Genomic DNA, 144,179 nt, shown 5'->3' with positions numbered 1-144,179 from the left:
TGACTTCAGACCTTAGTCCTATCCAATGCAGCTTCGTAGCAGCCCCCATTAAACATTAAATTAACATTATCCGTGTTTTATGGTATTTTTATTCCTTTTGTTAAACATTTCCCAATTGCATTTTAATCTGGTTGGGCCATATTAGTGTAGCTTGCAACCAGAGTGAGTTTGACATCTTTAAGTCCAGTTGCTTAATTTTGTAAGGGAGGAAACTGAGCCCCAGAGAAGGTAAAGTTAATGACCCAAGGTCACACATCTACAAAGCAGCAGGATTGGTTTTCTAGTCTAGGTCATAGGAACATAGATTCATAGATCTAGACAGGAGTGTGCTAGTAAATGTTTAACAAGGGGTGGAGGAGGGGAAGGGAGGAATGTACACACAACATGCTTTAAAATTTAATTTGCATTATTAACGGTCACTTTCTTAAGTCTAAGCAATCAACAAAGCAATAAACCAAGCCATGATTTGTAGCATCCATTTCTGAGGTGTAAATACTTACACTAAAAATTTAACAATTACCTCCCCAAATGGTTACCTGAGTCTTGATCTTGAAGAGACTTAAGGGCTGATTGGGATAATGCCCTTATTTTACAGGTGAAGAAACTAAAATTGATTAAGGGATTGATCCTGGGCCCTCCTGATACTGGCATATGAGCTGGGGTTTGAACTCAGGGCTTTTGACTTCAAATCCAAGATTATTTTCATTAATCATTGACCAACGGAGCAACATAAGAATTATAAGTGAGAGTCGATGTGGTGTTGTGGGCCTCACATCTCAGAAGAACTTGGTTCCATTTTTGCCTCCAACCCACAGGGTGAAGATATCAACTATACTGCTCAACTCAGGGAATTTCCTCACCCGAGAGTTACCCATATCAGTGACGTGGCAGGTTAGCAGTCTCATTTGGCTGGATCAGAAAATATGGAAGAGGGAGTAGCATGCAAAAAGTCTGAATAAGCAGCTTAAGGCCAGACTGAAAGACCTTATATGTCACACCGAAGAGTATGGATTTTATCCATATCATAATCTGAGCTGCGTCATAGGACGCTTATTTTGGCAGCTTTGTGGAGGATGGATTGGAAAGGGGAGACACTGGTAATAAAGAAGAACAATTAGGGGCTAGGAGATCACAGGAGAGAGAAAATAAGGACCAGAACTGATGTCTTGGTTTTGTCAGTAGTGAGAAAGGGACAAATACAAGAGATATTTTGGAGAGATGATCAATAGAACCTGGAACCTGAGTAGATATGAGGGAATAGAGAAAGGTGAATAAGACAGAAAAGTTGAGGAGGACTCTGCGGTTACAAACCTGGGTGAGTAGGAGGAGAATGGGGGTGATTGCCATAGAAAGGGGGTCGTTTGAAGGAAGGATGGATTGAAAGGGAAAACAGAACAGTTTGATTTCAAACATGTTGAGTTTGAGATGCCAGCAGGGCATCTTGGTGAAAATATCCACAGATAGAGGCAAAGGTCAGGAATCAGGAAAGAGGTTCAATTTCTATTATGGATTTGAATTTATGGGAATTGATGAAACCACCAAAGGAGACAATGTAGAGATAAGAGAAGGACCATACTTGGGGAATGATAAATTGGAAAGGGAGACTGTGTAGGAGTGGAGACAGAGAGAGAGAGAGAGAGAGAGAGAGAGAGAGAGAGAGAGAGAGAAAGAGAAAGAGGAAGGAAGGGAGAGAAAGAGAGAGAGAGAGGGAGAGGGAGAGAGAGAGAGAGAGAGAAAGAGAGAGAGAGAGAGAGAGAAAGGGGGGAGAGACAGAAAAAGAGAGAAGGGGAAGGGGAGGGGAGGGGGAGAAAGAGAGGGAGAGATAGGAGAGGAGAGACAGAAAGACATAGAGACAGAGAGAGAAATGTCTGTTTCCTTATCTGTAAAATAAAGGAAAAAGACTAGATAACCTTTAAGGCCTCTTTCATCTCCAAATCTATAATCTATTTCATGAAGCCAACAGGGGAAAGGGTATCAGGAGAGGGTGGTAAAAAAAATGTCAAAATCTGCAGGGAGATCAAGGGAGATGAGGGCTGAGAACTGGCTATTGGATTTAATAGTTAAAAGAACTGAGAAAAGTTTCAATAAAATGGTGGAGGTTGGGGGTAAGGAGGTCAGCACAGCCAGTGTAAATGACTCTTCCTAGAAATTTGACTGTGAAAAGCAGGAACAGTAAAGGGTCAGGGTTGGAGGGGTAGATGGAGCCTGGTGAAATTTTTCTTAGAAAAAAAAGGCTTTCCCCCAAGATGGTGCTAAAGGCTAAGAAGGAAGCCATTGTCACCCCCACAAGACAGAAGCCAAGTCCAAGGCCTTGAAGGCCAAGAAGGCGGTGTTGAAAGGTGTCCATAGCCACAAAAAGAAGAAGATCCGAAAATCCCCCACCTTCCGGTGACCCAAGACACTAAGACTAAGAAGGCAGCCCAAATACCCTCGGAAAAGTGCCCCTCGGAGAAACAAGCTTGATCACTATGCCATCGTTAAGTTTCCCTTGACAACTGAGTCTGCTATGAAGAAGATTGAGGACAACAACACCCCAGTTTTCATTGTGGACGTCAAGGCCAACAAGCATCAGATCAAGCAGTCAGTAAAGAAGCTGTATGACATCAATGTGGCCAAGGTCAACACACTCATCCGGCCTGATGGAGAGAAGAAAGCTTATGTCCGGCTTGCTCCAGACTATGATGCTTTGGATGTTGCCAACAAAATTGGAATCATCTAAACTGTGTCCAGCTGTCTCACTGCAACTACAATAAAAAGTTTTCCCTGAAAAAAAAAGAGATATGTTATGCTCTAAGCTTTTTGAGGGTAGGGACTGTCTTTTGCCTCTTTTTGTATCCCCAGCACTTAGACCAGTGCCTGGCACATAGTAGGTGCTCATTAAACATTTATTGATAGAGTGGCTGAGATATGATCATGTTTATAGGCAACAAGGAAGAAGTTAATAGATGAGGAGAGTTTGAAGATGAGAGGGGACATGTTCAGGATGAACAAGGCACTCAGAAGCAAGGGCCAATAGGATCAGAGTCCCAAGTAGAGAGGTTAGTCTTGTCAAGGAGAAGGGCAATCTTTTCTTCAGAATTAGAGCAAAGAAGACTGTTGAAGATGAAGAGGTATTTTGAGATGTGAAGTAAGGAGGTGAGGTGATGGATAGTTTCAATTTTCTCAATAAAGTAGGTTGCGGGAGTGTGCAGGAGCCACCTCAGCAGGCTTGGGCGAGTTGATTGTTAAATTTTCAGTGTGAGCATTTATTCCTTGGAAACAGGCTATGAATCAGGGCTTAATTTAATTTTTTGCTTTCTTGATTTATAGACTTAAGAAAATGATGGTTAACATGTTAATGTCTAGAATACAGATTAAGCTTAAAAGAGTTTCATGGGTACTTTTTTAAATTACAGAGAGCAAATTTTTAAACATTTCTTTTCAAATCTCTGAACAGGAGGCAAGATCATTTGCTGAGAGGAAGGTGGGGATGATATAATGGGATTGATGAGAGCAAACACTGTCGGGGTGATGGTAGAGAGTTAATCAGAGAAGAATAAAAGAGCTGCCCAGTTAAGTTCAGAGGACAGATTTATAGAAAACTGGTCACCAAAGATGAATGATTCCATCTAGTGAGTATTTCTAAGGCCCTTCTCAGTCCTAGATTTTAGGATCCAATATGTCATGATCCCTACAGATGTTAATCTCTCCCTCAGCATTCCCCATTGTTCTCTATTTTGGGTCCTGTGTCTTTTTTGGGTTGGGTTTGGGGCCAGCCAGGCTGGGACCCTAGTCATTGTTCTAGAGTCTGGCAATCTGTTAATGCTCAGTGGATGCTTATCCCCCTGGGCCTTTGATCATTCACTGAGTTCCCTTCTGTTCATATTGTTGACTTCCCAGGAGACAACAGGGGTGGGAGCTCAGCTGGGAGTAAGTCTTGTTTCCAAATACCAAAACATGTTGTGAGTTTGGGACACTGATCAAGTTGAGTTTATGCGAAGCTTCCCTATCCATGAGACTGTGAGAGGGCCTTATGTGTCCTTACGCAGGCACAGCAGGTAGGGAGGGAGTTAGTTGGCATATGCCCCCTTAGCAGCACTTTGTTCTTTCTCTATCCCCCTGAATTCTAATGCCTTCCCTATGTTGATTATCTCCAATTTATCCTGTATAGACTTGTTTGTACATAGTTGTTTGCATGTTGTCTTCCTTGTGAGCTTCATGAGAACAGAGATTGTCTTTTGCCTTTTTTTGTATCCCTAGTGCTTAGCACTATGCCAGGCACTCAGTATCAACTGACTGGATTGGGGGGAATAGAGGAAGTGGTTGGGATCCAAGGTAATATCTGCCAACCACCTCCATGGAGTCCAAAGCCAAGTCCAGTAAAGCTTTTTTCTACCAAATATCTTTACTTTTTAGAACAAAGAAGATTTTTAAAATGACTACTTTTTCTCTGTTTTCTCCTTATGGAATTCCCAGCTCGCTTCTTCTCCCTGGCTTGCTCTTGAGGTTCAGAGACATACAGGAGTAAGACCATGGAGGACAGAGTGATCCACCATGAGGACCTCAGGATACTTTACTAGTCTACAATAGAGTTTGGATTGGTAAACACTATAAAGAATGAGGCAGGGCAGAGTGATGGAAGTTGTAGCCACATCCCAGTGAGCCCAACCACACTCAGCAGATTGTTACAGTCTTGAAATGAGGGAGCATCCCCAATGGAAGGAAAATGTATTAGAATTTCCAAAAGATATCTTGTTGCCACTCTAAGTAAACTAGGGCAGAGGAGATGTGGTGGGATGCAAACCCCTACAAACAACAGCTTTGAACCTCTCTCTTGATCTTAAGAAGAAGACAGAAGTAAGGCTGGCATTATAGTCTGGCCCGTTAGATTGCCGCTTACAGAACTGGTTGTTCACAAAGAAGAGAAAGGGAGAGCACCAGCCAAAAATCCTTTTAGATTTTTATGGTTGAGCCATGTGACTATGTGGAAACAGTGTTGCTGAATAGCCTTTCCTATTTGATTTCATCCCTCTGTATTGTATGTGTCCTTGAGAAGTCTTGTGTTAGATTGAGTGATCAACAGGCTGAGGTTTTGGCCAAGAGAACACAAAAGAGTTTGGGTGAGGGAGGATGACTGTGTACTAAAGTCAGTAACAGTTGTGTTCTTGACAATATCCTCTAAACTTTCTCCCATTTTGCCCAGGTATGGGTAGGTAGGTGGTGATGTGGATACAGAGTTATGCTTGGAGTCAGGAAGACCTGAGTTCAAATCTAACCTCAGACACTTATTAGCCATATGACCCAGGGCAAATCACTTAATCTTGTTTGCCTCAGTTTCCTCACCTGTAAAATGAGCTGGAGAAGGAAATGGCAAACTACTGTAGTATCTTTGCCAAGAAAACCCCAAATGGGGCCACAAAAATTGTACGTGACTGAAACAACTAAGCAACATCAAACCTTATTCATACCTTCCTATCTTGAGCAACTATTATTCATGTCCTTCCTAAGAGATCTATTCACTGTGCTTTCTCTTAAACACTGCAGAGCTACCAGTGTTCTGGCTGTTCCTTTGCATCATTCACTCTTACTATAGGATCAGACCCTATTCTCTGCTTTTCTTACTATCCTTGGGTGGTGATGCTCTTTATTCCTGTACTCATTTCTCATTAAGTGTCACATCTCTCCATGAACCTCTCCATTCTGTGAAGGTAGAAGAGTTTCATGTCTTGCTGGCACATACATACCAATACTAGTAAAATGTTAGCCTTGAAAAGATGGATTGTTTGCTTTTATGGAAAACTTGGAATTAGAGAGCTTGGTAAGTTCCTCAGAGCAATTAGCCTGTGCTTCTTTTCCCCTCTCTTGGCTCAGCTCATTGTATATGCTATGTGTTCTTTATGTACATGAGGTTTGACAAGTTCTGTAGGGTGTCCTTTCAAAAGCATACCGAAATCTCATCAATTAACATTCTTCATCCAATTCATTTTTCCCATGTGGATGGTTAGGCCAAACTCCTTTGAGTTATTTTAGATCTCTTCCAGGACACTTGGCAATATCTTTGGGCTTGTTGTAATCAACATATTGTCATGTAAACAGGAGCTCACCATCCACAGTGAATCTCTTCTCAACCTGGACTCTGTCCTGGATCTCCTCCATCTTGGTGGTAAATACATTTGGCAAGCCTACATCTCCCTGTTTTATGCCTTGCTTGACAATTATCTGGGGTGGGGTGGGGCACTGAACAAGGTTATTTTCATTGCTATATTTTCCAAGGAATCCTAAATGAATTTTGATGTGGATTAGAGATACCGTAATGTAAAGAACTGCTAAGGAGGCATTTTATTCTATTGAATTGGATGCTTATATTTAATAAACAATAAACACAATAGAATCTTACATTCTCTGCATCTTTCAGTTAATTATTAGGTGGTAAAGATGTAGCCTATAGTTGAATATTATGTGAGGAGGTCTTCTTATTCCCTTTTCAGTTGTTTTTCAGTCATGCCCAACTCTTCATGACCCCATTTGAGGTTTTCTTAGCAAAGATACTGGAGTGGTTGCCACTTCCTTCTCCAGCTTATTTTACAGATGAGGAAACTGAGGGAAACAGGGTTAAGTGACCCCAAGGTCATACAGCTAGTAAGTGTCAAGGCCAGATTTGAACTCAGGAAGATGAGTCTTCTTAACCCCAGAACAGGCACTCTATCTACTGTGCCATTTACTTGCCCCGTTTATTCTCTACTAATACCCTATTTATCATGCCCTCAATTTGTGCATACTTGACTCATAAATATTTTGTATAGATGAGATAATAGAGACATAAGCTAGTAGACTTTAATGTTCTTTAGCTCACCTCTTTTTGCCATTAGCAAGGCCCGAGATTTTTTCCATGACTGATATCTTCGTCTCTTTCATGTACCTTGTATATTGATTTCACCCTCACAGTTGTGTCACCTCTAGTATGGATCTACTCTCTCTCTCTATATATATATTGGTTCAATCCAGACAATGAGTATATATTTAAAATAAGTACAGAGAATTGTCTTGGGAGAGGGAGGAAAGACGTTAGCAGCTGAGAGATAAGGAAGACTTTATATGAAAAGTGATGCTTGAGCTGAGTTTTGAACAAATAAAACTTTTAGTTCCTGTCTTATCTAATCAGGTATGTTAAATTTTGAAGATGATGATGATGATGATAAAAATAACTGATAAGGCATTGTAGTATAACGAATGGAGAGATTTCCTTGAAACCAAAAAGACCTAGGTATAGAACTACCTGTGGCATTTATTGGTTATATGATCCTGGGAAGTGACTCAACCTTGTAAGTGCTCTAAGGCAACTAAGGGTATAAGCTGAAGAAAAGGAGCTGTCTTGCAATGATAAAGGGAGTTTTCTCACTCAGGAATTCTTTGTATTTGTGACATTACAAGCCCAGGGAAACTAGGAGGTGCCAGGCCTAGAGTCAGGAAGACATCTTCCTGAGTTCGAATCTGGCCTCAGATACCTACCAGTTGGGTGGCTTTGGGCAGGTTCAAGCTCATGTAGCTGGTAGGTATCCAAGGCAGCATATATTATATATTTTTTTCTTTTTGCAGAGAAAGTTTCTTTCTCTTTTTTTCATAAAGTGACAAATAATTTAATATTAGTAAGTGTGAATGAATGCAACATTATTTGCATTTTCTTCTGTCCATATGTGTTGTCGGGGGGGAGAATGCAGCTATATTTTTGCATTTTTCTGTGGTCTTAGACTGTCTGTGTCTTGATGGGGACTCTGGAATGATTTGGAGCTTCTCCTGAGAAAAACAAAACAAAACAAAAGAACACCAACAACGTTCCTTACTTCTGCCCTGAAGTGCCTACCTACCAAATTGGCAGCCTCCCAGAGCAAAATTCCAAGGGCTCTGTTTTCATTCAGAAAAGGCTGCTGGCTTCAAATTTGTCTGTGTCTCTTTTCTTCCTCCCCCTCCTCTTCGACCCTCACTCTCCTCCAGCAGCTGACCCTGGATGGTAAATATTAGGACAGGAACTTCATCAATGCCTTTAGATACCACTCCCTCCAAGACCTTTCTCCTCCCAGCTGGTTCCCTTGCCCTTTCATGTCTGACCCTTTCTGAAACCACAGCTTTCTCTGGTTGATCGTTTTCCCCCACAAGGGATCATTTACAGGTCATATTTAATAAAGGTGGGGAGGCATAAAAATATGACATCATCGTTCACATGGTAAAGGAGTAAGGGGTGGGAGGGAGCACAGAGTCAACAGACAATGAGAAGTCCCAAGGATTTTTGTGCACCTATTAGGAAGGGATCCCGTTTGTGGGAAGGTCAGGGGCTGACCATTTAAACCTGGCTGGAGAATTAGATAAAATGAAGAAAACAAGGCCAGAGATGTAGAGCTACAAAGGTTCTTAGGGGCTATTTAGTCTAACATCCTCATTTTACAGTGAGGAAACTGAGGCAAGAGGTGACTTGCAAATAACCTTATGAAACTGCCATGAAGAATATAGGGAGGTCAAGTTGAAAATCTTATCAAAGCTGTACTGGGAGCACTGGAAAGGTCACAGCCTCTCAATTAGTCAGGGATTGATTATCCAGAAGATGAATTGTCCAATACAAGTGTCATTCAAGTTTCTTGCTTTTGCTCTCTCTCCATCTTGCTCTCTATCTGGAGGTCATTTCATCATCTAATAGCATGTCCACCAAGTGGGGTGGAGTCCATATGGAGTCCACCATGAAGTTTGTTGGCCTGGCTTGGATGGAGGCTGCAGGGAGGTAGTCAATAATGTAGAGGTCTGAGAGAACAGATCTCCTAATTAGGGGAGGTGTGGAAGAGTGGAAGCATGGAAGCCTAGGACCAGCCCTCTGGTTGGAGGAGGGAGGAGGGGGGAGGCACAAATAGGGTTGTCCATTTAGTTTGCACCAAACCTACACTCAGCTGTAGCACTGATCTTTCTCACACTCAAGGGCCCAGGCCCCCTTATTCCCGATTACAATCCAGAAGCTACAGTTCTCCCATTTTAAATATGAGGCACCACCACAAGGTGGTGCATTCATCCTGGAACCCAGAAGAAAGAAAGTGGGCCAGGGTGCCAGGATCAAGAGGGTAATCCAGGGAGACTTCTGGCAACCCTAGGATCCAGGGAATGCTAGGAAATGGTGGCTTTAAGAGTGGCATTTCCACCAGAACCAAGAAATGATTCCCAAATTTGTAAGCCTGGGAAACTTAACAAGAAAAATAACAAGATGCTGTTAGTTGTGGTAGGGCATACTTGAATGATGGCAACTTTAGTACATTCCGACAGGACAATGGGGATGGCAATACTTTCAGTGCCAAGATAGTAGGGTTGTAACAAGGCTTTGCAAAGCCCATAAGGCACAGCAGACAGAACACTGGATTTAGAGTGAAAGGAACTGGGTTCAAATCCCACCATTTCTCCTGAAACTTTGAGCAAACCGCTTAACATCTCTGGGCCTTAGCTTCCTATTTGTAAAATGGGGAGAATTATACTAAGTAGTCTCTATGAGACTTTCTAGCTCTAAATCTATAATCCTAAATGAGATGATATGTATCATTAAGCATTGTAACTTGGGTTTATTTTAGTGATGGGAATTTGTCCCATTTATCTTCTTGCATTTGATTTGAGGCAACCTGAAATAATATACTTGGGATCATAGGTACACAGTTCAAATCCTGTTTTTGTCATCACTTTATTGATTAGTCAAATAAGCATTGCTTTTAATTATTTGTGGTTCTATTTGTGTTATGCCTTTTGACTATATCCGTAACTTTTTTCTATGTATTTATCTATATATTGAATATGTAAGATAAATATATTTGCTATTTTAAATGAAAGTCATATGAATATATTTGCTAAATATAAATGATATGAATATGTTTGCTATTTTAAATATAAATTTTACTATGCTCCTATCAAAAGATGATGTTTAAAAATAAGTTGTCTCCTGCCATTGTAGTATTAGGTCATCTCTGTGACCTAGGGCAGATCACGTAACCTCCATGGCCCTCAGTTTCTTTATCTGTAAAATGAAAGGATGTGTTCCCTGAGGGCCTCTGAGGTTGCTTCCCTCTCTGTGAGCCTATGAACTTTCACCCACTCTACTAGTACTGATTTCCATCCCATACTTCCCAGCAGAGACATTGGCATGGAATAGAAGGGACAGTACATGACATTTACTTGGTTCAGTGAATTTGGGCATTTGTTTATCAAGTCCATGAGACTTTTTCCCTAAGACAGACTATTTCTTGGTCAAAGTTACTGTGACACAGAAAGGAAGAAAGATAGGACTGTAAGTTCTGGTTAAATAAATTCCAGGGACTCCAAAAGGATGAAAGTCCTTTCTGCCCTTCCCTTCTGAGTGCCCCTCAGCCTCCCTGCTCTTTCTGCCTTGCTTCCCTGGCCAGAGGAGCCTGGACTGTATGATCACCAAGGACCCTGGACACAGAGGAGAGCAATGGAAAGAAAACTGAGAGGCAAGAGAAGTAGATTCTAGCACTGCCACTAAATAATTCTAGGACCTTCATTTTTCCAGACTTTCTTCTGACTGAGATCAGGGAAATCATAGATTTATAGCTAGAAGGGACTTCAGAAGTCATGTCTAGCCCTCTCATTTATCAGGGAAGTTAGGTGACTAAACCAAGGTCACATAGGTAGTACATGAAGAGGGGAGATTTGAACTTAGGTCCTCTGACAGAGCAGTGTTTTTACCACTGTGCCATGCTACCTCTGAATCCTGCCAGCTCTGATGTTCTATGATCACCTGATTAGTCTAGGATTCATTTCCTCCAGTTGGTCTTCAGTATTTATTCTTGCCTTCTGCAACATCCCAGCTATTGGCAATGAGTGACTTTCACTTAGTCCCTTCTTCCTTTATTTCGGTATCATAGTAACTTTCAGGTTAGAACTTGGGAAATTATCTTGTGAAGCTTCTAGGTTGGGAGTGATGGGGGGAAGAAATGGGGAGCTTGGCCAAATGTGACTATGACTGAAGTAATGAAAAGAGTGCTAGATCTGAAGTCAGGAAGATCTGGGCTCAAATACTGCCTCAGACACTTATGAGCTGAGTGACTCTGGGCATCTGAGTGTCAGCTTCCTCATCTGTAAAATGGGGATAACAGTATCTGCAACCTTTATCTCAAGAGGATCAAATGAGATAAAACATATATAGTGTTATATAAATGTCAGTTAATCTTATCAGAGTCTACATCTATATCCAGTCTTTGGGTAGCAATACAAATGTTTTCATCTCATTAGGGTCAAACAGACACAGGTTCAGATTTTTCTAAAGCATTTGACCCTTGTTTACTATTGTCATTTGCCAAAAATTTACCAATTAGTCCTTGGAAGGTAGGGGGCCCAGAGCCAAAGGATTCAAAAGAGAAAGAGTCAGAGGTCACAGTACCTGGAGTGCCAGTGTACTTACAGATAGACACTACTATTTTTCTTACAGATAGACACTACTATTTCAACAGGGGATTTTTATGGAATGGCTATCTTTTATCCAAGGCTCCCTAAAGTTTTGTATTTACATACAATATCCACTTCAGAGGGGACTTGTGTATCCATAAGTGCCCATATGTATATGTTGTTGCTCAGTTGTTTTCAGTCATTTCTGTCTCTTCCTGTGCTATTTGGGGTTTTCTTGGCAAAGATACTGGAATGGTTTCCTTCTTTAGCTCATTTGACAGACGAGGAAATGGAGGCAAGAAGGGTTAAATTACTTGCCCAGAGTCACATAGCTAGTGAGTATTTGAGGCTGGATTTGAACTCATGAAGATGAGTCTTCCTCATCTGCCCTATATGTATGTATACCAAGGTTGTATGATATTCTGTCCAAGACAGAATACTTGAGAGAGCTTTGCTACAATTAAACTAAGGGGTAAATGAAGCTAAAACATAAATCCTCCTGGAACATAGGAGTATAGAACCTAAAAGGGAAAATAGAAAACATTGACATGGAAGCCTCCTTCCCTTTTATTCAGAGGAAGGAGACCAAGGATACAGAATACTACATATGATGTCAGACTTGATTTATATGTTCATTGATTTTGTTGAACTGGTTTTTCTTCATCTTAAAAGTTCTTTGTAATAAAGGATGACTGAGGACAGGAGGGTGAGAAGAGGAAGTTAGGTGACTTAGAATCAGGAGGACCTGAATTCAAATTCTGACCTCTGAATTTTTATAACAGGTGAACTTGGACACATCAATTAACTTCTTTCAGTTCACCTTCCTCATCCGTAAATTAATGGGATCTGACTCTACTTCTCAGGTCCCTTCTAACTCCAAATCTATCATTCATTCTGTGATGGTTGGAAATGAAAGTGAAATAAAAACCAAAGAAATCAACAAAATGTTAAAGGGAAAAAATACTTGCAATGGTATGGATTTAGAAAATTTTTAGAAAAAAGGCTTAAGGATACTTTTGAAGAGTCTCAAACAATACAGGCCAGGATGCTCACAGCAAAAATCTAAAATACCAAAGTAATAAGGGTCCTTTCAACCAGTCTACTCCTGTTTTTATTCTACTTACTTTTCTTCTTTTGGATTACAAATTTATATTATTTTTGATTCATAGATCAAAACAAGCATTTCCATGATACAGTACAATAAAAAAGACAATTGCACATGAAACTACAAATCTCCCGTGTACAACTTGCTCTGCCCTCCACATATACAACAAAGTGATCCTGTAAATTTCTTGTTTTTTCTTCCCTCCTGCCCCTCCCCCTAGAGATGACTATTGTTAACACACACAGACAGACACACACGTGTATATATATAGGTATGTAAAATTATTCTACACATACTTCTATTTATCAGTTCTTGTCTGGATGCAGAAAATGTCTTTCTTCGTATGTCCTTTATTTTTAATTTGTATGTTTATAATAGTCAAAATGACTTAGTCACTCAAAGTTGTTCTTTAAACAATATTGTTATTACTGGTTCTTTGTTCACCATTATTTCATGAAAGTCTTTCCATGTCTTTATAAGATCATTGTGTTCATCATTTCTTATAGCACAATATTATTCCATCACAATCATACACCACAACTTGTTCAGCTATTCCCCAGTTGATGGGGATCCCTGCAATTTTCAGTTCTTTACCACCTCAGAGAGAGCTTCTACAAACATCCCATTCACATTCAAAGTATAATTACTATTTGTCAATTTCCTTCCATCTTATTTTTACTCACTATTTTCTTTCTCAGCCTCTTTTTTTATCCTATCCCTGTTACCTTATCTTCTCTACTCTTCCACCCTCCCCACTTCCTCCACCCCTCTAAGAATCCCCCATCCCCTCCCCACTTCCAATCTCAATCCATATACCCCTCTAAAAGTCCTGCCCCTATCCTATTTCTGTTTTCTCATCTCTCTAAATATTCCAAAGACTTCTGTGTGTGTTCGTTCTTTGCTGCCAAAGAAGACCATGCCATCAGTGAAGTAATGACATGACTTGTACGTGACTTTGTTTTTGAGTGAGGGAAGGCTGATATATTCAAAAGACTTCTATACCCTTCCAGATGTACATGTTGTTTCCTCTTCAACCCAGACGACAGTAAGGTTCCCACATAACCAGCCCTCCACCCCTACCTGCTTCCTCTGTATTAGTTCTTCCTTGCACACCCCATTTTTTATCACGTAATTGCTTATTTTTACATTTTCTGACCCAGTTTTTAAGAATCACCCGATCATAGGCAATTCAGCCCCAATTTTTTTCAATTTTGCCTTAGTCATGATGACAGTTTTAAGAATGTAGATAACATTTTCATATATATGTATGTATATATGTATATATATATACACACACACATACATTATGTATATAAAACAACTAAACAGTTTGACTAAGTAGCTCACTCTTAGATAGGTCCCAATTTTAAGCTCATCTTATTGATTATTAAGCTTCACTTCTGGTAATCCCAACCCCACCATTCTCACTCATCTCAAGAGTAGTGACATTCATTGATCAAGTGTCTTGCTGTCTCCATGATCTTGGACAAATTATGGACTATTTTTTGCCTCACCTGTGATAGAGCCTTCTGAGCTCACTTTGGTCTGATTAGCCACAGTTTGATACACTTTCCATTGTTTCTCTTCAAGTACAAAGAACAGCAACCTACCAACATTTGGCATGGAGCTTGATATAGTAAGTGCTTAATAGATGTGCATTGGTTGTTAAATAAATACTATTATCATCTCCCTTTTACAGATGAAGAAACTGAGGCAGAGAACAGTTTCTTATATTCCTGCCTGAGGCAGGATTCAAACTCGTCTTCCTCATTCTAGATCTAGCTCTTCTGTCTCTAAAGTTATACTCCTATGGTCTTATGTACCCAGTAGTAAACACTGGGGTATTTCATTTGCTTGGACCTATTTGAGTTCCCCTACCCCCAGCTCTTTCCACCTGGGGGAAATTCAGTGTTCCTTCTAGTGAAATTAGGATAAATCAGGTCATTTTGAATTGTTCCCACCAACCTCCTGGATTTTCCTGGAGCCTTTGAGACTTGCATTGGTCTAGACATTTTCCACCAAACCTCCTGGCAAATATTTGAGGACCTTGATACAATTCCAAGCAAATAAACAGCTTAAAGCTCCTCCCCTGTAAACAGTTTGAAATCCCGAACAATAGATTCATGCATGGAACTCATCACCAGAGCTGATTCTAAAACATTTGTAAGGGGAAATGTCAACAATAACCAAAGAGGACCAGATTTACAGTGTCAGTGAGATCACCCAGTAGCCATCTGGGATCACAGATTTAGAGCTGGGAGGACATTTGAGGATGATTTAATCTAATCTCCTGCTTTTACATATGAGGAAACTGAGAGTCAGAGCAGTGAAGTGACTTAGAATCTTAAGTCACTAGATGGATGGGACCCCAGAGGCCAACAAGTACATCCCTCTCATTTTCTATATGAACAAGGCCTTCCTGAGGGTCACACAAGTAGCACTGAATTAATAATAGCCGACATTTCTCTAGTATCTCATTCGATCCTCATAACCACCCTGGGAGGTAGCTGCTATATTATCCCCATTTTATAGATAAGGAAACCATGACATAGAAAGGTAAAGTGATTTGCTAAGGGTCCCCCAGTCAGTGTTTGGTGCAGCATTCTAACTCTGCTCGTCCAGGCTCCAGTCCATGTGCTGCTTAGCTAATTTCCAGAGATCACAGTGGTTCTCATTGAAGTCAGTATTATTATTATTCTTATTTTATAGGTTAGGAAAGTGAGGGACAACGAGATTGAGTGGCTTATCCAAGACCACACAACTAAAAAATATCTGAGGAAGGATTGGAACCTAGACCTTTCTGATTCCAGGTTCTATACTTGAGGCACTGAGATAGCTGCCTCTAATACCTCAAAATCTCTAAACACCATATAAATATTAAACACTGCCTTCCAATAATAGGGGCAGATAGGCGATGTAGTAGAAAGAACACCAGGCTTGAAGTCAGGAAGACCTAAGTTCAAATCCAGCCTCAGACACTGACTGTGTGACCGTGGGCAAATTTCTTAACTGTGTTTGCCTCAGTTTCCTCATTGGTAAAATGAGCTGGAGAAGGAAATGGCAAACCACTCAAGTATCTTTGCAAGAAAACCCCAAAAAGGGTCATGGAGAGTTGGACATGACTAAAATTATTGAACAACAATAATATCAGAAGAGTTGTAAGAGCTAAGTTCTCAGTAACCTAAGGCTCTATATGTTAGAACAGCAGATTTATTTTAAAAATTTATTTATTTTTAATATTTATTATAATTATATTATATATTATAAATTATCATTATATAACATAATATATAATTATATGTAAACTATATATAATATATTATAATAGTATAAATTGTATATGATAAGTATAAATATATATTTATCATAAAATTTACTTATTTAAAGCAGTCATTTTTAACCTCCTAAATAATTGACTCCCCCTTGTTTCATTGCTAACAGCAATGAGAACATTACTGATTCTTCTGCTCTCTTTGTTGAAGGCAAACCAGAACAAGAAGCAATGAAAAATATCACAGCAAGTTGTTATTGCCTCCTAGAGCTATTGATTTGGCTCCTCTCAGTTTCCCTATAGCCAAGAGAGAACTGCTACTAGTTGGTAATTAGGTTAGTAGGTGCCGCTATGGTACAGTGGAAAGAGAAACTTGGGGTCAGGAGACCTGGATGTGAATCTTTGCTCTGACCCATATTAGCTGTGTAGTCCTAGGTAATCTACAGAACTGTTTTGAGCCTCATTTTTCTCAGCTGTGAAAGGACAAGAAGTTCAGGGATAGGGGATAGTGTGTTGACCTTGGACTCAGGAAGGTCTAGATCCAAGTCGTTGACTCATAATAGCTGGAAAGCCAATGGACACTTCACCTTTTCAGTGACCCAGCCAACTCCCTAAGACTGTAAGTTACAGAAGTGCTGTGATTTACACAGTAAATAGAGTTTACACAGTAGATAGAATTTCCATACCTGGAATTCTCTATGCCAATGAAATCACATCTGACTGGGAAAAAACCAAGGAGATGAAAACACTTGCCCTGCATTCCTCATATGCTCGTTGTGAAGACAGTTATAGAAATATGAGTTAGGAATATTTCTGCTTGGAGAGACCATAATTAGAACAGTGCCTAGCACATAGTAGGCATTTAATAAATATTTGTTGACTTGACATAATATATGACATGAGAAGAGTAATTGAAACTTAGCCTAGAGTAGCAGGAGCATTGGTTATAGGCTAAGAATTGCAATGAGTTCTAGATTTCAGAGCTGTAAGAAAGGAAAAGGCACAATTGGTCAAAAGAACCATGCATTGCGCCAATTTCTCATTTTTCTTTTCTATTTTCCAGGCTACTAATTACCTTCCAGGTCTTCCACATAAGCACACAGTTCTGAAGAACTCACATGCCATTCTTCATCACCTTTGGAATTCTCTTTTGACACCTCATTTTCATCCTTAATGAGCTGTGTGACCTTGGGTAAGTCACTTCCCTTGCATGTTTCATACACTGTGGTCTTAAGCACTAACTAGCTGATTCAATCAACAGGCATTTAGTAAGCACAGTATACTGGGGAGGTCAAGGTACCTTGTTGAAAAAGAGCCTGTCATCAGTAGGGGAAATGACTAAACAAGTTATGACACATGAATGTGATAGAATACCACTAGAATGATAACTAGAGAAGCATGGAAGGGCAGATACGAACCAGTGTGAAGTTAGGCGATGGGCAAGAGAGCTATAGACAATGACTAAGATTTAAGTGGAAAAAACCAATAACTACTAAACAATAGAAAAGGGATTTTATGAAACTACAAAGAACAAGCCTGGTCTCAAAGAAGATACAGAAAAAAACAACTCCCCCTAACTGCTTTGTAGAGATGCGTGTATGGAGGTATGTAGAGGGAGAGGGGGGAAATCCTTGAACATAAAGACTGAATATATTGTCAATTTTTTCAATTTATTGATCAATTTTGCTGATTTCTTTCAAAATTCTTCTTCATATGGAATGACTCTCTGGAGGAGTGATTGGAAGGATACAGTGAGAAATACAGGCTATGCAAAACCAAAATATATCAACAAATTTTATTTTAAATAGTATTGGTGTGAATCTTCAGTTGAGATCTCATAACATAATTTGGTAGAGAATGCTCTCGGCATAGTTGTGTGACTCCCTACAGGGTTGGTCAACTGCCCAGGAAGGGAACAGAATGGAGAAGGCTGATAGGAGTTGCTTCAGGCTTGGAGATTAGGTTAACTGACACTCAGGTTACCCAGGTAGTCACTCTTACTGCCTAGGTTCTGAGGGCAGGGCTTTTGACTACTAATTCAGTACTGTAATCACTGGACCATACTGCTGTATATTGAATATGCTCTCACTAATGGTGCCACATCATGGCACGGAGGGGCCAGGGATATATCTGCTGGAGTCAGCTTGAATAAGTTAATGAGAGTCCATTGCTAAATTTTCAGTGTGAGCATTTATTCCCCAGAAATCAACAACTACAAACCATGGTTTGGTTTATTGTTTTGTTGACTGTCTAGACTTAAAAAAGTGATGGAGAAAATGCAAATAGGGTAAATCAAATTTAAAACATGTCCCAAATACAGGGTTCTCCTGCACCCCTCCTTTCAGAGAGTCAGTAGTTAAATATTTGCCAACACATCTGTGGAGGTGACCCTCAGTTCTCTGACAGCAAAATACAAGTTTTCAGAGGTCCGACCAAGTTGGAAAGCCTTCAAATTCAGCTCACTTAGGTCTGTTGTTTGAGATCAGCCTGACTCTATGCAGGGAGGTCTGTTTTTTTCAGCTACAGAAACTTTCAAAGACCATTTCCTAAGTCAGAGGGAGCTTATGACCTTCTTTTATGGAAGAAACAGTGGCTTGACAAATTTCCAGGCTCTTAGGGTAATAATGATGATTGACATTTCCATTGCATTTTAAGATTTGCAAAGGACTTTTATATGTAATCCATCATACATATGTATCATACACATACACACACATATGTATATATGAAGAACAGACAAAATGCACCTCTCCCTTCATTATAGAGGTGAAGGCCTATGTGAGTAATATAGCATAGTTGATCCTATATTTTGAAGAGGATTGATTATATCACAAGGTGATGTCTTGACTGTGCATGAATTGGATTTAAGTAAGGCAGAGTTGCACAAGGTCATCAGCCTCACTCTCTCTTTCAGAGTCATCAAAGTCCAGAAGAAGGACAAAAGTCAGGATGACTGGCATGTTCTGGGATGTAGTGGATGACTTTGGCATCTTCCATGTCTGGCTGAGCTCTGAGTGCTCCACTGAACCTGCTTCAGTTGCTTTCATTACTGTTAGAACAAATTGTTCTCATCCTCCCATTCCACTGGGGAAAGTCTTCAACGCTTGGTACTGTGAAACACAATCAATGTATTGGGTGGTTTTGCTGAACGAGTTTTTTCTCTTTATTTTTTCAAACTTTTGTTACAGGGGATGACTTGCAGGAGAGGGGAGGGATATATTCAGAAATTAATGTGATTATCAGTTAACTAGTATTTATTAAGGGCATGCTGTGTGACAGGCACTGTGCTAAGTCCTGGGGATGCAAAGAGACAAATATACAGTCCTTGCCCTCAAGGAGCTTGCAAGTCAACTACAAAACAACTATGTGCACTTCTCAGCCCAGCAATTGAATTCGACAGTGATAACAAGGCACCTCCTACTGATGCCTGATAAGGCACCTACTTCTAGGAAGAACTGAACCCAGTTGGTGGAGTGGGATATAAATATAAATATCAAACCATGTCTGATCTCTAGGAGTTTATATTCTATGGGGGAGATATAACATGTAAACAAGATAAGCTAACTTCAAGAGGGAGAGATCCTTGACAAGTGGAGGAGGGAGGCCAGCAAAGGCCTTGTGTGGGAGGTAGCCTTATGGGGCTTCCTCCCATGTCCTTCAAGAGAAAATTCCTGGGTGAGGAACTTCTGGGAAATTGTTTGCTCCTCGGCTTTCTGAAAAACCTGTCAGCTCTTCCACTCCATAATGGTTGCCTTCATCTGCAGAGAGGAGTTAATGAGGTGTGTGGGACAGTGATGGGAAAAGGTCAGTCTCAATATTACTTCTGACACTACTGCTAAGCGAGGGCGACAGAAGGGGGAGACAGCAACAGGGGAAGAGAGATGGACCAGAAAACAATGTCTCCTTAATTAGCTCGATGATTCTAAACGTGTGGAAAGAGGCCAAGGTCCAGCTTACAGACTGTAACAGAACATTATTGTAAAGCAGTGCCGTGAAGCCGGCCAAAGGCCAGAGCTCCGACAAGGCCCCTCTTCTCTTTTTCTATCTCTGGGGAAAATTCTATCTCTGATTCTGTTTCTGGGTTTCTCTCCCTTCTCTTCTCTCCCCACCTTTCTTTTCTCTTTCTTTCATCTTTTCTTTGTCTTCTCTGTATCTATCATCTCTTCTCTGTCTTCTCTCTCTCCTTTTTCTCTCTCTCCCCTCCATCTCGTCTTGCCTCCACTGTATTTTTTCCCTTTGTCCTATCTCTATCTTGCTGTCTCTGAGTGTCTCTCTCCTCCTCTGTATCTCTACCCTCTTCTGCTTCTTCCTTCTTTTCTCTCTCTTCTCTCTCTCCTCTGTCTTCTCTTTTTTCCATTTTCTTTCTCTTCTCTTTCTCTTCCTTCTTTCTTTTCTGTCTTTGTATCTCCTTCTGTGTCTCTACTCTCTTCTCTCTTCCTTTCTCTTCTGTCTCTCCTCTTCCATTTTCTTTCTCCCCTATTTTTTTTTCTCTTTTTCTGTCTCTTTTAATCCCTTTCTGTATCTCTCCTCTCCTCTCTTCTTTTCTCTCATTTCTCTTCTCTCTCTTCCCTCTGTCTCTTCTCTTTCTTCCATTTGTATTCTCTCTCTTTCTTCTCTCTTTTCTCTGTATCCCCTCTATTTTTACTCTCTCTGCCTTTGTTTCCTTTCTCTTCTCTCTCTCCTTCTCTTTCTTTCATTTTCTTTCTCCCCTATTTCTCTTTTTCTGTCTCTCTGTATCTCTACTCTCTTCTGTCCCTTCCTTTCTGTCCTCTCTCTTCTCTCACTCACCTTCTCTATGTTTTCTCTGTCTTCCTTTTCCTTTCTCTCTTCCTTTTTCCCTCCTGTTTCTTTCTCTTCTCTGTCTTCTGCCTCTTTCTCTTCTCCCTTCTTCTTCTTCTTTCCCTTTTCTGTTAATATTCTCTCTCTTCTTCTGTTTCTACTCTTCTCTCATCTCTTCTCTCTTTCTATCTCTTTCTGTCTCTCTCTCTGTCTCTGTTTCTGTGTCTCTCTTCCTCCTCTTCTTTCTGTCCTGTATGTTCTTCTCTTTTCCCTCTCTTCTCTGTGGTTCTTCTCTCTTGTCTTTTCCCTCTCTATCCTCTGTGTCTCTTCTCTATCTTTCTCTCCTTCCCTTTGTATGTACTCTGTTTCTCTTATCCTTTTTATTTTTTCTCTTTCTCCATTTCCTGTCTCCTCTATCCTCTATCTTTTCTTTATATCCTCTGCCTCCTCTTTCCTGTCTCTTCACCTTCACTTTAAAATAAAAAAATCTGTTCCCAAAAAGCAGGTGCCAGGTGACCTCTGGACAAGGCCCTGGTTGTCAAGAAAAAAAAAAACCTTTTTAAGTGCTTTTGTTTTCAAGAAAATAAGACTTTACTTATAACTCATCAATGTTTACAGCCTCATTGACCAGAGCTCAAATGAGATTCCTCAGCTCCTGCAGAGGCCAGGGCCAGAGCATTGCATCTGAATGGCTCCAGGTCCTACAAAATGCATCAAACCAAGAGGCTGACAAAAATGGATGACTCTTTTGAGGTTGATTTTCAACTAAACACCAGAGAGAATCAAGCAATGTAGCCAAAGGAGGCTTGAAATAAGTATTCCAAGACAGTGTTTTCTCTTTAAAAAATGGGATCCTTTATTGGTCTTCCTTCTTCCTGATCATTTGTCTCAGGTCTGCCACTAACCTTTTGATACTGGTTGAGTTACTTCCCTCTCTGTGATCAGTTTCCACAAACAGAGAATGAATGTGTTGTACCAGATGAACCCTATGATCCTTTTTCCCTCCCAAATTGCTCTTCAATCAGAAATAAAACATTTCAACTTCGAATGATGAAGTCTATCTTATCTAGAAGCCATAGACCTTGGCTCTTCAGTTATCCAAGAATTCATTGAGATCTCCCTGTGTGAAGAACACTGTATTAGGCTCTATGGAGGGACATGTTCCCTCCCTCAATGGGCCTTAAGATCTGGCTGGGTAAAGGACAGTTATGAGCTACACAAACAAACTAAAATTGAAACACATTCTTGGGGCAGAAATATAAAAAAGTGGGAATGATCAGAGTGTGATGATGCTAATGAGGAAGGTTTTCAGCTGGAAGCAAATTGTGACCCAGGGCTCAAAGGAAGTAATAAATCTGGAACCAGTGACTCATTTACATGTGCTGTGAATTTCTGGTAAGTCACTAGACCTCTCAGGTCAGTAGTGGAAAAAGTGCTAGGATTTAGAATTAGGAAGCCTGGGTTCTTCTGAGACTTAATAGCTGTGATCACAAGCAAGTTATTTAAACTGAGTCTCAGTTTACTTCTTCTATAAAATGGAAATGATCTTGGTCTACCTTATAGGGCAGTTGTGAATCAAGTTTAGTAAACCTGAAAGCACCACATAAATGTGAACTGGAAATGGAGGAAGAGGAGGGGTTATGATGGGTGTTGTTGTTACCATCTGTGAAATAGGGACAAGAATGCAATCTGTCTTCCCTACTCCAAAAAGTTCTGTGAATATCTTAAGTGAGGAGTGCTACATCAGCACTGCATAATAATGAGCCAGAATCTCCACCCTGTAGGACCAGGGCCAGGGTGAATGTGCAATCACCAGGGCATGACTGGATTCTTCAGAAGTCCTCCCTGTGGGGTAGAGTGATCACACCTGTCACCATGCACAAGGTGCATGGTCTATGATTACACTTTGGACAGAATCATACCATTGTATGTATTGGTGCCATAAGGTGCTCATGGACTGCTTTGGAGGTTCCTAGGCACTTGAGCAGGGGGTATTTGGTAAAGGGGAGCAAGTGGATCTCCCCTTGTGTCCAGACCAGCACCACAGTGGGGTAGTTTCCTGGTTCATGTGGCATTAACCTGGAGCCTTTCCATACTGAGTCTCTCTAATCTTGGGTACAGTAACATGGATGAAATGGCCAAGCTGAGAATGTGCTCACCTCTTTGAGAGTACTGGGAGTCAGGAATCAATCAATGATGAAATATTCCGTATACTCTATGCTTTGCACTGTGCTTGGCTCTGGAGGTAGAAAGGCTGAAAGGCTCCCTTTACTCTCAAGGAGATTACATTCTGTGAGGAGAAACAACATGTTCCTCTAGAAATGCATGTAGTATAAATATACAAAATACAAAATGGTTCAATATGGGGTAGTTTGGGAGGGAGGACATTAGCAGATAAGCAGGGTCAGGAAAGTCTTCGCAGAGAAAGCAGCACTTAATCCACATCTTGAAAGAAGAGAAGGGTCTCTTTGAGGCAGAGATGAAGGAGAGCACTCCAGGCATGGGGGATGACCAGAGTAAAGGCAACGAGATGGAAGATGAAGTGTAAAGGCCAGTAGGCCCCTTTGGCTGGACTATAGCAAATAAGAAGGGAAGGAATGTATAGTGAGGCCATGAAAGGCAGAAAAAGAAAGGAGTGTGTATTTTATCCCAGAGGCAATTGGAAGGCACTGGAGTTTTATCCAACAGGAGGGTAACACAGTTAGACCTGAGCTTAGGGAAAATCATTTTGGTGGCTATTAGGAAGGATGAATAGGGTGGGGAAAGTCTGGAGGCAAAGAGGTCAATTAGAGGCTATTGAAATAGTACAGGTAAAAAGTGATAAAGAACTAAACTAAGATTAATAAGTTTGCCTGTTATCAGGGTTGGGAATGGAGGTTGGATGGGACTATGGTCCTCACATTTCCAGTCCTAATGAGATAATGTGCTTTGCAAACTTTAAAATACTATAGAAATGTTGGTCATCGCTCCTAGTAGTAATGGCAATAACGGTCATGATGATAGTAGTAGTAGTAGTAGTAGTAGTAGTAGTAGTAGTAGTAGTAGTAGTAGTAGTAGTAGTAGTAGTAGTAGTAGTAGTAGTAGTAGCAACAGCAGCATTATCTTCTAGGGCAATGTTTTGTGCTCCTACCTTATCTAGGACACCCTGGTTGTACCATCCTAGTTGTATCACTCTGTTTAGCTAAGACGAACAGGGGATATAATTGCTCAAGATGTCCATGGTCTTTGTAGGAAAAGCTCCTTGTGCTGAGGCTACACAGATTGCTTCCATCTTTCCCCCCATATATTTAGGATAAGTATAGTGTTTTCAGGTTTGTGAAGTGTTTTATATTCATCTGACCCTCACAACAACACTACATAGATACTACAGATTTTATGTTACCCATTTTGCAGATAAAGAAAGTGACACAAGTCAAGTCAAAAAAGCATTTAAGTGCCTTATATATATATATAATATGTATGTACATGTATGTATATCAGATACCATGATAAGGGATGGGAGTACAAAGAAAAGTCAAAGCTCCTGCCCTCAAGGAGTTCACAATCTAATGACCTAGAGAGGTTATGTGACTTGGCCATAGTCACACAATTAGCAAGTGCCAAGATTTGAAGCAATCTCTTTACTGGCACAAAGACTCTTTCCATGTTACCATGTTGCCTCTTGACATGAAATATGATGAAAGGACATAGAACAAAAGCACAGTATTCCATTTTTCAGCGAAAGGAAGGGAAGACCTGAGTCTAAGAACTTCCCAGTCATCTTCAGTTAAAGTTACTACTATCTCCAAATCAAAATATATCTAGATGTTTTTATTCACAAACAGAAAGAGAAGATCAGACTAGATCACATTTGTGAAATTAAAAAAAAAACTATGCTTAGAATGATTTCAACCTGTTCATTACTATGGGAGACCATATATTTTTTCATACCACTATTATCTCAGCATTGTAGTGTGTCTGCCAAATACAACTTCAGAAGGAAAGAGTCTAGTGTTTGGAGCAGAAAAGAGGAATACGTTTCATATCTCACAAACACTGAAATATCCAGAAATCAACTTAATGTTTTTTCCCCATCAAAAAGCCCTTTTTTTTTTCATTTTCCTTTTTTAAAAAATCAGTGATTTATAAGAGCATTTCTTGCTGCAAGGCTGCTGAGCAGACAGGAATAGAGGTCAGTCATTTTTACTTCTCTATCTCTCACCTTTGTCTGGGCCAAGTTACTCCTTCCTTGGGACATGACTTTCCAGTGACTAGATCACCTCAGCCTCACTATTCAAACCAGGCCATGAGCAATGATCAGTGCCTGCCAGTCACCTTTCCACAGTGCTATTCCTTGTGAGCGCTACTGACTCATTTTGATGCTCAGAGAAACCTCCAGTGAATGTATTCCCTCTTCTCTGAGAAGTTGTTAAAATAAGCAATATGTCCTTTGAGCATGAGCCCCTAGCCCAGAAATCTCACTCAGGCAATCCTCTCAAGTCATTTCCAATCACCCTTTTTTAACAGTGCATTCAAGCAATAACATAGGCTATTTAGTAATTCTGTTGATCAACAGCTTCATCACATTTTCCCACTTGAGAAATAAAGTGAACCTTTAAACACACAATAGTAAACATTCCCAAGCTCCAAGGGAAGATTGAGTTCAAAAGCAGTGCATTTTCCGTCTTCAGAGAAGAAAAAAGCAGAAGAGGGAATCACAGTGAGTGGTCTCAGTCTTCAGTTAGAGAAGGTCTTTATAAAACACCCTGAACATGGTACATGCATATGCTTCATCCATATTGCCTCTGCTAAGCCACTGGTAACCCAGCCTCTTCTCTGCTCCTTATGGTAATAGCTCCTTCCTTCCACCATTGGACATTAAGTTGCTTTCTTTCTGGTTGTTGTTGCAATTATAAATAATGCTACTATGAAAATCTTTGAAGAATTTTTTTAATAACACTTTCAGGGCATATTGCTGCAAAATAATTATTTTTGTAACTCTTGCTATGTTCTGCCAGATTACTGTCAGAAAAGATCCTACAGGTTTGGAATTCTATAAAAAATGAGTGATTTTATCTATTTACGCAGAACTCCAGTAACATGAAGTTTTATTGCTTTTTATTATTATTTCTAAATGGATGAGAGTGATAGTACCTCACAGTTGTCTTGATTTGTACCATTTTGATTATATTAATCAAGTGATTATTAACAATGTGTTTTTCTTTTTCTAAAAATCCTTTGACTATCTACTGTGGAATCAGGGAGACATTTGTAAATTTTAACTATTCCTTATATATTTTAGATGTCAAGTTTTGAATCTGTGATATTTACCATAAATATTTTTCAGATTCTTTTTGTTATATTATTTTTCTTATATCAAAATTTTAAACTTTTACTTTTAAGAAAAATTGTCTCTTCTTTAACATTTTATTCTCTTTTCAATAAAATATTATCTCCCCTCTACCACTGAGGTAAACATATTATTCCATTCTCTTTCATATTTTTTTAATGTTTAAGTGGATTAACCATTTGGAATTCACTGAGCTGTATGATGTAAGATACAAACCTAGGAGCATTTCTTGCAAAATTGTTGTTCAGTTTCTCAAGTTTATTTGTTATTTGTTTAATTCTTTTCCCAGTTTAGTTTTCTATAGATTTACCAAACATTAATTTCTGATAGACATTTGATTATCTGATATTAGATTCCCTTGATTTATTTCTCTATCTTCCACTACCTGCCCCCCCAGCACCAGATTGTTTTGTCAATACTTTGTAATGTTTTAAAATTTCCAAATAAAAAAGACCCAAATTTAACCATTCTCCATTTTGTTTTTCCATATGAATTTTGCTATGATTTTTTTTTCAGTTCTGTGAAGAAAGCTCCTTGGCCTTTGGGTTGTAATCTCATTAAATCCATAGATTGAGGAGTATTATTTTTATTACATAAATCTAGTCCTTTCCTAAGCAATCAATGATTGGCCAATTGCTTAGGGTTTCAATTCTTTATGTAAACTCAAATTTGCATAATGCAAATTTACCTAAAACAAGAACTGTCTGTACTGGAAATATCACTTTTCTTCAAGAGAGCCTCAGGTATTATGGAGAGCGAGAGGAATAGCTCATTGTCCTGAAGGCATTCTGAACTAGGGTGTAGTATTAGCTTAATATCATACTAGGTCACTCGTTTTTAATTTAATCTTTTACTAGGAAAAGTTCTTGTCAGGTGCTCAGAACACCTTATTTCTAAAAATGTTCAGGGAAAAAGTCGTGGGTGGTTGAATAAAAATGATAAAGCCAAACGATTCTTCAATATCATCCCTAGTAAAGATAATCTGATTACAGCCAGTCTTAAGAAAGGAGCAGAGAAATTTGGAACTCAAAATCTTGAGGACATGAATGTTGACTAAAATAAATAAATTAATACAAATAATAAAATAAAGGGGGGCCGGAGAAGGGGAAGGGGCCTCTGGAAGTCACATTGATGCTGGCTATGAGAAAAATTTGTTCTCAGCAACCCTGCAGTCCCATAAAGCACTTTGTTCTGAACTCTATATCCAGCAACTTTTGAGCAGGAATGAACCTTAGGGTACATTCAGTCCAGTGTTATCATTTTACATAGGAGGAAATCAAGGTCCAGAGAGGTGAAAGGACTTGTCTCAGGGTATATCGTCGGTAAATTGCTAAGTAGAGGTTTAAATATAGACCCTCTGATTCCAAAGCCCACACTCTTTCCACTGCCCCTATACTCCCTCAAATTTTCAGACTTCCACCTTTCAAGGTGCTGTAGTTTCCCTACCTTTGTTTGGTAGCTAGATGATGTCATAGTGCACAGAGCGTTGGACCTGGATTCAGTAGGACCTGAGTTCAAATTTTGCCCCTGACCCTATCTGTGTAACCCTGGGCAAGTCATTTAACCTCTGCCAGCCTCAGTTTCCTCCTTTGTAAAATGGAGATAATAATAGTGCTTACCTCTTAGTGGTTGACAAAATGAGATATTTGTAAGGTACTTTGCAAACCTTTAAAGTACTGTGTAGCTCTTTGTAGCTGGTTGTTTATTCATTCAGCCAGAATATATTGAGATCTACTATAAACAAGGAAATGTGCCAGGCACTGGAGAGGCAAAGACAAAAAAATATAATAATGCCTGTTCTCAAGGAGTTTTTAATTTACTGTAGGGACACAAGGTGTGTACCATAAGTAAGTACAGTTATGTGGGGAGAGAGAGAGTTCTAATAACAAGAGAACTCAGCAAAGGCTTTGTAGATGAAGTGTGACTGAGCTCAGCCTTGAAAGAAGACTAGAACTAGGAGTGATGGAGATGAGGTAGCCTATTACAGGCATGAGGAACAGCTTGGGCAAATGCATAGAGGCTGGAAATGGAATGAGAATTCAGGGAAGAGCTACTTGTTCAGTTTGACTGTAACATAGACTATGTGAAGAGGAGTAATGTGAAATGAATCTAGAAAGATAGGCTGGAGCCAGAATCTGATTGGTTTCTAATTCCAAGATGAAGAAGAATTTTGTATTTTCCTAAAGGTGATAGAGAGCCATTGAAGACTGCTGAGTAGGGAAGTAACATGGTCAAATTTGTGCTTGAAGAAGGTCATTTTAGCAACTGTGTAGAGGATGAATTTGAGGAGAAGAAACTAGAAGCAGAAAGACCAAATAGGAAACTAGATCAATAGTCCACGAAAGAAATGATTTGTTGCTGTTCAGTTGTTTCAGTCATGTTCAACTCCTTGTGACCTCATTTGGGGTTCTCTTGGCAAAGATACTGGACTGGTTTGCTATTTCCTTCTCTGACTCATTTTACAAATGAAGAAACTGAGGTAAACAGGGTTAAGTGACTTGCCCAGGGTCACATAGCTAGTAAGTGTCTTAGACTGAAGTTGAGCCTTCCTGACTATCCACCATGCCACCTAGCTGTGAAAAAGGTTATAGGAACTTTGAACTTTAGTGGTGGCTATGTGAGGGGGGAAAAAAGCAGACAGATGCAAGAGATATTGTTCAGTTAAGATTGACCTTTTCCTCATCACCACTCAATAAACCATAATGTTCGTGGAGGAGTAGCAGGCAAGTAGAACTCAGTCAGATGCAAGTGTGTGTGTGTGTGTGTGTGTGTGTTTGTGTGTGTGTGTGTGTGTGCATGTGTGCACGTGCTCATGTGTTTCTTTTCTTTTTATTCATTTTGAACAGAGAGAGAGAGAGAGAGAGAGAGAGAGAGAGAGAGAGAGAGAGAACATTTCCATGTACCCAGCCTAACAAAAAGAGGATTCAATATAAAACCATGAATTTCTATCTCACACTGTTTACTTTCTTTGGGAAAACTATGTAATAAGTGACACATTATTTTCAAAGCTACCGTGCTTTTCTGTGCTTCCTTTTGTTTTCTTTTGTTCTATGCTGTGCAGCAGCTTTTCATTTTAAGCTAATTTAATAAATTAAGTGTACCAACATGCTAAAGGCGGAAGACTTTAGACAAAGTTGCCTGTGAACAATATAAAAAAGCCACCAGGAGACAATTATCATCACCTCACACTGGGCTATTACAATAGCTTATCAGTTAGTTTCCCTGCCTCAGATCTCTTCCCACTCTAGTCTGCCCTCTACTCAAAGTGATCACTCAAAGTGATGTTCAGAAAAATGGAGATTAGACCATGTCTCCGCACTCCTATCCCCATTCAATAAATTCCATTGACTTCCTAATTCTTCCAGGACAAAATATAAAATAATTTGTGGCTTTTACAGCCTGTGATAACCTGCCCCCTTCTTACCTTTTTCAGTCTTCTTACACTTTATTCCCCTCCTAGTACTTTACAATCAAATGACATTCTATTCCTCACACAAGGCATCACTCACCTCTGGTCCTTTTCACTCGTTGTTCCCCATGCCCAGAATTCCCCTCACATTTCTACCTCCTGGGTTCCCTAGCTTCCTCCAAATCTCAGTTAAAATCCCACTTTTCTGCAAATACCTTTCCTGGTCATCCTATATCTTAATGCTTTTCCTCTAAGACTACTACACATTTATCCTATCTATACATTGTTGCTACATAGTTGCTTGCATGTTCTCTTTCCCATTAGAGAGTGAGAGCAGGGACTATCTTTTACCTTTTTTGTATCTGCAGCACTTAACACACTGCTCGATACATAGTAGGTTCTTAACTGGATGACTGTCTTCCTAATGTATTATCATGTATTAAAAAAATATGAACCAGTACTCAAATCAGCAGAATGTTCACAAGATTCCAAAGTTTCTAAGGTCCTCCTTCAGTCTAGGCTGGCATGGGAAAGAGGGACCAAAGTGATAAAGAAAGCCAGGGTTTAACTGGGAGAGCTCTTTCCTCTCTGATGCCCTCTTAGCTCAAAATCAGCTTACTGTTGTATAGATGACCCACAAGGGGTGGCCAAGTTTCTATAGCCAATAACAAAATACTGCGGTCCAATATAACTCCTTTTCATCCAGTGGCTTTCCAAGACTTCTAAATTAATCAAGGACTTTTTGAACTTATTCTGGTCTATGATTTATTGATTGATTTAGTAGAGAAGTCTGGGCCTTGTTTGCACCTTTAATTGATGGTTCTCCTCTAACAGAGGTACCAAGGCTTAACATCTTGCCTATCACTTTAAGTGTGAGGTATTGACCTTTATACACACGTGTGTGTGTGTGTGTGTGTGTGTATGTATATATACACATATAATGGGTGGGGATCAATTGCATTAATAAATCATTTGCTTCACCCTATCTAAAGTTATTGATATATGTACATATATGTGTATATAGACATTGCTTATATGTACATGTGTATGTATATAAATAATATGACACAATTCTTCAGAAAGTTAATTTATAAAAATGTTACCATAAACTGACTCTTTTCCTTTAAAGTTTGCCATCCTCTGCTTGTTGCTTGGGCCTTGTTGATTCTAAATTTTAGGACATGGTCTGTTATTTCAGATGCAGATTGGCAGATCAACAGTAACTTATGGTCATAAACCTATTTCATTTCAGCAATGAGACTTGAACCTGGGCTTATTCTGGTTCCAAAGAAACCCCACGAGCCATTCCACTTCAGTGCTTTTTACATCATTGCCCATCCCACCATCTGCTACTGTACTGTCACAGGCTCTGCCTCAGTGAAGCCAGGACAAATTTACCAAGGCTCCAGAGAGCTTGTGAAGGAGGTACCAACCCTAGAACTGCCCCATTAACCCCACAGAAAGGTTGTAGGCTTCAGAGCAACTCCATGGTCAGCTGCCCAGAACACAGATGAATAAAACATTGTGGCAGCAGCCTGGGACCTGCCTAAATTTATTTCTTTTACACTTCAGGGAAAGAGGTCATGTTTTGTCAATTGGTCAGGACTTGGCGGCAGGTTCTTGGGGATTTTATTTAGGTCCTAGGGCAAGGACATCAGATCAAGCCTCTCTTCCCACTCGATACAATATGAGCCAAAAAGATAAAAATGAAAATTATAGGAATCATTTGAATCTTTATGATGTTGTCCCTGCATTGCTGGAGAGACTTAGCAATCAGTCTTCTCATGCAGGGAAACCTTGGGTGTATAAAAAAGGGGGAGGGGCTCATCATGTGCTCCAGGCAGTTCACCTGAGAGGGACATAAAAGGAAATGCTTCTCATAGGAGGAAAGGGTGGGGAGAAACTGACGAGAGGTATTTTTGGAGGGATCACAAATCCTGATAATTGGGTAGGGGTCTCACAAGGATCACTGCAGATGAAAGGCAGGCCCTGTAATCTAGATCGTGAAACTTGTTCCTTGTTGGTACCCAGCTGAGATATCAGAGAACGTCAGTTCTATGAGGGCAGGTACTGGGTTGTTTTTTGTTTGTTCCATTTTGTATACTCAGTGCCTAGGATAGTGCCTGGCAAATAGTGGGCACTAAAGAAATGCTTGGTGGATGGGATTAGATTGGGGTGCTATTCTTTATTGAACATCAAAATCTTTGAGACATTGTCTTGGAGCTTTGTTGCCTTCCAAAGAAATAGTTGGTCAACAAACATTTATTAAGATCTTCCTATATTAGGCAGATGCCCTTGGGGAGTTAGAGGTTTAAGATTGTGGGGATGGAGGTGGGTGAGAAATAGCACCCTTAAACACTTGACCAGTGACCTGGAAGTTCTTCATCTGCATCCCACTCTACTTGAACAGTCATCCTACCCCTCTCAAGTTTCAGAATCATAGAATTTTGAAACAGTAAAATTTTATAAGTGGGAAAGCCTTCAGGGGTCATCTAGTCTTAATCTGATTTTAATTTTTTATTATGCTTTCTCAATATCTACTCACTGCTCCCAAACCTACTCTTCATCTTCATCATGGCCTGCAGTCTTTTTATTCAAAAGTATACTCTTCTAGGACTCCTACTCTGCCTTCACTTTTCTCACTTCCTAAACTTGAATCTATAATTAGTTTAATTTAATACTGTCCTCTGCTCTAAAATTCGTTGGCTTTCTGTCTTATCTAGATTCTGACCTCATTAAATTTCATTTCTGTATTACTCCCATCATCTATTTCCTCCATTCTTACTCATATACTACTGAATGGTGCTGCAAGGAAGTTATGGAATAATGCTAAATGGGTACAATGCAAATTAATGTTATCTAGTCTCAACTGACCCCTCAACCCAGCAAGGATTTATTCCTTCCTTCCCTTTAATTCTTTCCTAATTGATTTTTCTATTGTTTTCCCTCATAAGCTTCTCTCAAACTTTTCTTCTTCTCACACAACCTCCTCCCTTTACCCTTTCAGAAAAATACCTTGCCCCTTACTAAGAAAAGAAGCTCTCCTTTCCTTATTATACATCTCAAAACCTCTTCACACCATCTTCCACTCTCTCATTCTTTATTCCAGTCTCTGAAGAAAGGACTCTTCTCACCAAAGCCAACTACTTTACTTGAACTTTTACTCCTATTGTATTCCCTCTCGTTTCTTCAGGCAGATTGACCCCATCTCTTCTGCTTTGGACAAGCATGCCTAAATCTTCCCATCCTGAAAAAAAGAAAACACTTTCTCACTAGACCCTACCACTCCCTCAAGCTATCATCCTATCTCTTCTCCCTTTTTTTAAACCAAATTCCTTTCCAAAATTACCAATTAATTTACCAAATCTGATTATTTTTTCCTAAAACCATATCCTTTTTGACCTTTCTGCATCATTTGACATTGATAGTTGTCTTCTCCTTTTGTATATTTTCCCTTCTCTGGGTTTTTCTGACCCTGTTTCCTTTTGGGTCTCCAACCTATCTAAACACTCATCTCTTTTGCTAAATGATCATCATATTACACCCTTTGTGTCTGTCCAAGTCCCTGTACTAGTTCTCTTACCTTGCCCTTCCCTCCCCTCTTCTTTCATTCTCATCTACTTTTCCTTTCCTTTCCCTTCCCTCTCCTCTCATTCCCTTCCCATTCTCTTCCCTTCCTTTCCTTTCCATTTCTTTTCCTTTCCCTTCTTTCTAGGTGAAGTATCAGTTCTCTAGGGTTCAATTACCATCCCTAGGCAGATGACTCCCATATCTGCATATCCAGCCCTCACCTCTCTTCTGAGACTCAGTGCCACAAAACCAGCTGCCTCTCTGACATTTCAAACTGCATGTTCCATAAGTTTACCAGACTTAACAAATTCAAAATGGAACTCATTATCTTTCCCTTCAAAATCCACCCTTCTTTTGAATTTCCCAATTTCTGTCAAGGGCACTGCCCTTTTTTCTAGTCATCCAGACTCTAAACCTTAGAATCATTCTCACTTCCTTGCTCCCCTTTACCTAACATAGTCAAATAGTTGTCATATCTTGTTTATTCTACATTCTCTAGCCCTCCCCCAACATCTCTCATAACTGTCCCCTTCTCTTTTTTCACATAGCCACTATCCCAGGTCAGGCCCCCATCATCTCTTTCCTGGACAATTGCAATAATCGAATTGTTCTGCCTGTCTTAAGTCTCTTTTCTCTCTAATCCATGCTCTATGTAACTATCAAAGTGATCTTCCTAAAACATGAATGGGTCTGAGAATACCATTCCCTTCTCAATAAGCTCCAGTGACTCTATATTACTTGTAGGATCATACACAAGCTCCTCCATGTGATCTTTAAAACCCTTCAGGACTTGTATCCAACCTACTTGCATCCAGAAAAATTCTACATTACTCCTCTTCACACAATCTTTGATTCAGCTAATCTGGCTTCCTTATTGCTCCTCATATACAACATTCAATATCTATTTTCTATAATTGAACTGGTAGTCCCCCATGCCTGGGAAAACATCTCCTCTCCACTTCTCCCTCTTACAACCTTTTGTTTCCCACTCAACCAACATCTATTGCAAAGGGCCTTTTTTCCATCTCTTCCCTTCCTTCAGGTATTAGCATCATCTTCATCAAATATTATAATTTTGTATAATGTGTTTAAGTTATCTCTCCCTATAGAATATAATGTCCCTGAAGGCAAAGACTGGTTCATTTTGGTTTTTTGTTCTCAATGCCCTAGACCAGTGCCTGGCACTGGCATTCGGTGTTTCATAAATGCTTGATTGATTGTATTCAATTTCCACATTTTTAAAGAGGATGAAACAGGCCTAGAGAAATTATGGGATGCACAGCTAGTTAGGGACAGAGCTGGGACCAGACTCCTGTTCTTCTGACTCCCTAGTCTATGATTTTAATATTGCATACACAGTGAGGTACCCTATCTTACTTTGATTACGTCACACCTTACACAGACCTGTTTTGTGGTTTACATTTGTTTTTCTTTGCTTTGCTAAAACCAGAGCAGATTAAAATTGTTTATTTTGAGGTTTCCTTGACACCTGGAGACAATGCCATAACTAGGATTTTTTTGTGCCTCAGGCAAGAGACTAGAACTGAGCAATCAAAATAACATTTTAGACACATTTAGTCTGAAGGAGTAGGGGAGAGCCTAGGACATTGTCAACTTGCTCCTGGGGTTAGGAACTAGGGCAAGACTAGGGAGGCACTCAGCTGAGGTTATTGGAGCCAGGGGAGGGAGCAGTTAGCATTTTATTTTAGGTAATTATCCAAACTAGACCCTGAAGTGCAATTAATTCTACTTTGGTAAAGGATCGCAAGGGTTGTTAACATCCTCTGAATAACAGTTCTGCCTCCCTCCCCACCAAAGAAAATTCTTTCATGTGTCCTGCCCTTGAGAGTCCAAGAAATAGGATTAGGAATTACTGTTGTAGTCAATCAGTGTAAAATCTCTTAAGTGTGTTCTAGCCAACCTCTTCCTGTCCTATACTGAAAGATAAGCATGGGAAGAAAGAAAGTGGACCATAGATTTGGAGATGAAAAGGATTTTAGACATCATTGTGTGCATTTTACAGATGGAGAAACTGAGACTTAAAAAGTTAAATTATTTGCTTCAAATCACATAGCCTGTGAGGGACACAGGTTCTTTGACTTCAAAGCCAATATTCTTCTTATAGAGTTACCAAAAAAAAAAATTCATTTATAATATGAATCTTCCAAAGGGAGTCATTCTATAGCAACTTGTTAGCTCATTTGAAAAATCCTGAAGATTTTGTTATATATATGTAAATTCAATCACTCTGAAATAATGTAAGTCAAGGTGGAATTGTAAATAAAATGAGCATTCTCTTCAAATCAGGGATTCTTCACCTTCTTTAGGTCCTGGTGGGACCTCTTTGGTGGCAATCTGAGGACACTTCTGAAACCCTTCTCAAAATCATGTTTATAAATTTATAAAATAAAATTGTAAAGGAAACCAATTATATTGGAACACAGTGATTGAAATGAAAGAAATAAACCAAGTTCATGGTAACAGATTTTAAATCCCTGCCCTAAATGGTCTTAAAATGTAATTTCATAGGCAAGATCTAGGCAGGACCTAATATTTTCTTTTCAAACTCAGTTTCCCTTAAAATTAGTGCTTGAGTGATGAAACCAAATGAATTCTGGTAATGACAAAGTTCAGCTCCAGAGAAGAAATGGACCTCCCTCCCTTCTCTTGGAAGTGGGGGCCTGTGGATGTGGACTGTTGCTTACACTGTCAGGTTTGGTTAAGTTAGTTAATTTTGCTGTACTACTTTTTTTTTCCTCTTTTGTTTTTATTCTTTATTACAAGAAATGACACTTGACAGGACAAGGAAGTAGGTGAGGGATATAGTCTAAAACAAGAGTAATGTGAAGGGTGTGGCTTTAGAAAAACCTGAGAAGACTATGAACTGATACAGAGTGAAGGGAGCAGAATCAGGAAAACAATTTACATGGTAACAAAAATATTGGGAAACCAAACAATTTTGAAAGATTTAGGAATTTTGATAAACACAATGGAATCAACCTCAATTCCAGAAAACTAATGATAAAATGTGCTATCCACTTCAAGATAGAGAGTTGATGGCCTCAGAATGCAGATTGAAACATACTGGACATAACTGATGAGGATTCTTTGTATACATATTTGTAATAGGTTTTTAAATCAGTAAGCAAAAGGAATGTGGGAAGAAGAGAATTTAAAATTGAAAACAAAATACTATTGAATTTTAAAAATAAAACAAAATGAAGACTAGGTAAAAACAAAAATGTTAAACTAAAGAAAAACTTTTAAGCATTTTTTGCTTAAATTTAGTGTTGGAGGTAGAAGAGTCAAAGGAGATGAATGCTCCTATCCTTTTGGCCTTTTAAATTAGGCTTCTCACTCCTCAACAGACATTATACATGATTAGAGCAGACAGAGATGGGATAATTTGGCTTAAGAAAATGTAAGATCAGAGATGCTGAAGAACTTGCCCAAGATCACACAGGTGATATGTAACAGAGCTGGTAAGAAGGACTTGAATTAAGAAGGTGGATAATGTGAATAGAGACCAGGGAACAACAGTCCTACCTAATAAGGAGAATGAACACATGAATTCACTCATTTATTTACTGGTTGCTTCAACAAACATATGTAGTATGTGTGAGCTGTCCTAGGTGCTGAGAGATATAAAGCGATTTAGATGGGACAGTCTCTGGCCTCATGGAGTTCACAATCTAGTTGTTTGCTTTTTTAAAAGGACTCCAAAAGGGCTGTACTATGAAAATGCTTAATAGCATTTGGATCTTAAAGATTTAAATGTCTAGAGATCCAGGAGAGTTCCCTGTACCTCTCTGTACTCATGGGAGGACTGTAAAGGACCCTCATTGGGTGTTGCAAGGCTTGTTCATTTTTTCCCCTGGCTATTGTCCCACCTCAATTAACCAGAACTAGTCCCTGTCCTCTTTTTAACGAGTGAATCTCTGGGGTGTGTCAAGAAAGGCCTAAAAATACTTTTAAACTTCAAGGTCCATGTGCATACTTTCTTCACATCTGCAACTAGCCCAGGGATGAGACTTTCTAAATTTAGCTAGACTCGCTTCTCATGTTACTCAGGTGACAAGTAGGTCATCATTTTGACCATACTTGAATCTGATCCAACTTTATAGGACCTTACAGAGTTGATGTTCCATTGGCATGATCCTCAAAAACCCAGAGTCTGACTATGCTGCAGCATCAGAAGAAGATTTTTTGTGGAGGAATGGACTATGCATTGCTTACATAGTACATAGTACAATAGAAAGCAAACAAAGAAGGACTCTGACATAATCTAGTCCTATGCCTTTGTTTTATAGATGAGGAAACTGAAGCTCAGCAGGGCTAAGTGATTTGTCCAAGGTCACCCAGATAGTGTCAGAAGTGGAATTTTAAACCATGTACTCCAGAGTCAGTTAACATTGTACCACACCACTCCAGTTCTCTTCATTCTCCATAAATAACCACCACTCAGGGCTCAGCTTTAAGCCTGAGGCTTAAAAGCACCATATTCCCTGATAATTTTTCTTCTTTGGTATAGTTTCACTATAAAATTATACTGGGATTTTTTTTTTTGTACTTCTGACAGGGGTATTGAAGCCTGTAGTGTGCTTTTTTGTTTTTTAATTTTAATTTGAGAAGAGTTGCTATAAAGCAGTGGTTATCAAACTTTTTTTAATCTCAGGACCCATTTACACTCTTAAAAATTATTGAGAACTTCTCCACCCCGCCCCCCCAGAGTCTTTATGTGGAGTATACTTATCAATGTTCATCATGTTATAAATCAAAACATCTTAAAATTTTAATGAAAATAGTTTTAACTTCACAGATTCCCTGAAAGGATCTCAGGGACCTTTGGGGATCCTCCGATCACACTTTGAGAATGATTATTATAAAGATTGAAATTCTAGGTGATGGTCATTGTACATACTTACTTCATCCCCATATGATCTCTTTTGTGACCACAGTCAAATCACTAGGGTTGAAAAAAATAAAGTAAAACTTATTAATGTAAAAGTTCCATGTGTATATAGCTAGGTATTTATTATTTCACATATAATAACTCAAATTTATATTGTGATTTGGGGTTTGTAAAGTACTTTCTGTACTTTACCTCATTTGAACCTCATAACAAGCTTATGATATAAATGACTATTAGTCAATCAATCAACAAACATTTATTTGAGATACTGGCTTAAACTAGGGATACAAAGAAAAAGTGAAGCAGTTCTTGCTCTCGAGGAGTTCACATTCTAATAAGGGAAACTCACATACAGAAATTGGTACACACAAGATAAATACAGAATAGATGGAAGGTAGCCTTAGAGGGTAAGTCACTAGCAGCTAAGGGGGACCAGAAGAGGCCTCTGAGGAGATGGTGGCTGAGATGACTCTTAACTGAAATAAAGGATTCTCAGAGTTAAAACAGAAAACACTCCAGGAAGGGAGGATGGACAGTGGAAAGAAATGGAAATGGGAGATGGGGTTGTCTTGTGTAAGGAAAAGCAACTAAACTAAGATGACTGCACTGTTTTAGAAAAGAGTAAGAAGAGGAAAGGGAGGCATCTCTCCAAATGCAAAACGTTTTCAAATTTACCCAAGAAAAGAAGAATAGTTATAGGATAGCTACTAGGCTGGTAGGATCCAGTGAAGTTTGCTTTTCTTTTCTTCCTTCCTTTCTCTCTCTTCTCTTTCTTTCTTTCTCTCGTTTTTCCTTCCTTTCTATCTTTCTTTAAGGATGGGGGAGATCTGAGTGTGTTTGTAGGCAGCAGAGAAGAAACCAGTAAATAGGGAGAGATTGAAGATTAGGCAGGGGGTTCTTAACCTGTTTAAGATATCAGAGGTCCATGAACTTGGATGGGAAATAAATTACATTTTCATTTTCAATTAGCTCTAACTGAATTGTAGTATTTCCTTCCATTATGAATACTGGCACAAGGATTATTCTGAGACAAGGGTTGATAGACTTTACCAGACTGACAGAGGTATCTATGAAACACTAAGAGTTTAGACCACCTGGATTAAAAGATGCCTCATCCCAAAGAAGACAGGAAGAGAAGACAGGAGGGAATCAAGGTTGCATATAAGATGGTCCTGACAAGGAGAAAGAGACTTCTCTTCATCAGAGGGTGAAGTGAAGGAGGAAATAGTGGTAATGGGGCACAGCGGATAGAGCACCAGCCCTGGAATCAGGAAGATCTGAGTTCAAATCTGGCCTTAGACACTAGTGACTCTGGGAAAGTCATTTAACCCCAATTGCCTCCCCCCAAAAATGTGGTAGTGGTGATAATGGCAGTGGGTGTGTGGGATGTCAATGGTGTATGAGTTGTAATGGAGGAGGGAATAGGGAGCTCTCTTTAAATAGCCTCAATTTTTGAGTATGAGTTAGAACCCTCAGCTGGTAGGATGAAGACAGTATTTGGTGTGGGAGGTCTGAGAATAGATGAGAAGGTTTGGAACAGCCAGTGTAGTAAATGGGAAAAAGAATCACCTAGGGAGAAGGAGCAGGCTTGTTTTGTTGCATTGAAGACCCAGTCAAGATTAGAGAGTAAATCTGTAGTCAAAATTGATTTGTAGTGGAAATGATTCTTTCAGTTCCATTTAGCAGGTCATGATTAGGAGTAAAGGAGTATCCAGAATTGGTGTCTAGCAGGGTGTTGTTGGTGATGGGACAGGGGGACAAGGGATTGGAGAGAGGATAGGGTAGGGTTGAATTCAACAAGAAGTCAAGACTGGGAAAGGAGGAAAGTGAAGTCAGAGCATGGGTGACCACCTGGTATAGTACTCAGGGACAGAGAGATTGGAGGTTACAGTGAGGACAGTGAGTAGGTTTAGGGGCATTAAGGCAGAGGTACAGGTGGAAAGACAGGAAATTATGATCATTGAAAGTCCATTCAGAATTCCTGAGTATTTTATTATTCTCATTTTACACAGGAGGAAAGTGAATGTTGACAATGTGGTATATAATGGTTAGAACACTGAATTTGGAATTAGAAGAATTGACAGATTTTGGTTTGATTCCTGACTCATTTACTTTCCACCTGTATGATCTCAAGCAAGTCAGTGAAGATCTTTGGGTCTCCCTTTCTTCTGGATAGGAGAAGATTGGACTAGATGGCTGCTAAGGTCACTTCTCACTATAAATCTATTATCCTGTGAGGCTCAAACATGGTTAAGTGAGCTGCCTCAGGTCACACAGATAGCAAATGTCTAAGACAGATCTTGCTGACTCCAAATTCAACCATTTATCTTCATGCTACCTCTCCCACTTATGGTACACCAATCACTTTATGTAAATTGAAGACCTGCAAGTTAGAAATCTATGAGTAACAGCTAAAAAGAAATAGAGGCAATTCCCTGAAAAACTTACATGGCTATAGAGAAGGAGGACTACGGAGGTAGAATGTGCTATATCCCATCAGGTATGGTCAATGCTGACTTATCAAAACTCTTTTTATTTATTACAAAAGAGAGTTATATGATAACAGGACAAATTGGGAAGTGAACAGTGTAAAGAAAACAAAAGTCAGTAATAAGACTTTATTTTAAAACTTATCTGGTAACTCATACATAGGAAACCAATTGTGACAAGTACTTTGTGCTTTGTAGGAGTCTTCCAAAGCCTCCTTGACATGATGGTCTCATCAGGAATGAATCTAGAGATGGGTGGCTGGGTGAGGGAAGAGGAAGTTCAGCTGAATTTTGATTTTAAGAGTTAAAAAACTTCAAATGGATATGTGTGTGTGTGTGTGCGCACGCTCGCGGAGTTTGGCCAACAGTTAGTGGAGCTACAAATTGAAGGGCAATTTTCCCAGAGGAAATGACTGTTGGTTTAGAATTAGTCTTCTAAGCTAAATACACAGAGAACAATTCTCATCAGTATTGTGACTGTCTAATTTGAAAGATGGCCACATATATGTAACCTTAAAACCTAGAAGGGACCATTGAGATGATAGGATCTGAGATTTAGAGCTGGAAGGAAGCTCAGAGAGAGCTTCTAGTCCAATCCCATCACATCCCAGATGAAGAAACTCAAGGGCAAAGAGGCAGAGACTTGCTCAAGATCACCTGTTGTTGTTGCCGTTTTAATTGTATTCAACTCTATGTGACCCCACTTGGGCTTTTTTGGGGGGGGCAAAGATATTGAAGTGTTTTGCCATTTCCTTCTCCAGCTCATTTTTATAGATGAAGAAACTGAGGTAAACAAGGTTAAGTGACTTGTCCAGGGTCCTAGTAAGTGTCTGAGGTCAGATTTGAACTCAGGAAGTTGAGTCTTATTGACTGCAGGGCTGGCATTCTATCCTATCTAGCAAGTTGCCACTCAGCATTCAAGATAACACAGAGAATAAATGTGAGAGGTAGAATTTGAACCCAGGGCCCATGACTCCAAATTCAATCTTCTTCCCACAACAGAATGTAACCCCTTACTTTACAGATGAAGGAATTGAGGTTCAGGGAATTGAAATGATTTTTTCAGTGACAGAGCTGAGATAAGAGCTAAGTTTTCTGAATCCCAGCTCCATTCTACTAACCAGTGCTTCATTTTAAAAAAAACAGAACCTTTCATTCAAAGTCCTCAATAATTAGCTCTTCAACATCAGCAGGTGAGGAAGGTATAGACAATTTTCCTCACCTGGAGAGAAATTTTCTCATTACTGCTAATGAAGCAAGAAGGCAAACAGATTCAATTGATGCCACATAGGAAAGTAATGAAGATAGCTAATTACTGTCTCTTCCCTCCATTTTTTGGAGGTAATGCTGGGGCAGTCAGAACATGTGTAAAACCTCAGGATACTCTATGTCTCACATCTACTTTCCCATCCCTTTGGTGCCCTGGAAACCCTTGAATACTAGCATTCTGTTTGCCAGCAAGAGAGCTAAACTCATACACCAATATGGAAGAAAGGCAGGTTTCAGAGACTCCTCGTAAGTCTCACTCCTAGAAATCTCACCTTGTATTGTGGTCTAGGGGATATCATTCTTGCTTTGGATGTGATTAGTCCTGTGTTCAAATCCCAGGAAGATAAGTCATATTTTCCTTTTAAAAGAATGTGATGTCATGGAAAGTACACTGGAGTCAGAGGTTCTGGGTTCCAATTCAGTTCTGCCATTATACCAGAAGGGCTTTTTCAGGCTATGTGAACCTGGGTAAGTCACTTAACCCTATTTGCCTCAGTTCTTCATCTGTAAAACTGAAGTGCAGAAGGAAATGGCAAACCACTTCAGTATCTTTGCCAAGAAAACCCCAAAATGGGTCATAAAGAATTGGACATGACTAAAATGATGAAACAACAACAAAATATTTTGGGCAAGTCACCCTGCTTCTCAAACCTCAGTTTGTTCACTTTTTAAAATGAGAGGATTCGACAAGATTATCTCTAAAGACCTTTCCAATTCAAAAAAAGCTATGTCAGCCCTAAGGAGATAAGAGACCAAGGTGGATGAAGAGAAGGTAATCTAACATTCAGGGCTCTACTCCTTCCCTCTTCTCTGCAGGATTTCTCTTCAACCATTTCCCTGCCTCACTGGTGGCAAGGACAGTGGGAGTGGCCTGGAGAACGAGGTTTGGCCAGTGGAAACTCAAGGACAGCTTTTGAAAATTTCCTTTTTTTCTCCTTTCAATGTCACCCATCTCTAGTCCCTCCTGCTGCCTATCATCAGATCCCTAGGAATCTCCCAGAATTCCACCCTGAAGGGCCAACTACCCATCATCCACATGTGTGTGCCTATGGATGCCTAGGTAATGTAACTCAGCATGATACAATCTTCTAGGCACCTGTATTTACCTCATGAACTGGGTTCCCTGGATACCCTAATGAGAATTCAACACTAATGTTAACAGAAGGATATTTGGCCATTCTTCTTGCCAAAAGTCTGAGTAGGAATTTGGCATCAATAAAGCTCCAGAAGTAGTGATGGGGCAAATATTAACATAATAATAAGAGTAGGAAGGGGATACTTCCAACCAGGGTACCCTGTCATTCATTCTTTAATTTAAATACCAATTATGTGCAAGGTACCAGACTTATTACAGGGTTAGAAATTCAAAGACAAAAATGCAAACCAGTCCCCTGCCCTCAAGGAGCATGTTAGGGCATGAATATGATGACAATGAATGTTGCAGAATGATAAAGAACAATCTTGATCCCAAAGATGGGTTATGAGAAGATATCTCCCCTTCAACTCCTTTGCAGAGATGGGCTGTCTCCGGTTATGGAGAATTGTGTATGTCATATTTGTTCCATGTACTGATTAACTGATTTTCCCTCTTCTTTTTCCTTTTTCCTTATTCTTTTAAAAAAAGTCATTTGTTCTAAGGCATGGCTCCTTGGGACAGAATAGGGGAGGGATATAGGGAGAAATCTAGGGGCTGCAAAAGTTATCAATAAAGTCTGCTAAAACATAAATACGGTGTGATTTAAGGACAGAGATAAAGTACAGATAGGGTAGTGTCCCCAAATTCCCCCCATTGGTCAAGGCCAAGGCAGAAAGGTCCCTGAAACGGGAGGAGTTTCCTGTCTCCTGGCTACTGGGGATCTGGCTCCTGTGAACCTTTATTTAGGCCCAGGTAACTCCTTGATTCAGACTAAGTAATGACTTTGTGTCCTCCAGAGACCAAGTCCAGGATGACAAGTCCTTGTTGCTTCTGTCTTTCCTTTTGCTCTAAAGTCTTTGCATTCTTCCTCCTCTTCCTCACCTGAGGGTAGTTGAGACTGGAAATCTTGTGGGGATGAATCAAGTCACCTACTTTTCTTTTTGAGCTGTTTCAAAGGGAAAGTTTCTCCATCCTGGATCTTTCATCCATATGGGTCCTTACAAGATTGTTTGACCCAAGGCCTTGTGGAGTGTAGTTCTCCTGGGGGAGTGGACAAAATACATCTCTTGGGAGTTAGGAATGAGATAAGAGGTCAACAGAAACTGAAGGGAAATTTTAACTCTGCTCCAGAGAGCTATGGGAAAATGGCCTGGAAAATAGGGATCCCAGGGAACCAAATGCAGAGAGGCATAAGAGAGAAAGCAATTTGGATCTGATGGGCTTCGGCTGCCTTATCCTAGTTTGTTAGGGGGCACTTGGCCAGAGATCTGTTGGTATTGTCTGAACCTTACTCCCCAGCTCTGGCCTCTGTCCATCCATCCATTCCTTCATTTATTTGTTGTTTATTATTGTTGCTATTATTTAGAAACTAGACACTATTACCTCCCTTTGCTCCCTCCATTTAGTGTCCCCGGGGCTCTAAGCTCAGTCTAAATTTGGGCAGTCTGTTGTGGTCTCCGTCTCAGTGTCCTGGGAGCATTCCCTCCAACCCTCAGCTATACACACCCTTTGCTCGATCCTAGGAGTTCTAGAAATTCGAGTCGGCCCTCATTTACAGTGTCGGGGAGAAAGGACTCTAAGCCCTGACATGGGATCTGAATTAGTAGCAGGTAAGTTCCCCACCCCCACCCCAAAGCCCTATCCCCACAAGGAAGGAGTCCTCCCACCTCCAATCCCCACTCATCAGCGCCCAAGGTTTGACTTCTTTTAGGCCACGTGTTGGGTTGGTAAGTTGAGTTGGCTCTTGTTCATCACTTCTCTCTGCAAAGGACGCCCCCTTTCCCTACCACCGTCCCCCCAGCATCCTTCTCTCACCTTCCCCCCGAAGAGATGTCAGTTTCTCCCTTCCTCCCGGTAGGGCCCTGGGCTGGGGCCCGGTGAACCGCTGGGTGGAAGGGTTCTCCCAGCAGGCGCACTTGGCTGCGGACGTCTTGCTTAACAAGTCCAAAGTTCAGCTAAAGTTTGGCTGATAAACAGAACCAATAAAGAAGGTCCCCGGCCCTCAGTGTAAACACCATGGGCTTGAGCAGACCCAGCTCTCCAGCCGGGAGCTCTGTCTTTTTCCATGAGCCTCTCTCGCTCTCTCCCTCTCCCCGACTTTCCCCCTCCCCAACTCCATTTGCATCTGGCCGAAATGCCCGTCCCTTCCCACTGATTTGCATATCTTATATTGGCTAATGGAGGCGATCATGGAAAGTTAGAAGTTTGCTGACTCCTCTCGGAGGAGACTCCGGGACCGGGGAGTAACAGGTGTGCGGAGGCTTCGGGGGGGCTCCCAGACTTGGGGTTTGCTCGTGAAGCTCCCCTCCGCCCTCCTCTCTCACACCACCCCCTCCCCACCCACCCCGAACCCCCCTCTTCTCCAGTCGGTGGAAAATGGTGTCCAAGCTCACGTCTCTCCAGCAAGAACTCCTGAGCGCTCTGCTGAGCTCCGGGGTCACCAAGGAAGTGCTGGCCCAGGCTCTAGAGGAACTGCTGCCAGCCCCGACTTTCGGGGTGAAGCTGGAGACTTTGCCGCTGTCCCCAGGGAGCGGGGCTGAGTCTGACACCAAGCCGGTCTTTCACACCCTTACAAATGGACATGCCAAGGGTCGCCTGTCAGGGGACGAGGGGTCGGAGGACGGAGACGACTATGACACCCCTCCCATCCTTAAGGAGTTACAGGCCCTCAACACCGAAGAGGCTGTGGAGCAGAGGGCCGAAGTGGACCGCATGCTCAGGTACGGGGAGCGCCCAGTGGGCACTCTGGGTGAGTCCTGGACCTAGCTCTTGTCCCCTGCTCTGTGCAGCTCTGTTCAGCCTGGCCCTCCAAAATTGGTTCTCCCTTCCCTCCTGCTCTTGGGGTGCCTGGGTCCCAGACAGAGATGCCTCTGCTGGGCCACCATCAGACTCACCTAAACCTCTCTCCCTTCAGCCCAGACTGGGGCCTGACTAGTCCACTTTTCCCTGTAGCTCACCCTGTAACACCTTGATTCCAGGTATAGTTCTCTAGGTAGGAAAGACAGATACTTGCTTTTAGCTTTTACCCAGGGACGTGGGAAGATGAGAAGCAGCAACCCCTAAGTGGTTGAGCTGGGAGTGGAGGCCTGACTCCAGCTCAGGGTCCCAAACCCAAGAACCTAACCCGGAGCTCGCCGCGGGTATGCACTCTCCGAACTGGAAAAGTTCACCCACCTTGGGCTTTGCTCTTGCTAGGATCCTAGGGAAGACCCACCCCGACCCTGAGCCAAAAACTTTCGGGGGGGCGGGGGCGGGGAAGGGAACAGACTTTGAGCTTCCCCAGCCGCTTGGTTCTGTTTATAGCAGCGCGTTTGAACCCTCCAGAACTCACTGAGGGATCTGGGATTCCCAGAGGGAATTATTAGTGCCACTGTCAGACAGAATACACAGCTTGAAAGGCCTTGCATCCATTCCAACCTTATTTGCAATTCTTCTCCGAGTTAATAGCCAAGAACACAAGTTTACTTTCCAGTTCCTTCCCCCCGCACCCCCCAGCGTTAAGGCTCATGCTGGGGTGTGGTGGCTTGGGGGAGCCTCATTCCAGCTTCCTTTGGGAAGTTTTTCTGCGAGTCGGCAGGTAGTCCGCACAGCCCGGGATCTACTAGCTGCCATCTCAGGACACAGGAGAGGCTTTGACAGCTGGTTACTAATTATCCCAAGGGAGGCTAACTTGCCCCACTGTGGCCGACTGGGCAGGCCCTCAGCCCACAGCTCCCGGACCGTTCTGACCAGCCCCAGCACAGGGCAGCAACTCAGTTCACAAAGTTAGTATAACTCCGGGGCTGGTTAGGAGGCTAGGTCGGCCCAGGGCCCTGGAAGCTGGCTGTCTAGGGGTAGGATGTGAACTTGCAATTGAAATTGGTTCAGGGACCCCTAACTCTTCTTCCTCAGGCTGCTCCCAATTCCGTGACACACTTGTGGATAATACTCAAAAGATTCCTAGGTCCGTTTCGTGGCCTTTTATTCCCTACCTCCAATGAATGGAGTGGGGGGAGGGAGCAATTGCTCATTTACTTTTGCGGGTTAGGATTTGAGAATCCTGGAAATCTAGTAGTGAAAGGTGGGCAGTTTAGGCCGCCCTCCAGGCTGCTAGTGTAATTCCGCCCCAGGGTGGCTGTCGGCTGTCTGGGGGTGCTGGGGCTCTGGCGGGGTGGGAGCGGGGGCGGATGGAGGCCAGGACCCATAGGCTTACTACCAGGGCAGCCAGAGGCCTGGGCAGCTGCAAGGGACCTGGGAGTTGTAACTTTTCTCCAGAACGGGACGCCGCTGCCCTTTAGAGCCAGGGGAGAGTTTCAGCGGGGTCTTCGCAATCCCCGGGGGTCCCGCCTGTGTGTACCCTCTTCTCTGCCCGGCCCACTCTCAGCTCTAGATGCAGCCGTGATGAAACGTACACGGCAGCACGTGGAGTTGGGGTGTTATTAATTTATTTCTATAAATCATCAACAGAAAGATACACAAAGGGCTGTGATTAGGCTTGAATAGAGAGGCGGGTTATTCATTGGTGAAGTTGTAAACTGGGCTTAAAAGGGGAAAGGAAATAAACACACACCGGGCTCGGGCACACTCCCAGCTGCTACACAAACACACACGCGGGACAATTGTCGCGCACACCTGGGCCCGGCCCCTCCCTCGGGCCCACTTAGCACCCCGAAGAGGGGCTCACCGCCTAGCTGACTATGGGCTCGGATCGGATCCCCCGAGGCAGGCGGAACCAGCCTGAAGTGCCTCGGGGTTGCTCTGTAAGCCCCCATAGTGCGCGAAACCCCGTCTTCTTACCTTTACGCTGCCTCCTTCCTTTTAGTCCTCAAACTGCTAGAGCTCTACTTTGGCCGCAGGCATGGAGCGAAATGAGCTTCCCACTCCCCACCCTTCTACGAGGGTCCCCGAGTCCCTAGGCGAAGGGTTAAGGCCGAAGCTTTCCGCGCCTTCCCTCGGGACAGGCCGCGGGCACTTGGCTACAACTCCTTAGAAAGGAGTTCTTTTTTCCTGGAGAAATTTGGGGGCCGGGTTAGCCTCACTCCCTTGAAGTGCGCCCACATAGGCAGAGCCCCCACTGACAAGAGAACCGGGTGGATTTTCCTTTCACTAAGGGGAGGGGGAAAAGAAGCTTGCTTTCTTTCAAATTTCCTTGTGTTCTCCTGCGGCCGCCAAGGCTCCAGAGTTTGGATGGTGCTGTAGCTCAGGTCAGGGTTGGGCTGCAGGCGGCCTGTATTAGGACTGCACTTTTTCCTCTCTAAGACCCCAGGATAAAGCCTCTTACACCCAAGGCTCAGCGAGTTTTCCCGAGGTAAGGAAGTGGCCACGCGAGGGCTAATGGGGAATTATTTTGAAAACTCGAGTGAGCCCGACCGACCTCGCGGTGTAGGGCTCCAGGTGCTGGGTCTGCAGCCGGGAGATAAGGGCGTTTGACACCTGTCTTCTTAATACAGTGTGTCCTGAGCTTTTGTCGCGTATATTTGCTCGAAATAAATGTCACCTGAAAGATCTTTCTTTCTTCCTTTCCTTCTTTCTTTCCTTCCTTCTTTCTTTCCTTCCTTCCTTCTTTCTTTCCTTCTTTCCTTCTTTCTTTCTTTCCTTTCTTTCTTTCTTTCCTTCTTTCTTTCTTTCTTTCTTTCTTTCTTTCTTTCTTTCCTTCTTTCTTTCCTTCCTTCTTTCTTTCTTTCCTTCTTTCCTTCCTTCTTTCCTTCTTTCTTTCCTTCTTTCCTTCTTTCCTTCTTTCCTTCTTTCCTTCTTTCTTTCTTTCTTTCTTTCTTTCTTTCTTTCTTTCTTTCTTTCTTTCTTTCTTTCTTTCCTCCTCTCCTCCTTTCCTCCTTCCTTCTTTTCCCTTTTTAAAAAATAGTATTTAAAAAATAGAAAGTAGGGTCAGCACACTCTTTTTACCCCTGGGGAATACTCCTGAGTTCTGAGGTCAATTTTTAACTACACCGTCTTTTCCCAAGATTTAAAAGGCCTTTCCTAGGTAGGATTTTTTGTTTGTTTATAAAGTAGGGCTCCACTATTTTTCTTGGTATGTATTTTGAAGCTGCTCTATTGTGGGCTCTGGGCACAGAGCTTTGGTTCCATTCATTTATTCCACGAATTCCTCGCTGGAACGAGCAGGTCGAGTTGAGGGTGCATTGCTTCACTTCCCAGGGTTTCTGAAACGCTAAAATAAAATCAGGTTAAAAACTAAATCCCAAACTGCCAGAACCTGTGAACACAAAAAAGTTAACAACCGAATGCCCTCCTCAGTTTTTAAAATTGTTTTTCCTATTTTCTTCCCCAAGAGTTTTATTTTTCCCCCCAATCTCTGAGGAAATCTAGTAAACATTTGGCTTCGCACATTTTCCGAGCAGTTTTCGATATTTAAATGCCGGTGTCCAAAATACCAACAGTTCCTTTCAAGAGATTCCAGGGAAATTTTCTGTGTTTGCAACTCTTCTCTCTTCCTTTCTTTTGCCATCGGCATCGATGGAAAGTACTGTCTAATTTAGAGGTGGTTTATAAATATTGGCGGTGAATAGCTCCTTGGCAAATCTCCGAATTCCCCTTCCCCATAGCACCTCGAACTCGGTGTTCTAACACTGTTTCCCCCCCTTCATTTTTAATTCATTACCGAAGGATTTGCGAGAGGAATCGTTGTAGTTCGAGAACGTGCTTTTGAAATATGGTAGCATAATTCTTTAGTAGGGCGTTTTAATTTGATTCGTAAATAAACAATGAAAATGTTTCCATGAGTGTCATAATTTAGAATGAAATTGCTTATTATGTTGTGACACCATGACTTGTTATGATCCTTTGAAATCATTTTAATGGATTCACACACACCCAGACGAATTTTAAAACACATGCTGACATTCAAACAGAGGAGATGCTGCCCCCTCCACATTATAGTACAACCTTTTGTTTTAGATAAAAATCTCGTCAATTTCAAGCCACTTAATACAACCTGGGGAAACAATGAAAAAAAAATCCTAAAGGACAGATGAAATTTGAAAGTTATTGCAAAGGAGGCAGTAGGTCGCCTGGACACTTTTTTCTTCCCAAGCTTTAAGGGTTTGGGTTTTTGTTGTTGTCACCGTCTCCCGTCATCCCTCCCCACCTCCCAATTTAGTTTAACAGAATTGAAAAACATTATTATGTTCAGGATTCCAAATAGAAGTTAATGGGCAAAATATGTGTTCAGTTACTCCCACCACATCAGAGGGGAAATCTTGCCAGAATATGAGGAAACAATAGCTTTTCTTTTTTTTTTAACCTTGATCAGGCTGAAATTTCTTAATGCATTATTGAGAATTGTAAAATCCTGTGTTGTCCTTCATTGTTTTTCTCCAGGGGTAGGAAAGCTGGAATTCATATTTTAAAAAAACATTTTGTGTTACCTTCAAAGAGGGAAATGTTAACCCAGTGACAGTTTCTTGATACTTTTCTGAAATACCGAAAATCCATTTCACAAGCCTACAAAAGGAGAATAGTGTCTCTTTTTCTAACTCTCTCGGAGGTAGGTGGCTATGAGCCATTCCTATTTTACTGTTCAGAAACTAAGGCACTCCAAAAGGAGTAGTTTAATAGAGGTTCAACTTGGAATTAGGTGATCACAGAAGCTAATGATCACTTCCTTTCTATTCCCTATCATCTAGGGATCAACCCCACCAAAAGATAATGATATTTGCATTTTTAAAAAAAATTTATTTTGTATTTCCTACTTCAGGGAAGAATAAGCAAACTCGATTGGAAAGCTCTCAGTTTTGCTCAGTTTTCAGGTACAGACATCTGTAGGTCTAACATTAGGAAAAATGCCTAGGAAGTCTCCTAATTTCTTTCCAACTTTCTTGAAAGACAGCAAGTATAAGGTGGCCACTAGTTCAGAAGCAGGACCTTCATCTCCTTTCCTCTGGATATTCTGAGCTTGGGCTTTACTTTGGTTCCGGTTCGGCCAGCTCCACCAGGATCTAATAGGTTGTGTGGAGGAACTGGAACAGTTACTCTGGAGCCACAAAAAGTTAGATTTTTGTGTTTTAGTTTGTATTTGTTTTGTTTTGTTGCATCTAGAACATCAGTGGAATGAGCTGTGAATTTGGAGCCAAAGGAATCCCAGTTCTGCCTCTTCCTGGGTAACTTTAGATAAAGCATTTCATCTCTCTAGACTCAATTTCCTCCTTTGTGAAATGAGGCAGTTGGGCAGGATGATCTTTCACGCCCTTTCCAACTTGAAAATTCTATGACTCTCCATCAGTGTTTCTCCTGGGTTTGTACAACATGCATCCTAACTGTGTGCTTTTTTTGTTTAGTGAGGACCCCTGGAGGGCAGCCAAAATGATCAAGGGATATATGCAGCAACATAACATTCCCCAGAGGGAGGTGGTGGATGTGACAGGCCTGAACCAGTCACACCTCTCCCAGCACCTCAACAAGGGGACTCCGATGAAGACCCAGAAGCGTGCTGCCCTGTACACCTGGTATGTCCGGAAGCAGAGAGAGATCTTGAGACGTAAGTGTTTTCATTCTAGATCTGACTTGTTGAAGGACTTTTGCTCTGTCACTGACCTCTGTACACTGCCTTGATTTCCCTATCATTAAGGACACTTACTAGAGCATCTGGTTAATTTCAAGGAGAAAGGTAGGGACCAGGTAGCCTCAGTGCCAATATAGAACTAACTGACGGGAATTGGGTGGTAGGGATGGAAGCAAGCCTTTGGCTGCTCACTTGCTAAATGGATAACCCTTAATATCTGCAAAAGGCCCTGCTTTAGTTTCTAGTCTCTTCTATGTACATCAGATTCCCAAGTACATTGAGGAGGAAATCCTCTACCTTCCTTCCCCCATTCCCCACCCCCACCCCCAGACTGGGTGCTTCAGTCTTACTCAGATTGCTGATCCAAGATTCTAAGGGAGATAAACTATTTCCATACTCAGCTCCCTTTTGGAAAAAGAACAAGATTTATAGGTGACTCCCTTCCCTACTCATGCCACAGGTCACTAGTTATGGTCCCAGTGTCCCTTCTTGGGGAAGTCTGACAGGTTTTAGGGGTCAGGGAGAGGGAACACTCCAGTATTGAAATCTTCACTTCCCAAAGGGGACACTGAGGGTTGTGCAGATGTTCACCAACAAAATCGGTGGAAGAATTCCAATTAGGACAAATCCTTGAGTGCCTCCTTGGTACACTTTCTTCTGTCCAAATTTGAATAGCAAGCTGGGCCAGTGGGCAGCAGTAGAGGACTTGGTGAAGTTTGCTTCGAGTTGGTGTTGATTGATCCCAACACTCCCCCACCCCCAAGTCCAGACTCCTCCCCCTAACCTCATGGCAAGACTTTTCCTGTTTGATCTTGGTACTAAGGTTTTTCTCTACTTTTTAAGTATGGAGAATTTGGAAATCACTCAGTTATACATGAGTAACATGAGCATGAAGGACAAATTGTTTTACTTTAAGAAAGCATTATTTTCCTTTTGTGCTTCAATTATTTTGGTCTGGTTATTTTCCTGGTTTAAAAAAAAATAGTTCATGAATGTCACACACACAGACATAGGCACATGTGTGTATATATCCTATACATACATTTATATACATATGTGTATGTATATATACTTTGTAAGTATATATGTGCATATGTATGTATGTATGCAATGTCTCTTTTCCTAATACCTTCCTTGGAGGATCCTCCGGTCAATGGCTTCTCCTTTTTAGACATATAAAGCTACTTGATGCCACGTCTAGCTTTTATTCCTCCAAAGGTTAGGAAATGAAACTCTTAAGATAATTAAGATGTTTATTCTCCCACTTCTTTTACTATATGAATTCAAGAAATCCCGTGGGGGTTAAGAATGTTGCTTCCTCTGTGTAGCAGAAAAAATGGTATATTTGAAGTCAAGAGGACCTGGGTTCAAATCTCTGCTCCATCTTTACACCTGTGTAACTCAGGTCAAGTCACTTCATCTGAGTTTCAGTTTCTTCTTCTATAAAAAAATGGGTTGGAGTAGATGACTTAAAGTTCTAGATAGGGATGGAAGGACCTTTTTTACAGAGTGAGGAATAAGTGCTTCTCCCTCCTCCACCTCCTGTTAAAGACTTAGATTTAAAAAGTTTAGGCACTGGAAGGAAAGAAGGAAGAGAAGAAGGAAGGGAGGGATGAAGGAAAGAGGAAGGAAGGAAGATGAAGAAAGAGAGGAAGGAAGGGAGGGAATAAGAAAGGAAGAGGAAGGAAGGAAAGGAGGAAGAGAGGAAAAAAGGAAGGAAGGAAGAAGGAAGGAAAAGAGGAAGGAAAGGAGGAAGGAAGGAAGAAGGAAGGAAGGAGGAGGAAGAATGAAGGAAGGGAGGAAAGAAGGAAGGAAAGAAGGAAGCAGAAGAAAGGAGGCAAAGGGGAGGGAACAGCAGAAGGAAAGGAGACCTTACAGAGGTAAAGAGTATAGAAGGATGTGAATGTGTGTATGTGTGTATGTGTGTGTGTGTGTGTGTGTGTGTGTGTGTGTGTGTGTGTGTGTGTGAGAGAGAGAGAGAGAGAGAGAGAGAGAGAGAGAGAGAGAGAGAGAGAGAGAGAGAGAGAGAGAAACAGAGACAATGTCAGAGAGACAGAGAACATTTCGTTATAGAGTTGTAGAAAAGAAAAGGAACCATCCATCAATCTTGACTGCTTTCATGAAAGGACTTTAGAACAACAATCACTGGGACTGACTCTTCTGGGTCCCATTAGGAATGAAACAGAAGCCGACTTCTGTAAATCCATTTTTATGGACAGTTTACATTTTTCACCTCCCCCAATTAACCCAAAATTAGAAAGGAAGCCAAGTGAAGGGGAGTGTGAGTAGGGAGGTTGGTGGGTGAGGCTGAATTTTCTAAAACAGGAAAAGGCTAGAAAAGCTTTGAAGTTGTCAAGGCATGGCTATTACTGTACCTGTGTAGTCTGATACAGAGCTTTGCATACAGCAAAGAGGTATTATTTCTATACGGAACAATCTAAGCTGGGAGTCACCCCTCCTCCCGCACAAGCTGCAAAGCAGTGGTTTCACCTGAGGTTGCTATTTATAGTTCATATGATTGTAGATTCAGAACGGGACCTTAGTTGTCATCTAGTAATCTACAGATGAGAAAACCGAGGCCAGTAAAATTAAATGACTTACCTAAGGTCACATAAGTAGTAGCTGTCAGAAGAGAGATTTGAACTCCGCTTCTCCAATTTCAAAGCCAGTGATCCTTCCTTTGTGTCACTCTGTGTCTTCTGTTCTTGAGAATTGTTTTGTTTTGGGACTGTCAAATTTGGGTTTCCTTTTACATAATGTCTATTCAAGTCAAATATTCCAATCGTCTAGGTTCTTGGGAATATGGATTTCCACACTAGCTATTATTCAGTAATCCTCCATGAAAGGCAATGTGGCATAATGAATAAAGCCCTGGACTTGGACTTGGGAATACCCGATTTCAAATCCCAACTCTGACACTTGCTAGCATTTTGAACAAGGGGCAAATTGCATAACCACTCTGAATCTCAGTTTTCTCATCTATAAGATGGAGATGCTAATGACACCTGTAATACTTGCCTGGAAGGGTTGTGATAAGGCTTCAGTGAGATAATATAAAAGACTTTGCACATTTTCAAGCAACCTATAAATGCTGATTGTTATTCTAAGTACTTGGCCTAGAACAGAGAGTAGGGAAAAGAACACAAAATGAGCCCCCATCATGGTGTGGGACTCTATATTCATAGGAAAACCACACATGAGTTATTGATATTTGGGGCTACTGTGAGGACCATATATGATAACAGACTAGAAAATTATTTGAAAAGTACAAAGTACAAGTTCAAGATCCTGCTATTTCTGTTGCTGTTATCACCTCACTTGGGTTCTGACTACATTCTAAAACGTGGCTAAGACTATCAAAATATTCTTTAGGTTTCTACTGAACTCATTTTACAGATGGAGAAATTGAGTGACTTGTCATATACCAGTTATGTGAGCACAAAACAAATCACTTCTTTCTAAACCTCAGTTTCCTCATCTACATGATAAGGATAAGCTGATAACACATGTTTCCTATCTCACAGGATTGTTGGGAGGGAGGAAAACTCTTAAATGTTACAGAAAGTGCTTACTGTTATTAATCTACCTTTCTCATAAACTAATTTCATTAGGGATCAAGTGAGTTATCCTGTAAAGCTTCTCCTGTTCCTGGCATTTCTGTTAGTGTGTGTGTACTCATGTGAAAAAAAAAAAAAAGAGTCCCATCCAACGTGGTTATAGAAAGGGGCTAACTAATTTATTTTAAAAATCTGAACATCTAAGGTACAAACAATTAGAGATATCAGAGTCTAAGTATTCAAATTCCCTGAAAATGTTTCGTTTAAAGACTGTGACTCAAAACGGTACTTAAAAGCAATTCATCCCAAAGTTTTGACTTAAAGAAATTTGGTACCAGAGCCTCATAAGGCAGATAGTCCAACTCAGCCAAGAATTCTTTCTGTAACATGCTAAAATAAACAAAACAAGAGAAAGTGGTCTTTGGTTTTAGAGTATTGCTTCATATCTGAGGGTCAAATGAAAACAAATGGTCTCTGAAACAATGGGACTCCTTGAAAAAGGAAAGAAAAAAGAAATAACATTGGCTGATAGAATCATAGGTTTCCATCTGAAAGGTATCGCAGGGACCATGTAATCGAATCCCTTCATTTTATGGATGAGAAAACTGAGACCTAGGGAGGTAATATTATTTGCCCAAGGTCACACAGATAGATCAGAGCTGGAGTGGAAAATTAGGAGAAGGGAGTGTAGATGTTTATTTGTCTGTCTGTCATCTGGGTGGAGGCTACAGACCCTATCAAATCTACTCCTTTCTCTTTTCAGAATTCAACCAGACAGTCCAAAGTTCTGGAAATATGACAGACAAAAGCAGTCAGGATCAGCTGCTGTTTCTCTTTCCAGAGTTCAGCCAGCAGAGCCAGGGGGCTGGGCAGCCGGACGATGCCTGCTCTGAGCCTGCCAACAAAAAGATGCGTCGGAACCGCTTCAAATGGGGGCCCGCATCCCAGCAAATCTTGTACCAGGCCTACGACCGGCAAAAGAACCCCAGCAAGGAGGAGAGGGAAGCCCTAGTGGAAGAGTGCAACAGGTAATGAATGACATTAATAGCTCAGCTAATAAACATTTATTAAGCTATGTGCCAGGTGCTGTATTTAATACTGGCCACATCCACACTGTGTGGGCAAATAATACTGGGGAGAAAGGACTGTGCTAGCCACACCCCCTCTAGATCGCTTAGGCACTGTTCCCATGGGAACCAGCTTAGGTCATTTAAGATGCATCAAGAGACAAATACGAGTCAAATGGAAGTTATTGATGGTTAGATGAAATGTTTTCGGTGAGGCCAGAGACATGAGTTTGGTCCCATAGAGGTTAATTAGGCTTAGAAATAAAGCTGTCTTTTGGTCGTAGGCTTTAACCTTGGCCAGACAGCTTTCCCATTTCTGGTTTCAATGTGGTTATTGTGATAGACAGAATGGAGCAGTGGATAGAATACTAGATTTGAAATCACGAAGACCTAAGTGAAAATTCCACCTGAGACATTTACTACCTGTGTGATGCTGGACAAGGCTGTTTGGTCTTAGTTCCTCCCACTTCTGAATCTCTGATATGATGAGGTAGGCAGAAGATATCAGATCTACTATACTCCACCTCAGTTAAGGATCTACTGTGTAGCACTGGGGTGGGGGAATGAGGCAGCTATGTGGTACAGTGGATAGAATGCCAGATCTGGAGTTAGGAAGGCCTGAGTTCCAATTTTTCTTCTTGCTAACTGTGTGGCCCCAGGCAAATCACTTCACCCTGCTTGCCTCAGTTTCCTCATCTGTCAAATGAGCTGGAGAAGGAAATGGCAAACCACTCTAGTATCTTTGCCAAGAAAAACCCCAAATGAGATCATAAAGAGTTGGACATGACTGAAACAACATATAGCACTGGACTAGGTAGTGGGGGATATAAAGACAAAATAATCTCTGCCCTCAAGCAGCTTATATTCTATGGGCAACAGTGCATACTATGCTCTCCATGACATTATAATATTATTTTGATGATTAAAATTTTTTTATAAGTTATAAGATTAAATTATGTTATCATAATATCATATATAATATTAATACAGCCAACACTGATATCATTATATTTTATTAACATATTAATATATAATATAGTAACAGCATTACTGCATTCTAATTAATATTATGTGTGCTATATAATATATTTAAATATAATATTAAATTACAAATAAATGATACTTATATGTCTATGGCTTGAAAGGTCCATTTTAATTGAGACAATGGTTAGAAGTCCTGGGACCATGGTGTGTGTGTGTTTCAGCTCTGCCTTTTTTATCCAGATTCGTAAGTCAACAAGTATTTGTTCAACAAACAAAAAGTTCAACAAACTTTTTATTAAGTGCTCACAGTATGTGTCAGAAGGTGGACCTGGTATAGGTCCATAAATGTAGGAATGATTCTTAGAAGAAAACTACTCCAAACTTCTCATTTTACAGATGAGAAAACTAAGGCCCAGAAGGGCTTGCCTGAGGTCACACAGGTAAGAAAGGCTGGGTCCTTTGATGTCAAATCCAGCGCTGCTGTCCAATACATAGACTTACAGGATCATAGATTTTGATCTGCAATAGAATTTAGAGGTGACCTAGTTTAATCCTCTCATTTTACAGATGAGGAAACTGAGGCCTATTGAGATTAAGTGACTAGTCCAAAGTCATACAGAGAGTGTCAGAGATGGGATCTGAACATTTTTGCTTCCCGGTGAATGCCATTCATTTTTTATTGCTTTCTCCAGTGTAAAACCCAATAACAATTTGTGTGACTTCCAAAACTCAATTTGAGTAGCATGGGGCTATTTGGCTGGATTGGATGTGGGCATTGATAGATATGGTGAGATGTGACTAGGGAGGGAAATATGGGCAGGAAAATCCTTCTCTAAATGCCACATGTGCCCCAACCTGCTCTAGCCAGTGCTCAGATAATGAGCACAGGGAAGCCAAGAGCTCCCAACTTCCTTAAGAGTGGCCTTTCTATCCCTTTTATGACTTCCTGACAGACCAAGACAGCCAGGAGTATTAGGTCTACCACCTATGAGCCACTAAGCTACATCCTCCCTCCTTCAAAGAGTCTTCCAGATTCCACTTCGTAGGAGATAGGGGATGCATAAGAATTCCTACTTCTCTCATACTTCTTTGTTTATTAACTGAAAATTCCCCAAAGAATAGCATGCTCTATAGGGGCTTTAATGGTGGTCTCAGAGACAGTGTGTTACAATGGAAAGAACATTGTATTTGGAGTCTAAAGAACTGAACTCCCATTGCTGTCCCATTGCTTACTCCCTGTGTGACCTGGGGACAAATGCTTCGCCTCCCCAGGTCTCAGTTTCCCTATTTGTAAAATGAGATCGTTGGTGGATAGCTTGCTGGTTAGGGTTCTGGACTTGAAATCAGAAAGAATTGAGTTTGAATCCTCTCTTAGGCATGTGTATGACCTTGTGATGGTATAATGAGTTTGGAGTCAGAGGACAGGGTACTCATCCTGGCTCCACCACTTCCTGTCTGTGTGATGTTGGATAAGTCACTTCTCTGGGACTCAGTTTTCCTTCTCTGTGAAAAGAAGGAGTTGAATTAGAAGGCCCCTGTGACCCCTTCCACTTGTAAATCTGTGAGTCTATGATTAGAGAAAGGCTAAGGTCCTCTGTGAACATGAAGAAGATGGCATTTTGGGGAAAGAAAAATAACAAAATTAAAAGTTCCCAGGAGATCAAAGCTGGGTCTGCTCCATTTACCTTTCATCAGGAACCATCCAAATGGTCCATGTAAATGACTTTCTTTGGCTTGGTCATAGGATCACAGATATGAAAGTGGAAGCAACTCCAGAGATTATTGAGTTTTATTCAACTCTTTCATTTTACAGAAGAGGAAATGGAGGCTCAAAAAGGTGACTTGTTCTAGGTTATAAGGTACTAAGTGGCAGAGCCAGGATTTGAACTCAGGTCCTTGGACTACTAATCCCACATTCTCACTACTGCACCATGCTGCCTTCTAGCCATTGCTATATTTGCAGCCTATAGAGCAGAGATTCTGCAGGTCTGTGAATCTGGGATCTCTTTCTTTCGTTCATTCTTTTTCTTTCTTTCTTTCTTTCTTTCTTTCTTTCTTTCTTTCTTTCTTTCTTTCTTTCTTTCTTTCTTTCTTTCTTTCTTTCTTTCTTTCTTTCTCTTTCTTTCTTTCTTTCTCTTTCTTTCTTTCTTTCTCTCTCTCTTTCTTTCTTTCTTTCTTTTTCTTTCTTTCTTTCTCTCTCTCTTTCCTTCCTTCCTTCCTTCCTTCCTTCCTTCCTTCCTTCCTTCCTTCCTTCCTTCCTTCCTCCCTCCCTCCCTCCCTCCCTCCCTCCCTTCCTTCCTTCCTTCCTTCCTTCCTTCCTTCCTTCCTTCCTTCCTTCCTTCCTTCCCTTCTTTCTTTTTTCCAGATTTTCATCATTGTTTTTAAATAGAATTGGATTCTTCTGTAATCCGTTATTTTATTTTATGCATGTGAAAATATTATTCTGACCTCACCACGTTGCTAAAGAAGTCCACAATGAGAAGAAAGTAAGGGGAAAAAAAGAAGTGTGTGTGTGTGAGAGAGAGACAGAAAGACAGAGAGAGATCTGGTTTGGGACAGGATACTAAGAGGCCAGAAAATACTTTTCCAAATGCCACATGAAGGGGAGGGAGGGAGGGAGGGAGGGAGGGAGGAAGGGAGAGAGAGAGAGAGAGAGAGAGAGAGAGAGAGAGAGAGAGAGAGAGAGAAAAGAAAGGAAGTCAGCAGTTCTTTGGGGACCCTTTTGTCTTGGGGAATTTGGGTAGGGGGAAGAGGGGCTAGAAGACCCTCTGACTTAGTGTCCAGATTCTTCTTAATTTGCCTTCATCTGATGACCCAGGATTCACTTATAGAGATCAGTTTTCCCCTCATCCCAAACACTCTAACTTTAGCCTCATGGGTATTCCTAACAAGGACTGTTGCTTGATATCATATCCCCCCAAATCCTGTCTCCCACCACGGGGCAGCTAGGTGGTCCAGTGGATAGAGCACCAGTGCAGGAGTCAGGAGGACCTGAGTTCAAATCTCACCTCAGACATTTGACACTCACTAGCTGTGTGACCTTGGGCAAGTCACTTAACCCTAACTGCCTCAACCTGGGTCATTTCCCGTCATCCTGATGAATATCTGGTCTCTGGATTCAGATGGCTCTGGAGGAGAAGTGAGGCTGGTGACCTACATAGCCCTCCCTCGCTGAAAACACAGTCAAGTGCAAGTCATGTCATTATTTCTCTGATGGCATGGTCTTCTTTGGCAATGAAGGACAAACACACACACAAAATCTCCCACCATACTATCTCACTATATCTCTCTTTTGTTTGCTTATAGGGCAGAATGTCTTCAACGAGGAGTCTCTCCATCTAAAGCTCATGGCCTGGGCTCCAACCTAGTTACTGAAGTCCGTGTCTACAATTGGTTTGCCAACCGCAGGAAGGAAGAGGCCTTTCGCCAAAAGCTGGCCATGGATGCCTACAGCACAAACCAGCCTCATGGTCTGAACCCAATGCTGTCCCATGGTTCCCCCCACCACACGCAACCTAGTGCTTCTCCTCCAAGTAAGCTATCAGGTAAGGAGACTGACTGGGTACCTCTCCACATAAAGGTCACTGAAATGGGCGGGGTCTGGTCCTCTCAGTACGCATCTCTTGGTCCTTCCTGTTAGTAAAAGGATGCTTTGGGCCATTCTTTGGAAGGTATTGGCAACACCTCTGAGCTAGGATGTTTTGGTTTTTTTTTCTAAGCAGGATTGTAGGACTAGAGGAGGTGACTGCACAGTGAGATTCAAGGCTTGAGATTTCTGCCCATTTGTCAGGACTGACCTGCCCTGGAGGGTCCCCTTTCTCTGTGTCCTTATGTCCGGATATCTACTGATTCAGGAGCCCATCAAACTATCAATATTTATTAAATGCCTACTATGTGCCAGGCTAAGATCTGGGGAAGCATCAGATGAGAGATAGTGGAAGGGCATGTTTTCTGGCTTCAGGGACCTGGCATCTGAGCAGTGGGGAGGGCCAACAAGGTAGAAGCCACAGAATCAGAGCCTAGGGAGAAGAGAGAGATGTCTCCCCAAGAGGCTGGTAGATGGCACAGTGGCTAGGGTACTGGCCTCAAAGTTAGGAAGACCTCAGTTCTGCCCCAAACACTTAGTAGTTGTGTGACCCTGGACAAGTCATTTACCATCTCTTAGCCTCAATTTCATCCTCTGTAAAGTCAGGATAATAATAACGGCCCCTACATCCCAAAGTTGTTGTAAAGGTCGAATTAATATGGTACATGAAGTACTTTGTAAACCTTAAAGGACTATGTAAATGCTAGCTATCCTTATTACTACGTAGCGGGACATTAGCAATCCATTTCTTTACTTCCTTAGTGACCCAACAGCCCTGGAAAGTTATTTCTTTTCTGGTCTTGGTCTAATTCTACTTCTTTGGATCAAAGATATCATAATAGAATGTATCTCAGAGGCCATTTTATCCAATTCCCCTCATTTTACAGATGAGGAAACTGAGGCATGAGGAAATTTCAGGTTAGGTTGTCTAAAATCACACTAGTATGTGATCTTCTGGGGGCATTGTGGCCACATCCCTCATTCATGCCAGGTACAATGCTACTAGATTTGTTCTAATTGTTTTTTCTTTGAAAAGTGCAAGATAGATAACATAGACCATGAAAGGATTATGAATAGGGTCTGGACCTGAAGTCTGGAAGTCTTGGGTTTGAATCCTGCTACTCACACCTACTGGCTGGGATTATCACTTAACCACTCTGTTTTAGTCTTCTCACCTATAAATTGGGGATAATCGTACATTTCTGTATCAAACTCACAAAGTATTATGAGAGTCAGATGAGGTGATGTGTGTGTAAGCCTTAATGAAGTTCACAAATGTTAAGATGTATGTCATGCAGTTAGGAGTTTAGAAGCATTTTTGTGAAGATGGCTTTTGGATACTCATAGCATGTCTTGGGGATGGGAAGTCATTGTTCCCATTGGTGTCCCCTGTGTTCTAAAATCTAGAACTCTCCAGCCAGCATCCTGACTGAGCAGATGCCAGGCCTTCTTTTTTTACTAGATCAGCCAAAATGGAATCTTTTCACCTTGATCTTTTGCTGGATCACCTTAATGCAGCTTAGTATGGTGGCTTCGAAGTCATAGCACCCATATCTGAATCCTTATTACCAGCATGATCTTGGATAACCTCACCTGAAATCTCTCTGTGCCTCAGTTTCTTTCTTTGTAAAATGAGGGGGAAAGATAAGATGGCTTCTGAGATGCCTTCCAATACTAGGTCTTCGATCTAAAGAACTAGAATTGGACTGAAATCAGACAGGGACTTACTTTCCAGGGTCAACCCAAGTGTCAAGATGACTCCATGGGCACCAATTATCAGTGGCATTGGCATGACCTTACCAAAGCAGGTTGGGCTAATGACCAGGAGTCCAGAATACCAGGAAAAAAGTATTCAGCTGCTGTGGCCATGGCTGCTTTCTCCCAAGCCAAGAAAGAACTATTTCCTTCTATGAGGCAATAAACATCAGTCAAAAACTCACTCAATCAACATGTACTTGTTAAGTGCCCACTTTATGCCAGGCACTGTGCTGGGTAGTGAGGACAAAAAAAACAAACAAAAGTGAGATTGTTTTTGCTCTTATAGATAATACAATCTAAACATATACCTTTAGACTTCCCACCCTTTGCACTTAAGCCTGGAAAGGTAGGAGTTAGGGAATGAATGTGGTCAAGGAGAGTGTCAATTGGTCAGTAAGCAAACTTTATCAGGTGCTTTGTATGTACATGTTCTGAGGATACAAAGCAAGGCAAAAACTGTCCCCTCCCCTCAAGGAGCTTAAAATCTAATGGAAGAAACAGCATGTAAATAACTAGCTCCATATCCCATAGATGGAAGGAAGGCTCTAGCAGCTGCGAAGACGGGGAATGGTCTGCAGAAGATGGGATTTGGGCTGAGTCCTTAAAGAGAGATAGGGAAACCAAGAGGCTGAGGTGAGGCGGTGGTAGTGGTTCAGATCCCATATCTGACACATGACCCTGGGTAAGTCATTTAACTTTGCTAAGCCAGGGAACCTCAGAGGCAGAGATGAGGGGACTCAGATCTCACCTCTGATACTGTCTGCATGACCCTGAGTAAGTCATTCAACTTTGCTGAGCAATGAGGAAAACAATATCGCTGGTACCCAAGTTGTGTTGTGAGGCTGGAAGGAGAATGTGTGCCCAGTGCTTGGGAAACTCCAAAGGGCTCTGTCAACATCACTTCTGATTATTATTCTTGCTGCTGGGTAGGCAGAGGTGGTGGCTTGCTGAGAGCCTGGGAGCCCCTAGGAGCAGGCTGGGGTGAGTTTCAGGGTAACTCAGCTCCTCTGGGGAAAGACAAAGCATTTCAGAGGAAAGCAGCAAGCTGCAAGTGACTGGTGCTGAGCTGAGTTTGGAGAAAACAGTTTGTAGTAAGCAAAAGAAGCAGGGAAGGAGGGGTGGTGGGGGAGTGGTGAGGCCAAGGGGCATTCCTGGGAATACAATGTGCATTGTGCCATTACCTGTGATCTCCACACCAAAGTCAGCGAGCCTGAGCTGCAAACAAAAGCCCAGCAGCTTTCTGACAAGCTGAGGTCGTGGGGAGGTCACCGTGGTGTCACTAGCTTAGACTGCTGTCTTCCCTACTGGGGGCAACCCTCTGTGCCCCCCATTAGAGGGGTTGATGGTAGAGTCTGGCAAGTCAGGCAGGCGGGACAGGGACTGAGAAGCAGCAGTGCTGGGCTGGCGCAATCGATAGGAGTATAAGAATAGTTGTGCCCAGCTAAAACTTAGAACGCCTAAGCCCTTTCCAGGGCTGGGAGTCTGGGTTTGTGGAACTCCAGAATGATAGGGCTCTAAAGATCCAAATCAATTGGTTCCAGAATCAGAGAATCCCACCTCTGACATTACCTATATAACCTTGGACAAATCTTGGGCCTCAGTTTCTCCATCTATAAAATGGGAGTTGGATTAAATGGTCCCTGAGGTCCAGCTCTAAATCTATAATCCTATTACTGGAGTGCAAATTCTGCCTGACTCTCGTTATCTGCATGACCCTGGACAAGTGTCTTACCTTCCCTGGGCCTCAGTTTCCTTATTTGTAAAATGAGGCAGGGACGGGGAGGAAAGAATTTAACAAAGTATGATCCCTTCTAGTTAAAGAGCTAAGATCCTATCATACTAATGCATGAAACATTTATTGAATGCCTTGTGCATACAAGCTTACAATGCTAGAATCTGGGGAGGACAGAGACAAATAAAATAATCTCTGCCTGCCCTAAGGGATTTTACATTCTACTAGAGAGGGAAAAACACACATGTATATGGACAAATAAATATAAAATATTCAGAGGTAATCTGAGAATGGAAAAAGAAGAATTCCACTAATTCAAGGGAGGTATAAGCTGACTTTAAAGACTCTGTAGGTCAGCTTCCTCATAGGAGAAAATGAGGCATGATGAGGTAAGGGGATTTGCCCTGTACTGCATAGCTATGGGGGTAAAGTCAAGCCCCTTGATTTCCACTTTCAGTTTCTTTCCAATATGCTAATAATAACAGTAGCATTGCTGGCATTTATTATGCACCAGACACAAGGCTCCACATTTTACTATTATCATCTCCTTTGATCTTTAGCTAACTTAACTAGAGAGATAGGATTGAGAGTGAGAATGGATGTGCCCAAGCCAGCCTTGAGTTCTGTTCCTGAATCATTGGGACCTCCAATGACCTTCCCAGAAGACAAATAGTGGGGCCACACTGGTAGCTGTTAGAGGACAATCTGTTACAGATCCTGGAATCAACCTTCGTGTCTTCTCTTGGCCCCTTCCCAAAGACCAGTGTTAACTTAGCTCCTTTTGTGGGGTATCCACTGTAGGCCCACATACGATCTCCTTGTTGTTCATGGTAAAATTATTCTTGGGAAGAAAGAGGCCTTTCTGAAGTGGCTCAATGTAGGCCAAACTTATCTGATCCTATAATCAGAGGGAAAAAAGCATTAATAATTGTAGAGGCTCAGCATAGACCAAGAGCATCAAAGACTCATCTTCTTGAGTTCAAATTCAGTTGTGGACACTTACTAGCTGTGTGATCCTGGGCAAGTCACTTAACCCTATTTGCTTCAGTTTCCTCATCTGTCAAATGAGCTGGAAGAAGAAATGGCCAACTACTCCAGTATCTTTGCCAAGAAAACGCCAAATGGAGTCATGAAAATGACTAACAAGGAAGAAAGCATAGACAAACTCAATTCAATTTGATTAGACAAGAATTTGTTGAGTACCTAATATACTAGCTGATGGGAATAGAAAGACAGTTCTTGCCCACATGGAGCTTATCTTCTATTGAGTGAAACAACCTTGTACAGGATAAGGAAATACAAAGCAAATGCAAAGGGATAGCTGGGAAGAAATGAGGAAAGGTCTCCCATAGGAAGGAGGTTGCCTGAGTTGAGCCTTGAAGGGAGTGAGGGGTTTGAGGAGGCAAAGAAAACATAATAGCCGGGCTCAATGTTCCTTTTCAGCTTACCCATCTGAGTTATGGAGATGTGATTATCCAATCAGAGGCCATGTAGTTCAGTCTTTTCACTGAGGGAGACTGAGGCCTAAAGAGATTAAATGTGCTTGAATCCAGATCCTCTGAATCCTGAGAATTAAATAGGTCCAAATCTGGGCCTTGGGCTTGGAAACACAGCATATTAGTGTCAATTTCCAGAATTGGCCACCATGCTGTTACTGCTCAGTCATTTTTTTTTTCAGTTGTGACTGACCCTTCACGACCCCATTTGGGTTTTTTCTTGGCAGAGATACTTGAGTGGTTTGCCATTTCCTCCTCCAGCTCATTTTACAGATGAGGTAACGGAGGCAAACCAAGTTAAGTGACTTGCCCAGGGTCTCACAGTTGGTATATGTCTAAGGCAGATTTGAACTTAGCTCTTTCTGACTCCAGACTTGGTACTTTATCCATGGTGCACTTTAGCTGCCCATGAGTGCCAGGAAATTGGAAAGGTTTTTCTAGTGTGTGTATTTGCTCCTTCTTGTTTCTCTGGGACTCCCCTGGATTGTCAATCAACAAATCTCCTATTTTTTTTAACATCATCTACATTTCCCAATATATCCTTCTTTCTCTCTTCGATCCTATATGAGAGAATATAAAAAAAAAAAATAGAAAAAAATTAGTTCAGCAAAACAAGCAGGTTAAGAAAGTCCGACAGGATCTATAGTGCTCCACGCCCATGGTCCCCCATCTCTACAAGGAAGAGAGGGAGGGGCCTTCTCTTATCTATTCTTTGTGGCCAAGCTTAGTCAGGATAATTTCAGTTTTAATTGTTTTGTTGCTGTTTCTTCCTTGGTCTTGCCAATTGCTTAAACTGAGCTTGGCAGCCTTCTGGCTCTCTCTTTCCTTTCTCCCTCCCTCCTCCTCAAAGAGACCCGGCATGCCCCAATATGGTATCTTGAGGACGTCTCTATGAATGGGAGTGATGGGAATTTAGGATTTAGATCTGGGAGGGACCTTAGCAGTCATCTAATACAACGCTCTCATTTTACAGATTAGAAAACTGAGGTCCCAAGAGGTGAGTTATACTTTGATTCTATAAACAATAACTAAATACCTACTAGACGTCACGGTATGAGATACTGGGGACGCAGAGGGAAAATTGAAACTAACCCTTGACCTCAAAGTGCTTGTCTTCTTCTGGAATGAAGGGAAGAAATTCAACCAGTCACACAAGGATTATCCATCTAGACTTGGAAGGGACCTCAGTAGCCACCTAGTCCAGCCCTCTCACTTTAAAGTGAGGAAATTGAGGTGGAGAGAAAAGTGACTTAGCCGAAGGTCATTCAAGCTTCAGAGATGGAATTTGAGCCTGTTCTCTTTCTCCTAAACGAGGTCTCTTTCTACTGTGGTTTGCTAGATGGTGAGAGACAGGAGAGAAAGGGAAATGGGACCTAAAGAGTACATTCAAGTGTTGGTTTTTATCTTCAAGTCTGAAGTGATGTGCTCATTTTGTTCCATAGTGGCTAGAACTATGAAAGAGAGCCATCGATAATACTTGGAACCTAAATGAAAAATTAGTAGGACATGCCGGACAAGACACTGAAAAATGAATTGTCATTATGGTCCTGCTGATTGCTTTTTTAAAATAAATTTTTGATTTTTTTTTTATATCACCGGCATATCCCTTCTCTTCTCTGTCCCTTGTAACAAAGAATAAAAAACTAGGAAAAATAATAGTTCAGCAATAGTGACACATTGAGAAGGTCTGACATGATCCGTAGTGTTCTGCACCCATAGTCCCTCTCCTCTGCCAGGAAGGGTAACTGAGAACTGCTATCCTGTTGTGTTGCCTTATTAATCCCTATCTGTAGCTGAAACCTGGTAGGCAGTGATATAAAATCTTGTGGGCATAGACAGGGAGGAGACATGGCTACAGGGAGGAGCCCCTTTTGGGAGGGTCTCTTGTGTTCTACATTCTGGTAGAAAGAGAAATGGATTGAGACTCAAGGTGGAGGAAAGTTCTAAGACATCTTGCGTGTGTAATCATGGACATAACATGCTCCTTGAAATTTCCTGGAAGGCTGAATTTCCTTTCCATCTCCAAGCACAGTTCCTTTCTGGCCAACCCAGTTGAGAGAGCTGACCCATTTTGAGCTGTTCATGTATCCACCATCCATGCACCTTTTGCAAGCCCTTGATGACCACCGAGTGACCCTAGCCCTGGAATGTCCTCTACAATAGGGCCAGTGGGGGGGAGGGGAGGAGGAGGCGAGCTTGGCTTCTGTCATGTGTTGATTCCTTACAAGGTGCCCTACAAACACATTGTCAGCAAAATCAGCTGTTTTCAGTGTTCTCCCCAGGCTCGACAATAATACACCAGCATGCGGCCCAGGGTTGTCATGGCGTTTTTTCCCTTATGCATGCTTAATTGACAATTAAGTTGAGGCTTTGAACGAGCCTGGTTTCCTTTGATGTGCCTTCATCTTTTCCAGCAAGTGTTGCAGGGGCAATCCTTTGTTTTCCTCTATTAGGGGCCCGCAGTTACTGTAGCAGTGTTGAGGGATTCATTTATCTTCAGCCTGGATGGCCTTTGTCTCCCCCATTCCAGCTCCAGCCAGCAGGAGCTGTCCCTGGTTGTAGTCCCCAGTGACAGGCCATTCTGAAAGTCCTTTTGAATCCAATTGGAGTGATGGCCTCTGCCTTGATTCCAGAGCTGAATCTAGAGAAAGGCTCGGGAGAGGTCAGAGGGGAAGGTGGAAGGAATTGATGGGACTGGTTGGAGGCTGGTGCTTGTATTGATTGTTCTGACAGAGCACAAGGAGGAGGAAGTTGGCGTGGGATGAGAGTCCAGCTAGCCTTGGCACGAGCCAAGATTTCTGCTTTCATGAGATTTCTCAGTGGACTTGTTCGTCATATTCTTTATCTTTGAGGGTAAGGAGCTCACCTAGGTGCCCTAGTGAAAAGAACAGTCACAAGACTGAAAAAAGATGGAGGCATGGGAAACATTCTGGATGGAACCAAGAGAGACCTGGGTTCAAATCCTACCTCTCGTAGCTGCTAGTTGTATATCCTGGGACAATTCTTCCCCGTGTCTCATTTTCCTTATCTGTAAAACAGGGATAATGATACTTGCAGTACTTACAGGGTTGTGGTAAGTATCACTTGTAAAGCATTTTTTGTCTTAAAATAATCTTGAAAAGTCGACCATTTTTCATCTTTTACTCTCCCTAATCGCTTTCATTCTTCCTTGTAGAGCAGCGTTTCAAATTCAAATAGAAATGAGCCCACCTCTATCTAAGGATCCTTGTGGGCCGGATGTTGACTTAGTTTTAAAATGTAATGTTTTCTGTGTGGACTGTATTTTTATTTATTTTGTTAAATATTTCCCAATTACATTTTAATTTGGTTTTGGGACTAGTGGGCTGAGTGTTTGACACCTCAGCTGTAGAATGTTTTTCTCCTATTTTATTCTCCCTATTTTAAAAAGAAGCACCATAGATTTAGAGCCAAAAACAGTCTTAGAGGCTATTGAATCCAATCTCTTCATTTTACAGATTAGGAAATGGAGGCACCGAGAACTGATGTGACGTGCTCAGGATCTGAGTTAGGGTCTGGAGTTTTAAGGAAACTTCACTATATAGAAGGAAACTGGTTTGTCTATAATCACATGTGCAAGAGATTCTAGGACTTTCTGCCATCTTGGGGCTCAATCCATTTTTCTTTCTACCAGAATGTAGAACACAAGAGACCCCACAAAAGAGAGAATTCTTCTGCCACCCTCCGCTCCCCGTGGCCACTTCCGCTCTCTGTGTATGCCCATTAGATTTTATATCACTGCCCATCAGGCCTTAGCTGACGAACAAAGTTTAATAAGGCAATGTGATAGTACGGTGGTTCTCAAATTTTTGTCCCCAGGACCCTTTTACCCTCTTAAAAAACATAGTACACTCCCTTCCCCCCAAAACTTTTGTTTATGTGGGTTATATCTAATGATATTTACTGTATAAGAAATTAAAATGGCTTAGTATTACTATAAATATAGTTTTGACCTTGTAGATCCCCTGAAAGGGACCCTCAGGAGTCTATAGACTTCACTGTGAGAACTGCTGGTACAGTAGATAGGACACTTGACTTTGATTCAAAGGACCTGGGGTATGAATTCCTTTTCTTCCACTTGTTAGCTGTATGACCCTGGGCAAGTCACCTTACTTCCTCAGTTTCCTCATCTGTAAAATGGAACAGCTGAACTAGAAACCCTCAGAAGTCCTTTCTAGCTCTCAATCTGTGATCCTAGGTGTCTGTGCACTTCCCCCAGAATCCCACTTATTAGCAGTCAGATTCTATCTTGCAGGAAAATGACATCGTTGCCTTAACCCAGAGAATCTCTGTCCTTTCTTAGAGCTGACATTCATACACCAAGCAGGAGGGATAGATGCTATGACTGAATAATCATGCAGCTGTCTTCTGTGAAGTCTGCAGTCACCAAAATCACATTTCCTTTCCTCAGTTCCTTCCAGATCCCATATTCCTACAGCTCTTTTTGAAGAGACTTGGGCAGGAGGATGGCTATCGCTTTAGCGGGGTGGGTTGAGTAGTGAGTCTGGCCTGTCTGAACAGTTTACTGCTTTCTCCCCAATTCTTGCTTCTAAGACAGACTTGTCCCTTGAGCTGGGGAGGGGGGGGGGAGAGGGACAAATGAAAGTTTCCTTTCACCACCCCAATCCCTAGCCTTGCTGGGATTTGAACTGCCCTTGCAGTGTGAATGCCTGCGGGTACTAAATGCCTTAACAACTTCATGCGGCCCCCAGATAGTACCCAAGGACCCTTTGCTCCCCCCTGGGAGCTCCTCCTTCCCTTCAGCATGAGACAATGGGGAGCTGTTTAGGAGGGCAGTCATAAAAATATTCATCTTAGCAGCAAAGTGTTCCCCCCACCCCAAGTAAATAATAGCAGTTACCCCAAAGGACTGATTATTTCAGTTCAGAAAAGAAAAGTAAACCTGAGCTCTGCTTTTCAGCTTCAGTTGGAGGTGAATACTTTGTTTAGATAGAGTGAGGTTACTGTAAAGGCATTGTCTCAGCTCTCCTCTGCCTTAGGACTTTGTCTGGCAATCCCATTATCTGTTGGATTTGAAGGACATGTTATCTTAAAGCACCAGCCCATAGACATCATTTGATTGAGGAAGACAATCAGGATATTAATAAGATTAACCAAGCTAACCCTCAGAGCTGTCTGCTGTACCCCCACCTTCTGATAGCCAACCAGCCAGATTCTGGTGTCTGCATACAAAGAAACCCAGCCCACCAGACCAGGAGGGCTTCATTTGCTCACAAAGAGGACGAGGGAGAAAGATATGGGAGCTTATTGTAACAAGCCACCATAGGGAACATACCTATCTCCTTGAAGGATCCGTTAAAGATTTGAGGACTGTGAGTACAAATGTCACCAGTGCAGGACAGGAAAGAGGGCCTCCTGGGAGTCCAGAGAACACACATGGGCAATTCCTAGGAGAAGGACTCTTTCCATCTCCTTGACTAAGGTTCCTGGTTGGATAACCCAAGCCATGAAGTGAAACCTAGATGGATGTGTGGTGGGAGGACATTTGAGTCCCATCCCTTGGCGGGGGGGGGGGGGGGGGGGGGCGGTGTTCCTGGTTGAAACAATTCAAATTGTACATGAAAATAATTGATAAGAACAATGACAATAATAATAAACACTTTTATGGTGCTTTAGGTTTGCCAAAGTATACATGTTATCTCATGAGGTCCTAAAGTTCAAAACAAGAGAAGCATATGGACAAATACATTCCACGTAGACATAGGATCACTGTCTTAGAGCTCCAACGGACTTATGAGTCCAGTTAAACCCTTTCATTTTACAGGTGAGGAAACTGAGGCCCAGAGGTGAAATCACTTTGCCCAGTGTCATGGAAGGAGTGAATGACAGGGCTGAGATTCCAACCAAGGCTAGGAGCTGAAGCAAGGTTCTCTAACTTTGTTGTTGTGGTTCGATCATGCCTGACTCTTTGTGACCCCATTTGGGGTTTTCTTGGCAGAGATACTGGAGTGGTCTGCCATTTCCTTCTCCAGCTCATTTTACGGATGAGAAAATGGAGGCAAACAAAGTTAAGTGACTTGCCTAGGGTCACACAGCTAGTAAGTGTCTGAGGATGGATTTTAACTCAGGTTCTCCTGACTCCAGGACTGGTGCTCTATCCACTGGGTCACCTAGCTGCTGGATTCTCTAACTTAAACTCCAGAATCTATTTCATTATAGTAAAGGGCACCTAGGTGCTAAAGTGGATAAAGCACCTGGTCTATAATCAGGAAAACTCATCTTCCTGCATTCAAATCTGGCCTCAGACTATCTGTATGACCTTGGATAAGTCACTTAACCCTTTTACCTCAGTTTCTTCATCTGTCAAATGACCTGGAGAATGAAAAGGCAAACCACTCCAGTATCTTTGCCAAGAAAATCCTAAATGGGGTCATGAAGAATCAGATATGACTGAACTACCAAAATGGAGGTAGGATAGAGAATCAAAAGTCTTGGGTTTGAATCTTCACTCTACTTCTTACTACTTAGATGTGCATGGGTAGGTCACTTCACCTCTGGGGGCCTTATTTTCCTTTATCTGAAAATAACAAAACAGAACAAGAGAGCATTAAAGGTTGCTTCCAGTCCTAAATCCTATGAACAACTGGACCATGTGCATAGAGTTGTTTAATAGAATCATGGTAGTCCCTTTTTCCTTTTCCTCAGTTGTTCTTTGCCTAGGCAGCTGAGAGCCCAGAGTTGGGAAGATGAGTTCACATTCAGCCTTAGACATCTTCTGGACAGATGTAGGACCCTGAGCAAGTCATGCAACCTCTGTTTTGTCTCAGTTTCTTCAAGTATAAAGAGGGAATCAGAATAGTACCTGCTTCCCAGAGTTGTGAGGATCAAATGGCACTTAACGTAGGGCCTGCTACATTGTTGGTGCTTAACAAATTCAGGTTTTCTTCCTTCCTTTGCTCAAGCATCCTTACTATCATCATCTCTCATTTGTTCTGCTCTTTTTAAAACTTTTACCTTTTTATTTTTCTGTACTTGACAAACAGCAACAAACATGAAGTTCCATAGACAAAGACCAGTCAGAGAGGACTGTATGTATATAAAATGTGAATCTCATTAGGTACAGCTTAGTTTTTTTAAGTATATACTCTACTCAGCATATTTTTTTCAAAGCTATCCTGTTTGTCTTTGATGCCCTCTGAACCTCCTGCCCTCTAATCACTTTTGTGTAGTTTCTTTAAATCTTTTATAGCTGTTAGTCTTTCTGTCTTTCTTTTTTGGGGTATTCCTATCATTTCCTTCTTTACCCCTTCCCACCCCCCAAGGAAAGAACCTACATGCTCCCTTGTAACAAGTTAGCATAGTCAAACAAAATTAATTGACATATCTTCCAGGGCTAAAAAAGCAAGTCTCATTTTGTATCTCTTGTTTATCACTTCTCATGAGGTGAGACTTTGGAGAACACTGTATCATTGATCTTTTGGAGTCATGGATGGTCAGTCAGAGGTCTTAAATCTTTCTAAGTTGTTTTTCTTGACAAGGGCGTATAAATTGTTCTATTTCTGCTCACCGATAATGTCTTCTCAAGTTTCTTTGAATTCATCATCTCTTAAGACTCACTTATATTCCATTAAAGTCATATACATTAATTTGTTCAGTGGGTCTTCAGTTAATGGGCACCTCATTCATTTCCAGTTCTTTGCCACAACAAAAAAAGAGCTCCTATGAATATTTTTGTACATATGGATCCTTTCTCACTTTCTTTAATCTCTTTGGGATGTGTACATAGTTAGGAGTATTGCTGAGTCAGAGTATATGTATATTTTAGTGACTTTGGGGAGTATAGTTTTAAATTGCTTTCTGGAAGAAAAATTTTGCATCTAGAATCCCCATCTACTGTATAATCATAGTTTTTATTGATTTTGTTATTAATATGACTTATTATATTTATAGTTTTGCTAATATTGAACCTGTATTACATTTCTGATATAATTCCAACCTAATTATAGTATCTAATATTTTTAATATGCTACTGTAGCATCTTTGTCAATATATCATTAAATATTTTGCACTGATATTCATTAAGTAAGGATATTGGCTTGTAGTTTTTTCCTCTGTTTTATCCTTCCCTGGTTTATCAGAATTATATATAGAATTAACTTAGTAATATTTCTTCTTTTCCTGTTTTTGCAAATAGTTTATGCAACATTAGAATTTATTTTTCTTTGAATGTTTCAAACTCACAGGTAAATTCATCTAGTTTTGGAGTGAGAGTGGGGGTCTTTGAGACATAATTTATGGCTTTTTCAATTTTTTTTCTAACACTGAGTTTAAATTCTCAGTTTTTTGTTCTGTTTAACCAGGTATTATATGTTTTTGTAAATATTTGTCCATTTGATATATTATGAATTTTGTTGGCATATAACTTAGCAATATATTATCTAAAATTTCCTTAATTTCATGTTTATTTGTGAATTCTCCTTTGTCATTTTTCATGTCAGTAATTTAGTTTCTATCCCTCTTTTTAAAAATTATAGCAACTAGCAGGTTATTTTATTAGTCTTTTTAAGGCTCATATTTTATTTTTCTGTTCTATTATTTTTCAATTCAATTGAGGTTTGTTGCTTTCAACTGTTAATATTTTCTTTGGTTTTTCAGGATTTCTATGCCTCTGTTTCATTGCATTTTAAATTTTGTTATATTTCTAGTTAATTTAATTTCACATCTAGTTCATTGCCCTGTTCTCTCACTCTTCTGTTGATAAAAGCATTTAACAATACAAATTTTCCTCTAAAGTAGGGATTATTATCCTTTGACAGTTTAGCGAAGCCAGTCCTTCTCAGAATGATGTCTTTAAATGCATAAAATGAAAAATAAGGAAATTAATGACATTGCGATAAAGATGTAATTTTTTCCTGTCCAAGTTTATAGAGTTCCTAAAAGATTAAAAACCCTTACTCCAAGGACTGCCTTGACTACAGCTCAAAAGTTCTGGTATGTTGTTCCATCATTTTAAAATGAAATTATCTTTCATTTCTATTATTTATTCTTTGGTTCACACTCTTTAGGATTAAATTATTCTCCATTTTAAGTTTTAGCCTTTACTTTTAAAGTTTTTTATTGATAATAATTTTTATTGTCTTGTGGTCAGTGAAGAATACATTTAATATTTCTACTCTTCTGCATTCTCTTATGAAGTTTTTATTGCTTTATAACTTGATAAATTTTTGTAAAGGTACCATATAAAACTAAGAAATATGTATATTCCTTTTTCCTATTCAGTAATTATCAGAGATCTATTCATACAAAACTTTTCTAAAATTCTGTTCATGTTCTTCTTTAATGTCTTTATTTTTATCATTTTATTAGATTTGCCTAGGTCTGAGGGGGATAGATTGAGATCCCCAACCACTATAGTTTTGATATCTATTGTCCCTAAAATGTAACTGTTTCATATTAAGGATCAACATTTATATAAAATACTGCTATTATTTCATTGTCTATGATGACTAGTTATGATATAGTTTCCTTGTTTATTTCTTTAACCTTGTCTAGTTTTACTATTTTTCTACTGCATTGCCCATATTCTCATCCTTTTGCTCAAGATTCTGATTATTGCTTCTTACACTTTCTTTCCTTTTACTCTTGCCTTTATTTTGTACCCTCCTAAGCTTGTGTTTTGCACCCTCCTTTACTCTCCCTCTTAAGCCCCTGTTTCTCTTTTGAGTTTAATGCATTACTCTGCCACACTCCTTGCGTGAGTGTGTGCGTGTGTGTATGTGTGTGTGTCCAACTCTTCTTTATTTGGTTCAAATAAGATTGAGTTTCATGAGATACCCATTCCCCTAATCCTTTCCTCCTTTTTTATATGCTGCTCTTTTCACATATATTAGTTATGAGACAAAGTAAGTTGTATCACTTTTTTTCCTCTATTTTTCTTGATTATGTTCCTTTCCCCCTTCCCTTTTCTTTCTTGTCTTAGACAAATCCATCCCTCGATCCTCTATCAGTGTCAGTTAATTCCCTGTGTAATCCTTGAAGGCACTAGGAGTTTGAAGGAACATATTTCTTCTCCCCCAATAGAATGAAAGGGCAGCTAGGTGGCAAGATGAATTAGAGTGCTATGCATTTTCATGAGTTTAAATCTGGCCTCAGACATCTGCATGACCAAGTCACTTAACTTTATCTGCCTCAGTTTCTTCTCCTGTAAAACAAGCTGGAGAAAGAAATGACAAACAGCTCCCATTTCTTTAGTGGAATCACAAAGAGTTGGACAAGACTGAACAACAATAATAGAATGTAAGGGCTTCATCATTATTTAGACCCCCTCCAATTGTTCGAAAATATCTACTTTTTTTGGTTTCTCTTTATTTGAAGTTTCTCTTCAGCTCTAGTATTTTCATCAGGAACACTTAGAAGTCCCTTATTTCCTTTAAGTTCATTCCATTCCTCCTCCTTCTTTCTTTCCTTCCTTTCCTCCCCCTCCCCCATTATACTCAATATATTCCAAGATTTTTTTCTCTCCATTGTATTGCAGAGTTAGCCTCTTCTTCTGAGTTTCCCTCTTGGGAATCTCCTGACCTGAATTTCTTCAAGTGCTTAGTGTCTTATGGTGTTTCCCCCTATGTCCAACTTCAGTGTCTGATTTATGTTTTTGTGCCAGGGCCAGACTCCGTTTGTCTTTTCACTCTTACATGGAGTGATCAGACTGTTTCTTCCTGACTTGCATTTCCTGGACTTCCAGTCACTGGTTTTTACCTCTCCCTATGACAGGCTTTGATGTCCCCTTTTGGAACTCTGTGGTCAGCTGTGTCTAGTCAGGTGCTGGTCTAGACTTTTAGCATGCTCACCTGAACCCACCCTGACCTTCCTGGTGGGATGCCTTGGTGGGATGCCAACCACTCTTGTCTTTTTGGTATTACCCTGGGTGGGATGAAGAAACTTATGGATCTTTCTCTTTGGATCTTTTCACCATTATTCAATCTGGTTATTTTAAAAAAATATTATTTGTAATCACTGATAGAGTAAAAGTGGGAAATCTGGGCTCTTCTGTGACCTTTTGTGTCTCTATCTTAACCAGAAACCTATGAGTATTTTTGACTGAAAGGTAGCAAGGTGTAGTTAAAAAAAAAAACCCCAACAAAAAACACCTGAGATTCAGACTTCATCCCACTACATACTAGCTGTGTCCTTTTTGGGGACTGAAGGAGTATTTGGAGGGAGAGAGGGAAGGAATTATTCATCTCTTTTGAGCCTCAGTTTTCTTATCTGTATTAAGCGGATGAGAGGTAGTATGGAATAACAGATAGAAAGCTGACTTCCTGCCTCTGACAGTACGCCTTTGTTATTCCATTTCACCTTTCAGTTCCCCCAAGCAACTCTTTAGGATTTAAATTGCGTTGCAGGTGCAAATCACTCACTCACCAAGAGCACTCTAAACCAATCCTTGGTCTGTTTTTTAAGTAATTAGGGAGTTACAGGTTATAATGGATAGTGCACTGGACCTCGATTCAAGATAGACCTAAGTTCATATCCTACCTCAGACACTAGCTATGGGATCTTGGGTAAGTCGCTTAATATTTGCTTGCCTCAGTTTCTTCAATTGTAAGATGAGGATAGTAATAACACTTGCATCCCCACAGTGTCGTGTGGATCAAATACTCCAGCTACCTATCTCCTAGGGTTACTTGGAGGATTCGGTGAGATAACTTATATGAAAATTTTGTTAACCATAAAATGTTACATAAACATAAATGGAATATCCCCCTCCTTCTGTGCTTCTCATTTTTAGCATGTTAGGAACATTTCAAAATATGCCTAGCATTCTGCTAGGCAATATTGACAAAAGGCTCCCAAATACAGTTCACTCTACTTGCTGCCAAGGTCTGGTCTATCAGGAAATACACACTGGGTGGGGTGGGGTGGGGTAGAGAGGTTCCCCACATCCCTAAGAATGATGGGAGGTCAGGTTCACAAGCTAGGAGCCAGCACTGACCCTGAACTTCCCTGTCCTCAACAAGGCATTTTTTGTCTTTTCATTAAAAGGAGCTGTAAACATCCTCTTTTTGCAAAGCATGTTGGTAATCAGTCCTCCAGTCTGCCAGTCTGGAGGGGCACTCTGCTCGGGAGCCCGGCTTTTCTCCTCCTCTATGCTTATCCCCCAATGTGTTTTTTTTTTTAATGGGGAGAGCTGAGAAGAAGAGGGAGGGGACAAAGAAGAGTCAGACTGAGGATAGGGAAGAGGAAGAATAAAGAATGAGCTCTGGGAAATCAATCCATCGGGAGTGGCTGAAGGATTTCCTCGCTCAGCTCAGTGCCTGGCACATCATTGGCACTGAATAAATGCTTGTAGAATTCAATTATCGAATTGATAGATGAACCCTTCAGAGCAGACTTCAACCCCCGCAACTCATATCCCCTGATGTCTTTCTTAGCTGGATATCCTACTTCTGGTGTATGGCCCTATGATCTGACATGACAAAATTTCCTCAGAAGCAATCTTTTTATTAGGCCAGTCCTTGGGGGGTCAGGAGTTGACAAGGAAAGGACTCAATCATTTTAATGTTTTCTAGTTCCTACGGAGTAAACCTTAGCTCCGACTTTCTCAGGGCACCCACCTCATCAACTCCCCCAGAGTTAGAGAATAACACAGAACAGATGATCTTTGGCTTTTAATTACTTTCCGAGGGAAAGTCAGCAACCTTCTTTTGGGTCACAGAGCCATGCCAGATTTATGATTCTTTGGGACAGTTTTAGATTGGCTTCTGAGCACATCACTCCCCAGACAGAGGAGCCTTTGGAAGCTTCTGTGAAGTCGGGAGGAGGAGGTAGTCTAGGACCCAAGAGCTAATGTGATGGAGTGGAAGGAATTTGGTGTGGATTCAGAAGAGTGTGAAATCCTAGCTTTGCTTACTTCCTGGATGACCGTGGGCAGGTCACTGGTGTATATCCACCTCATAGAACCTGTCTGGGCTTTGCTTTTCTCATCTTTAAAAGAAGGGGGTTAGACCTCAGTTTCCTCGTATGTACAACGAAAGGCGTTGACTAGATGACCTCTGAGGTGCCTTTCAGTGTTCAATCTATGATCCTTGTGCTTCCTGAGAACAATACCACTTTCTTTTTTTTTTTCCTTTATGAGTAACAAATTAGTTTATTATTACTCTAAGGCCACATAGTTTCCTTTAGAGTAATGTATCTACGTGGATTTCATTTATTTACATAACCTAAATAATGACTTTAAAAATCAAATATAACCTAGTTCATAAGCCTCTTTTCTAATCAACCAATTAGCAAGCATTATTCAGTACCTACTATGTGTTTGGTGTTAAGGATACACCTTCCGCTTTAAAGTGAAACTCTCCCTTTCTTCTTCTTTTGAAGTAGAAAACACACATTCATAAGCTTACAGGAAAATACATGTATACAGAATTTGAGCCGAAGCAGATCTGACTTGCGTTGAAATCCCGCTTATGATGCTTACTACCTACCTGTATGATCATGCCCAGGGGGAAGGGGAGAAGCATTTAGTATGCACTTATGTGTACAAATATTATTTCATCCCAGGTCACAAGCTTTCTGGATCTCACTTTTCTCACCCATAAAATGAGGGGGTTGGATACAGTTGGCTTCTAAAGTTCTTTCCAACTCTTGATCTGTGATTCTAAATACTTAATGATATTGAATAGAAAATAAATAGGAAGTGTTGGGGGAAAAGGGCACTAGAGGCATGGTATTTCTCGTCTTCCAAGAAAATAGGGGTCTGGTCAGCTTTTGGTGACCTATGATGAGTGAGGGAGTTGGATTAAAAATGAGATAAATCCCTTTGTGTGTGGAATGGGGTGGGGAAATTCTTAATTATATTAAGAAGATAATTGAAACAATAGCTCTGAGAGCCTTAGGTACCTCTGGGTTCAGCTCAGAAAGCTGAATCTCCAGTTGTGGTATGTGCCATTGTATGATTTTACAGCTACAATCATTGTCTCTCCCTCCCTCTCTCCTTCCCTCCCTAGTCAGGGACTATATGCTGTTAGAAGTCTTCCGGTTTTATTGGGGGGGGGGGGTCATCAGAGCTTTACAACAGCAGCAGATCGGGAGGAGCCAGTCACAATAAACAGATTTACAATGGATATAAACTAGACACCTTATAACTCAAGACTTTCAGGACTTTGAGTGGCAGCCAAGGGTGCCTTTCCAGTGAAGGAATGAGTTTAAGAAGTGATGGGGGCTGTAACTCAGCCTTGATGACTCTTGTTTGGTTGACATACCCCAGGAATTTGTGCTTGGACTTTCTCAGAGGAACATTTTGATCAGTGATTTGGATAAAAGTGTAGATGGTGTTCTTATCCAAATTGCAGATAACACAAAGTGAGGAGGGATGACTTAACCCACTGGAGGTCAGAGTCAGAATCCAGGAAAATTCAACAGTCAGAGAACAGTTGTTCTCAAAGTTTTTGAGGTGTCTCAGGACCCCTCATACCTCTTAAAAATTGTTGAGGGCTCTCAAAAAGCTTTTGCTGATATTGGTCATAGCTATTGATATTTCCCATGTTAGAATTAAGACAGGTAAAATTTCAAAGTATTTATTAATTCATGTACAAATGACAACAATAAGCCTATCACATATTAACATAATCACTTTAATGAAAACTAATTATTTTCCAAAACCAAAAAATAATTAGTGAGAGGAATGGCATTGCTTTATATATTTTTTGAAAATCTCTTTAATATCTGGCTTAATGTAGACAACTGAACTCTCATGACTCCTGCATTCAACCTGTTGTAATATGTTGTTTTGTTTGGAGTACAGGAAGAAAGTATGTCCTCACCAGTTATGTAGTTTGAAAAAGGAGTATTTTACTAGCTAAATAGCTTTTTAGTATTATTGTGAAAATAGTTTTGACCTGGAGGATGCTATGAAGGGGTATCAGAGACCACTCAAAGTGTGGACAACATTTTGAGAACCTCTAAGCTAGAGCACTGGGTTGGATCTCAGATGAAATCATGGTTAAATGTCATGGCATGTGGGTGAATATAAAGTCTTACAGGGGTTCAAAAATCTGGATTGAGGAGGAATCATTAAATAGCAGTTTGTCTGAAAAAGATCTCTAGGGTATTTTTAATGGACTGCAGCCTCAAGAGGAGTCAGTAGGCTCATTTGGCAGCCCCAAAAGTGAATGTGATCTGGGGCTGCATTGAGAGAAACAAAGGTTGTCGGAATGAGGAAGTGATATGCCTATGTACTCTGCCCTAGTCAGTCGATGTCTGGAGTACAGTGTACCAGGCTGGGCCCTACAGTTTAAAAAGAATATTCGTCATCAGATCATCCTAAGGAGGCCTATAAGGATGGCTAAAGGTCTTGAGTCCATGTCCTAGGTGAGTCAGTTAAAGGGATCGGGCATGTGTAGCCTGCAGACAGGAATACTGGGCGAGGACAATGGGGAGAAGTTAAAAGACACAAATCTGGGCTTGATGCCAGGGGGAAATTCCTATTAATTAGAGCTGTCCCAAAGTGGAAAGGGCTGTCTTGGAAGGTGGTAGGTTCCCCTTGCTAGGAGATCTTTATGCAAAGATCAGATGACTGCTTGTCAGTAGACTGGAGTGGGGATTCCTTTCAGGTATGGGTTAGATGAGGTGATTTCCAAGGGCCCTTTCAGCTCTTAAATTCTGCGAATCTGTGAGTGTGTCTCTATTAGGGTCTATATGAGTTATTTTGTTAGGAAATTTGGAAGGCATTTGAATAATAATAATAACAGTAATAATAGTAATAGTAGTAGTAGTAATAACAGTAATAAATAATAGTAGTAATAATAGATAGCTCACATTTGTATAGCACTTTAAGCTGTTTAAAGCACTTTCCATATATTACCCGTTTTGAGTCTCTAAAACAAGCCTGTAAAGTAGGGTACCATTATCATCCCAATATTACCAAGGAAAAAAACTGACTTTCAGCAAAGTTAAGTGACTTAGTCACGGTCAAACAGTTAGCAAGTGTCTGAGGTAGGATTTGAACCCAGAGTTCTTTCTAGTTTCAGGAAGTCCAGTACCCTATGCCAAGCATCTTCTCCTAAGGAAACCTCTAACTTGAGTCAATGCAGTCTAAACTGTATAACACAGGAGGTATTAAACACATTTAATTTAATTAAATAAATACATTTATATATATAAGTAAATACATTAATTAAAATACATTTAATGAAGTAAAAACAAGAGGTATTAAATACATTTCAAGTGTTTTTTGGGGGTCAGTAGCTAAGTATAGTGGTTAGAGCATAGGACCTGAAGTCAGGAAGCTCTGGATTCAAATCTAGTCCCAGACATTTGCTAGATATATTACCCTGGGTAAGTCACTCAACTTACCTCAGTTTCCCCATCTGTAAAATGAAGATGATAACTGTGCTGACTTTCAAAGGTGATTGTGAGGATCCAGTGAAATTATACTTATAAATTGCTCTGTAAATACAATTTAAAACTGCAAACTTCTAAGTGCCATTACAGTGGTGGGAGTCACAGAAAGACAAGACTGATCAGTTTGTTGGAGACCACCCTTGCCCACTACCTCATCTGTGGCAGGACTGTAGCTAGTACAGGGACTTCCAAGGCATCATATGATGCCTCCTCTCCAGTGCATTAATGTACTTTTTTTCTTTATGCTTCCCAAAGTCAGTGATGGGCACTTAAGGGGCTGAGACTATTCACTTCAGTCAATAAGCATTTATTAATCTATTATGCCTCAAACACTGTCTTAGGTTTTGGGGATACAAAGACAAAAAAAAGTCTCTGCCCCCAGGGAGCTTCTGTTCTATTTGGGAGAAAAAATATACAAGGTATGTGCAAGAAGGTATTTGGGAGTGGAAGGAGACACTGACAGCACAGACAGTCTTACTAGACCTGAGATTTGGAGGGAGGAGATTCTAGGCAGGAGGGAGGGCAAAGTCATAGAGAATGGAGGTGGAAAGTCTTGTGTGAGGATTTGCTAGGAGGCTCATCTTGCAGAACCAGAGTTCTTAAAAGGGATTTATATGCAGCAACTCCAGAAAGGTAGGCTGAGAATGAAGGGGAAATAGGCATATTTGCCTCATCTAAACGTATCATGAACTGCTGAGAGATACTAGGACAATACTTACGAGTGTTGATGTTGGCTCTTTAACCTTGAGGACTTAAACAAATGATCATCCCTTGGCCTTCTCCAGGAGTGCTGCTTCTCAGTACAGTGGGATAGGGGCTTAAGGGGGGGAGGGGAGTAATTATGAATCTGGAGTCAGAGGACCTGGCTTGGAATGCTCCCTCTGTTACTTATTATCTGTTATGTCCTTGAATAAATCATTTCTCTTCTCCAGACCTCAGTTTCCTCATCTATAAAATGAAGGTATTGGACTAGATTGCCTCTGAGGTCTCCTTTGAAGCTCTTCTGGCCCTTCTTTGGCCCCATGCCTCTGAGATACCTTCTAGTCTTAAATAATAGCTAACATTTCAAGGTTCATAAAGTACCTTGTATGTTATTTGAACCTCACCACAACTCTGTGAAGTAGGGGCTATTATTAGCCCCATTTTACAGATCAAGTACCTAAGGTTGTGAGAGAGACTAAGTAACTTACCTAGGGGTCTCAAAGATAGTAAATCTCTGAGGCAGGATTTGAACTCAGATCTTCCTGACTCCAGGTTCAACAGTCTATCCACTATAATATGAAGGTGCCCTAAATCTAGGTTGCTGTGCTCTTATGACTTGCCAGAGAGGTCCCCTAGTATCCAAGGCCTTTAGAGTAGTCCCCTAATTTCATCAAGGATTTCAAGGTCTTATAATGCTAGACACCTCCATGGTCCAGCTTCCCTGCTCTAGGATTGCCCCCAATCCTAAACTTCAGTGGCTAACCAATAAATAATGATTGATGATGATGATAATGATGATGATGATGATTGGGGGTGGGAGTGGGGGAGGAACAGCCCCCAGGGAACCTTTTAAAGAGGCCCTAGGTTGACTGGACAATCCCGCTATGGGGTGTCTCTGCTGCCTTCTGGGGCTCTGGTTTAAGATTCTCTTCTGGAAGTATTGTCTCCCAATGTGATCAAGCCTAGAGATCCCGGTGAATAGGCCACGGAGATGGAAACCTCTTTTCTAAGAGGATTTTATTAGCTCTTCCGTCATAATATAGATGTCTATTTATATTGGACCTGACTCTTGTTTGGGCACCTCTCAGCTCAGTCTTCACGAAACTTTATGGTCTTCACCCTTTTTTCTAGACTAATAGGGAGCAGCATCATTATCCTGTGTTCCAGCCAAGCACAGCCACTTTTGTCCCTAGCCTAGGGAAAGGAAGCAGGGCTGTCCAGGAGCTTTTTCAAAAGAACAGGCTAGCATGCCATGAAGACAGGAACATGGGGGCCCAGACTGTGGTTTATTGGGCTGCCCAGTACTCTCTATACAGCCCTTGCTGTGACAAACTCAACTGTTTTCTTCTCATTCTTAGCCAGCCATCCCCTGAAAGAAAGGCATTTAGGCTTTTTGCTTGGCCTGTCTGGGCCACTCCCAGTAAATTGATTGCTTCTTCTTTACCTTTCTCCTGCTTCAGCCATATTGACCTCCAGAGGCAGGTTTACCACTTCATCCTTCCTCCCCCACACAGGCTACTAAAATTAGATTTGGAAGAGTCCTACATCTAACTCCTTTATTTTACAAATGAGAAAATGGAGGCTTATAGAGTTCTAGTGACTAACCCAAGATCACATGGGCATCAGCAGAAATGGGATTAGAACTCATGCCAATGAGACCAAATCCCATGGCCTTTTCATTATTCATTGTTGCCTTTCTGTCCTCAGGGTGCCAATGTGAATTTCAAGTTCTCAAAGCCAAATTCTGTAAATTTTCACTCCTTACCTTCTAATCATTGCTTTAAAAAAGTCTTCTTTATAAACTTGCAATAAAAAAGAGCACTGAATCTAAGGTTGGAGGGTTTGGGTTTGTATCCTGGTTCTGCCACTTACTAGCTGTGTGACCTTTAGTAAATCATTTTACCTCATTTGAAAGGCCCAGAAGACCTTCAAGGCACATTTTGACTCTCTTGGTAGCAGCCCATGAGCCTAGCAGGAATCCTGCTCTTGTGGGTACCAAACCCTGCAGGACCATCTGGACCAGAGGATCACAGGGTTACAGAACTGGAGCTCAGAGTCTCATTTTACAGATGAGGAAACTGAGGCAGACAGGGTGAAGTGACTTGCCCATAGTCACACAACTAGTAAGTTTCTGAGGTCAGATTTCAACTGAGGAAGATGAGTCTTCCTGTTTCCAGGGCTGGTGCTCTATCCACTACACCACCTAGCTGTCTCCTATTTACTGTGTACCTCTTAGACCAACCCAAGGGGTTCACAAACTGCTAAATGAAACCATTGCCCATGTCATGGTCTCATATATTTAGAGCTGGAAGAGGCCTTAGATGCCATCTGGCCCAATCCCCTTATTTTACAGATGAATTGCTGAGGACTCTAGAAGTAAAGTATCTTCTCCAGCGTCCCACAATAGGTACATGGCAGAGATAAGTTGGTATTATATCAGAGGGATGTAGCTGGTGCTTATGAGTTCCTTTAAAAATTATGATGCCTTGGACTTAATTTGGCCCCCACTGCATGGAGTAGAAAAATCAGGGAGACAAAAAGCCAGTAACAATCCCTTATATCTGAGTAGGACGCTTGCATTTTCAAAACCATTTGAAAATTTTAAGACATTGGTCTTATTATTATTAGCTTTATAATAGATAGGACAGCCAGATGGCTCAGTGTTTAGAGTGCTGGACCTGGCTTCAGGACTCGCATATGACCTCAGACACTTACAAGCTGTGTGACTCTTAATGCCACTTAAATGGTAGCTGCCTTAGTTTCCTCATTTGTAAAATGGGTATAAAAATAGCCCTACCTCCCCTGGCTGTTGTGAAGATCAAATAAGATAATTGTAAAGTGCTTTTAAAACTTTAAGCACTATATAAAAGCCAGATATTATGATATTTTTATTATGAGTTATGAGACTCATTATGTAGCACTTTATGTTTACAAAGCATTTTCACATCTCTTATCTAATTTGGTCCTTACAGAAATCCTTTGAGGTAGATGAGCATTACTATTCCAGATGGAAAAACTGAAGCCTCAGAGAGGTTGCAAACAATTTGCCCAAGGTCACGCAGATAATGCAGACTGAGCTTGAATTCAGATCCTCTAACTCCACGTCCAATTAAGAGTAATAACTCATTGACATGATCCTTAAAGGTTTTCAAATAGCTTTACATATATTATCTCATTTGGTACTTCCCAAAAAAGCTTTAGAGATATGTCCTAAAGGTATCATTATGATCCATTTCATAGACAATGAAACTGTGGCTCAGAGATGCCTAATGGCTCAGTGAGAAGAACGTTGGATTTGGAGTTCAGAGGATCTGAGTTCAAATCTGCTATCTGTGAGATGTTGAACAAGTAACCTTACCTTTCTGGGTTTTAGTTTCCTCATCTGTAAAATGAAGAGATTGGAGTAGATGGTCTCAAAGGTCCTTCCCAGCTCTAAATCCATGATCCCATAATCTTAAGTGCCTTCTTCATATTCGCACAGCTAGGAAGCATCAGAGTATTCATGCTTAACTCTCCCTGACTCCCAAGCACAGGGTTTTATCCACCATGGCCTTCTCCTTTTCTGTTTCTGTTCTTGTCATCTCTTTCTGCTGTTGCTGTCTGCTCCCTCCATTGCTCCCTGGAATTTAGGATGTAGAATCAAAACTCCATCATCATGGCAACCATTCATCATAATGGACCAAATTGCCTCGGTTTGGAATCCTGGGTCACAGCTGCAGTACAGGTCATTCTGACCCATTGGTACATAACTAGGGGCCAAGAAAGCTTTGAGGAGATGCACTGAACCTTAGATCTACTCCAATGTGCAAAGTACATGGGTCTACCCAGGAACACCTAGCGACATTGGCTGACCCACAGGAAAACTATCTTCTCTCTTCCGATCCTTATATCTCCTTTGTCAGATAGAACTCTGTTTCTCTCTGGGCATCCGTAGCAAACTATAAAAACAAACAAACAAACAAAAAAAAAACCAAACAAAAAACACCACGCACTGTCAATGGAAAGGATGCCATACATCCTTAAAAAACTATTGATAACTTCTGTTTTAACATCACCAACATTTCCCAAAGTATCTCTCCTATCCTCCCTCCCCCAGAATCATTTCTTAAAATAAAGTAGCTTTTTTTTAAAGGAGAAAGGGGAAAGTTTTACAGAGCTAACCTATATTGGTTTAAAAAAAAGTCTGATGTTCCATTTAGTTTTCCATGCCCATAGTACCGTGATTCTGCAAAGAAAACACCATATATTCTTTAAAATAGATATTCTTTATTTCCTTAAATATTTCTCATTTACATTAAACAATTTTAACATTCATTTAAAAATCAGATAAAAATAAAAAATTTTGTATTCTCTCTTCGTCTCCCCCACCCCTTGAGAAGGCAAGTAATATGATGTGAATTACATATGAAACACCGTACATTCTTAGACACTTGGGAAGCCTTTTGGTTGTAGCAATTCATGCAGTGTCGATAACAATTCAACATTCTCTTGAAACAAAGAAAAGCAGTTCAGCAAAACCCACTGACCCAGCAAGCACATCTGATAGTGCATACCCTCCCCCGTAGTCCTCCCCCACCCCATCTTTACACTGACAGCAAGCCGATATGTGTCTTCTGTCTTCTGGCCCTGAAACTGGCCATTATGATTCATCAGCTTCCAACCGCCTTTTCCTTCCTTTCAGCGGTGATTTCATTTACGTTTTCCAGCTTATTTATTTGGTAGGTGGAGGTGTTCATTTGCAACAGCTCCGTGTTTACATACAGTACTACTGAAACCAAGCGGCTGTAGAGGACAAAGTGTGTTGGGGAGAAGGGAGGGGAATCCTGCTTTAACCGTCATGAATAAGACATTTTTATTCCCCAGGTGCATGGTGCACGCTGGCTTCTGTTCACAGCCAAGACACTGTTGATGGGAGACTCTTTATGCTCTCTCACTGGTAACGTTTGCTTTGATTTTTATGAGAAAACCAGTTTGTGTGTTTCCTTAAGTATCATTCAACTTTTGCCCTTGAGTCAAGAATGTTTAAAGTCTCAGCAGGTCCGTATATGCTTCACCTCTTAGGAGCTGGCTGTCTCCTCCCTCGCTGTGCCACTGCAGTTAGAAAAGGGTTTGGAAACTGGAATCGGCCCAGTGTTTGAACTGCTTTTATCTTTCAGACAGCTTTTGCTCCCAAGGCTAGGAGTTTTTTAATCTTCTAAACCTTTTGCAAACACACATTCTTGTCCCTGGAGGGAAGGAAATAATCACAACTGCAAGGAATACCCTCATTTTACAGAGGAGAAACTGAGAAAACCAAAATCCAACAAGCATTTGTTCAACAAGTACTTATGAACACCTACTATGTGCAAAACACTGGAGAGAGAGAGAAATTTAAAATAGCTTCCACTGAAGGGAATGAGAGATGCAGCATGTATAAAGATGAGAAAATGCAAAGTCAATTCAAAGGAATTTGAGAAAGGAGTGTGTGTGTGTGTGTGTGTGTGTGTGTGTGTGTGTGTGTGTGTGTGTATGTGTGTGTGTGTGTGTGAAAAGGTCTTGCTTAAAGGAAGCCCAGAATTCTAAGAGACAGAGATGAGGAGGAAAGGAATTCCAAGGATAGAGGACCACTTATGGAAAAAGCAGGGAGGTGGGAAATGGAATATTTTGTGGGGGAATAGCTAGGAGGCCAGTGTGAGTGGAATAGGAAGTGTATGAAAGGAAATAATAGGAAATAAGATCGAGAAGGTGGGTGGGAGTCAGACTGTGGGGAGCTTTAAATGCTAATCTGAGGACCGTGTGCCTTAATCTGTGGCAAGAGGGGATCCTTGCAGATTTTTTGAGTAGGGAGTGACACCTTCAGATTTGTTGGCAGCAGCATGGAGAACAGATTGGAAGGACAGGAGACAGGGAGACCAGTTAGGAGGTCCATACTATATTCAAGAAATGCGGCCCATGAGGGCACACACTGACTACAAAGACATTCAGTTCTCTGGATTTCTTCCTTCACAGAACTTCCATAGAATAATAAAGGTGGCACTACTCAATTCATTAAATAATCACCAGATTCAGGACTGTATGCACTGGGGATACAAAAACAGAAACAGCCCCTGTCCTCAAGGAACTTACCTGCTACTTGGGCTTTCCAAAACCTCAGTCTCACTGGACAGAATTAGAATTCTGCTGTTTCTCTCTTACTCTCTCTGTCTCTCAATCTCTGTCTCTGTCTCTCCATTTTTGTCTGTCTCTCTGTCTCTGTCTCTCTCTGTTTTTGTTTCAATCTCTCTGTCTCTCCATCTCTGTCTTTCTCTGTCTCTGTGTCTCTCTCCCCTTCTGTTTTTGTCCCATTCTCTTTGTCTCTGTTTCTAGGTCTGTCTGTCTGTCTGTCTCTCTTTCTTGACCCCGCCCCCCCCCAAAGAAAAGTGTTTCCCATGAAATGAGTTAAGAGTTTGCTGTATGTATTGTTTTCTCTCTAGGCTGGTCAAAGACAAGCCAGGGGGAGAAACCACTCCTCCCTCCCCCAACACACAGATACACCATATTTGGACTCTATAAGAAAGAAAACACAAGCCAACCATAATTTATGGGCTCTGTTATTTCATTTTTGGAAAAGCATTCCAGGACATCCCCTTAACTCCCAGGGTTTGAATTCCCTGATTTTCTGTCTCTGCAGTGGCTATGGAGCACTCTGCATGAGGTTAGGAACACAGAAAAAAAATGTGTGTGACAGTGTCCCGGCCTGTTGAGTAATGTTTACTTTCTTTGTGGTTGGGACGCTCACTTGAACTGGCAAAGGTCCACCTGCCCCAGGAACATTCCTGCATTATCAGGGATGGGAGATTGGTTTTGAAATGACAAGGGGCAAAAGGCATCTCAGGGAGATTCCAAGGGCAGCCTTCAGACCTGAGGTCACCTATTCTGATCCATAGGCTCTTTTGGGGGTGTGTATGTGTGTGTGTATGTGTGAATGTGAATTCTAGGGGGAAACCTGGACTTCCACAATGCCCTGTAATTATTGGAGCTCAGCCCCAGGAGTCCCTGAACTGTTGCCCTCTCTGTTCCTAGTCTAAGTAGTGTTCTAGACCTACTTTCATTGAGAGACCATGGGGAGTACTGAATAGAGTTCTGGACTTGGAATCAGAAAGACTTGGATTTGAATCCTCCAAGAGACAGTTATTAGCTGTGTGACCCAGAGCTATGTAACCTATGTGGGCCTTGGTTTCTTCATCTGTAAAACTGGATGTGATGATTTCTATGGTCTTTTTCAACTCACAATCTCCAGTCCTATGTTTGTGGTTCTTGTATCTTTGTCTCCCAGGACTGGCTAGTAGACTTCAGGAACAGTTTTTCAAGCACCCTCTTACTTCCTCAGCATTGGAGACAAGCAGGACTGATAGATCATTATGCCCATTTTACAGAGTAAAGGAAAGGGCAGGGCACAGAAAGTTGCTGGAGGGAAATACTAATAATTTTGAGTAATACCTTCATTTTATAGATGAGGAAACTGAATCTGGTGAAGAGTTAGGACAGAGATGGGATCACAATTGTGTAGCAAGCTTGTTCTCTTGTCAATCTGTGGGTCCAGGTGCTTTCTGGGACAAGGGCCTGTGCAGCTGCTTTCCCCATCTTCCTGGAACGTGGAGAAGAAGGATTCAAGAGACTTAATACCATGCCTCATTTTTCAAAAACCATGAAATTCTGGGGCCTAAGCAAACACTTTAGAAAGGGCTCCTTTGCCTTTTGTTAATGGGAAAAAAATAAGTGACTCTCCAATGAGAAGAGCTTCCTCCCTTCTTGGGGTGGAGTCTCCCCCACTCCGATACCAGGGCTGATTGGACTGTAATTATGCTTGGCTTTGAATGCTAGTTTAGTTCTATTTGTCAGGCCTCTCTCAGCCACCTCCCATGTCCCAGATACTGCTAGGTTCTGAGGACTCAAAGGCAAAGACAGAAGCCTTGGATCTTGCAAAAACTGGAGAGAAATGACAGATTACACATCAACAGAGAAATAATATAAAATATAATTGTGGTAAAAGCTGAGGAATTAGGAGAGGAAGAGAGAGAACTAATAAGTAGAAGAACCAAGACTGGCCTTGTATAACACAGGACCTTAGGTGAGAGGTGCTTAACACACTTTTAAAATTGGATTGAATGCAATTAAGAAACTGAAGGTTTGAAGCTCACAGGTGCATTAGCTTCTTTGAATCATATACAAGGGCATGCTGATAAATATTTAACAACCAACTTTCTGAGGAGAAAAAAGGTCCACATTGTAAAGTTTTATTTCCATTATTTTCTCCATCACTTTCTTAAGGCTAGATGATTAACAATCAAGCCCCGATTTGTAGCGTTTTACAATTTCTGGAGATGTAAATAATGCTTCTACTGAAAATTTAGTGATGGGCTCTGCCAGAATGTCCATTGGGCTTCAGTACCCCCATAAACATGCCTTTCTCCCTTCTAATTTGAAAACATGGGCTATTTTACAGTTACTTAGTCTTAAATGTTGGTCACCAAATAGATTGTCATTTTCTCCAGAATCTCTGTAACCCCAGAAAGAAATTATAATTCATTTCCCAGGGGCATGGTGGGTACCTAACAATGGACTAAAGTAGCCATGATTTATCAGGACAGGAAATGGAGAGTGACCTCGATAAGGAATTACTGTTTAGTGAGTAGAAGTGTTGGTATAGTAGTAAGAGTATTAGATTTGGAAGGGGAAGTTCTGGATTCAAATCTTACCTCTGATGCTTGCTTGCTTACTCTCCGTCTGAACTCAGGCAAGTCATTTGGACTCTCAGAGTCTCAGTATCTTATCTATAAAATGGAGACTAGTAACTCTACTCCCTACCTCTCACAGTTGGGAGGATTCAGTCCATTCTGACAAGCATTCATTGAGTACCTACCATGTATGAGGTGCTGTCCTAGGTGCTGGAGATACAAATGACGAAAAATAATATCTGTCCTCAAGGAGTTTGTATTCTACTGGGATGAGGGAAAGGAACGTGGATGCATGTATATGTGTGTGTGTGTGTGTGTGTGTGTGTGTGTGTGTATGTGTGTGTAATCATTTGAGGAGGTAGAGAGTCCAAACAACTAGGGGGATTCGGAAGGGTTTGTCTTAGGAGAAAGCACAGAAGCTGAGCTTTGAAGGGAGCATGGGATTCTTCAAAGGTGGACAAAGCCCTTTGCAAACTTTAATGCACCTTATACAATCTTTATAGTGCCCTAGAGGCACCAATTATTATTATAGTGGTCTCAGGGTTGGGAGTAGAAAGTGTCATGACATGACTTGTGGGCATCGGAAAGCGTTTTCTGCCCTACCAACTTCACATCTGTCATAGACAGTAGCAAGCTTCATCCCTAAGAAGCAGCAAAAAATAGTAGAAAAGTCTACTGGATTTGGAGTCAAATTTGGCTTCAAATTCTGAATGTATTATTTGTCACTTTAGCTGTTGGACTCAGTTTCCTTATATGTAAATGAGGGGTAGGGAGGGAGAGGGATATGGGTGGACTAGATGACCTCTCACTAAGGTCTCTTTCACCACTAAATCTTGTAATACCAGTAATATTAATCCATGCTTTCTTTCATTCATTCATTTATTCACATCACCCTACCTGAGGGTAGGGACTGTTTTTCTTTTTCTAATTTGTACCCTCCCAGTGCTTAGCACTGTGCCTGTGGTGTCTAATACATGTTTATTGAATTGAATTGAGTAGAGAATTGCATTGCTTGGAAGGAGAAGGCACAATGCTGTCTTATTTCTTTTCAGTAGCTCCTAAAACCATCCTGGTGCCTTTTGGTGGACCAGTTATAAACGATTATGTTTATAGATTAAACCATTATATTTCTGTTTTGCTCTCACTTCAAACACTTTCTAAGTCTGGGGAGTGCTGGATAGTTTTGTTTCATCTTGCTCTAACCAATAGTTCTCTCCACCCTTTCTTTGTTACCACAAATACTCCCTGTTCTATGTGTCGCCTTTTTTTTACCAACCTTTCCCATACACAAATACTGGTTTATGTAAGCAATGGCAAGGATCCTTCAGGGTCCTGGACTGCTTAATGAAGGGAGCTTCTCTGGAGTACTTAGCACATTGTCAGTGCTTAATAAATGTTTGTTGACTGATTGGAGATTGGAAATAAACACGGAGCTGGAAGATGAGCAGCATTCTCCTCCCTGCCACCTTCTCCATGCTCTGCCTACCTCCCACACTCCTACAGTGCCAATCACCTACTCCTTGAAGGTGCTCTTTTGGAGCCAGATGCTATAGGATCATCTGGCCACCATCTTTATTTCTAGAAAAGAGCCCAGAGTGGCTTAATCACTTGCCTAAGACTACCCAGCAAATCCATGAAAGAGTCAGGATCACAACTTAAGTGCTTGGCCAGTCCCCAGAAAGTGTTTTGTCAATCTTAAAGCTCTCCATGAAAGGAAGCTGAGGGTATGGTTATCATTGTGGTAGTTGGTACTTCATCCCTTAGGCCAGTTGCTTTGTTTCTAATAAATGGTCCTTGTGTGTGTCTCACCAGGGATCCCTTGTAAAGAAGGCTTTTGTTTCCAGTGGATACCCTGGGTTAATTATTTTAAAATAAATAATTATGTAGCCTGTGGCAGGGGAGAAGCCTACCCATGACCCATATTTGATCGGCAAAGGGCTGGCCCTCTTCTTTCAGCCAAACCAAATAGGTTAAATTGAGACGCTGTGTTTGACTTGAGACTGAATCGATGATGCAGACAGGCTGGGAGGTGGAAACACGTCTGGCTCCCAGTGCTGTCACCACTCACTCCAGAGCAAAGCATCTTGGGGAGGCAAACAGCTTGTCAGAGCAATGGGGGTAGGGGAGGCATTGGGGGGGAGTGGAGAGAAAAGAACAGGAGGAAGGAGATTTCTGAAAATGGAAGGGGGCAGGTGGGGAGTGGCAGAGATTTTAAGAGACCAAGCAGCAGAAGTTCTCAGGGTTCTTTGGGGAGTCACTGTCCCTGACAATTTAATAGGATCACAGATTTAGCCCTAAGAGGGAACTTAGAGATTATTACAGATGAGGAAACTGAGTCCTAGAGAAGGCAAATGGCTTGCCCAAGATCTTACAGAACCAGAAACTGAACCAGGTCTTCTGACTACTTCCAGTATAGGGCTCTTTCTGTAACTTACTGCTTTCCCATTATATTGATCATCTTTTGTTACTTTCCTGTGCTTTCCATACAGAGGAGGAAAATCTCTTCACAGAGAATATTATAGATTTGGAGCTACAAGGGGCTACAAAAGCCATGGAGGAAACTGAGGCACAGAGGGGTTAAGTGATTTGCCTGAGTTCAGACAGTTAGTGAGGTTCTGAGATGGGATTTGAACTCGTCTTCCTGAATTAAAATCTGGGACCCTATGCATTACCCAAAGCTGTCTGCAGTTTGGCATGGTAAGGCATTTGCCTTCTGGTCAGCACTGTGTTACTCACTCCAGTTGGGCAACTGTCATCGCTAATAGCTGAGCTGGAAATTAGAAACTAGAATTGGTAGAATAGCTATGGAATTTAGAGCTGAAAAAGACTTTGGAGATGATCTAATCCAGGCATTTTAACTTCTTTGGAGTCATGGATCCCTTTGGCAGTTTGATAATTTGGTGTAGTGCCTTGACTGGACTTAGAATCAGGAAAACCTGGGGATTCAACTCTTACCTTTGACAGTTGGATAAAGCCTATTGACCCTTTTGTAGTAATGCTTTTTAATACATAAAATATGTAGAATTACAAAGAAAATCAATTATAGTGGAATGCAGCTATCAAATATATAAAATAAAATAAAATGAGTTTGCAGACCATAAGTTAAGAGTCACTGATCTAATCCAATCTCCTAATTTGATGGACAAGGAAAGTGAAATTTAAAGAAGTTAAATGACTGAACCAAAGGTGCACAGGCTGCTAGAAGAATCATAGGTATAGAGTTGGAAGGTACCTTAGAGATCATTTAGTTCAGAACCCTCATTCTACAGACAAACTGAGTCCTAGAGAAGTCAAATGACTTGCCTGAACACCATGGGGAAAACTACATCAGAATATAGAAAGATTTATCTTTGCCTTAGGAAGAAATATGGAATGATAAAAAAAAATTGCAGTTCAATCCAGCCCTCTTTCTTCCTGTTTAGTGTTGGTCAGAAATTCATTGTTCATTTGAAGTTTTAAGCCATAATATAGATAGATGTAAATGTAGTTAGATGTAGATATGTAGCTTGTCAATTCAAGTGCATAATATAGATAGATCCATAGGAATTCTTCATCCACTTGGTTTTTCTGGGATGGATGGTTAGGTCAAGCCCTCATTAGTGATTATGCTTCAGAGGTTCTTAACTTTTTTTTCTTGCACCTCTTTTTGGAATGATGCTGTTCTGGTAAAGGCCATGGATCCCTTTGCAGAATGTTTTTAAATGCACAAAATAAGCTACATAGGATTATAAAGGAAACTATTGATATTTGAACAGTTATTATTAAACTATTAAAAAAATAAGATAGGTTCACAGACCCTAGCATAAGAAACCTGCCCCAGTGAGATGTCATTTCCTAATTCCCTGTCAAATCTCAAATGGGCAATGACAGTTCAGAGTCTCGTTGTATCCTCTGTGTCCTTGGTGAGGTCAATCCTTGGCCTACACCTGCCTTTAGCTCCGCTCTTCTTCCTTTCTCACGCAGATCTTGGCTTCCATAACCAGATTAGAGGCCAGATTCTCGACGAGTCCTCAGCTTTATGAGTAACCCCTGTCCTTCCTTGGAGGCCATCCTCAATTTGGGTTTCCTCAAGCAATAAGTAGGGAGATGATGAATAGCCTATGGTTCACTCCTCTTTAAAGAGTCTCTGAGCACTTATAGACCAAAGCCCAGGGGATAACTAAACCTTCACAGTCTGAGTGGACCTCCTTCCCTTCAGCCAGATGGGTCTTTGTTTGTGACCTTCCCTTTCCTTATGACTTGGAAGTTTCTGAGACCCTTATCAAGGAATGTAAGTTCCAGAGTTAGAGACACAGCTGAAGCTTCATCCCTGTCTTGCCATCCTTCTCCTTTGGCCAAGCCAAAGAGTGTCCAGGACTAAGAGCCTGGAATGGAGAAAGGGGGATGACTTGGGAGCTTTGATAAGTCCTCCGCTGTATCTGTCTTGGCCACATGCCTAACCTCCCACTGAGCTTTTTTTCCCTATCAGTGAGATGGACCCTTTCCCACCAAAAGATAAATAAGAAGCTTCTTGGAGCTGAGGAACTCCAAAAAGAGATTGTTCATCAACAAACCAAGTCAACAAACATTTATTAAATGCATGCTGTGTGTGTGGTATGTGCTTGCTAAATTCTGTTGATAAAAAGAAAGCTGCCCTCAAGCAGCTCACATTTTAAAGGTGGAGATAGTGTACAAACATCTATCTACATATAAAATATGTACAGGGTAGCTTACAGTAGGGATGTGTTGGAGCCAACTTGAACTGATTCAAGAGCTGATTGCTAAATTTTCAACATTTATACTTTGGAAATCAGTAAACACTATAAATCAGGGTTTGATTTATTGATTATTTTTGCTTGTCTAGACTCAAAAAAGTGATGGAGAAAACATTAATAATGCAGATCAAATTTAAAAGTGTGTTATATGTACAAAATCCCCCCCAAGCTAGTTGTTAAATATTTACCCACACATCTCCAATTTGGAGGTCATCTCAGAGGGAAAGCACTAGGATGTGCTAAGGGTTAGAAAGTCATGAAGCAGTGTAACCCTCACTAAGAAGGATACCAAAGGGTCACTTACAAACCTCCTACAACCTAAGGAAAGGGCACACATGCAGCAAGGAGCAGAGCCAAAGTGAAGGTCACCACTGGGACCTCCTGGAAAGGTCACCAAAAGTTTTGGGATGGAGGGAGGGCATTAACTTTGTTTTCTTCTCAGCGAAACCAAGAAAACAAAAGTGGAGGCCACTGAAACAGGTGTTCTGCATTTCTAGAGGTCATTCTAATGGCCCATCACTTGGGCTCATGTTGTCTTGCAGGCGTGAGATACAGCCAGCCAGGCAACAATGAGGTCACTTCCTCCTCCACCATCAACCACCATGGTAACAGCGCCATGGTGACCAGCCAGTCGGTTCTCCAGCAGGTTTCTCCAGCAGGCCTGGACCCCGGCCACAGTCTCCTCTCACCTGATGGTAAATTGGTGAGTACACCTGGGCCATTGTAGCACTAGGAGCTGATAAGATAAGAGACAAAACAAACAGGACTTCTCACAAGGCCTACCTTAAACAATGGAGCATTGTAGCCCAGGCAAAAAAAATCTGGGGCTGTTCACAGTTGGAACGGAAAGGCAGTGCTGTGTGACCCTGTCTTTGGCTGGTGGAAGAGGTGTTCGGTTTGAACCCAGCCAATAAATCTGACAGAGAGCTGCTCTCATTTTATTGATTGAATGCCTCATAAAGGAACGGAGCGGGTGGGACACTGTTTGTCTTTTGCTGCTGATGACATTCACATTGATAAAACTTGTTCATGGGGTGTTTGGCTTCTTTTTTTTCCTTTTCTTTCTTTCTTTTTTTTTTTTTTGGATTGCTCCAAAGTCAGGAGTTTGTACCCAGAAAGAATTTCATCATGAAACATATCCCTACTGCCCTCCTCCCTCCGCCACTTTCCCCTTTCCAACGTTTGCTTCCTCCTTGCTATCAAGAATGCAGCAGATTGGGATTTGGGGCTGGACCACTGATGGTGGTGGGAAGACACTTCTAAAATTGGGTGGTTGGATGATATTTTCAGCAGTCTCTGCTATCACGTGGTTCAGTAGGACGTCTGAAACAAAATGGCAGGAGGGATGTGATATTGTCAATTTTCTCTTCAAGCAGACCTCCTTGTAGTCTATAGTTTCAAAGGGCCACATCAGAGGAACCTATTTGATTCAATTCAAATAATATTTTCTGAGTTCCTACTACGCGTCAGGCATTGTACTAGGTGCTTAGAGACACAAAAACAATAAATAAAATTGTCCCTGACCCCACGGGCTTACATCCTGTTTGGGGAGATGGGAGGGGATATAACATACACACAGACATGCCATCCCAGTTCTTTCTTCCAGTTGAGATGAAAAGAGCTTGAATTTCTGAGTGAATAAGAATCCACACAATCCCAGAGAGCAAGGGAGGATGAACAGCATCACGACACTTACAAAACTTGGTCAGAAACGGAAAATTTATTCTTTGGGTCATGCTCTGCTTGTGCTTCAGGGGAGGGAGAGATCATGCATAGGTTGCTAGTTTTCACAATGGAGGAGGGGCAGGAGTACATTCCCCAAAGCTGCCACCCTCTTCAACTGAGCACCTGACAAGAATGGGAGGGGCATCCAAGTTCATATGCCACACCAGACCTTGACGCTTAGGTTGTGTAGGCAACATAGGAAGGGAGGTCACAGGTGATTGGCTGCCTGGCTTCCTGAAGGAAAAACAGCATGTGGTTTCTGTTGGCTTCAGCAGGCTTGGCCAGTACTAGTTTTAGGGAACCTAGGGCTGCTTTCCCCAGTTGAGTACTCTTCAAGAAAAATATGAAAGTGCTTCCTGCCCCACCCTCCCCCATGCCCTTCCTCTCCCCTGGTCCTCTAACTCATGTCATGGGTATAATTCGTCTCTTGAAAAAGACCCTTCCCCATGAATCCAAACTAGTGTGAAACTGACACACAGTCCAATCCTTGGAATTTCTGCTAGATCACTTTGTGACCAAAACTTCTACTAGCTAAGATCTAGTATGTTTGAGATCTCATGAGAGAGGCTTAATTTCTCAGTTCAGGTGTCTTTTCTGAATTTCTGAGAGCCACAAAGAAACTACATGAATGTTTCCTGAATCTTAGCTTCTTCTTAAGAAGGTAAGTGTAGAAGAATATGGCCTGATTGCTCTACACTCAATCTAGAAACTTTCTTGCTTCCTTTTCCCATCTCAAATCCCATCTCTGACACCAGCTATGTGACAAATCCTGTCTCCAACACCTGCAAGTCACTTAACCTCTGGACCCCAGGCAGCTCTGTAGGAATTTTCTACTAAGTCATAGAAAATTTGCACTGCAGGAAAGAGCACCCCATGCCGACAAAATCACAGATCCTTTGTGCATTCCCAAAGGGAACGCTGATTTGTGTTGATCCAGTCATGTATGCTCTGTTATTCATTCCTCCTTATGACCTATGGCAAGAAAGCTGGTCAACATGAGCTAGAGTTTATCTTCTGGGGAGTATAAAACATAGGAGTCACAAACTTTCATGCTAACGATCTCCAAGTATCCCCAAAACCTAATTATTTTCTTCAGCAGTTTACTGAACTCCCATCATCACCATTAGCAAATGGAACTAGGAAAGAGAGATTATATTTTTGCATTAGCAGAAACAGGCAATAGCACAGGCAGGGTACTCCAGTCCTCAGACACAGTATCCTTTCCATGCAACATGCATACATACACCATATATGTAGTACATGTATGTAAATAGTATATACATATATACACACACACATAGTATATACGCATATATAGTATATATACACATATTTATAGCGTACACGCACACACACACACACACACACACACACACACACACACACACACTTTTCCTTCCACAATCTAAAATCAAACCAGGAAAAAACCCCCTGGGAACTTTTTTGCCCCTTCCTTGACTTTCTCAAAGGGACTATTCCACTTAACTGGCCCAGTCCTGGAGCAGGTTATTGGTGTGTGTGTGTGTGTGTGTGTGTGTGTGTGTGTGTGTGTGTGTGTTTTATGACTGCCATTTCAAAAACAAGTCTGGCAAACAGGCTGGTTCTCTCTTGTTTGATGTGGTCAGAATTCTTTCTGGGTCATGTGATCATGAACTCATTTCTTGGTGCTCAATTTAAAAACACAAACAAACCTGTTTTGATTTTTTTTTCCATTTTCTTAATTTAACCTTGGAAACCACTGGCTTGGCTGGAACAGCAGCATTGGCATACAGTCGCTTACTTGGTACAAATGGTGTATAACCACTGAACTTTAAGAACTCTCCTGGCTGACTTCTACTCACATTCTCCATCTAGTTATATGCTAGAAGTCTTGATTGCTTCACATCCTCATGGGGCAACCCAATCAATCAATCGATCGATCAGCATTTATTATGAGAGGAAGTGTGGTATAATAAATAGAGAGCTAACCTTACAGCCTTGAAGACCTGAGTTCAAGTGTTTCCTCTGACTCATACTGGTTGTGTGAACCTGGGCAAATCTTTGTGCTCTAGTCAACTCTCTAAGACTGAAACTTGAATTGGATATATTGACTTGCTTTGATGGAGGGAGAGTCCTTTCATCTGAGTGTTCTCTATGCCAAGGAAATCATAGATCCCTTGCCCCTCCCTTTTATGCCAGGTCCTGTGTTATGGTGATGGGGACACCAAGTCAAAAATGAAGCAATTCTTGATTTCAGGGAGCTTATATTCCTTTAAGGAAAGCAACATGTTTATATATGTTTGTATGTACATATACACATACGTACATACGTATATATATACATGGTTCTTAGGTTTATTTTTATATACACACATATATGTGTAAGTATATGCAAAATACTTTAAAAGACTGTATTTTTTTTAAAGAGTATATGAGTCAAACTCATCCACAAGGCTATGGGGATATAAAAGAAAAAAGAAAGAAAAGAATTTACTTATTTGGCATTTTCACCATTGCCATGCCAACTTTCCATTTTAAAAAATGAGTATGGTTATATTGCTATAGTGGAAGTGGGAATGGGTTGAAGAATTTGAGATAAAGGTAGCACAAAATATGAGGAAACTAAAAGAAACATGAAGAGTACAGGAGATGTTTATGGTCTCTTTTTCCTACCCACTAGACTTAGGGTCAGAAGTGAAACTGTGTTTGTGTGTTTTTCTCCCATTGAATCACTGAGTTTAGAGAACCAAACTTGAAGGAAGTAGAATCTAGTAGACTGTAAGTTTCTTGAAGCTGAAAATGAACCAGTGACTAGTTTTCGTTTTTGCCTTTGGACCCTCAATTCTAAGTGCTTTTCTATGATCCAGACCTGTAATTTCCCTGGGCTAGCAACCTCCCAGTGTGGAAACACCATCTACCAACGCAACTGGGCAACTATATTCTAAAACTTAGAACCTTAGAGAGGTGCCTGGAGGCACGAGAGGGAGCTTAGATGACATACTGAATAAAACTCTGGACTTTAGAGTTGAGATAGAGCTGAATTTGAATCCTCCCTCAGACAGTTACGAATTGTTTGACTCTGAGCAAGTCACATAAGCTGTTTTGGCCTCAGTTTTCTTACCTATAAAATGAGGATAATAATAGCACCTACTTCACAGGACTGTTTCAGGATCAAAGGAGATTTTTATAAACACAGTACAATGCGTAGCACATAGTAGGTGCTTAATAAATGCTTTTTCTCTTCCCCCTTTTAAGGATGTTAAACGATTGCCTAGGCAGTCACACAAGCAACAGATCAGAAGTGGAACCACGACTCATGTGTTTCAAATTTCCAAGTCTAGGTCTCTCTACCCTGCCATGCTGCTTTGCACGAAGTAGATGCTTAGTAAATATTTATTGAATTTAATGAGGAAATAATATTATTATTGTAACTGTAGCTTAAACCTCTTAAAAGGTGATATTTCCCCCCCTGTACTCTGAGTCTAGGTAGACTATTATTGTTTTTATGGAGGAAATAAAAAAAAAAGGGATTTTATTCCATTTAAGGGCAAAATCTTTAGGAAGTGGCAATGATTGCTAGTGAGAGACTCTAGCTGGGAGCTGTAAGTGTCTAGCAAGTTGTCTGTCTTGCTCTACCCTCTGCAGCACTGTAATGATTGGAATACAGTAAGCATGTAATCTGTACTTTTCCATTCATCTTTATGGCAGTTCAGGGCCTCCCCTTGTCACCCCACCTCCAAGCACAAGGCAGTGTTTCTTCATTTGATGTTTTTTGCCACCACACATGATCACATTTCCTCACCAGTACTCATAGAGAACTCTAAGGCCTGGGATTAAGGCCTACATCAGGGTAGACATGGGATGCCCACCATTTACAATGGGAACAAAGACTCTTGAGCAGGAGATGACTCAATGATTTGGATGTTGTTCCTTTGTCTTTTTGCACCTTCTGCCTTCTCTGGTCACACTGTTTTCTTGTCTCTCTTGGCAGATTTCCGTCTCAGGAGGGGGATTGCCCCCAGTCAGCACCTTGACGAACATCCACAGCCTTCCCCACCACAACCCCCAGCAATCTCAGAACCTCATCATGGCGCCCCTCTCGGGAGTCATGGCCATTGCACAGAGTAAGCTTCGCCCTCAACCCTCAGGGTGCAGAGAGATGGGGCAGCACAGAGTCGTGAGTGACTATAATGCACCCTCCTCCCACCACACTTCACTAATCACTGACCTATTGGGGTAGAGATGCCGTAACTTCTTACCTTCTTTTGGTCAGTAGGAACTGGAGTGGTTTAAACTGGAAAAAACTAAGTAGTGATGATCAATTGTCTTCAAGGAGGATGAGAGATTTAGAGCTGGGAGGGATCTTCAGTGCCATCCAGTCTGACCCCCGATTTTACAGATGAAGAAACAGAGACTTTAAGTGGCTTTGAATCAAAAATTTAAAGCTGGAAGAGGTCTTAGTGATCATCTAGTCCTCTGGTTACCAATGTTTTGTCCCATGAACTCCTTTCAGCAATAACAATTTGTTGTGAACAGCCTGGGATACTTTAATATACTGCACATAATATTTTGCAATTATCTACTAAGACGCTTTTAAGGAATTTTTAGAGTAACCCCCTTGGACCATCATCAGAAGTCCCCATGGGGTTCATAAACCACTAAGTGGGAACCAATAATCTAATCTAATCCCATCATTTTACATATGAGGAAACTGAGGCCCAGGGAAATGAAATGACTTGCCCAAAGTCACACAGGCATTAAGTAGGTGGAATCTGAACCCTGGTCCTCTGACTCTAAAGACACTGTGACATGCTGACAAGTACGTGAAATATTTGTCAGAAGGTGCTAACACATCAGGTGAGATGAGGCCCAAATTAAAACAAAAAACATGATGCTCTGACCTGAGAGTGAATTTCTTGACTGCCAGTGATAGAACATTTTATGGGACAACAAAGGGAGATTGTAGCATCTTCCTATCTGGAGAACTTTAAGGAGAAAACAGATGTCTGTGAATATCCATCCTTAAAAGAAGAGGGTGAAGGCAAGGGTCCTTTCAAGTTCTATGATTCTAAGATTCAAGAGCAGGGGTTTCTTAACCTTTGTGGGTATCCTGAGTCTCTTTGGTAACTCAGTCCATAGAAGCCTATGGACCTTTCCTCAGAAACATGTTTTTAAATGCATACAATTAATAATAATAGCTAGTACTTATATAGCACTTTAAACTTCACAAAGCACCTTATAAATATTATCTCATTTGATCCTTACAACAACCATGTGAAGTAGGTGCTATTATGATTTACATTTTACAGATTAAGAAACCGAGGCATAGAGGAGTTCAGAGACTTGCCCAGGGTCACACAGCTAGTATTACAATGGAAAACAAATATAGTTAACAAAATATTTTTTGAAAGACTCCAAATTAAGACTCCCTTGTTTAGAACTTGGCTCTTCTGCTATCTTAGGAGCTGATGAAATGTTGAAGCAGGTTAGGTGTATCTATGTATCCCTCAGACATGTATGATGCATGTAAGTTTTCATGATCCCGCTTTTTGCCTCCTAAATATTTCTACGTACCCCCATCTCAAACTTTATAATGACAGCTCAGGCTGATCATGCTCCTTTAGAAAGATTTGCCAAGAAGACACAGTAGAGACCAGAGCTACTTGTGATATGGTAGAAAAGACCTTGGGTTGGGAGTCAGGAGACTCACTAATCAATCTGTCTGTAAGCATCAACTAAGTACCTAATATAGGTGGTCTGTTCCTGAATAGCAATCTGGCTTCCAAGTCCAGGTCTTGCCCTCTGATTGTGCACTTGTACATCATGAGACGTTGGGCTCCAGCTAGCTAAGATGTTAAATTGGCAGTGGTAGAGTTTTCCCACTTGCATGCCTTATATCAATGACATCACAGATCCAGGCCCCACACTACGTGGGCTAGACACCATTTGAAGTCCTGAATTATGGATCTAGTCCCAGGTCTGTCACTAACAAACTAGACTATGGGATCTTGGTCAAGTTACTTCCCTTTTTGGGGTGTGTGTATCAGTTTCCTCCTCTGAAGAATGAGGAACTTGGAATAAATGATTTGTAAGGACCTTTTACCTCTAGTGATCTGTGATAACTCCTTCCCTTCCACCTTGCTACCACAGTTCTCCTCTCCTCCTTGAATCTCCTCCATCACCATACCCTGTGCAGGCATGAAGTCACCTCATTTCACAATAACAGCCTTCAGCCAAGTGTCCAAATTCTACTGAAAAGTTGCAAAATCCCCCTTGAAGAACTCTCAGGTGATCACCCATTTATAATATTGTTTCTGGGAAATTGATAGCCTTCTCTAATATTGCTTTGTTCAGCACCATGCTTTGTAGAACCAATGGGTGATATTCAGTGGAGTCTGCTTGAACTTGTTGCCCCATTTTTCCCTCAGCATAATTTTGTTCTTCCTAGGTGGTGCAGTGAATAGAGTAGCTAGCCCTGGAGTGGTCAGTCAGATAGACCTGAGCTCAAACATGGCCTCAGACACTTATTAGCTATATGACCCTGAGCAAGACATTTAATGCTGCTCTACTTCAGTTTCCTTAACTGTAAAATGAGCTGGAGGTGGAAATGGCAAACCACTCCTATATCTTTGCCAAGAAAACCCTAAATGGAGTCATGAAGAGTCTAACACAACAGAAACAACTCAACAACAACAGAATTTACCTGCCCCTTCCCACTCTGTCCTGGATTTCTTTTTAACTTTCCTTTTGTTTATTTATATTTTATTCTAAGTTTTTTTTTTTAACCTAAATTAACAAGTATTTATTTTTTCCCCCTCCCACCTCTCTCCCCTATTGGAAAATAAATTCTTGTAGCAAATATGAATAGTCAAACAGAATAAATTCCTGTATTGGTTCTGTCCAAAAAGGATTCTACCTCTTGAGTCTGCTTACCCCTCTGTTAGGAAAAAGGTGGGGGATGGGGTAGAATGGTTCATCATTGGTCTCCTGGAGTCATGGTTGGTCATTGACCAGAGTTCTCAAATTTATAAAAGTTGTTTGTCTTTATAATGTTGTTATTGTATAACTTGTGGTTCTGCTCACTTCATTCTGCATTTGTTCATACAAGTCTTCCCAGATTTCTCTGAATCTATGCCTTTCCTTGTTTTCTGCAGGGCAATGATATGCATTTCATTATATTTCATATACCATGTCTATTACACTCATAATTTGTTCAGCCATTCCCCAGTTGATGGGCACCCACTTAGTTTCTAGTTCTTTGCCACCACAAAAAAAGGGCTGTTGCAAATATTTTTGTACATATGTGTACATTTTAATATCATATTTTTAAAGTATTTGCATAAATGCCTTGGATTTGAAGTAAAGGCACCTGTATTCAGATATGGGTTCTTCTGCTTGCTACCTGGGTAACAGTGGACAGATCAATTGACTTTTTTTCTATGGTCTCTTTGGACTATAGTCCTAGTAGCAGTCTATCACTGGGTCAGAGTGTAGTGGTGCTTTTCTCTGCCCCATCTTTTCTCCTCTCCTTCCACGCAGCTTTGTCTTTCTTTTCTCTCTGAGGAGATCTAACCTGTCTATTCCCTCCACTGTCTTTACATATACTTTATAGAGTTCAGATTGGCATCTACTATCTGACAGGCATTATGTTAAGCATTTTTACAAATATCTCACTTGATTCTCACAACAACTCTGGGAAGCAGGTGCTGTTATTACCCTCATATTACAACTGAGGAAAACAGGTTAAATGACTTGCCCAAGGTCATACAACTTACAAATTTGGATTCAGATATTCTTTACTCTGGGACCAGCACCACCTAAGATAGGAACTCTATTGCTCCTGAAATGGTTTATTCAAAGACATGTTGCCATGGAACTCACCAGATGAAAGACTGCAATCATATAGTATTTTTCCATGGGCCATCTCCTGAATTTTGAAGTAGTCGGAGCCATAAAGGTGTTTGCACGTGTCAACACCAACATTTGAATGGGGGTTCCAGGGCTAAAGCCATTCTACTGTTTTTTAGAGGACTCGCTGTAATAGAGAAGCTCTGCCAATTCCTTTTTTTCTTCTCTTGATTTAAGCACTGACCAATGCTGATTTCAGTCTGCTCTCAGACAGTCTTGAAGTTCATTTTCCTTCCTGTCTTAGCCAGAGAGAGGGGCATAGAGAAATTGAAGAGAGTTGGAAAGAGTTACCAGAAACCATTTGCCATTGCCACTCAAGGGCCTCCTCCTTAGATTTATTCTTGAACTTTCCTGACCGTAGCCTAGCTTCAGGATTGTAGGAGAGGAAGAAGAAACTGGTAACAATTCCTGTGTACCACACAGTGTGGTGCACAGAGGGCTGGACTTTCAGAAGCCAGGGAGATCACAGGGTCATGTGGCTCCGTGGGTAGAGTATTGGAACAGGAGCTGAGAAAATCTGAGTTCAAATATGGCTTCAGACACTTAATGGTTGTGTCATCCTGGGTGAGTCACTTCATCTCTTTCAGTTTTGCTCATCTGTAAAATGAGGATATTAATGATAATGATAATAGCGCCTACCCCCAGGGCTGCACTGAGGATCAAATGAGATCATGTATGTCAAGTGCTTCACAAACCTTCAAACGCTGTATAAAGGCTGGCAATTATTTTGTGATCCTATGAGCATAGATTTAGTGGATGAAGGTGCCTTAAAGATCAGAATCCAACCCCTTTATTTGGCGTGTAAGTAAACTGAGGCCCAGGGAATTTAAGTGAGTAGCCATTGGTTACATAGCTAGTAAATATTTGAGATAGGATTTGAATTCAGATTCTTCTGACTCACCATTCTGTATGCCTCATTCTTTCTCTGGGTTCCAATCTCCCCTCTGCACTGTGTATTACAGGTAGGTCACTTCAGCTCTCCAGGCTCAACTTCCTCATCTGTGAGATGGGGATGATAAGACCTACAATCCTCACTGAAGATCAAATGAGATGATTTAGGTGAATGATTTTACTTCAGTAATTCCAAAGCACTTTTGTTAGTACCAGGCACGATTACCATGAGTCCCTTTTCTCTGTCTGTGTGGATGGGTCTCACTCCCTTTTCCAGCCCACCCATCAAACAGACCCTAGGACACTGAAAACTAAGAGGAACTGAGTTACTTCCCTTCTCACAGTATGATGTAGTAGATAGAGAGCTGGTCCCAGGTTAGGAAACCCTGGGTTAGGGTCGTGTCTTTGCTTTACCACTGTGTTGTGTGATCCTGGGCAAATCACAGTCCCCCAGTACTCTAGGCAACTCTCTAAGACAGTAAGTTTCAGGGATCAACCTGCATTGATAGAGGGACTCTCTTCATCAGGGAGTTCTTTTGTCAATGAAATTATAAATCCAGTTTCTATCCTGATGGAAAGACGTAGGTTCAATTGCCACCTCTTACTACTTAGGCGACTTAGTCATCTCACTTTTCTGGGAATCAGTTTCCTCATCTGCAAAATGAGGGGGGGATGGAACAGATGGCCTTGGAGGCCTCTGGTAGACTCCAATATAACACTAGATCATCAGGGCTTCCCTGAAGCTAAAATCTTTGGGGAATAAGTGGAAAGAAGGAACAAAGAAAAAGGTATCAGATGGAACATTGAAAAGTTGGAGAGAGGCTGAGCTATTGGGGGAATAGAAGACTGAACAGCTTTGAGGAATTTCAGAAGACTGAGACCCACTGGAGCTCCCCACCCTCCATGAACTGAGAACACTGTTCCTGCTCTTGTAATTCTGCCAAAGCCTCCAGCCTTCTAGGCAACTGATAACAGTATCAGTTAAAGCTCCCAATGTGCAATTGTTGAAGGCTTTGCTTTATCTGGAGTTGGATGGGGGGTGGGGAGGATGAGCAGGGAAAAAAGATCTTCACCCACTTAGAGGTTCCCGGCTCCCTGGGTGTATCTGATGTACTTTGCCTGTCTCACTTCACTTGGTATCCCTGAGAAAAGACCTTTTTTCTTTCTTTCTGGTTCTCCCTCTTTGGTTGCCTCTTTTTATTCCCTTCCTGCCTTAAGGAAGCAGGATCAAGGGACTCTGTCCATGGGGCACCACGGAAAGGACAATAGATTTGGAGTTAGACTGCCAGTGTGGTCAAGGAATTTAGCAGGACTCAGTTTCCTCATCTAGAAAATGAGGGGGGAGGGGTTGGGTGAGATGTCCTCTATATTTCCTTCAAGCTGTAAATCTGTGCTTCTATGATCTTCTGACATGGCTGGTGGGTTAGGGAGTGAAGAGGAGGTTTCATCACATCACGGTTATTTATTGGGGGAAAACCTTGCCCCCCTAGACTGACTCCTCTCGTAACAAAGAAAACAATTAAGCAAATACACTTGATATTGGGACACCATGCCTGACAATGTGCAAACACTGCCTTAGCATGTCTTATCCTTTCTTCCCCACCTTCCATATTTCTCACTCCCCCCCATTCTATGGTACCCCATTCTAACCCCCCCTCCCCCCACAATTTCTCTTACATCAGACGTAGCAATCAGGCCTTTCTAGCTACTGCTTTTGGAGTTCAGTACACATCGGTGGGGGAGAATTCTGGAAAGGTCTGCTGAGAGCCCAATTTTCAGGGACCTGACCCTAAATTCAAAAGTAGAAAAGGGCCCTGATGGAATAAGATCCAGCTTCAGTAGCCAGGTCCTGATGCCACCAACTTAGAGTCAAGAGAACTGAGTATACACCCAGAGGATGGGAACATGGTAAAACCCAGTGCAACCTCTTGCAAGGACAGACTCTAATTTAATACTAGTTCCTTCTTCCACGGCATCTGTCTTGCTGCCATACCATGTCCTTTCACTGCCTGATACTTAAATTCACATTGTCTCCCAGACCCACTCAGCTTCACTTTTTACTGTACATGGAAAAGAGGCTAATACACTTAGCACATCACACCAGACAGGAATATCCAGATTTCTCCAGGTACAAGAGAACAACAGCTGAGTTTGGGCTTCTTTGCATTCCTGCCCTCTGCTGGTTGGACGCAGACTAGCACTGCTTAGGAGCTAAGGGATTCCCAGGCTGAGGTATTCACTGGACTGATGGGGAGAGAGCTTTGACTTTCTCTCTCTTTTTCTTTAAATTAAATGTTATTTTTCTCACTTAGCAAACATTTATTTTCTCTTCTTCTCATCTAGAAAGAAAACAAAACAAAAATAAAACGGTTGTAATATCCATTGCCTTAAAGGTTATTAAACTGATCAGAAACTTTGGCCCAGCAATACTGCTTTCTACTAGGTTTAGATTTAAAAAGATATTGAAGAAAGAGCAAAAAGACTCTAATGTACAAAATATTTACAGAAGACTTTTTTTGTGGTGGCAAAGAACTGGAAACTACGAAGGTGCCCATCAATTGGAGAACAAGTAAACAAATGAGATGTAGATGTCATGGAATAGTATCGTGCCATAAGAAATGATCAAAGATGAAGGTGGCAGAGAGATCTAGGAAGACATTCACTGGTTTCTCTTGCCATAAGAAATGATTCTCTCCTCCTCCCTCTCTCTCTTTCTCTGTCTCTTTGTTTCTGTCTTTCTCTCTCTCTGTGTATCTCTCTTTCTCCCTCTTTTCTCTTTTTCTGTTTTTATCACTGTATCTCTCTCTCTGTGTGTCTCCTTCCCTCCCCTTCTTTCTCTCTCTCTCTCTGTCTCTCTGTCTCTCCCTCACTCTCACATCTCTGTCTCTGTGTCTTTCTCTTTCTTCCCTTCTTCTCCTTGTCTGTCCATGTCTTTATGCCCTTCCCTTTCTTTCTCTCCATCTCTGTGTCTCTTTCTCCCCGCTTCTCTTTCTGTGTCTCTCTCTGTGTCTTTCTTTCCTCTCCCTCTTCTCTTTATCTGTCCATGTCTCTACACCCTTCCCCTTCTCTTTCTCTATCTCTCTGTGTCTCTTTCTCCCCACTTCTCTTTCTCTGTCTCTCTCCGTGTCTTTCTTTCCTCTCCTTCTTCTCTTTCTCCTGTTTCTCTCTGTCTCTTCCTCTTTCCCCTTCTCTGTCTCTCTGTGTCTCTCTCTTTCTCCCCCTCTTCTCTTTATCTGTCCATATCTCTACACCCTTCCCCTTCTCTTTCTCTGTCTCTCTGTGTATCTTTCTCCCCCTTCTTTCTCTGTCTGTCTTTCTCTCTGTGTGTTTCTGTCTCTCCCTATCTCCTGAACTCTTTCTCTCTTTCTTCCCCTCTTCTCTTTGTCTGTTGGTGTCTCTGCACCCTTCCCCTTCTTTTTCTCCATCTCTGTGTCTCTCCCCAGCCCTAGCTGCTAAGCTTGGAGTTCCTGTCTGAATGCTTCTCCACTGTCTTCTCTTGCTCCCACAGGCCTCAACACGTCCCAAGGCCAGAGCGTCCCTGTCATCAACAGTGTGGCAGGCAGCTTGGCCGCCCTACAGCCGGCCCAGTTTCCCCCGCAGCTGCATAGTCCTCACCAGCAGCCGCTCCTGCAGCAGCCCCCTGGAAATCCCATGGCCCAGCAGCCATTCATGGCAGCAGTAACTCAGCTCCAGAACTCCCACAGTAAGGAGCCGGCAAGGCGAGGGGGGGTGGGCAGGGCCCTGGCGAGGCTCCCTGGTCTCTCCTCCTCCAGGTTTTGGTTCCTCACCTGTTCCATTGTAGATTATGGTCACCTCCTTTCAGAGGTAGCAAATAGGATTCTTTGAACGTAATTCTGGGTCACTGAGAAGAGCAGAGTGAGTCCCAGAAGGATTGAGGTTTAATAGAGAAGATACTAAACTTGGAGTCAGGAAGACTTGATACATGACTTGAGACAAGTCATTCATCCTCTCTGTGCCTCGGTTTCCTTTATCTGCAAAATGAAGAGGTTAGACTCAGCCTCTAAGGCTTCCAATCCTATATCTCTGAGCCTGTATACTTTTCTAGGCCTCACTTTTCTCATTCAGTTGAATCCCATTCAATGAGCATTACTTAGTGTAACAAGCACTATCATGGGCACTGGGAACAAAACATATGAAAACATAACAATCCCCAACCTCGATAAACTTGTAATTTACTGAGGGGGTGGGGAGAAAAACCACACATAAACACACATATCATATAAAAACACGTGCATGTGTGCCTATACAAGAATGTGCATACATGTTATGTGTATGTAGTCAAGTGATTGTTAATACTTGCATGTATATGTGCACATGTGAGTAAACACAAAGTAATTACAGGAAGGTGGTAGGAAGTCTAAGAATTGGGGGAATAAAAATGAGGAGGGGATGGACCAGACCAGAACTTCTTAACCTTTTTTGTGGCATGACCCCTTTAGTGGTCTGGTGAAGCCTACAGTTTCCCTAGAATCACGTTTTTAATGCACGAAATAAAATGCATAGGATTATAAGGGAAACCAACTTTGTTGAAATAGTTATCATTATGTTAAAAAACCAAGTTCATGGACCCTGGGTTAAGAACCCCTAGGTTAGACAGTCTCTAAAGTCCTATCTAACTCTAAATTTTTTTGATTCTGGGCATTCTTTTCCCTGCTTGGAGCCTTCCAAGGGAAAGGTCCCAGGATGGCAACCCTGGGAAGTACATTAATCAATAAACATTCATGTAGCAGAAACCAAATGTGCTAGCTGGCTGCTGTGGATATGAGTATAAAAAATGAAGCAATCCCTACTCACAAGGAACTTTTATTCTAGGAGGGGAGACAGTAAGGCCATCTATAAGCATATGCAGAATATTTTATGGTGGCCAGATGTGAATAAAGACAAGGTAATTTGGGAGGGTAGGTGCTAGGAGCTGTGGGGATAAGGAAAGGTTTACACAGTGATATGAAACCACAGGATAATATGAGAGGTCTCCAGAATCCTATCTGACACAGGTGCTCCTGCCTACCTTCGTGTTTCTCTAGGCAACATGATGAATCTTGGTGGGGAGGAAGTTATAGCCCTGCCTTAAGAAGGAATTTCCTGCTTCTTCCTCCCCTCTGACCTGTCCCCAAAGGCAGGTTCAGCCTAGTCTCCCTCCTGTAACCTCATAGATGTCTTGTCAGCAGACTGTCCCAGGCCTCTGTCAGCATCCCTGGAAAGATGCTCCAGGCAGCTCCAGACCCAGTGCCAGGCTCAGGTCTCACTCGGAGTACAAGAGTAGATCCCTGGGGAACGCTGATTTCCCTAGTTTAGATAAAATATCTCCAAAAGGAGACATAAAGAGCCCTCCTTGGAGGAATTGGGAACCAGGCACTGTGCAGGAATTTGTGGTTGTTTGGTCATTTTTCAGTTATGTCTGACTCTTCATGACCCCATTAGGGTTTTCTTGGAGTGGTTTGGCATTTCCTTCTCCAGCTCATTTTATAGATGAGGAAACTGAGGCAAACAGGGTTAGGTGACTTGCTCAGGGTAATATAGTTAGTGTAAGTTAAGTGCAGAAATTAAAGCCAGGGATTTTCTTTCCTCTCTCTGGGCAGTTTGGGGTCAGGGCCATGGGGACGGATAGAACAAAGTCAAGTTCAGCTGCCTCTGTCCCATGGTTCCTGGTCCCTGTAGAGATCCGTGAAGCAGGTTTGTAATCCCCATCTCACATTCCAATCTCATTTTTATGACATCTTAGAATCTGCCAGGGCCTGAATCTGAGTCCCAAGCCTCACTCTCCTCCAGGACTCTTCCTTCTGGTCCTTACTCACATGGCTCTGTCCAAGCCTGGGGCTGACCTCCCAGGTGACCAGGATCAAGGCTGGTGTGGCTATGACTGGCAGCTCTCTCTAGAATGTCAAGACCAAACATCCATTACTGGACACAGTGAGCCGTCCCATGAGGCCCTTTTCAAGTACAAATTAGCACACATATTAAAAAAAAAAAGTCCCAGCGATGTCTTTCATAACTATAGTTATTTCTGAGGGAAAAACTAAAACAAAACAAAACTCTTCTCTCATCCTGATAGAACTTTCACTTGTTACAAAGAAAAACAGATAAGCATATATAACCAATACAGCATTGCACATTCTCTCCCCAATCCCTGCCAGAAGTGGGAATTATGAGTCTTTCTCTATTTTTTCCAAGACCATTAGTGGCTTTTTCAGTTTCTCAGAGTTTAGCTCACATATTTCTTAAAAAATTATTGCTAATCTTTGTTTTTATACCACCTTCCTTTCTGAATCTATCACTCACCTACCCACAGAGCAAAAAATTGAGGGGGAGGGAGGAGGAGAGAGACAGAGACAGGCAGAAAGGAAGATAGGAGAGAGAGAAAGACAGGAGAGTGAAAGAGAGAGAGAGATTCAGACAGAGAGAGAGTAAAAAGTAAAATCGTAGCCAAGTTTGCCATCGTTTTTAATGTTCCGTGTCTAGTCTTCCACCTCTGCAGTCATCTACCAGCTGTATGACCCAGAACAAGCCACTTAACCTTTTAGTGCCTCAAGGCAGCGCTAGCCCTAAAAGTGCAGAACAGGTTGTGACTTATTTTAGAAGAGGGATTTCCTTATCAGGAATTTTCAATACCAAATGAAATTAAAAAAAAAAAAATCAGTTCATCAGAATGGATTCTCCTGGAAGGCAGGGCATTGGGGTTTTTGGTTTTGTGTTTGTCTTTGTATATACAAAAGTGCCATAGCACACTGCCTTGCACACGGTAGATATTTAATTGATAATTTTTGGATTCAGCTTGCATTAACTGAGGCTTCATAAGCCTCACTTTATAGTTGGAGCTCTGTACTCTAAGCCCCTTTGATCACTCATCTTTTCCTTGGTAATATATGTAGAAAACCAGGAGAATGAACACATTCCCTGGGACCCTGGCCTTCTAGCTGTAAAAGGAAATAGAAGCAGTTTTAAGGATCTGTTTTATAGGTGCCCCCTCTCCCCAAGGCTAACTCCCCCAAGGGCACTGATAGGATGAGTCCTCTCTCCTCAAGGGTAACTGCTATTTGCACATCACTGTATGCTTGCTGACTTTCCTCATCTCCTTTCTCTCCAGTGTACGCGCACAAGCAGGAACCCCCCCAGTATTCCCACACCTCCCGGTTTCCATCTGCCATGGTGGTCACAGACACCAGTAGTATTAGTACACTCACCAACATGTCTTCCAGTAAACAGGTAATTCTGGTATGTCAGGGGCTGGTTGGGATTTGGGGAGGGTGTAAATGTGCTACAGATGGGGAGGGAAGATGGTTAGAACAGAGCAAGGCCATGCAGAGGAGTTGTCAGACAATATATCTAAAGTACTTTGCAAACCTGAAGGAGCTATGTAAATGCTAGCTATCATTATGGCTTTATTGTTAGATAGAGACTTCACCATAAGCCTAGTGTCCTGATACCAAGTAGCTAGAAAAAAGAGTGCTGGGCTTGAAATCTGATGAATTGGATTCAAGTTACAAGTCTATCTCTAACTAAATCTGTGACCAAGTCTTTTCATTCTTTGAGTTGTTTTTCCCTGTCACTTATAAAATGAGGATAGGGATATTTTTACTACCTACCTCACTGGACTGTTAGGAAGAAAGAACTCTTTAAAGCTTGACATAAATAAGACCTAATGTCAGGCACTCACTGGGGTCACAAGTGAATGAATGAATAAAAAAACATTTATTAAGCACTTGCTGTATTCTAGGTGCTGTTACAGAAATTAGAGTCATATTGTAGAATCATGGATTCAGAGTTGTAAGGGAACTTAGAGGTCATCAAGTTCAACCTTTTGTTTTTCAGATGAGGAAATTGAGGCAGGGAAGTTAAGTGTTTTGTCCAGGGCCACAGAGCTGGTAAATGTCAGAGGCAGGATTTGAATCCAGGTCTTCTAAACTCCAAAACTAGTGCCGTATCCAACATGGCATACTTCCTCCAGAGATAGAATAGAGTGAAGAGCAAGCTAAAAGTGCTTAGCACTGCACAGGTGTCTCTACTTTCCAGGTGGTGGTCTTGGTCAGTCAGCATAATGGGACAACACTTTTCTTAGAGGACTAGACAGTTAATTATGTAGGGTTTTTGATGTACAGCTAACCAGTCTCTCTCCCTGTAATTCTGTGGGCTTATATTTTGTTACTACCTGTGCGATTTTGGGCCAGTCATATAACTCTGGCTCTTACTCTCCTCTTCTGTCAAGTAAGAGAGGGTTGAGCTTACTTTTCTTGAAGGTCCCTTCCAGCTCTGTATCCATGATCAATGACTGAAGATTGTTCCTTTGTAGAAGAATCTCTGAGGATTTCTCTCAAGTAGACTTCAGTCAGTCAAAGACCCTATGTCGAGAGGGCTCAATGTAGATGTTTCTCTATGGTTAAAGGGTTCAAGTAGGGGCTGGGATCACCTGGGTCCAAAGTAACATAGACCCTGGAATCCGAGCTATGCTGAGTGCTTGAGGGGGATGCCCCAATTTGAGTGGGATACCCAGGATACAACTGAAGGTGGGGTTTGCTTTTCTGCCTGCTTGGCCTTTCCAGGGGGCCATATAAAAACACTTATAAGTGTGCTTTAATGAGAAAGAAGTCAAGATGTTTGGGATACGGAGGGAGAGAGGAAAGCTGCCACCCCAGCTTGTGATTGATTCCTGGCTCCATGGTGGAGAAGACAATCGAGTAACAGGGCAAAGACAGGACCATCATTGTAGCAGGGACTGGCAGATTTATTTAGGAAACTCAACATGAGACAAAAGTTCATAGACCTCTCTGGACAGAGATTGTGGTTCCAAAACAATCAATAGGACCTTTTGAGGAGCTGGATCCATGCAGTGTGGGAACTGTTTGACCTTTATTGATTATGAGTTAAAAAGAAGGCAACCTTGAACTTTTTGTCAGTTTATGGTGATACGTAGCTAACTTATTTATTTCCCCCCCCTCCCCCATTTGAACTCTGGAAAGCATAGAACATGATGTAATACAATACAGGAGGCAGTGTGGCACAGTAGAGAGAGCGCTGGCTTTGTAGTCTGAGGACCTGGGCTCAGATCCTGTGACCCCACCTCACTGATTCAGTTTCTTCATCTGTAAAAGTTGCAGCTTTGATTAGATGGCTCCAGATCCATGAGCCTATGAAAGTAGAGGCCCTGGTTACGAGCCCCTGAATCTGCTCTTAGCTAGCTGCGTGACCTTGGATAAATAATTTTAAAAATTGTTATTTATACAGTGTGTTAAGGTTTACAAAACTCTTTGCACATATTTTATTTTATCCCCACAACAAATTCATGAGACAGGTCTTTATAATAGAATAAAAGCTGTGAAAAGGCTTTCTATCTTGGTATCTCCTATACTTACTATAGTGCCTGGTATACAGTAGGTATTTCATAAATGCTCAGTCAAGCAATTATTCACCAAACACTTCTTAAGCCTGTGTTATATGCCAAGGAAGCATCAGGAATGATACAAGACAAAAGGGTTCTTCGCTTCAAAGAGCTTACCTTCTAAGGTACTTCCATTTTACAGATAAGGAAATCTGGTCACACAGCTAGCAAGTGTCAAAGGCAGGATTTGAACCCAGTTGTCTGCTGGCTACAAGTGCAGGGCTCTTCCCACTATACCAAGCTGCCTTATCCTACCTCTCTGAGTCACATTTTCCCCATCTGTTAAATGATGGGATTAGGCAGATGATTTCAAAAGTTTCCTCTCCCCCAAATTCTAAGTCTCTAAGATTCTGTGACAGATGGCCACTTTTTAAAGTAAGGTCTCAGTGTGGATCTGCTATTGTGGCCAGAGCTATCATTCTGCCCCGTCACTGCTATCTACACACACCTCCCATACGTCACCTTCTCCTTCTCCCCATCTTCTACCTAGCTGAACGCTGGGATGGCTTTGGAGCAGATGAAGTCACACCCCTGGTATGGACACAGAGAGTACATTGTAAATCCTATGTGCCTGAGGAAGAGGGAAGGTGTGTGTGTGTGTGTGTGTGTGTGTGTGTGTGTGTGTGTGAGAGAGAGAGAGAGAGAGAGAGAGAGAGAGAGAGAGAGAGAGAGAGAGAGAGAGACAGAGACAGACAGACAGACAGACAGACAGACAGACAGACAGACAGATTTGAGTTGCCCCTCTTCTCTCACCTAAAACAAAGTGAAAGCATCCCTCCCAATCCCCCTGCCCTCTGGCTCCTGGGTGATCTCCCACTCTTTGTGATGTGTAGGGAAAACATTTATTTCTGCTCACAGATCTCAATCAAAGAGGAAGTTAGGTGTGGCCACGTTCCTCGGCTATACTTATACCGCTTCCTTTGAAAGGTCTTATCGGTTCATCTGCCAGTTGGTCAGCCCTGCCCTGGCCTGTGATTAATTATTCTGTCTTCCCCAAGTTGACTTTGATGCTTGCTTGTTGAAACATGTCCTTCAAATCCAGGAAATATTCTCTTAATCAAAATACTCTGAGATGCTCTCCAGGAGAGATGGTCATCAATCCCCAAGATGACTTCTCCCCTTCGCTGGAGAAGGTGACCAGTCAACCTTGAAAGGCTGAGCTGGTCCAACAGCAATGCTCTAATTTTTCCTATTTGGATTCTGTAGCCTACCTCTTGCCCCTAAATAGCCCCTCCCCAAGATGCCTTCCCTTCAGGATTACCTTCCATTGCCCACTTTTATTTTTTATTTATTCATCCATCCATCCATCCATCCCTTCCTCTCCCCCTCCACCTATCCATCCATCCATCCATCTGTCCATCCGTCTGTCTGTCTGCCTATCTGTTTATTTGGAGGCAGTCAGGGTTAACAGATTTGCCCAGGTTCATGTAAGTGTCTGAGCCCAGATTTGAATTCAGGTCATCCTGACTCCAGAGCTAACACTCTATCCACTGCACCACCTAACTGCCCTCATTGCCCATTTTAAAATAACTGTTAATGTCATCATCGTTGCCACTGTAGGTTTTAGGGTCAAGATCAGTAATGGACATGAAATACATAGAGAATGCTGCCTTTGGGAAACTCCTCTCAAGGATCTTCAGGGGCTCTTCTTTGCCTCTGAGGAAAAACACCATATCCTCAGCTTAGCATTTGAACCCCTGCCCAATCTGGCTCCTACCTTCCTTCCTTTTTAAAATTTTTACATACACACTTTCACCTACTTTCCACTGCAGTCTAACTCACCCACTAGCTATTTTCTGCGCATGACTTTCAAGTCTAGAATAAAACTCCTTTCTCCTCTCCTTAAAGAATCTCTAGCTCTCTCCAAAATATAGTTTAGGTGCCACCTCCTAGAGGAGGCCTTTTCTGATTCCTTCTTGCTCTAGTCAATATCATCTCCATCTTGAATTTACTTTGTCCCATGATCATAGGCTCCTAGTTGGAGGAGAATGTAGGGACCATTTGGTCCAACTCTCTCATTTCTAGATGAGAAACAGGCCTAGGGAGATGAAGTGACTTGCCCAGGGTCATACAGCCAGTTTGTGTCAGAGGAGAGGCTGGACCTTAATTTTTTTCTGGCTCCAAAGCCACCTCATTTATCTTCTACACCATCATGTTGCATAACATAACAGTAACACCGCCAACAATGACAACAAAGGAGGGACTGTATGACTGTACAGTGATTTAGGACTGGATCACTGACACCTGAAATTTCAGAGAAGGTGATAACTTTTCGAAACTCTTTCCTTCATAAAATAACAGGTGACATATTTCCATACTACAGATACAAAGCCCTGAATATTCTTGAGAATCCAGCAAATAAACCTTACTGGAGTCAAAGTGTCCATGACCACTCTGGGCTGTAAAAATTTAAGAACATTTTCAATATTGTCATGCCAGATACTTTTAATCTCCAAGACATGGGATAAAGAGCTGTCAAAATATTGAAGAAAGTGAAACTGTGTGGGAACAGAATGAAGTCCATTGTATCTATGTCATCTTGTCTAGTGGAGTCATCCAGAAGATCCTTTTAGAGTCTACAGAAGATGAGCCAACATCCCAATCCACTTATTCCATTACAAAAACCACCATTTTATCTATTTCTATTGAAATGCTCAAATGCCTTGGTGATCTCATAGGACTTCATCGTAGGACTTCCCTCCAATGATGCATATTGAAACACATCCAGACTGCATCCTCTTGTGTGCATCTTCCTGTCCATGTTCTCTGAAAAATTCACCACATAGGGTACATCCAACATGCTGAAGGAGTTCCTTATTTTCTGTTGACATCATGAGGGTAGAAATGGAGAACTCTGGTCATCTGCCCATCATCTTGCTTTCTCCCCACATGACTTAGTCATCTTTTCTTCTTATCCTACAAATCATTGATAACGTACTTTGCTCCTGTTCTTCCTTGGAATTAATTCCACAAGGGTTTTGCATTGCAGCCTGCTCACACCTACCGTGCTTCTTTCCGTTGCCCTCTGCATTGCTCAGTTTTAGTTCTTAGGAGGTATTGGTATCCCAAATCTTGTTCCCAAATAGCAATGACAAATGTTTGTATTAAAAAGATGAATCTTGGCTGATATGGGAAGCTTCAGATATGTAAAAGTGCTTTGTAATTTCCCAAAAGTTATTTTGCCCACTTTCCTCCTCCATTTCAACTCTGGGCTGAACTATTGTTCATCTATACTTTCTGTCCCATATAGACATACAGTTGGACAAGCTCTACTGTCCATTCAGAAGAGTGTGTTGAAATCTGGACATTCTTCATCCATTTAGTTTTTCTTATGTGGATGGTCAGGTCAAACTCTTTTGAGCCATTACAGGTCTCTTCCAAGGAACTGCAGTATTGTGGGGCTTGATATAATCAACACAATAGCAACCACAAGCTGGAACATGTTGAGGACCTCACCATCCCTTCTTGGCTTGAACCAACCAAGTGGTAACTGGATTTCCTTCATCACAACTGAGAAGACTTGTGGCAGAATGCATCTCCTTGTTTTACAACTGGCCTAATGTTTATTATCAGAGGTTTATTAAGCAAGGCTGGAAGAAATTAAAACCATATGGGATCTGGATGAGGTGCCATTCCCATTGTTCCAAAGATGGTTTCAGTGAGTCTACAGTGACTTTACATCCCAGCATTCTTATTCAATCATAAAAAGCAGTCTTTTTTCTCCACCTGCACAACAGTCTACAAAACATTCACTACAAAAAGAGCAGCTGGATAGTAATTCATTCTCAGAATTTCTATCTGTTCCTCCAACAAAAAGATGAGAAGATAACAGTTATAGTGGTAGTAGTAACAATTATAAAGCTGAAACATGCATAATATTGAAAGGAATACAAAGCACTTTATATATATCATCTTTTTGGAAAACAGAAAAGGAATAACCTTCTCCTGAGCATAGTCCTCTGTTCTGTTCTAGCTACCAACCCCACTGCCATCTTCTTTTATGAATAAGGGCAAAGATGTGGACAAGGATGGAGGAGGGGACAGCAGAATTCTGAGTTCTGATTATCTAGAATCAGAGCAAATGTAATCAGTGAGAAAAATCCTCAAGAGAAACAATCTACATATTTTGCTCCAACTCAGTATCTCATCAGATTGTACACAACAGCATTTTTCTCTCCTCTTTTCTCTTCTCTCCTCACCTTTTTCCCCTCCTTCCCTCTCCTCCAAACAATTATTACATTCCTAATATATGCACAGAGAAAGATACAAAGGCTAGAATATTCACTTAGGAGCTAAGATCTGGGTTGAAATCTTGTCTCTGACACATATTGACTGTGTGACCTTGGGTGAGTCACTTCTTAGTGTCCCGAGCAACTCTCTTAGACTACAAGTTGTAGAGCAAGTGGTAACTGGAACAGGTGAAGGTAATACCTTCAACTGGTATTCCCTACAGCACTGAATGAAATTACAAGTCCAGTCATGCAAAGCATACTGGAGAGATGAAAGCAAAAATGAGCCAGAGGTCTACTTTCTACTGGGCGTGGGTATAATGGTTAATAACTAATAATAAAATAATTAAATAGTGAAATAATATTTATAAAGCACTTGATAAATCTTAAAGCACTATGAAAATGCTAGCTATTACAATTATACAGATAAGACAATTCTTAAGGAAACCCTAGGACGTTGGTTTTCTCCGAACCATGTAAGCCAAGAAGCCCCTGGAACCGTTGGACTTTCACTGTTCTCAGGAGTTGGTTTTGTTTTCTGGAATGAATGTTTTCATTTGAATTTCTAAATAGACCAAGTCATAATAGTTATTGATGGCCGCCACTCAACTCACCTTCCTTTTTTTTCCAAGACGTTGGGAGAAGTTATGATCTAGTCTCTCCTCAGTAGTCCTCGTTCTAAAGAAATCTTCCTAAACCATTGGAAAGAGATAGAATGAAGAAACTGTCAGGGAATAGCTAAATCCCTCTGCCCTCCTTGGGACCTGGGCATGGTAGACCATTCCTGTAATCCCTGGGGATTACAGTACTGGGGAAGCTGAAGCTGGTAGATTGCATGTAGAGATGAAGTCAGTTGGGTAGCTACACTGTCTGGCACCAATTTGGGGAGGCCCTGGGAGCAGGTTCCATGAGGTTGCCTAAGGAGGGACAAACTGGTTCAGGAAATGGAGCAGGTCAGAACTCTTCTGCTGGTCTGTCTTGGAGTCAGGCCTGCAAGTGGCTGCAGTGTAACTAGCATGGGCAAGAGAAGGAGACCCAGGGGATAGAAGGAAGGGAGAGAAGAAGGAAAGGAAAGAAGGAAGAAGAGAAGGGAGGAAGGAAAGGAAGGAGAAAGGGAGGAAGGAGGAAAGTGAGGAGAGGGAGAAGAGATAGAAAGAAGGCAGACAGATAGAAAGATAGATGGATAGATATACAGACAGATAGATAGATAGATAGACGGACGGATGGACAGACAGATGGATGGCTAAATAGAGGCCAGGTTGTGAAGGATCTTAAAAGTCAAACCTATATTCTCTTGTTCCAAATGCAATACTTTTTAATTTCCTAAAAAAAAAAAAGAAACCTGGGTATCAATTCTGCTTTTTTACTGATATTCTTAGTGACTGTACTCCTTTTGAATTATAATTAACATTTAAATAGCACATAAAGATTTTGAAAATCATTTTTCCTTCTCAATCATCCTGTAAGTTAAACTTATTGTAATTTTATAGATGAGAAAATTGAAGTTCAAGTGACTTGCCCAGGGTCATACAGCCATTTGGTGTGGGAATGAAACCCAGTTCTCCTGGGTGCAAGTCCAATGGTCTAGCCACTGACACCCTTTCTCTTTTAGAGAGAGATTTCTCTACAGACTGACTAGAATCATGATGCATCATGATGGACTGGTTTAGAATCTGGAACAACTGTGTTCAAATCCTGCCTTGGATTCTTACTCTCTTTGTGATTCTGGGCAAGTTACATAACCTTTCTTGGCCTCAATTTCCTCATTTATAAAATGGCAGGGGAGGGGGTTGGATTATGTGGCATCTGAGGTTTCTACATCTTTGGCTCTATGATCTAGCCTCTGAAACTACGTAACTTTGGACAAATCTCAATCTCTCTAAGTCTCAGTTTCCTCATCTATAAAATGAGGGGTTTGGACTAAATGGTTCATTATCTAAATAGTCCTCTGAGGTCCCTTCCAACTCTCAATATATGATCCAAGAGCTCTTTCTAAACCCAGACCTTGCATGGAAAAAACAGACACACTCCCAGGACCCTTATAGGGCCAGTTTTTAGGAACCTTGAATGTGAATTTTGTTGTTCAGATAATAGAATCAGAGATGTATATCTGGAAGGGAACCTAGAGGTCATCTATCCCAAACCCCTCTTTTCATAGATGAGGAAATGGAGGACCGGAGATAGAATGACTTAGTTGAGGTCACACACATGGTAGAGGAAAATATTCTTAGATTATTCTTCATTATTCTTAGCCTTCAGAAGGCAACTCAGATTTTAAACACACACACACACACACACGTATGGGTACACACACACACACGCACACACACGCACACACACTCAAGGTTATCCATGAATTACCTTCAGGACAGTTTCCCATTCAGGTCCCTGGGAAACAACCTCCTGTCAGACTGGAAACAGACTTCATTTAGGAAGCGATAACCCAAGTCAACAAGTATAGACAAGCCACAAGTTGGCTTTCTGGTCTGGTTTTGGATTCTTACCTAGCTGCTGGTGCTGCCCCCAGTTTATGGGGAGGTCAAGAGAGTATCTAGAGGAACAAGTCACTCATCAGGGATGGTGAAAATAGACCTGGAAAGTCCACATCATAAATCCTTGGCATTTTACAGATTCCTGTTGTAACACACACACACACACACACACACACACACACAGCAAAAAATTATAGGGTCCTAGATTGAGGAAGGACCTTAGCGATTGTCAAGTTCGATCTTTTCATTTTACACATGAGGAAACTGAGTCCCAGAGGGGTTAAGTGATTTGTCAAAGGTCACACAAGTAAATATCAGAGAAGAAATTTGAATTCATCTTTTCTGACTCAAGGGCTAAGGTCAGTTCTTGCTGTACTCTTAATCTGTTTAGCTTCTAGCTGGTTTCCCTCTGTCTTTTTGGAAAGGGGGAAGGAGGCACGTTTAGCCAATGGTTCTTAAATTCTTCCCCCTCCTCCTCCACAGGACATATGACAGACCCCCAGGATGAGAATTTCCTTGACTACTCCTTCCCCATTTTGGTCCTTATGAAGGTGGGAATGGATTCCTCATCTAGCCAGGCTTGAAATCTTCCTTTTACAACCCACCAAGGCTCTCTTGGGGCTAGACCTCCAATTTTCCTGGGAATATAGTGTGTCCCTTATCAGATGTTTTTGTTTAGACTTGGAGGGGAGGCAAATAACTTCAGTTCCTTTGACAACATTTAGGGCCCTGCCGCCATTTTATTATGTCAGCAAACATTTGATAGTTGGGAGGCCCATCCCTAATGACAGGTCATAGAATCTTGCTGGCGTCTCCTTATCTACCCCTGGTGTTTGCTCTCCTATTGAAACCTGCAAGGTCACAAGGCATTTTCCTCCCCTACACCTAAAATCTGAAAATTGAAGAGAAAAAAAAATCCCGATAAACTCTTAGGGGAGAATGGAGTATGGAGGGTGGAGGAGGGAGGACAGAAAGGGAGAGAAAAGACATCAGGATTATTCCATTCCAGAGGACCAGGACCTAGGTCTAAGGAATTTGAAAGAACTAGAACTCAACTTTTCCCACAGTTGTTCATCCTAACTCACTTTCCATCAGAAATGAGGCAATCCCTCCTCCCTTCTTAGCAGAGGTGGGTGACTATGGGTATGGCTTATTGTATATAGGTTATTCTCAGACAGGATTGGTGTTAGTTAAGTTTGCATACTTATATTTTTCCTTTTTCTTATTCTAGATATAAGGGGTGACTCTCAAGAGCAGGAAAGATATATCTGAGAATTAACATGATTAGTAGTTAGGTAGCATTGGGCCTGGGATCAGGAACACCTAAGTTCCCCACTGTGTGATCCTGGAGCTCAGACACTCACCTCTTTCTGCCTCTTTCTTCAACTGCAAAATGAGGATAATAACGGCACCTACCGTGCAGAATTATTGTGAGGAGCAAATGAGATAATATTTGTAAAATGCTTAGCACAGTGTTGGGAACACAATAAGTTCTTAATAACTGTTTGTTCCCTCCCTACACCTCCCCCCCAAAATGAAAAAAAAATCCACAAAAATAAGATTTTTTTTTTTAAAGAGAAAAATGACGCAAGAGACTTGCTTCCTCCTCTACAGACTGTTCGGAACTGAGGGGAGATGGAATTTGCCCTGTGAAGATTGTTAATCCCTGTCAGGGGGCCACCATGTATACTTGAGAGAAGATGCCATTAGACCTGCAGCAGGAACAGAACCTTTAGGAGGAGCACAAGTCAGGAAGCAAAGATGGAGACAGACTAGCATTCAGATTTTCTTTTTTTGTTAAATCCATTATCTAGCATTTTATAAGTATAGGGAAATCCCAGTGAGGAAACTCCTTCCACCAATGCAGATAGCACTTGATCTGTAACTTACACTGGGAAGTCAAGTGATCCACCTAAGGTCACACAGCCAGGATATGTCAGTGGTAGGATTTGAACTTGGGTCTTCCTGACTCTGAGTTCAGTTAAGTGAATGATGAAATATCAGGAGGAATGGAAGGGGAGGAGAAGGATTTCTTTGATTCAAAATCTGATGTGGGCCTGCCCTGGGCATGCAGGTTGCTGCTTCCCTTGGCAGTGGTTATCATGCATGATTCTGATCTCCCCCAACAGCTTCCTCACTCTTTTATTGCTAACAGGACAACAAGAGTTGCAGAAGCTGCATTTTCCACTCTTGCTTGGTCTTTCCCCATTGACTCCAAAAATTTTTCTTCAAGAGAGACTGACTTAAGGCGCCTGCCTGGTGCCTATGCTGAGATTTCCACAAAGGGCTTGGCCAAAACTGGAATAAGAAGGGGGCAAGAAGAGCCTTGGCGAGACTGCCAGCCCTACTATGGGTCAAGCTCCTCTCCTAGATGAGTCCTGCCCCACACTCAGTCCCAACCTTGAACCCCTTGAGCGCTGATCATATATTGTACATGGAAAAGAAGTACTCCAAAGCTCAGGGTAAAAAGGACAGTTGGGGAATGAGTATTTTAAAGTGTCTGTCAACCAAGGTCCCTACCTGAAAATGGCCAGGAGAGCTCCTGACTTTCCATCTTGTCCCTTTGCTTTCCAGAAGCCTGGTTTACATGCATGATAGACCATCAATAAATACTCGATTGTTGATTGATTCTAGTAGAAAGTAATTTTTCTCTCTCTGTCTCTCCGTCTCCCCCTCCCTCCCTCCCTCTCCCTCTTCCCCTCCCTCTCCCTTCCCTCTCCCTCTTCCCCTCTCCCTCTCCCTCTCCCTCTCCCTCTCCCTCTCCCTCTCCCTTTCCCTCTCCCCCTCCCCCTTCCCACCACCTCTCATATTTTATCTCTAGTGCCTAACACATAGGTGCAGGAACTGGGTTGGTCATTTCCTTGGTATGCTGGTGGGTTCCCAGATGAGGAAACCTATCAATGTAGGTTGGCACCTTTTCTATAACTCAGAGCCTTAGAGAACTGCCTAAAACACTAAGAGGTCAAATGACTTGCCCAGGGTCACTCAGATCATATCTGTAAGCAACAGGATTTGATCCCAGACTTTCCTGTTTTTGAGGATGGCTCTCTCCCCATGATAATTGGGCCAGTTGGCTCCTAGGGTCCCTTCCACCTCTGAATCTATGATGGTAGAAATAAATGGTTAGTTTTTCCAAGAGTGCTTTGGAAAGCTTTGTTCTAATTGGATGTATGGCTCTTTTTGACTTTATTCCGTCTTCTCTCTCCAGTGTCCTCTGCAAGCCTGGTGATGCCCACACATCACATTCTCTGTGCACATCAACAAGGACCCTAATTCCACACCATCCATCACTTAGCCATCCACGGCATCAGGGCGGTTGTTACAAAGAAGCACAGTGAGCTGATGGGCCACATTGAGAAGACCTGATGTGTCTTCCATGTCCCTTGGACCAATTTCTCTGTCTCTCTTTCCTGGGCTTGGCCTGTGGCCCAGTCCACCCAATCCCTTGGTGTGGGGGTTTGGGGGAGAACATGGGGGAGGGGGCTCGGAGCAGAGACTGTCCCCTGCCAGCAGCTGGGATTTTGCTTTCGTTTCCTGCAGTATTGCGTCCATGCATCACAAAGATGCTAAGTATTCGTATTCATTCTGAGCAGTGAGGAAAGGGGAACAAGGCCGGACAAGCTGCTTGCTCAGAGCCCCAGAAGAGGAAGAGGAATTTCCCTGCTGTCTTTTAAGTTATGGTCCTTCATCGAACAAACTGATGGAAAAACAAAAACTTGAATCTGTTACTGAGGTTTCAAGAGGAGGAAATGTGTGCTGTTGAACTGAGCCAAACAGAGTAAATATCAGCATATGCCCTCTCCCCAGCCCACCCCGAAATGATCCCGAGATTTCTTGTAAAGAAGTAAATGTGTCCAATGGTTGTAAACTATAAACTACTGTAATCAAGTGCAATTCCCTTAGGGCTCCCCCTCCCCACACTCTTTCCTGTACATAATACTGGAAGGTATTTTAATTTTCTTTGTTAAGGTCAGAACCAAGTTTCTTTTTTTTTTAATCACTCCCATAAGAAAATAGTCCAAACCTGGCTTTAGGGTTGCTATGACATTCCAGAGGATCCTCCCTCTTTCTTCCCTTTGATCCCCCAGAGCTAAGGCACCTTCTGGTGATTGAGTGATTCTTAGTGTGACCGCAGGTGACAAGTCACCTGATTGGAAGTTACATACTGAAGTCCCAGGAAGGGCTGGGCCTAGGGTCAGAGTACAAAACGCAGCTCCTTGCTGGGATTGGGGATTTGGGTCATGAACCCCAAGAAACAGAAGGGTGGAGAAACTGGATGTTGGATCTCAAAAGCAAAAGCTGACCTTTCAAAGCCTCCCATTAAAACATTTTATCTGAATGATTCCTTGCCCAAAGAGCCTCCAATTCTGGCCTTGGCACTCCCAGGTTGTGGTGCCACTCAGTACCTAGTTTCCTCTTCCTGTTCCACTGCCCTGATCTCTACTGGGAATTTGAAAATCATGGATTTGAGCTAATTTGTGTGCCACTGATCTGTAAGGGGTGGGTGTGGGAGGGAGGTCAGGCTCTCTGTGTTGTTCAGTCTCTAGGTATGGGCCCTCCAAGCCATGTTTACATTGTCTTAGCCGCTGGCCTTACTGCTAATGAAAATTTTGTTCCCACAGGAGAGCTCAGGCAGCAGCTCCGAGGGGGGTCTGACCAGGGCAACGAGGCATTGCCAAGAGTCCCTAGCAGGGGTGCCTAAGCTAACTCCTCTTCTTTCTCTACTGTATCTCAGGGCAGTCACACAAAGTGAAGGGCAGGAAATAAGCCAGGTTGCTTCCAAAGCAAATAGAACCAACTTTTTTGACTTCATTCATAGGAACGTAAGGAAAACAAAACCAAACCAGACCCAGTAAGCCACCTTGGGATAGTGGAAAGAACCGTGGTTCTGGAGACCTGGGTTCAAATCTTGCCTCCTATGCTAATTGGTCAACTTTTCACAGGTTGCTAAATTTCCCTGGGACTAAATTTTCTCATTTGTGAGATGAGGAATTTTGACTGGTTAGCCTCAGAAGTCCTTTCTAGGTCTAGAGCTGTGATTCCATAGATGACTAAAAAACTTCATCTGAACCATTTGTTCCAACATCTTGTCTGACTGGCCCATCAAGTTTTTCCCAGGGTTACTAATAAGGAGGAAGATGATTTGATTTGTGTTTCTTGTCCTTTTTTGAGCCCTCCCTGGTGGGAATGCTAACACATAGCAAACAGACCAAGAGACAACCAGAGAAAGAGAGGGCAAAGCCTGGATATTCCACCATCAGGGGACTCAGCTCCACAGATAATCCAGGACCAATGACTGTGGAGGAGGATGATGAAACAGACCTTGCTTACTTAGCTCTTTTTTTTCTCTGTCTGTAATGTACAATTCACATGATAGCTTGCATTGATAACTTCTGCATGGTGAGAGCAATGCCTCCAAGCCTGTATATACAGCCTCAATCCCTAGGGAACAAAATGTCTATTGGCTTTTTGTCCCTGTCATCATGTAGATAATGTCATAGGGAGAGACAGAGGTTAAAGGACTTGCCTGGTGTCACATGGCCAATGTATTTTAAAAGCAGGATTTGAATCCAGGTTTTCCAGGCTGTCTGTCCACTATGACCCACAGTCTCACATATATGACTCATGGTGACCCATTGTGACTCACAGTGGCCTGGCACATGATAGGTACTTAATAAAAGTGGAGGGCTCTGAAAAGAGCCACTGTACAGTAGAAAGATTATGGAAACTGAAGTCAGAGGACCTGGCTTCAAATAGAACTCTGATACTTACTCTGATTACTGTGTAATCTTGGGCAAGTCATTTAAACTGTTAACCTCAATTTTCTTATCTGCTAAATGGGAGGGTTTAGATTAGATGGTGGTTTCTAAGGGTTCTTTTGGCTCTAAATTTTTGACCCTCTGATTTGACCTCTGACACTAGTTGTATAACTTTGGTCAAGTCCCTTAATCTCTGAGTCTCAATTTCTTCATCTTTGAAATGGGAAGGTTGGACTTGATGACCCTCACTGCCCTTTCTGCCTTGAAATCTAAGATCTGAAGACGTATTCAGCTTCCCAGCCTTTGGGAAGGGGAAGTGGTAAGCTCGAGGTCAGACACTTCATTTTTAAAACAGCAACTATTAACTTTTCATTTTTAGCTGTTTAGAATTGTATGTGCCTCCCTGGGAAGGAAGCCTGAAGAACTTGTCATGTCTTGATGGGAATATCACAAGGATATGCCAGGCATCACCTAAGCTTCAAGAGAACACTCTCCTTTTACTGGGACTAGAGTGTTCTTTTCTATTATTCTCTGCCTTCCTTCCTTTCATTTCCCTTTCCTGAGACTCCTGGCTTCTGAATAAGGTCAGTCATGCAACTTGTTGGAAGAAGTAGGGAAGGAATTCCATCACTTCATAAGATTATTTGATCAGACAATCATGGAGGTGGAAGGGACCTTCAAGGTCATCTAACTCATCCACCCTCATTTTATAGATAAGGTAACCAAGGCCCAGAGAGACTGAGTTTTCCCAAGGTTACACACAGGTACTAGAGCATCTGATATTTGAACCTAGGTCCTGTGACTCATTGACCAAGCCCCAGCATAAACTAGGAAATGGAGAGAAGAAAACTGGTGAAAAATGGAGAGTAGGAAACTGATGTGAAAATGGAGAGAAGGAAATTGACAGGGAAATGGAAAGAAGGAAACTGACAGGGAAACGGAGAAAAAGAAACTGATGAGAGAATGGAGAGAAGGAAATTGACAGGGAAATGGAAAGAAGGAAACTGACAGGGAAATGGAAAGAAGGAAACTGACAAGAAAATGGAGAGCAGAAAAATGACAAGGCCCCATAAAAGAAATTTTTTCACTTGCTTTAAGTCACAGGGAGTAGGAGGAGGGATAGATCCAAGTCTCTTGAGTAGGGAGAGCAGAATTCTTCCCTTCGTGCTCATGCAAACTGCACAGTCAGCCCTCACTTATCTCTGTGTGGAAGATCTAGTGGGACAATTTTAAAGCCTAGGTTGATTTTCCCCTGGTCTCCTAACCCCTCCCTGCCACAGTCTTTACCAGCCACCACCCCCTGCCATTGTCTAGAATCCTAGAGAATGCTGCTGACTCATTTGAATATCAGAGGGCGCCAAGTAGAATCTGGAAAGTAAATCGGTTTTAAAAAAATCATATAATGCATTCCAAAGCCAAATAGAGAGGCTTTTGGGATTTTCCCTTCTATTAACATAGATAATTGAGAGTCAACTCTCTTTGTTTCAGAGACTGGGGTGTAGAGAAGCAATTTTGAGTCATTCTATGGTTCTTGGGTCCCACTGGGTGCAGTCCTGTGGCAGCTGTGTACCCAAAGGTTATATTGTCTCATCTAAATAGTTTTCCTTTGTGTTTCTTGACTGGTATTTTTGTAGCATTTAACGCAGAGATTTAGACCTTGGATAGAAGGCGAGTGGGTGGATAGTCATGTATTCCAGGCTTTTTATTTTACAGATAAGGAAAGTGAGACCCAGAGTGGGAAAGTGATTTGCCTAGGGTCACGAGGCAGGAATCAAACTCATATCCTTGGACTCTCAATCTAGGGCTCTTTCCTCTGTACCACCCTGCCTCTAATTTCAATAATTTCTAAAGAGGGTTCCAACCAACCACAAAGATGATCCTATTTATTGTTGTGGTACCCAGCAGAAAATGTGGTTTCATTTTATCCTCATAAGATGGGTAAAAGAGACATTGAGAGGGAGGGACAGAGATTAAGTAAAAAGGGAAAGAACTGACTAGTGGCCAAGCACCTTAACCTTGCACTAAAGAAAATTAAAAAAAAAAAACAAAACCAAGATGAAATGATGACCATGTGATTATATAAACTCAAAGATGGAAGAACAGAAACTCTTTCCCCCACAAATTTATTCATCTGTTTTCAGTTTTCAACAATTACTTCCTTAAGTTCCAACTTTTCTCCCCCTCCCTCCCCGCTCTCCCCAAGATGGCATGCAATCTTATATGGATTCTACACATACATTCCTATTAAACAAATTTTCACATTAGTCGTGTTGCATAGAAGAATTAAAATGAATGGGAGAAACCATGAGAAAAACATAACAACAGTGGAGAAAATAGTCTGCTTCTTTCTGCATTCAGACTCCATATTTCCTTCTCAGGATGTGGATGGCATTTTGCATCATGAGCCCTTTGGAAATGATTTAGGTCCTTGTTTTGTTGTGAAGGGCTAAGTCTAACAAAAACAGCCCTCACACTGTGGCTGTTACTGTGCATAATGTCCTCCTGGCTCTAGAAGAGCAGAAACTCCTAAGTACCCAGAGTGGTACTGTTTTCATTCTTGAAAGGTGACAAGAGGCAAAAGAACAAGCCAGCAGTGACTGACATCCAGTGTCTATTGAAGGAATTATCAAAGGCCATTGTCATCTCTGCAGACCAGAAATTATTCCAAACAACACTTATGCTGATTTGCTCCAGGGAATAAAAAAAATTCTTGACCCTAGTTCTTACATTCCTTGCTCATAGAAACATATTTTCATTGTAGAATCTATGTCACTTCCCTAATTGCTACTTAATTCTTAACTATGTCACACAAAGGAGGGACTTTCACGGGAATCCACAATATTTTTGACCTATGGGGGCATGTCATACAACCCAAACAAAGGCAAGAAGTTATCTCTGCTGGGTGACTACCAAAATGACAGCAGTCATTAACCACAAGTTCCTGTGTTATAGGTGGAGACCTGCTTGAACACATACAAATGAGCCTTTGTGTTCCATGGTGTGGTAAAATATAGGTCTGTCTACTGCATAAAGTTTTTTAAAAGGGATAGTAAATTAAAAGTAGGGAGGAGAGTGTTAAATGAGAGAGAAATCAAAGCTCTTTCATTCTGCGTGTGTGTTTGTGTGTGTGTGTGTGTGTGTGTGTGTGTGCCAGCAGCCTATACTATCCAGACACAATACAAGTCATTGCCACTTTTGTACAAATATGATGCCACCTTTCAGTGAAAGCTATTCCCGATTCCAAAAGGCAGCCTTGCCACATAACGTTAGGAAGAGGGCATTGGGGAAGAGAGTAGACCAGCAAGAGGTTGGAATCCAAAATTCACTGAAGAAAACCTCTCAAGTGTATATGTCCTTTGTGGGTCAGAAATTACCATATAAGGCACAAATCCAGACTTTCAGACTACTCCAACAAGTCTACAATCACATCCACGGGAGTATCACTTTCAACAGTAGATCGCAAGCCTACTTAGCCTGTGCAATTCTTGCCCATGCACTCCCCTAGTTTCCTGCAGAGAGGGCCACTCAGGATGCTGAGGATCTTGTACGACACCCAGAAAACCAACATCAAATACGAGATGTCCATCAGCCAACCCTGCCTTTTGCCAGTTCCCTTGTCTGCTTGCACATTCTTTGAATAGCATCATTGACTCTGCTTCTTCATAATTCTTTGTTTCTAGTATGCTGTGGCTTCTCATGCCCACCATATATATGCCTTTGATTTGTTAGCTGGAGGGATACTCATTTTTACTTTCTTGGAGACCATAATGTTCTCACAGTCAGAACAACAACCCTGGAAGAACCCTGGCATTTGAAAAGAGGGACCTTTCTCTAGAACTTGATTTTTTCCCCCAAAACATATATTTTTAAAGTTTTATAGTTCATAAGTTTATTTCAGATAGCTAGGAAAAGAAGTGGGAGATAACCAAACTTAATTTGATTTTTATATTTTCAAATAGATAAAAGGACCCCAAGTTACCATGAAAAAGATTTGTGTGACATGAATTTGTTTACAGAAACATTGTCATTGGTTTGTCATGAGAGGACTGGGTGTCTCTTGGTTTTTAGAATGTTATCTGATGAAAAAAGATTTTTCATGTAAATATCCCCCATGATGGTGAAACAGTATTATCCAAACTTTTGAATTTTCAAATTTAGAGGTTTACTCCCCTTATAATTATTAAAAGTAATACTTTAAGAAGTATTTTGAGGGTACATAATTTTATAATGCCTGACACCAAGTCAGCACTATTATTATTTTTAGTAGGGGGGAGAGGAAGATGCTAAAAGATGAATGGAGAGGAAAGGAAGAAAAGGAGGGGAATGGAAAGAGGGCTGGAGGTGGACAGAGGAGAGGAAGGAAACTACTGTATTTGGAGCCATGGTTAACCCCTTCCAAGTCCATTCTGGTTTTCCCCACCAGAATTATATGTCCTTTTCCAAATGTCATAATTATATCTATCATAGCCCAGGGTTTACTGGTTGATAGAGTTTAATTAAGTTTCTGGGATCACAGATTCAGAGTTTGCAGAGACCTCAGAGGCAGCTGAGGAGCTAAGGCCCACAGAGGGTAAGTAACTTGCTTTTAAGGTCACATAGGTAAGTAAGTGTCAAGGTAGGTTTTGAACCCAGGGCCTCTGACTCCATAGTCTACTCCACTGTGTCCAATATGGTAGCCTTTTCACAATTAGTTCTAAATCAGATTTTTCCCTTGGATAAGCTGGCTGGAGAAAAAAGCCTATGAATGGTTCTCTGACATGCCCTGACCTGGGATTTTCAGCCTGAATTGCTCCTCACCCAAACACAGACTGAATAAACTTATTTCCCTTTTCCAATTCTTTTTGTTTTTGCACAAAGCCCAAATCTGCTTTCTCAAAAACATTTTCATTGATTTATTTGTTATGAGATGGGCACATCCATAAATGGAGAAAGAGAGGGCTCTGGGTTTCTTGCTCATTGTGGGACTTTCTCTCATTAGGATCAACATTTCAGAGAGGCTTCAATACAGCAATAAATGTATTTGTGTTCAAGCCACTCATGGTTTCTGGACATCAGCACCAGAATGTTGAATAGCTAGTGATTATGCTGCTCACAGGTATAAAAAAAAAAGGTTGACTTCACCTAACTTTTTTGTTATTTTTTCATAAGTTTATTTGCATACAGATCAAGGAGTATTATGGGAGTTGAGGAGTAGGTGGGTGAAATCCATGAAATAGGTTTTAGGGACCACAGCCTAACAATCAAGAATTCACCAGGAATTAAAAGGAATTTTCTAACTTCAGGTCAGATGCCAACTTGGGTTAAGGCTTTCTTTTGAGTCAAAAGAAAGCGCATTTTGCTGGCTTTTGTTTACCCTTACATATTTACACCAAAAGGATTTGTGTGTATCTGCAGGCAACAGAACCACCAGATTTCTAGCCACAGAAAGAACAACCAATTGTTTAGCTTTCTGGTCAGTACAAAAGTGGTCGCTCCATAGATACTATTGTGCCCGGGCAAGAGTCCCAAATGTTTTCTAGCGGTAGAAAATGGCACAAGTGAGGAGGACACTTTTCAATTCTCAGAAGTCATTCAAGAGGTGGTTGGGTAATAAAAATAATAGCTAGCATTTATGTAGTGCTCACTATGTGCCAGGCACTGGGTTAAGTACTTTACGATTATTTTTTATTTGTTCTTCACAAGAATTCCAGTGCTATTATTATCCCTCTTTTGCAGAGAAGGACACAGGCAAACAGAAGTCGTGACTTGCCCCGGATAAGTAAAGGTCTGCTAGTAAGGATCTGAGGCTAAATTTGAACTCAGGTCTTCCTGAATCCAGGTCAGGCTCTCTATTGAATGCACCATTCAGTGATATTTGTGGTTAGAGAAACAGTGAAAGATGGAAAGGCCCAATTCATAGCTACACTATTCCTTGTAGGTAAGAGAGGTCCACAAAGTTAATAGGTGAAAGATTTAGATGCAGTAGAAAGGAAGAATGGAGGGGTAGGGACTGGGATCCTGTGGTGCTGCTTGGTGACTGACAACGTTATCCTGAAAGAATCCAGAATAGGCTGAGCTTCAGAAATGAAACTCTAACAAGTCACCAGAGTTGGTGAGATGGGTGAGCCTGGTGATGCTCCTTCATTAAGGAGGGTCTGACTCTTTCCACCTTCATCATGCACATATTTGGCCCCTACACCCCAATTGCAAACATTCCTGGAAACTGCACCATAAACATGACCAGATTATAAGCTCCTGGTGGACAGGGAGTGTGTGACAAACATATTTATAAGTTTTACATATATGTAATGTAAAAAAAAAAGAAGAAAAAAGACATATACACATATATATGTATACATACACATATACATATATATAAAATACATTATTTCTTGCACATACTAGCTTGTCAGTTCATGTGTATTGAATGAATAATAATAGCTAGCATTTATTCAACACCTTCTGTATACCAGGCACTCTACTAAGCACTTTACAAATATTATCTCATTTGATCCTCACACAACAGCCCTGGGAGGTAGGCGCTTCTATTATCACCATTTTAAAGATGAATAAATTGAGGCAAACAGATGAGAAGTGACTTTCACAAGGTCACGCAGCTAGTCAATGCCTGAGGCTGGATTTGAACTCAGATCTTCCTGATCCCAGGTTCAATATTCTTTAATGAATAAATGAATGCATGTTTGCAGTTGTATTCCAGTCTCTTTCCCTACCTCATGCTCTCACCCACTTGACTGTCCTTCTAAAACCATTCCATAAATCGTGCCCAAACACGATGACATTTGGTCACTAGATTGCAGGATCCTTAGGTCTAGGTGATGGATGGGTCACTTCCCAATCAAGATATTGCTGGAACTGAGCATACAATTCAGATGTGCAGGGCCCCGTGTCCCAGATGAGCAAGGGGCAGGGCAGGGCATGTGATGTTTGTATTCTGAAACTGCCAAGGTCCCTCTCTTCCCAAGTGTCATTATGTTTGTGAGTGGAAGGTAATTTTCCTGTTACTCAAGGACTCTTAATTGGCCTCTGATTGGCTTGCAGGAATTGTTTTATGAGCCAGAGCCAAACTGCCACAGTTAGGAGATGTGGTTTGCTGGGCAGTAGTTTAGAGGGCAGGAAATTGCTTTACGGACCATGGACCATTCACCAGAAACACCTCTGAGAATGAAAAAAAAAAAAAAGAAAAGGAAAATAAGACTCCTTAGAAGGAAGGTCCAGTCTCCTGGTGCTTGTTTATATCAGCAGCAACCCAAGTTCCTGGTTACACAACATGGCAACATCACTTTCTATGGGGGATCTTTGCCTCTGAAAGAATCAACACATTCCTCCCTCACTTGCTGAAGGATTTAGCAGACATCTCAGGTTTGGAGGTGACTCCATGGTCTTAATGTTGCATGAAAAGGACAATAAATGAGATAAGGTATCCACCTACAAGCACCACAGTCTCATAACCAGGGGTAAATTGCAGTCAAATCAAACTAGCTCTCAAGAGCTGATTGTTAAATATTCAGTGTGATTATTTACACTTCAGAAACTGGCATATGCTACATTTACTTGCTGATGCTTAGATTTAAGCAAGTGGTGCATAAAATGTTAGCAGTACAAATTAAGCTTAAAAGTGTGTTGTGAATTTTTTTCTTTTTCAGAGAGCTGATTGTTAAACATTTACCAGTATACCACTCCCCATAACCAGGTCAGATGAGAGTACAGAACTAATCAGTTAACAAACATTTGTTAAGCACCTACTATGTGCCAGACACCAAGTTAAACATTGTTTTGAAGACAAAAAAACCCTGCTATCAGAAAAAAGACAGTTTACTTAAATGAATATAACAACACACAAAGCTTAGTCATGGGGAAGTCTATCTCTTGAGAGGATTCATTTCTAGAAGGTGGAGTAAGCAGAGCTAGGATGGCTCAGATGTCTTAGTACTATACTGGAAAGGGGTGTGTGTGTGTGTGTGTGTGTGTGTGTGTGTGTGTGTGTGTGTGTGTGTGTGTGTGTGTGCGTGTGTGTGTGTTTTCTTAAAGCACCAGACTGAGGAATGGTCAGGAAATATAAGAAGGACATAGAGTAACCACATTTCCCCAAGCCAGCTTCACACAAAGAGAGTCAGGAACTTTTAGATACTAGGTAAGGGGTCCAGACAGAAGAGCTAGTCGCAGAGTGGAAGCACCATCATCACTATAACAATTAAGATTTATACAGCATTAGGCCCTAAGTAATTAATAGTTAATTATTGCATTTGATCCTCACAAACACCTGGGAAATTGCTGTGATTATCTCCATTTTACAGATGAGGAAACTAAGGCAATCGCTGGTTAAGTGACTTGTCCAGGGTCACACAGTTACTAAGTGTCTGAGCCTGGCTCAAGCCGAGTACTCTACATTACCTAGCCGCCATAGTTTTCAGAAGCCTTACAGCTTGGTGACCAAGGGATATCCAGAGTCTGAAGCTAAGTTTTATACCAAGGGAAGATTATGGGGGTTTGGATCTGAGTTAGCCAAAGATACTTAGAGCCTGCAGTTGAGCTGCTAGGACCATGAACTGGGGTTTGGGAGCCTTGAACCAGTAGGGCAACAAATAGGGAAGGTTCTAGGTCAGACCACCCCTGGCATGGACCACTCTAGGTAGGTGCTGCACAATGTCTGGAACCATTTGTGACGTCCTTGATGAACGGAGGCATCAATACCCTAGATGAAAGGGGGGAAAATCCTTTGGACAGAGCACCCACATGTAAGGATGTGATTCCCCATGTGGACAGGAGAGGAGGGAGGGAGAGAGAGAAGGAGGAAACAAGGAAGGAAGGAAGGAAGGAAGGAAGGAAGGAAGGAAGGAAGGAAGGAAGGAAGGAAGGAAGGAAGGAAGGAAGGAAGAAAAGGAAGGAAGGAAGGAAAGGAAAGAAATAATAGCATGGCCCAACTGGAACTGGCCAGGTGCGTCCCCAGTGGGGCAGCTACTACTCACAGATTGTTGTTCATCCTTCATTCTCAAAGAGGACCAATGACATCAGGAGGGTGAAAGACTTTTAGTCAAGGCAATGACTAGTCTAGACTCCAGAGGACTGAGGACAGAGAAGGGATAGACTAGAGATGCAGAGTAAGACATACGTTTTCAGCCTGGGATGTTATATGGATTTGTCCATCTTGACTATGCTAGACGCTGCAAAGGAAGGCTTATGGATCTGGGTTCAAATCCTGTTTCTGAAATTTATTAACTTCATCACTCCAATCAAATTGCTTAATCTCAATGAGCTAGTTTTCTCATCGGTAAAATGGACATGATAATAGTTGCATTGTCTATACTTCCCAGTTTTGGTGTGAGGAAAGAGCTCTGTAAACTTTCAAGTATCATACACACGTGGACTATTGGTATGTATAGTAACATGAGATTTTTTTTTTTTTGAAAGTCTTTAGATGAGAAAGGCAAATATGTATGTATATGTGTAAGTAGGTAGGTAGTTAGGTAGGCATTTTGCTTTCATCATTTCCAGGATTAATAGTTTAAGAAGAACCTTCTTCCCCAGAGAGGAATCAGGAAATGTTCCCATTTAATAAGTGGAAAGACTGAGGCCCATGTTTTAAAAGTAAAAGGATACGGAAGCGAAAGAGAAGCAGAAATAAGAGGAGAATGGAGAAGAAGAAAAGACAATTTAAAAAAGCATTTATTAAGATATTACTATGTTCCAGGTATTGTGTAAGCCCTGAGGATACAAAGCTTACATTCTAAGGGGGGAGAGAGAGAACCTGGTAGGAAAATGAGGAGAAGGAGGAAGAGAACTGAGAGGAGAACAAGAGAGGTGTTAGAGGAGGGGGAGGAGAGGAAGAGCGGAGAGAAGAGAAGGGAATGAAGGAGGAAGAGGGGAAGCACAAGGGGGAGAATAAACAGGAGAAGGAGAAGAAAAATCCATGTTATTTCCAGGTGGTACAGATGTGATCTGATTTTCAGCTGACTGACTTCAAAGTTAGATCAAGACAGAACAATTCTACCTGGAGCCCCTGAGATGGACAGAAGGAGGCCTCCTGAGGCTGGAGCCAAGAAAGGGGAGATGAGCTTAGAGGGTGTGCGTCGGGGGGGGGACGGGGAAGGACCCTTTGGGAATGGGATTATGCAACCACAGGAATGCCCAAAGTGGGTGGGCCAGAACACTGACCTCTCCCTCTCCCTTCAGGAAAGTGCAGCCCAGCTGACACCTGCTAAGACAGGTACCTCCCATTTAGTCATTGTCTGGTGTTTGCAGAAGATCCAGAGAGTGTATAGGACTGGGTCACAACAAGGTGAGCCTTCTCTCGGCACCAGGGCATTAACACAGATAGGGGCAGCCAGTCCTGGGGAGAATTTATAACTCTGGATTTCAAAGACTTATCTTAAATAAGCTCTTCTCTGAATTGCAACATGCTAAGGCACTGGGGGGCCAGAGGCTGGAGGGAGAAAAGGGGAAGGCTTAGACTGGGGGGGAGGAATGTGATGTATATTTGAACCAGGTGGAGACAGAGTGTGTGTGAAACTGTCTGAGCATCATCGGTTAACAGTGCAATATTACTAATCCCATTGATGAAGTCCATTCAGAGGTCTATGGAATTACTAGCCACTAGAGTTGTCCAAAAGTGGAGTGATGCCTCAGGAAGCAGTGGGTTCTCACTTCCTGCAGATCTTCAAATAGACACTGAGTAGCCACTTGTTGAGTAGAGGGGATTTCCTACAATGGCACAAGGTTCCTTCCTCCTCTATGTTGGTGTTATCCCAAGTCTGCTCAAGAGACAACTCTGAGAACCTGTGAATTCTGTGAACTGTATGGGAAGAAGGGCTGGATCATGCAGGGAACAATGGTTCTTGACCCTCAATGACAGCTTCTTTTAGATCAGGGGTTTTTCAGGCCTCTTTGGCATCATTCTGGTAAAACCTAAGGACCCCTTCTCAGAATCATGGTTTTAAATCCAAATTAAATCAACATAAAACCAAAATCAAATTTAAAGGATTACAAAAGTTAGTCAAAATGAAGATGTAATATTTTTCCCCATTCAAGTTAATGAATGTCCTGAAAATATATTCATAGACCTACTGGGGGTCTATAGGCTACAAGTTAAGAAGCCCTGTTTAGAAGAAGAAATGCAGTAAAAAGAAAGAGGGCTGATTGTGCAGTCATTGGCCCAACTTCCAATCCTGACCCTTCCGCTGGCCCCTGGATGACTTGAAGTAAAAGACTCCAGTGCTGTAGGGGTTGGGATAATGTCTCTGGGGCCGGGGGAGGGGAACAGTGTGATACAGTAGAAAGAAGGGTTGGATTTTGGGCTATGGAGAACTTGGAGCTGATTCGGAGCTGAAAGCGACCTTAGAGACCACTGAGTCCAGCTTCCTCATGTTACAGATGAAGAACTAAGGCCCAATAAGGTGACACAGTGGAACCTGGTGGCAGGCTTCATGAGCTTAGAAGACTCTTTGTCATGTGGAAAATACTCCCTTAGGCTAGTCATACCCCTGACCTCAGTTTCTTCATCTGTAAAAGGAGGGCTTTGGCCTCAGTGACTTCTAAGGTGCCTTCCCCTACCCTTTATGTAGGGTGAAATTGGATTTAGGACTTAGGACAAGAGGTAAGTAGAGGGAGGAGAGGGAGACAGAGAGAGAGAGAGAGAGAGACCGAGACAGATATAGAGAGACAGAGACAGACAGAGGGAGACAGAGATAGAGAGACCCCCGCAGAAACACAGAGAGACAGAGACAGAAGGAGACAGAGAGAGAGGAAGGGGATCAGGAAGCCTGCACTATCATCCCTCCTCTGCAAACTTGGACATTTTTGAGACTTTGCGCAAGTCCCAACCTTCCCAGGCCTGTTTCCTCATGAAAATGGAGATGATAATTGAAACAGAGGTTATGCTAAGAGAGGTTTGTATCCAGAAAAAGGAAGGCAATTGTTTCTTTACATATTGTGTAGAACAGACCACATCTAGAGAACTATGGTCAGATCTGGGTTCCTTATTTTAGGATGGATATTGAGAAACTGGACTCCTCTACAGAAGGGAACCTGGGGTGGGGACTGTTTCCTAAAATCCTGCCTTCTGAAAGATGCTTCCGCAGTCCCCCTTAATGCTGGTGCTTTCCCTCTGAAATTATTTCCAGTTTCTCCTGTTCAGAGCTTATTTGTACATAGTCGCTTGCATGTTGTCTTACTAGGCTGTGAGCTTTTCCCCGGACAGGGACTGTCTTTGGCCTTTCCTTGTATCCCCAGTGCTTATCAACATGCCTGGCACATAGTAGGCATTTAATAAATATTTGTTGACTAAATCCTCTGAGGATCAGTTGGAGGAATTAGAGATATTGAGCTCGGGGAAGAGTTGGGGTAGGGAATGCGGAAGGGACAGACGGGTTGAAGTATTGAAAGGATTGTCATGTAAAAGAAGGATTTCACTTGTTCTCCTTAGCGCCAGAGGGGAAGAACTAAGAATAATGGGGGAAAGTTGGAGAAAGCGGGATTTAGGCTTGCTGTCAAGAAAAATTTGTAACCAACACAGCTGCCCAAGAACAGAATGGGCTGTCTCTGATGGAAGTGGGTTTCCCTTCATTGGCCATCTTCAAAAAAAAGGCTGAATGAGCTTTTGTCAGTAATGTCCACATCAGAGAATATTTGTAAGGTGTTTATGCCTATTCAGCACATAGTAGGTGCTATATAAATGCTAGCGATCATCATCATCATCATCATCGTTGTTGTTATGCCATAAAGGGGATCCACATTTAGTTAATAGTTGAATTATGTGGCCCCTAAAAAACTTTCAGCTTCCTGTGCCATGACACCAACCTTTATGGGAAGAAAGTATGTGGAGGCAGTGTGATCCAGTAGAAAGAGCTGTGACTCTGGAGTCAGAAGACCTTGGCTCAAATCCCTCTGCTCCTGCCCACTCCCATACACGTTTATTTCCTGTGTGACGTTGGGCATAAGTTACTTAAACGTCCTGGGCCTCTGTTTTCCCAGATGTAAAATGAGAGGGTCAGACTAGGTGTCCTCAAAGTTTATTTCTCACTCCTTTTCCACTTTCAAAGTTGCCCTGCATGTTCATTTTGGCCTGTTTTTGAGGGTAAAGTAATAATTCTAACGATAGAGCACATTTCTGAGTGCTTTAAGGTCTGCAGGTTTTACATTCAAATGCTTTATATTTGATCCTCATAATCACCCTTTGAAGTGGATGTTAGTAATACCCCCATTTTGCAGATGAGGAAACTGAAATTCAGGGAGATAGATTTACACTGGTCCTGGGGAAAAGAGAACCTCTCTAGGACTGGATTTCTCTGCTCTGCTCCCCGGCAGTAGCTAGAGCTCAGCCAAAGTGAAAGACACCCCATAAGAGCGCTCCCCAGGTGACCCTCCTCTCCTCCTTCAGACATCAAACACACCCAAGGCAGCAGGCGGCATTAACAAACAGAAGTGGGCTTGTGGGAGGCTGGCAAGTTTTCTTAGTCAAACTCCAATTGAAGCCTGAACAAAACACCACCAAGACTTCAAAGGCTGGGGTCTATTTGCTTGCTTGCAGTACATCACAGCGCTTTCCCTTCTGACCCATCTCCTAAGAAAGTGTCCCTGTGGCATGAGGTGTGTTTGCCCAGTGGATCTGCTGAGAACAGATTCCTGCTGACAGGGAGCTCTTTGTTTCTCCCAGCCAGCCCTCCTGGCTCAAGAATACAATTAGGTAGGATTTTACAGAATAGCGGACACATCTCATGGGCCTTCCCAAGCTAAGGGGGGTACAGGGTCCCTAGGAAGTCAGGACACTGAGAAAGCAGCATCTGAGGATCTTAAGATCTAATGGTTGCTTCTTGCTCCTTGGGGGAAACTGTAGATTGGAAAAATTCAGAGATTCTAGGGCTAAAAGGCATCTTAGAAATAGTCCAGATACTTTAATGGCCTCTAAATCTTTGGCTCCCATGATCTAGTCTAAAGTCTTCATTTTACAGATGATGAAACTGAGGCACAGAGTATGCCTAAGTCACATAAGTAGCAAATAGCAGAAATGTACAAGTCCTCCAACTCCCACTTATTGTCCTTTTTTGCTTTAATCCTGGGTCACATGCTCCATTTTCCTCTGGTGGAAGAAGGAATTAATAAGGGGTTTTGTTTCTGTTTTTAGATCGTCTGTGATTTCATTGGTGTAGGGAACTCCCAATGAGGAGGCTTCCCTCTACCGATGCAGGGAAGCATTTATTCTGAAATGTGGTTTTAGAGAGTTACTAGGGGCAATGAGTCGACAAATAAGCATTTATTAAGTGCCTACCATATACCAGTTACTTTGCTAAGCACTGGGGATAAAACATAGACAAAGATAGACAAATTGACCTTGGTGGAATTTGAGCTGACTCATGAAGGAAGTCAAGGAAGCAGATAGGAGGGAGAACATCCTGGGTGTGTAGGACAGTTAGCCAGGGTCACATAGGACACAATTCATGTCAGAGGCAAGACTTGAACCCTGGCCTTCTTGGCTTGAGGCCAAAAACTCTTATAAACTTCCAACATCACAGAAAATAGAATGAGTTAGGACCCTAGATTTTTATCAACAAGCAGGTGGAAATGATCCGATTTGGTAATGACATAGATACGTGGAGTGAGAAAGTAAAGAATTGAAGAGGGCATTGGGGCTATGAATGTGGGGTACTGGGAAATGGGAGCACTTGGAAGAAGAATGGGCTTGGGGGAAGGCACGATATACTGGGATATGAGATGGAGATTACAGTTCATCTGTGTCTGCTCACTCATCTCGCCCCTTCCAGAATAAAAAAGGGGGCAGTTGGGAACATCTTACTCACTGCTCATTGTCCCTGAGTACAGAGCCTACCCTATGAGGGGTACCATGGAAAGTGTTGAAACTGTGAGGTGATCTGAGGGACAAGAAGTGAGTATGGTGGGAAGTGGAGGGGGGAAGTTTCCCAATGGTACCTGAAGACTTTCTGCTGTAGATATTTATCCACAAAGTTTAAAAGTGTTGTTAGGGCTCAGAAGGGCAGAGGATGGGAGTCTGTATAGCAGAGAGGGGTAGAATGAGAATAAGGGAAAATGTGGTTGGGTTAGAAACAAACCCCATGATTGACCATCCTGAGGATGATAGTGTGTGTGTGTGTGTGTGTGTGTGTGTGTGTGTGTGTGTGTGTGTGTGTGTGTGTGTGTGTGTGGTGCTGGAGTCAGCTCAAATCAGCTCAAGAAAACCAATGGTTAAATTTTTAGTGTGAGCATTTATACCTTGGAAATTGGCAAATCAGGGCTTGATTTACTGTTTAGTTGAATTCTAGACTTAAGAAGAATATTAACAGTGATTTCTTCAGTGAGCTTATTGTTAAACATTTACCAATCATGTATGTAATTCATGCGTGTGACTCATCTTCCCACTCTACAGATAGTTGTTCATATACTTTTGGAGACACCACTTTGGAGACCACTGGTATAGAAAATGGAGTACTAGACTTGGTGTCTGGTTGGTGTGGGTTCAAATCATGACTGACATTTAATTAGATGTGGGAGCATTGGCAAGTTACTTAATCCCTCTGAACTTCAACTAACCTGGGAGTTCCTATACTGATGAAATCTATTTTTAACTTTGGGGGAAACACCTCCCATGTCTAATTGTCCTGATGTTTAGCAATAAAACTTCATCTGTCTCAATGTCCCTGACTCAATCAGCCACCTTATCAAGTGGTCCTTTGTTAGCCTTTGCTCCCAACTCAAGAAGCTTCCAGGCTTATCTCTGAAACAATACTTAGTTATCCTGCCTTTCCTCCCTCATGTGCTTCTGCTAGACTTAGTACTTGAGGGACTCCTGGAGGGTAATTCAAGGGATTAGAATTGTTCTGCTTGGCTCCAAGGGCAGAACTAGAAGCAAGGGGCAATAGAGGAAGAGAGAAAGATTTTGGTGTGATGTAAAAGAACTATCCAACAGTATAGTGAGTTG

At 41.7% G+C, this 144,179-nt stretch overlaps 1 protein-coding gene, 1 long non-coding RNA gene and 1 pseudogene across 9 annotated transcripts; 2 read left to right on the top strand and 1 right to left on the bottom strand.

Moving 5' to 3' along the window:
- Nucleotides 1–2,246: 2,246 nt before the first annotated feature.
- On the top strand, nucleotides 2,247–2,759 carry LOC140523952 (large ribosomal subunit protein uL23-like; annotated as a pseudogene).
- A 40,790-nt stretch (nucleotides 2,760–43,549) lies between these two features.
- On the bottom strand, nucleotides 43,550–44,759 carry LOC140527735 (uncharacterized). The gene is made up of 2 exons (XR_011974915.1): nucleotides 44,487–44,759; nucleotides 43,550–43,712 (listed from the first exon to the last, which is right to left on the bottom strand). It is a non-coding gene; the product is annotated as an uncharacterized lncRNA (long non-coding RNA).
- Nucleotides 43,710–126,834, top strand: HNF1B (HNF1 homeobox B). 8 transcript variants are annotated; one of them, XM_072644882.1, is made up of 10 exons: nucleotides 43,710–44,281; nucleotides 45,038–45,391; nucleotides 50,942–51,141; nucleotides 55,486–55,750; nucleotides 60,080–60,318; nucleotides 96,420–96,580; nucleotides 101,573–101,705; nucleotides 109,889–110,083; nucleotides 113,486–113,613; nucleotides 125,704–126,370. In XM_072644882.1, exons 2-10 carry the CDS (start codon nucleotides 45,048–45,050, stop codon nucleotides 125,722–125,724), a joined length of 1,686 nt encoding a protein of 561 aa, XP_072500983.1. In that variant the 5' UTR covers nucleotides 43,710–44,281; nucleotides 45,038–45,047; the 3' UTR covers nucleotides 125,725–126,370. The 8 variants fall into 8 exon arrangements, with proteins under 8 accessions (XP_072500983.1, XP_072500987.1, XP_072500986.1 ...); XM_072644886.1 differs by having other exon boundaries at nucleotides 43,854–44,281; nucleotides 55,564–55,750; nucleotides 113,486–113,604; nucleotides 125,704–126,834; XM_072644885.1 differs by having other exon boundaries at nucleotides 43,854–44,281; nucleotides 55,564–55,750.
- Nucleotides 126,835–144,179: the final 17,345 nt, after the last annotated feature.

The sequence above is a fragment of the Notamacropus eugenii genome, chromosome 2, assembly GCF_028372415.1.
Source record: "Notamacropus eugenii isolate mMacEug1 chromosome 2, mMacEug1.pri_v2, whole genome shotgun sequence".
NCBI classification, from domain to species: domain Eukaryota; kingdom Metazoa; phylum Chordata; class Mammalia; order Diprotodontia; family Macropodidae; genus Notamacropus; species Notamacropus eugenii.
The sequence above is the reverse complement of the archived record's forward strand: the minus strand, read 5'-3'. Positions and strand labels throughout refer to the sequence as shown.

Bases quoted from the DNA above. Each gene is read 5' to 3' on its own strand.
- HNF1B (XM_072644882.1), top strand. From the start codon at position 45,048: ATGGTGTCCAAGCTCACGTCTCTCCAGCAAGAACTCCTGAGCGCTCTG. The intron at 101,706-109,888 runs GTAAGCTTCGCC...TTGCTCCCACAG, and splicing joins AGTCATGGCCATTGCACAGA to GCCTCAACACGTCCCAAGGC. The intron at 113,614-125,703 runs GTATGTCAGGGG...TTCTCTCTCCAG, and splicing joins CCAGTAAACAGGTAATTCTG to TGTCCTCTGCAAGCCTGGTG.